The sequence below is a fragment of the Panthera uncia genome (assembly GCF_023721935.1).
Source record: "Panthera uncia isolate 11264 chromosome A1 unlocalized genomic scaffold, Puncia_PCG_1.0 HiC_scaffold_16, whole genome shotgun sequence".
Taxonomy (NCBI): Eukaryota; Metazoa; Chordata; class Mammalia; order Carnivora; family Felidae; genus Panthera; species Panthera uncia.
Window position 1 is genome coordinate 9599485 of NW_026057576.1, and position 144179 is coordinate 9743663.

A 144179-nucleotide genomic window follows, 5' to 3' on the forward strand; every position below is an offset into this window, starting at 1 on the left:
TTTTGTTTGAGGGTTTGGAACAGAGGCTTGCACCCAGGCGCTCTGTCCACTCGATTCTGAATAAAGGCGGTATGTGTTTGCAATAAACTCAATGTCTTCAGCATTCCTCCGCTATGAAAGTAGCTCCCCCGCTAATTAGAGTAAATAGTTTCTTGCTTTCCCTCAGGAATTTGTTACGGTAGTTTATGCCGTTTTTCAACTTATCACATTTTAAGTATGCAAGAGTTCTCCAAGAGTGAAGCAAGTATGTTTGAAGGCTTCTTCTTTCAACCCCACAGTGAGGTTTTTTCAGACCGTCAGCATCTGCAAATGACTTGGATTTTATTTGTGAGATAACCTTTTAGGTAGATGTGTCATAATATTTATCAGGATAAAAAGATGTGCATTTATGAGTACAACCGTATATTTTTATGTAGGCGATCTTATTTCTGTCGTGTGGCATTTCACTGACACCTGATACTCACTTTCAAATGTTCATTTATACTATACGTGTACAAAGGAAATGCCATGCTTTTTCTCTCTTTAAAAATATAGCTGGATGTGACACCCCTAATAGAAAGTAAATGAATATAATCAGATTTTCCCCCACTCTGGAGTGCAGATTTCGAGCTTTCATATTAAAACGTACCATGAAGTCTCTCCAACCTCCCTATCTGGAATGATTTTATTTGACAAGGTTAAAAGTGGCAATGAGAAGTCTGGCTTTGCCAGCAGGAACTTTTTAAAACAACCTCTCCCTGTGTATATAATTCACACGGTACATACCTTGCAATTTCATGCAGCTAGTCATATTTTATTTATGAAATGTTTGGAAGCTGGAATCCAAAATTAGGGAAGGTCCAAACTCCTTATTCCCTATTCATAGTGTAAATTAGTTCAAGTTGCTTTATTTTCATTGTTTTCTTTCCATATTCTTAAAAAAAATTTTTTTTCATGTTTATTCATTTTTTGCGAGAGAGAAACAGAGCGTGAGTGGGAGAGGGGCAGAGAAAGCGGGAGACACAGAATCAGAAGCAGTCTCCAGGCTCCAGGCTCCGGGCTCCAGGTTCCAGTCTCCAGGCTCTGAGCTGTCATCACAGAGCCCGACACGGGGCTCAAACTCATGAACCAGGAGATCATGACCTGGCCAAGTTCGGACGCTTAATCGACTGAGCCACCCCGACGCCCCATCTTTCCATATTCTTTTAAATGTAAGGTTTCGGCAGGGGAGGCAGGACACTTTATTAATAATATTTATCATTATTTGTCCATTTTCCAACGAACAAAACCCACCGAACGATCCCAAGAGAGCCAGAGAAAAAGCGGGCTCGCCCTCTCAATGCTCAGCACATACCTGGCACTTTGGGGAAAGGCGGAAACACACAAGCTGAACATGTAGCCAGATTCGCTGACCAAACCCAGGCAAGTTTAAATGGGAGCGCGCAGAGCCAGACTTGAAGTCAGAGATGCGTTAACATCAGGCCTTTCAACTTCACTGAGTAATAAAAGCCAGCAACAACACAGCATCAATCAAGTAAATAAGACTTCCCTAAAAGAGTCTGCACTCGCCCCTGGGGGAGCCCTGCAGACAGATTCCACTTCCCAGTTGAAAGGAGGGCTAGAAGGGCTGTATCCCCCACCCTACTTCCCTGCACTCAGAGCTCTCTGTTCTGCAAACACTTTACAATTTACTCTCTTTCCTGAAAGTATGTTAGCCCATGGATACAAATAGGCTGATTCCTCCGCAGAAACTCGCTGGCTGGTCTACCGGGATGCTAGTCAGTCTCATTGTTTCAAAGTCCGATGTGTTTGATTTTCAAACTCCCTGACAACGCGATCTGGTTTTAATTAAGTGCTTTGAATTCAGTTATTTTAAACTCAAAAGTGTGCCTGGATAAAGATTAGGATGATCAGTTTGTGTCAGAGTGTGGTTTCAACCTGTGGTAAGCTTTCTCCTTGCTAGAAATGGCTGTGGATAGAGGGTTTTTATTTGTTTGTCTTGTTTTGTGTTTAATCAAAGGGGCTGGCTTTTCCTGCATATCTTTGTGATAGACACCGGCTGGGGTTATTCTGTGAAAAATTGGGCCCGGACCAAGTGGGGGGGGGGAGGAGGAACAAGTGATTCTGGCTTTCAAAACTCACTGTGCTTGCAAATTGTTTGCAAGCACAAATGTCCGTGATCCCACCTTCCGCATAAGCCTTAGCTAGCATTGAGATGCAGGCTTTTAAAGACGTAACTTCTTAAGCATCTTCAATACACCTAAGTGCTGGGCCCTCCCTGTTGGTTCTTTCAATTGGCCAGGTATAGGGTAGCCGCATCATTTACTGTCCATGCAAGGACCCTCTTGAGGGTGGACAGAGGTACTAAGTGGATGGGATGCTAGGACAGCAGGTATAAACCAGGACGTCCTGCCGAACAGGCACCTAGGTTCCCCCAGACAGATGGAGTTCTTCTGCCCTCTGGGCCAATTACCAAGGGTTTTTCAGTGACCCTGAGTATGCTGGAAATGTCGCCAGCTTCACCTGCCGATGGTTCTCATAAATCCCGGCATCTTTTCTTTTGGAATCATCCCTTCTTTGTCCTTGGGACACCAATCCCAGTAACTCACTATTTCTGGACCCTAGAGCACTTTTGTCACAAAGTTGTTGTTTTTTTTTTTTTCTGCCTACGATGCTCCTGTCTTTCCCACGTCCATCCATGGAGATCCTAGTGATTATACAAGACCCAGTTCAATGGTGCCTCTTCTGTGAAGAAGGAGCGGGGGGGGGGGGAGACTTTTTGTCACCTAAGCTCGCACAGGGCTGTGTTTGTGTCCTTCTTGGGGCACTTGCTTCTTTGTATTTTGTGACACTTTTATGTGCAGCATCATGTTCATTGCTGAACTGAGAGGAGGGACCAGGCCCAAAGCCTGGACTCCACAGCACTCCTTGGTCTTGAGCCCTTGGTTTAAGTACTTCTCACGTCTTATTTGAATTTTGGTGTTTTGGGTGGGTTCTTTTCTAAAGTGTGATGAGAAACAAAGATTGAAAGCTTTGCTGCATCTGGCATTTGCAGGGAACAGGCTCACACTATTGTTGGATTTGAATGCTGGCCTCTCCACTTAAAAGCTGTGCAATCTCGGGTGCCTGCGTGGCTCAGTCGCTTAAGCATCTGACTTCGGCTCAGGTCGTGATCTCATGGTTCATGAGTTTGAGCCCCGTGTTGGGCTCTGTGCTGACAGCTCAGAGCCTGGAGCCTGCTTCGGATTCTGTGTCTCCCTCTCTCTCTGCCCCTCCCCTGCTTGCGATCCGTCTCTCAAAAATAAATAAAACATTAAAAAAAAAAAAACAGCTGTGCACTCTTGCGCAAGTCGCTTAACTTCTCTGTGCCTAGAAAATGGGGATAATAATAGTCCCTATTTCCTAGGGTTGTTATGAAGACCGGGTCCTCACTGAACACAGCACAGTAATAGTACATACTCAGTATCTTAGCCTTTGTCATTCTTCGGGCTGCCCTCCCTGTTTCTGGAGCCTTTATTTGCATTTTTGAACTGCGCTGTAACCAAAAGAAAACCAAGAGCTATCGGTGCGTGTAACGTGGTGAAGCCTAATGTCCACCTACGCGTCAGGCGGTGCCAGCGATGTCTCCTGGAAGGCCACTGCCTCGATGAACCCCAAGGACACTTGACAGACAGAAGGATGAAAATGAGCGTTGGTCACTGCAACGCAGTGAAAATCCCTCTTGAACATGAAGAACAGATGGGCTGCCCCTGCCCCCTCAACATGAGAGATCAGGGTCTCCACACATCTGCGTCCTCATCTGTGAAACAGGAATCCTAATGGCACCCACCTCGTGTGGCCGAAGCAAAGATCAAATGAGCTCATACATGGAGAGCATTTCGCCAATTCCTGGGTATAGATTTCCTGTTCTCCCGGAGCACGAGTTGAGTGTTGTTGAGGGAGGCGTGTTGGGCGTCCTGGGGATGGTCCCCTCATATTTCCTTCAGCTGCGGGAAATCTTGTGGTTAGCTCCACCAGCGGAAATGCAACAACAATCTGAGAACGCAGGGGCCCCTCTTTTTACTAGAAACCCTGGTGGGGAGACCCCGCTCCCCCCTGTCTGTGAGCTTCTGGTGCAGGAAGGCCAACACCAACAGCTGGAAGAACAATTAGGCTGATACAGACACCAGAGTGACCATTAGCAACAGAAATGGTGGCAAATTAAGGCCATTAAGTCACAAGCTGGAAAGAGACCAGAAATCTTTATTAATCGCCAAGAAGAGGACATGACTTCCCAGAGACCCTGACAGGAGAAAGGAGGTCAGAACACCCACGGTCTTTCTGGGTGGAGGCCAGTGGGTTTGCATGAGTGCATGAGCATGATGATTGCATCCTGCATTCTAGAATGACTCACCCTGGCCAGGGAGGGCCGCATGAGAACTAAGGCTTACACACAGCAGACTTCACAGCCCCGGGGAAAGAAGTTCGTTCATTTCCAGGAGCATTTGCACCTAGCTCGCACATCTGGTTTGTTCGGGGACTCCACAAGGAAAGTCATTCCACAAAATTTTCTTGCCATTTTGCACCAATAATTAGCATTTTTTTTAATGTTTATTTATTTGGCGGGGAGGGGAGAAGAGAGAGAGGGAGAGGGAGAATCCCTAGCAGGCTCTGCCTGACGTGGGGCTCCATCCCATGAAACGTAAGATCGTGACCTGAGCAGAAATCAAGAGTCGGTCGGGACGCTCAGCCGACTGAGCCACTCAGGTGCCCCAGCATTTTTTCTTTAGCTTTATCCTTATTCATGCCTACTCTTTCCTCGGCGCCGCTCATGGAAGGGGCGCGAAGGTGGTTTGCATTCTGATACAGCGCACACGTTCTCAGAGTCCGCATGGCAGAGCTATCCTCAGTTAATTTTCACTCAGATCTTAACCTTCTCAGCTTGCTTCACTCGGACTCTGGATTTTAAGCAGAAATAATGGTTTGTGACTTTAAGCAGGGCACCGGCTGCTTCCCCACCCTTTCCCCTGTGGTTTCGTGAACCACACAGTCCCATTCTGCAATATCCTTATTTCTGAATTTCCAACTTGGTTCCCATCAGGGAGATGACTAATGCTAAAAGCCATGTATTACAGCGAGGTTTACTAGGAACGCCAAATGCTCATTTGAGACATCCTTTCAAATGGTAACAGCTGTCCTTGCAGCCAAGGTGACATTTATTAAAAAAAAAAAAAAAAAAAAGAAGTCCCAGCTTGGCCCCCACCTCTCTTCAGTTCTGTCCCCTATACCTCCCTGAGGTTGTAATGAGAAAGATTTCAGAAACGAGCACAGTGGTGCAGAACCACCCAGTGGTGCTCCGGGGGAGGCATGCCCTTGGGGTGGGCTTACGATAAACCCCTCTGTGGCAGGAACTGTCCCCATCGCCATTTTTCAGGCTGGGAAAAGTTGATTCCAAAAGGCAGCATAGGGAGGGGCTGCCGTGGCGGTGGGGAGGGGGTGAGGAGCAATTTCTTTAGCGTTCTCCAGATCTTTCCAACCAGGCTTTCCTTGGTGCCGCCACTTCCTCTGGACATCCTGGCGGGAGCTCAGGCTTTGGGTGGCTCGGAGGAGGCCAAGGAACGAAAGCTCTGAAGGCTGGTAGAAGAGTGTGCCCAGTGTTCCCAGCCCCCACCCAGCCACCCACTTGTGCAGGAACAGTGTTCCCAGCCCCCATCCACCCACTCGGCCCACCAGACACTCCCGTGAGAGCCAAGCCCAGTCACTGCCCGTGCCCTCCTCCAAAGAGTGAGAAACCTAGTGGGGTAGACGCTTGGTCCAGCTACGGGAATAAACACTGGAGGGAGAGGAGAGGAAAGAGGCAAGGGGGCTGGGTGTTTGGACGAGCTTCGGGTACAGTCGTGGGGTGAGAAGCTGTGGGGTAGGCAGAAATACATCAGGATACTTCCCTGAGGCATGCTGTGGATGATGCCCATGGGTCCCCTTTGGGTTTTAGGAAAATGAGTACAAGATCGGAGTCATTTTGAAATTGCTTTGGGTTGCGGGTCCAGGCTGGGTGAAGATCGCACGTGGGGGCAGATGGCAGAACTGCTCGTCTCAGTAGGACAAGCCTGGGGAAGATTTTCTATTTCCTGGGCACTGGAGTACGAGAATACCCACGGAAGAAGAGCCGAAGGCTGAGGGCGACCCCCCAGGTTCGGGGTGAACAGCGATGGAGCTAGTGAGGGGCGGCATTGGTCTATGTGCAGACATATTTGCCGTGAACTCTCCATTCTTCTGCAAGGGGAGCTGGGGGCCTGGTCACCTGGCCAGCGGGCTGTGGGGTGGGTCCCTTCAGTGCCCTGTGTCCTCTGGTTGTGTCTGCTGCTGGCATTTGGAGGTGACAGAGGACAATGAAGAGAAGGCTAAGGTTGCATGTCCTTTTTATAACCAACGTTTGTTGCTGGCACCTTCCTTTTGGAGAAAAGACACCGATTCATGACTGAACAATCCCTCTGCGCAGAGAAAACAAAAAAACAAAAAAACAAAAAAACACCCTTGGAGTCTCTCAGTGGATTTCTGTTTAAAGTAATGGACGGCTTCCATAGGCTATTCAGAAAATGGCTGAGAGAAATCAGAGCAACAGAGTTGATGTTTTTATTTCTGTCTCTTTCTCCCCGCAGATGAGTTTGAAATTCTTGCTCTGGGCCATATGGAGTGGATATTCCAGAAGGAAATTATATACTGCTCTCTGTTTCTACTCAACTGCTTTCCACTTTGTCAAGTGGACCCTTTGAAGCAGCCCTCTCCTTACCTCACATTCTGACATGAATAATTGTTTAATTGCCTCTCAGTCTACACAAGATAAGGAACCGTGTCTCGAAATTGTGTAATTCTCTTAACTAAACAATAGCGGAACCACCCAGAGCAGTTTTCAAAGACAGAAAAGAATTTCTTACATATGTTAAGCATTTTATTATTTTCGAAGTGCGTTGCTCTGCAGTATTTTTTAAATTGGATAATGCAGACGAAGCCCTGTGTAAATTGTATCATATAACAAACGAGTAAGATTTACAACAATTATTGATTTGATTTTCCATGCACGAAACTGAGGCTCAGGGCGGGGAGGGGTAGCCCCGAATCATGACAGTTGCTCGGGGCCCGGACAGCTGTCTGTCTCCTTATTCCCCTGTGCTCTCTCTTCTGTGTCAGGTGGCCTTACCCAGAGAAGGCCAAGGACGACCTTGGACCCAAACCAGAGGCTTCCCAGAGGGGGTGGGGCCTAGAGTGGAGCCCGCGGGTGTGTTTCCTGACCTGGGTTACCTCACGCTGTCCCCCCTGTCTCCCTCACAGGCTTCGGACACACACTTGCCTTGTTCTCTTGTTCAGCTGCTGCCATTCGCTCTTCAGCAGAGCCTTTCCCTCAGGCTGGGACCCAGGAGTTGTTACATTCCCTTGGGTTTTCAAAAATACGGGTTGCTTTTTCTTTAAAAAAAAAAAAGGTGTCCCTAAAATAAGCTCACAACCCATTTCCATGTTTTAAAAAAGCTGTTAGCAATTCCTGATGGTAGGCTCTTATCTTGATCTTTAAGTGTGTGGGCAGCTGGCCTGGGGCAGCCCTGCTGGGGGGCTGAAATCACAGCCAGTAGAGCTGAAGCACCCATCGTTCTCCCACCCACCACCAAGATGGAGCCCAGGAAGCCCCAACACCAGCTAACCGGGTGGGGGGTGCGGGGTAGCCTGGGCGAAGGGGCTCCGTGCAGGTGGTGGGGGCGACCAGAGAGGGTTTCCTGTGCATCGGAGGATGCAATCCAAAGAGTGCCAAGGTAACCGTTGGACTCTGAGACGATATCTGCAAAGAATATGGCTACGAAGGGATTTATAACCAGGATATGTGAAGAACTTTTACAACTCAACAGCAACAAAAGAAAACCTCCATAAAAAATGGGCAAAGGACTTGAACAGACATTTCTCCAGAAAAGACATACATACAGGTGGCCAACATGCATGTAAAAAGGGACTCAACCTCACTAATCAGGGAAACGCAAATCAAAACCACAGTGAGATCGCACTCCACACCCGTTCGTGTGGCTATCATAAAAAAACACCCCACCCCTCCCAATAAGCCAGAGCATAACAAGTGTTGAGGAGGATAAGGAGAAACTGGAGTCTTTGTGCGCTGCTGGTGGGACTGGAAGATGGTCCAGCTGCTATGGAAAACAAGATGGCGGTTCCTCAAACAATTAAACAGTTACCACATGATCCAGCAACTCTATTTCTGAGTATATATGCAAAAGGATTGAAAGCAGGAACTCGAACCAATATTTGGATACCAATGTTCTCAGTAGCATGATTCACAGTAGCTAAAAGGTGGAGACAACCCAAACGCCCATTGATGATGAATGGGTAAATAAAATGTGGTACATCCCTCCAATGGAATAATACCTAGCTTTGAAAAGGAAGGAACTTCTGTCCTGTGCTACAACATAGATTAACCTTATAAACATCTAGCAAGTGAAATCAGCCAGACGCAGAAAGGCAAATGCTGTATGGTTTCACTCATATGAGGTATCTCAAGGAGTCAAATTAATAGAGACAGAAACTAATCCCTGGCGACAGGGATTTGGCAGGGGGGGGTGGAGGGGGGTGGGAGGGTGGGGAGGGATGGGGAGTTGTGTTTAATGGGAACAGAGTTTCAGTTTGGGATGGTGGAAAAGTTCTGGAGATGGATGGTGGTGATGGCGACACACGAGCACGAATGTACCGAAGGCCACTGAATCGCACACTTAAAAATGGTTACATGGTCAATTTTATGTTATGGTTGTTTTCCCCAAATTAAAAACTCACAAAGACTGGTAATGGCTAAAATGGAAGTTTTATGTTCTGTATATTTCACTGCAGCTTTGTAAAAGTTGTTAAAAAGTTAACAGAGAGAGAGAACGAGACAGAGAAAGAGGATTTCCGGGTAAAGGTTGAGTTGAGAACTGGTGGGGAGAGAGGGAGGCAATGAGGTGTTCTCCATCGAGGAGAGTTCACCTCTGCAGTGTGTGAGGACGCCTTGAGGACCCTTCCCAGCAGATGCTTGGTCTGAAGAGGTCAAAGGAGCAGGTGTCTGGCCCCTTCCCCGTGACCATCTGTCCGATGGATGATCTCTTCTGCCTCATCATGGATGGCAGAGAGGACAGACAGTGCCTATTAGGGGATGGTCAGGGCCACTCCCTAGACTGACTTTGCTCAGCAGAGGGTAAGTGAAGACACACGCTGTGGACAGAGAGTTGGCCGCGGGGACATTGGCCAGAGGTAACATAGAGCAGAAACTTGCCCCCCATCCCTTTTTCTTTTTAACAACTCCTGGTTGATTTTTCTTCTGGTTGGACCACATCTTCGGGTAATTCTTTTAGGTAAGTCTGTGGGTAGGACACTTTCTCAGCTCTCATACGTCCCCAAATTTCTTAGTTTTGCCCTCACACTGGAAAGATAGCTTGATAGGTTGGTTGCATAGAGAATTCTAGAACAAGGTCACTTTTCCTCAGCATTTCATGAAGTTACTACCCCATTGTATTCTTGTTCTGGGTGCTGCTGATGAAGTGTGATGTCAGACTGTTTCACATTCTGAAGCACATGATCTGCTTTTTCTCTGGAAGATTCTAGCAGTTTTTCTTTATGCTTAATATTCTGACGTTTTACTCCAATGTCAAAAGGGGTGGATTTGTTTCATTTTGTTTTTAAGTCTATCCTGTTTTCGGGTACCTGGGTGGTGGCTCAGTCAGTTGAGCATCCGACTCCTGATTTCAGCTCAGGTCATGATCCCAGGGTCGTGGGATCAAACCCCAAGTCTGGCTCCGCACTGAATGTGGAGTCTGCTTAAGATTCTCTCTCTCTCCCCTTCTGCCCCTCTCCTCACTCATGCTCTATAAATAAATAATTTAAATTTATTTTTTAAATATATGAATAAATAAATAAATAAATAAGCCCTGTTATGTCCTTCCAGATACATTCATTTTGAGGACTTAAGTTTTAGGAAATTCTTTTCTCTCATTTCTTTAATCTAACCATTTAAAAATGTTTTTAATGTTTATTTATTTTTGAGAGAGGGACAGAGAGTGAGCAGGTAAGGGCAGAGAGAGAGAGAGGGAGACACAGAGTCTGAAGAAGGCTCCAGGCTTTGAGCTGTCAGCACAGAGCCTGACACGGGGCTTGAACTCAGGAACTGTGAGATCATGACCTGAGTTAAAGTCAGACGCTTGACCAACTGAGCTACCCAGGCGCCCCTCCCTCATTTCTTTAAATGTCACTTCTGCTCCCTTCTCTCAGTTTTTTTCCTCCTGGAACTGTTAAAGATCCCCAGGGTTTATAACGTGTATTTCTCACTTGTCCTTTCTTACGTTCCGTTTCTTGATCCCTATGTGCTGCTCTCTGGAGGACTTTCCTCCTTCACTCACCTGCATCTGTTTGGGTATTTGGTTCACCCACTGGGTTTTATTTATTAACAGGATGTACCCGATCACTGCCCAGACTGCTGACAGGAAGAGGCCGCTCTACTCTGCTCACAGAGACGGTGGGGAGAAATGGGTCCAGCCGGGCTCTGGTCTTCCTTCCCCATAAGCACCACACCCTTGTGTCTAAACCATCCCGGCTCCTTGCTTCCACCCACCAGGTGAGACACATACTCACTGCTGTACCTCTGTTGCAGGCCCCTCTTGTCCTGCAACACATCTTAGGCTGTTCCTTTTCCCTTGCATGTGGTCTTTTCCATCTTTGAGGGATTTTCCCAGTTTCTGGGTCACTAAACCCCCCCCCCCTTCTGAGTTTTCTGAGTGTTGTTACATCACATCCATTTTCTATCATCTCTGAAAACCTGATCCTGGAGGGGAGGCAGTTGTACGTGTTTCAGCCACCATCTTGAAAAAGCAAGGCTTCGAGTCAAATCTTGACGAAGTTCGAGATGTAAAAGATAAAATGAAGCCCTGTGATTGAAGCAAGGGCGGGGACTCCGGAATCTGCTTCCCTTCTCCCTCACGCTTGGGAGGAGGCTGCAGGGAACACTCTGTGGAGTGTGGTGTGAAAACCACTCACCAACATTTATGTCATGGCTATGGCAGTGGCCTTGACGGTTGGTACCACAATCCCAATAGCCCGTTCCCTCAAATAGTGACAGATCACTTTTCTCCCACTGAGAAACCTGGAACCCCCTTGGGACCTCCCTTGGAATGTCTGCGTTTGGTCTTAAGAGAAAGGATCTCGGCTCGTTGGCGAAGAACTGACATTTTCTGAGCTCGGCAAGGCATTGATGCCATTAGTGGGTCTGTTTAGCAAGCCCACCTGCTTCCCTGAGTTCTCTCTGATGACTTAGTCAGGTGGGTGTCACATCTCAAGCATGTAGCGAATATAATGGCTGTAAGTTCCACGATGAAGAGATGCTTCGTAACCACTTGATGTGGATCTCTCCTGCCGCTGGATGTGACCCAGATGCAAGAGGCATATGGGGTGAGGAACCCCACTTGTCTCCTGCCCATGTAGCGGGGAATGGTCGACTACGAAGAATTGTTCGTTTGGATGTGTTGCTGTGTGTAGGGCCTCCCTTAGGGCCTCTGCGATACCTTCAGCGAAGATTCCTATCACTTCACAGGTTTTACAGGTTTAGACTTCCTTTTCTTTTGTGTATACGTATAAGGCTGACCTAGGGGTTGGCAAAACCGTATCCAGATAAATCATTCGGAGGCGAAATGTATTTTATCTCTTTAAGGAAATGAGCAATCTGACTGTATTAAACTGACTAACTGACTTTATATCTCACTAACTAGTGATTTGAATAAGAGATTTAAACAGGAAAATATTTTTTAAAAGATCCTCGAAAGTTATCTATTACCAGACGTACAGGCCCTTATTTTTTTCTAATAATTTTAATAAATGTCAAAAAGTCCCTTAAACTATACGGCCACTATTAAGAGTAAAATAGTGGGTTATGTAAATGATTCTCTTTATTATCTTACTTTTCAGAGCATATATATGTCAATAACATTTATGCACATTATAGTACGTCTCTTCATGTCTCCAATTTTTCCAAAGATTGAGGTTTTTTTCAGTTTACCTGGGACCATAAAACGGATTTCCAGCATTATAACTGGCTCTTTTTTCAAATGCAGCTTATTGGTCAGTTCGTTGGTCACATATTTATTGTCTATTCTCTTCGACCCTCACTCTCTTACCAGCAGCCAACCAGTTTCCCCTGGGGGGTCCATGAGGTTCCAGGACCTGGTTTCACCCCCATCTCCAGGGATAGGGCGTATAGTGTAAGCTAAGCCAATAAGTGCCTTCCATTTTTCTGGATGTAGACATTGGTTGCAGAGTGGACATGTGACCTAAGGGGGCCCAATCAGAATGAATCTTCAGGTTTTTCTTGGAAGGCCTGGGCAGGGGTGCTCTCTTCCCTTCTGGATGAGAATGAGGAAATACCAGCTCTGAGAGCTACTGGATGCCACAGGGGGCCTTAAGGGAGTAAGCCTGAGAATTTGACACCAAAAAGGGCAAAGTGAAGAACTGGAAAGATTCTTGGTTGACATTGTTGTGGTACTGGATCAAGCCTTACCTGAAGCCATTTTTGGTCACTGGAGCTACTCAATTCACTTAATGGTTTAAACCATTTTGAGGGAGGCTTTCTGTTACTTGCATTCTACCTGATATAGTTTATAGATGATGTATTAGTATACAACTTAATAGTTTACAAATCACATTATGTTACTTCATTTTCACAACATCCCCACAGGGATATTCAGGAAGGCTGTTGTTCCTCTCATTTTACATGAAGAAAGGGACTGTGAAGGCATCGCCCTAGGTTACACAGATGGTTAAGTAGAAAAGTTACATAAGGATAGGAATTACATACATATTTTAAAGTTGTATTCTCAGTGTCTTTGATGTGCTTGTCAAGTGGGTATAATGTTTGTTGAATAAATAATAAATTGAAGAACAGAGCTGAATAGTAAAAAAGTAATAGGCTTTGTTTTAATTATTTTAATTATGGCTTTAATTATTCACTTTTCCAGCAAATATCTACCAAATGTTTACCACATAGGCATGAAACTAAGTGTTCAAATTAAACATTCTTTGTATTTAGGGGTGTCTGCGTGGCTTTGTTGGTTAAGCGTCCAACTCTTGATTTCAGCTCAGGTCACGATCTCGCGGTTTGTGGGTTCAAGCCCTGTGTCGGGCCCTGCGTCAGGCTCTGTGCTGACAGCTCAGAGCCTGCTTGAGAGTCTCTCCTTTGTCTGCCCCTCCACTGCTCATGCTGTCTCTCTAAAAATAAACTTTAAAAATAAATAAATGAATAAATAAATACTCTTTGTATTTGTGTTTGTGCCAGCACCTCTAGTGCAAAAGAAAAAAAGAAAAGAAAAATTGTTGCTGTTTTTAATATAACATTGTTTATATATATATATTTATTATTATATATTTTATATTTATTTATGTTACATATTATATATTATATTTTTATATTTTTATATATTTATTTATATATTTTATTTATTTATATATTATATTTATATATAACATTTAATATAACATTTAATAGAACATTGTTATACTCTTTTAAAAGTTTCAAACAGTTAAGAGATTATGTATATTTAAAGTCCTGCAATGATTTGCTAGGGAGGATCCCTGTGTTTTAAAATCTCTTTTCTGGGGTTGCCTGGGTGGCTCAGTCAGTTGAGCGATGGACTTCAGCTCGGGTCATGATCTCGCCTTTGTGAGTTGGAGCCCCGTGTCGGGCTCTCTGCTATCAGCCCAGAGCCTTGTTGGGATCCTCTGTCCATCCCCCCACCTGCCGCCCCCCGCCACCCCTCCCCTGCTTGCGTGTGTGTGATCTCTCTCTCAAAAATAAAATTTTAAAAGGTTAGAAAAATAAACAAAACCTCTTTTCTGTTGCACGTATGCATGGTTTCTGCCTGGTTTACCTTGAGAATGGACTTCTCAGGTGGAAAGCCATGTCAACAGTTGTTAAGTGCTTGATGCAGTCTGAATACTTCACAGATACTGAATTATATACTCTTCTTAATGTTAAGTCTCTCTCTGGCAGTATGTGAAGATGTCCGCTCATTCGAATCTCTGGGGGACCATTAAGGATGAATTTTACTATTTTAGTTTGTATCATAGTAGATCAAAAATCCATACTTCACGGGCAAAGGCAACATACAGATTTGAGACTCTGTCAGAGTTTAGAGTGATAAGAAAGTAGAAGGAAGATCACCCTGTGGGGATGAGGCACTAGTCAGGTAGTTAGGAAAATAGCCTGAATTGTAATTCCCCAGGGATGGAATGCAGAATGGAAGGAAGTCACGACCAAGCATGGCAACTCCTGAGATCTCATAGAAACCTCAAAGAATTAAATGCACAGAATCAATGGCTGAAAATGTTTTCGAGATTTAAAAACTCAGCAAGGGTCTGTTTCCTTTCTTCGTGTCCCGAATAAGAGGAGAGAAAAAGAGGGAAAGGTCTGTTGGCTGCATTTTGAAGGTCAAGTTTGGGAAAATCAGCCCTGGGTAGTGGAGAAAGGAAAAGCTCTGGACTGAGACTGAGCGGGACTCAAATCTCACCTCTGACCCTTCAGGCAGGTTATTTAGTTCTTCTGAGGTTCCTTTCCTCACCTGGAAAGATGGACCTTATCAGACTGTTACAGCAATTGGATACATGTGTCAAGGGCCTGGCATATACCAGCCACAAATGGCGGCTGTTACTTTGTACTTTTTATATAAGTAGGACAAACTTGGACTCCTTAAAAAAGTGTTGTCACGCTTATTTCTTGCTTTTCTTGAAAGAACGAAAGAAAAAAAAAAGACGTATCTTCAGAAGTGTCCAATAGCACAGAAAGGAAAAAGCACGAAAGGAAAGAACACATGGTACTTTCCGGAGAATCAACATTTCTTCCTCAAATTCAATCACGGCTGCATAATGAGGGTGGAACAGTGCCCTCTTGTATCTCTTATGGCTAAATTTACTCACGTTCATCTGAAAGAATGAGGGAGGCTTTAGTTCACATCCTTGAATACCATTCGCAATGTCTCATGTTTCTGATAATGTCCTGCAGGGCCTTGAGCAAACTAACAATAAAAGAAATGGATGAATGTGGATTATTCAGCAGGTTCCCGGCATCCTTTCAGAGACTTTTAAAAGCGGTGCCTGAACTGTTCGCTCATAAACTTGCTGCTGTTTCCCCTTAAGGAATGTCTCTCATCTTTGAAATTGAGTCCATGACAGCTGTCACTGGCACGATTTATCCCTGGTAAAGGACCAAAGGAGGAAGCAAAATGGTGGGTGGTTGTTGGTTCTTGCCGTTTGCCCCCTGGGGTGATGGATTCCGAGCACAGAGAAAGTGTGCAAGGCTAGGGTGTGGGTGGAGGCAGCTCTGAGCAGAGCCCACAACCTCAAGGGCAGTGAAGCAGCTTGGCTGACCTATTCCTAGCTGCATTATTCTGCTTAGAGAAAATAACAAGGTGAAAGTTTGCTAATATCCTGCAAAGACGTGTCAGTCTTGCACGATACCAGTATATTTGGGGCTAGGTTTATGGAGGATCAAAGCAATTTAGGAAATACAAGTCTTTTTCCGCTGAAACGTGTGATAATTATCCACTTCTAATTTTTAAGTTATACAATTTTGTGCTTTATTTTTGATCGTATATGAAGTCAATTCTGTGATATTCTACAGGTATGAAGTGTCATCGACATGTTTACACAATCCCAAATGCCTCCCCAGACCCAGCTTAGGAAACCTGAGTGAGCTTAGGAGTCGTTCAGAATCAGGGAAACAGATAGCTGAAATTCTCACTTCTCGTCAAGGTCTTAGAAGAAATTCTCAAACCTTGCACATCTATGTCTCACTCCTTTCACATCCTAAAGTTGAATTTGGCAATAATTATATACACTGCTATATCACTTAATACTTTTCAAACACATGTTTGTTTACAACATAACAAGCAGAAGAGGTTTGCTATTTTTCACTTTTTGGAGGAAAATATTGATGTTCAAAGAAATTAACCAATTTGGATGATGATCAGCTTATAGAATCATTGAGTCTGGAGGTGAAACCACACATATTAGATACAAATTGAAAAATAAGTTTGATATAAACCCAATTTTTAAATGTCAAAATGAAATTATAAATATTTTTGAAGAAAATGAAAAGAATATTGTTATTATTTGAGGGGTGGTGGTAGAGAAGGACTTTGTGACCCCCCAGGATGAGAGTTATGATGGAAAAGTGTTGCTAGGCTTGAGTACTTAAAAACACATATGTGTGAAATTTCTGAATGGTGAAAAATATACCCTGATATGCATTGTAATTTAACAAACTTAAGGAAATAATGAAATAGAAAAAGTAAAGAACATCTTTAATATATAAAGAGCTCTTACAAACCAATAAAGAAAACATGAATCCATATGCTAACAATGGGACACAAACAGCAAATTCCCTGTGGAGAAAAATTTAAATGGCCAATAAACCTAAACAAAAATTTTTAACTTTCCTCATAACAAAATAAATAAAAACAAAAACAATAAAAGTCTCTAATGATGGGGAGAAAAGAGGAATAAAATAAAGAATATCCATTGTTGGCAGGGATTTGGGGAAATAGACACCTTCATGCCGTGCTGTTGGGAACTTAAAGTGGTACACCTTGGGGCACCCGGGTGGCTCAGTCGGCTGAGCATCCGACTTCGGCCCAGATCACGGTCTCGTGGTTCGTGAGTTCGAGCCCTACATCTGGATCGCTGCTGTCAGCCTGTCAGCTTGTCAGCACAGGGATCCTGCTTCAGATCCTCTGTTCCCCTCTCTCTGCCCCTTCCCTGCTTGTGCTCTCCCCCAAATAAATAAATATTTAAAAAATAACTTAAAAATTTTAATAGTGAAAAATAAGAAACATCTTAAAATACTTACAATATAGAGTTGTACATATTATAATTAACCCATTAAAAGAAAGGTTACCAAATACCATGAATAGCTTGATGTAATTTTATTTTTAAAAATGCGTGTATTAATAAATACATGTACAGCACAGAACACACACACACACACACACACACAGAACAATGCTAGCCGCTCTTCTCAGTACTTTACTTATAATTCACTTAATCCTCATTACAACCTTGGGGAGTGGGTGCCATAAAGAACCCCATTTCACAAATGGCGACACTGAGGCAGAAAGAGGGAAGCGCTTACCCAAAAAGTCACACAGCTGGCAAGGCAGAGCCAGGATTCAAAGCCAGGTCCCGAGGCTCCAGATCGCGGAGCCTTAACGACTAACCTGGCTACACTAGGTACAAAAGTGTGCTTTGTGTGCTCACTTTACGCGGTGAAGGAAAGACTTGGGGGTGCACATTGACCAGCCCTCACTGCTTACCTCTGGATGGGAGGATGCTGGGGACAAGCTTCTGTTTATTAATTTAAAAAAGTAAACCCAATATATTCTGATTTTTCTACCCTTAACACCTATCACTGGGTGGTAAGGAATTGCAAGCTTTTCAAAGTTGCAAAATTGTCGTAAGTGGTGAGCAGGTACTCATTCGTCCCCTTGTTTCGCTGCTTTGGTAATTTACCGACCAAAACAGGATTAAGGAGGACCAGCTCAGCTTTCCTAACCCTGGGCTCTGCTAAACCCTTCACTGTAAGGCCTCACAAAGGCAAAAATGTGTTTTTGTGTGTCTTTTTTTTTTTTTTTTTTTTAATTTTATTTCTTTCTGAACATTCTGTGCCTGTCGTTTTTTTCTTCTGAAAGGATTACTGAGCTGGGCCCAGCATTCCAAAGTCCTGACGTTCAGACCAGGATTTCGGCCCCTCTTCCTGCTGCTGTCAGCCCAGCATTGCCAAGATCCTGGTTATTTCTGCTCTGTGTTTTCTCACAATCCCAGAGGATCTTGGTGACAGGAAAAGTCTCTCTCTCTTTTTTTTTTTTCTGATTCAAATCATTTTGGCTCTTGAGATCGTGACAAATATCAAGAGGCCTAGAGATAATACAGTGGTTCCCGGTATGAAATCTGTAAAAAAAAGAGAGAACACGTCAGAGGTGGCTTTTTCTGAATCTGTGTCAGCTTTACCAACTCGGAGGTAGGCCTGATGAGATTCTTCAAAAACATGGGTAATGTTGATGGTGACTCTGAGGGTGGATACAGTTCTCTGGGGCTGGGCCGATGCCCCTCCCTGTGCCAAGTGCTTTGCCCACCACCCCTAACAGAAATGGGAGGGAGGTGAAAATATCCGCCCTTCTTGCAGGGTTTGGGGCCTTCGTCCCTTGTGTGCAGTCAGAGCTCAGAAGTGGGAGAACCAGGATCTTAACACTGGCCTGTCCAAGTTCAAAGTCGGTGCCTGACCGTCAAGGTCAGGGTCTAAGACTAAAGGAAACTGTTGACTATGTGAGATTGTGGGTCCACTTCCCATTCCTTCACCCACCCTAGAAAGCACCAAGGCCACAGGGCTCAGCCATCGTGGAATGAATGGATGACTGGGAGAATGAACGCATGAACTGAGCCACCGCCATCTTGCCAGAGAATGTGAACAATGGCCATTAAGTCTAGTACCTTGTTTTAATTGTTATTATTTGAGAGGGCCTAGGGGGATTGAGGGTCTGGGTTTGGGGATGGCTTTTGTTCTCTTGTGATCCAGAGTCTCTTACATGGGGGCGGAGGGTACTCTAAGCTCTGGAGAGGTCTAGGTGCCAGACTGGACCACAGAGCAGGGACGGACACTTTTTCTCAGTAAAGGGCCAGACGGTAAATATTTTAGGTTTGAGGGCCAGACAGTCTCAGTTGCAACTGTCCAATTCTGCCACTGTAGCACACATGAAGTGATATGTCAACAAATGAGTGTGGCTGTGTTTAATAAACCTTCATTTACAGACACTGAACTTTGAACCTCATATAATTTGTACGTGTCATGAAGCATTTCTTTTCTTATGGTTTTTGCCAACTATTAAAAAAATATTCTTACTCACAACTGTACAGAAACAGGTGGCAGGCAGGACTTGGCCTGTGGATGGGAGTTTGCCCACCCTGCTCTGGAATCAAGGCCAATGGGAGGAGTGACCCTTTCCATCCAGGATGTGAGCTCGGCCACCTGGGGTAGAACGGGGCTTATGAAAAGTGCTTCTCTGTTGGACCACCTGTATACCTTTGGGCATACAGTTGGAGTATGGAGTTCTTTATGTGCCTCTGTTTCTCCTTCCATAAAGTATGAATATGGAATATGAGTATGAATAGTCCCTAGCTGGGAGGATTAAATGAGATAATCCTCTGAAGGCGCTTAGAGCAGAGAAGTCCTCGCTGACTGTCAGCCATCGTCACGATGGTTACTGTCATGGCTGATGCTGTTACAGACGCAGGAGGAGGCAAAATCCCAACAACGGTCTGGCACATTTGCTTCCTCCAGGGAGCAGTGATCTGGAGGGTATTATGGATGGAGTTCCCTGGGTCCATCTCCTGGCCCTCCCCGTCTGCTCACCTTAGAGTAGAAGCCTTTAGAGTGGGGTGGGCTATCTCAGGCCTTCTAATGCAACCTCCCGTCCAAGGTGGGAATCGTCTCCACCACCATTACAGAGTCAGTCCCCTCAAATGAGATTAAAATTGCATGGAACCCCCTTTCAAAGTTCTGGAGATGCCCTTGGTTGCCTCCTGTGACTAGCCAACCCTTCTGTTCCTGGGCTGCAAGACTCTCCCTCCCGACACTGCCTCCCATATCCGGCTGCCCTCATGTCCCCCTTCTTCCTTCTCTGTGTCTTCTTCCTTCTCCAACAGTTACTGAACACTTGTAGCCGGCTTGATTTGAGGTCCTTGGAGACAAGGAACGGGTTTGCAGCATCTTCTCACCCCAGGCACCCAGGCCACCCAAGCACCCGACCAGACGTAGAATGGCATTGCTCCTTTGTTCTCCTATGGGGTTCTCCAGTCATTTGGACTAAACTCTCCACGTGCTAGAGGTTTCCAGCTGCTACAACATCGTAACCCACATTCTCCTCCGTGCCCTGCCAGCAAAGAGGTTTAACCAAAGTGCCAAAGAATGTAGCAGGACTGGCCTGGGTAGGCTTCCACATGAACTCTGCTACCAAGAGGGAGTGTTTATTTGGGCAGACAGGAAGCAGTGAACTCAGAGAATAACACGGCCAGGGCCCAATGAGGTAAGCACAGAGGGAAAGAAGTACAATTTTCCATTCTAGTTTAGCCATGACTAAAGTTGTCAGGAATCGGTACAATAACGACAAATTTGAACTGATTTGCATGGGTAAATCTCTCTGCAAATCTGGGCTTTTATTTTCCCATATGTTCCTACTTTAGCTTTCGTAAGACTTCAACAGATATCATCGCAAAAAAAAAAAAAAAACTGATCTGAAGCATGTTCAGTGTATTTTTGTTCATTTATTTAACAAACACTCAATAGTACGTATTATGTGTCAGGTACCATTCTAAGAACTTTATATATAACCACAACACGATGCTGCCTTTCATTCATTTATTCATTCTTCAATAAAAATAAATTGGATATATTCTGCGGGACCACATTGCACTAGGAATAAAAAGACACAAGACACAGTGTGGTTTTTTTTCCCCCCTCTCGGTTTTAGTGGGAGAGACAAACAAGTAAATCAGTAGCACAGGGCCCATGATAAGGGCATGCACAGCATATATCATTTGTCCTGGGGACTGGGAGCAAGGGCGTGTCACTTAGCTCCGAGTGGATGATGTCCAAACTGTGTCTTCAAGAGCGACCGAGGGCCTGCGAAACGAGGAGGGGGCTGTGAAGTGGAAACAGCCTGTGCACAGCCTTGAGGGAAGTCAGTCTGCATCTTTAGGGAGCCATGGGCCGTATTCCATAAGCTTGGAGCAAAGTATCTGAGGACAAGGGGTATCTGGGGGGTCTCGGTCTGCTCAGGCTGCCATAACAAAACACCACAGACTGGAGGCTTGAATAGAAATGTATTTTCTCACAGCCCCGGAGGCTGGAAGCCCAAGAGCAAGGGGTCAGCAGTTTAAGTTTCTCCTGAGGCTTATAGATGGCTGTCTTCTAGCCACGTGCCCACATGGTCATCCTTTTGTGTAAGCGTGTCTGGTGTCTCCCCTTCTACTTATAGGGACACCGGTCCTATTGGATAAGGGCCCACGCCGATGGCCTCCATTTTAACTTACTCACCTCTTTAAAGGTCCTGTCTCCAAACACAGTCACCTTCTGTGGTGCTTGGAGGGCAGGGGAGGCAGAATTCATCCACCGGCCATGAGGAGGAGGGACTGCGGGGGCCGAGGCTGGGACGGCGGCTGCTGAAATGGTCCGGGGGTAAAGCGAGGGAGGGCGAAGTGGACAACGGCCGTGAGGATGGGAAGAGAACGACAGGTTCGTGAGGAAGGTTCCCCTGTACCTGGATGTGCCAGCTGGCTGGGGCGGAGGGCAGTGGAGGAGGGCCCGGGTGGAGGCAGGAAGCGAAGGGATGAGTCTAGGACGACGTCACAACTCTGAACAGAAGGACGGCGATGCCTCCCTGGAATGAGGAACGTGGGAAGGGGGGCACATCTGGAGGCCAGAGCAAGATGGTGAGTTAAAGGTGCCAGTGGAAAATCACAGGAAGAGGTCAGCAGGCTGTCGGGCATGTTGGTGTAAGAATCTGAAAAGAGGCCCGGCCTGGAGCTAGAGATCTGAGGTCATGGGAGCCAAGGATTTAGACAAAGCCACCCAGGGAAAGGGAAAGTAGTTAAGGACATAGCTCTGGGACTCGGGGCGGGGGAGACCAGGAGAAGATAGGGAGCTGGCACTGATTTAATAAGGGCCCATGGACCAGGGGTCATTCTACTCTTGCAGAAGTCCCCTGATGTAGGCATAAAGCAGAAACTGAAATAGCGCTTACGACGTGCCAGGCACTGCTCGGAGTATTCTGTAATAGTTCATTAAATCCTCGCAAAGCCCTGCTGTTTATACACAGGAAGACTGGAGCACGGAGGAGTGATGTGCTCAAGATCCCAGAGCAGACTGGCCCTTGGACCCGGGTGATAAGGGACCCAAGTCTGAGCGCCCAACCGAGGAGCTATTCTGCCTCACTCGGTCCCGAACTGATTTTAGAGATGAGAAAGCAAAGGGTCGGAGAGGTTCAGAAATCTGCTCAAGATGACATCGCGAGAAAGCGTCCGAGTCGGGTTTTAAACTAAAGCTTTTGCACTTTCTGCTACACCGTGCGCCTTGCTCACAAACTAAGGGAATAGGGAATTGCAGGGACAAGTGTTATCTAGTGAGAATGGAACAGAAGGTGTCTTACATTTGGCCACGAGGAGGCACTGGGGACTTAGTAAGGTCAGTGTCGTGATGGGGCAGAAGTCGGGTTTGTAAAGTCTTGAAGAGTGAATGACAGGCAAGGAATTTAGATGATTCTTTCAGGGACGATAGAGATAAGAAGGGAGATGGGAAGGCAGCTAAAAAGAAAAATGGGATGTAAAAATGTTAAAAATTTGTTTTTTTTTAATCAAGAGGGAGAAACCTACAGATGTTTGTATGCTGACAGGAAATTCAAGAACAGGGGCAGGGGTGGTGGGGCTTTGGTTTTCAGTCTGCTGTGAGTTTGGTTAATTTGAATCAAGGTCTCTAACTTTGAACTTCCACTGAGGAACTGAGCCTACAAGCTGATGATGTTGCCAAAGAGCAGTCACCCCAGTGGGGGCACACGGGGATGGCCCCCAACTTTATTTTGCCTAGTTCTAACTGTGGACATAGCCACAGACTCATCAATGGGTAATTGTTCCGCTATAAACAGTGTCCCAAGCTGAAGAGTAACATCACAGCTAAACTGTTAGTTTCACTGGTAATCTAAGACGCACGACTGTCAATAGCCAGGGGGTACCACACACCCACTGCCAAAAAATTTAAAGCCATGAGAATTCCCTGCTCCTGAAAAGACAAATTGGTGTTCTTTTAGTAAACAATGGTGTGTGTTTCAACAACCTTTCGCATCGTGGTATCATTTATCTCAATAATTCCGTGTCTGCGGGTTTGGATACAGAAAGGAGCTGAAGTACAAAGATGTCCATTGCAGCATTGTTTACAATAAGGAAAAACCGGCAACAATTTGAGTCCTCCTGAGTAAAGGCATGTCTACACCAGCAGTGGAGAATCCTCTTGATGGAAAATAATGCAGTGGCTTCAGATACTACTTACAGAGATAATTTTTGATACTTGTCATGCATACGATGTTAAGTGAGAAAAGCAGAAAAACAATTCCACAGTATGAACACAACGGTGTAAACAAGCCAACAGTATAAAACAGACCGGAAATATCTTCTCTTGAGGTGATTATGTTTGCTTGGTTGGTTCTTTGGCAATGAAAAAGATACTAACCAGGAGAAGATCTCTCTAGCTCTCCACTGATTAGCAGTGGCTGGCATTACAGCAAACGCAATTGTTTTTGTTTTTTTTTTTCAGTTCACTTTTTCATACCGTTCTCTGGCATTTTGGTAGTGCATAAATTATCCATAAAAAATGCAGGTGTGTTACTGAAAATACATCAAATGAAACCTCTAGATAACACACCAGGAAAGCATCTTTTTAGCATGTTTTTTATTGTGCTTAGCACCATTTTTCTGCGCAAAACAGTATACACCCATTTGGAAAATGTAGAAAAATTGTAAATCAGAGAACTATGGAGAAGCAAAGAAAAATTTCCTTTAATCCTATTCAGACAACAAATGTTGATATTTTACTGCAAAGGAAACAGATTTTGGTGGGAGAGATTGCTATACCCATCTTAACCAATTGCATATAACTTGACATAAATCTTTTATGCTACACTGTATCCCTCAACGAAGTCAAATCATCCATAGTGTAGGTTTAAGGGTGATCGACAATGTTGAACTCAGTCTAGCGGGGTTGGGTGGGCCTCTGCAGTGGACCTCCCCCTGTTGACCTTCCTAACTGGGAAAGCAACATTTGTAGCTGTTGCTGTTGCCTTTGCTGAGGAGATCAGAGGCCTGCTATAAGCAAAATATAGCTAGACTTCATCAATAAGTCTGGACGCGATGCCAGAAGACTGGCTGTGCTGATCCCTGCCTTCTTCCCTGTTACTTGAGGACAGGACCAGCCTCTTGTAAACCTTAACAATTAAGCCTCCAAGGTTATCAAGCAGCAAATGAGTTTATTCTGGAATAGCAGAGGAATTGCAACTAGGGAAATGCAAACGGTGGCAAACCGCGGGCTAGCACAGACAGCAAAGGAGAGAGACTTGTGTCTATAGAGGAAAGGAGGAAGTTGGTAGGGGTGGTTTTGAATGAAAGTTCATTGGAGGAGCGTAAGAGTTTGGGGTTGTGGTGGCTTCTCATTGGTTGAGTTGTGGCAGTTTCTCATTGGCTGAGTTTGGAAGCTTCTCATTGGCTGGGTTTGTTGCTGGGCGAGGAGAAAATCTTCCTTCCTCCTGCCAGGGTGTGGAAAGTAAGCATGTTCCTGATAGGGAATGTAAAGTAATGAGTGGGATGAGGGGTGCCTGTGTGACAGCACCCCCACCCTTCCAGCCTTTCTGACCCCGTTTTGAATGCGGTTTTCCTTTACTCCTTTTCATGGTCTATTCACCTCTTAATCTTCAGCGAACCAGTGGTCCTAGAATATAGCAGTGCTCAATAAACACGATGGAAGCAAACTACAGGCTTAGGCTCAAATTCCCACCCGACCGCTGATCAGCTAGATGCTCCCATCCATTTCTTTGGTTTTTACCACTGTCTTTGAGCTAGCCACTTTCAAATTTCAATGATTAATCCTGTCGTTTCTCCAAAACTCCAGACCCACCTAATTAGCCACCTCCTGCACTTCTCCACTTGGCTGTTCCTTAAGTGGCTCAAAATCTACACCATCTGTGTAGGTACCCCAGTGAGAGTCGAAATGTCTCTCTCTACTCCTTTGTCTTTCTCTTCCCGCTTCCATTTATTTGCTCATGAAATCCTGCTGAATCCTGGTTCAAAAATGCCCCAAATTCATCCTGTCATCTCCATTCCCACAGCTGCTGTGTGAACTAGCAGAAGACTCTCATTATATCTTACCTGGATTGTTACATCGGTCTCCTTTCTAGTCTCTTTGCCTTCAGTCTCCCAGTTTTAAAACATCTTCTACATGACCATAACCAAAGGTGTCTATCCAAGCTCAGACATAATTATATCACTTCCTTCCTTCCAAACATTCAAAGGCATCCCATTGCCTCAAGAATCTAAATTCTCAGACGATTCAGAGAGCTTATCATAATTTGGCTCCAACTTCTCTTTCTGGCCTCATCTCTTATAAAACTCACCCTTCTCACCCTAAACAGACCTTGTCTGTTTTAGCCATACAGAATTCCCATTCTTCCCCCAATAGACCATACTTTCTCTCTTTGCATGAGTTATTCCAGCATCTTCTCTCCCAACTTCTCATCCATGGTGCTTCTGCACCTGGGAGCTCCTATCTTGTATTCAAAGTCCAGCCCACTCATCACCTCTTCTGAGAACTCTTCCTGGGGCCTCCCAGGTAGAACCAACCACCCCTTTGACCCTGATCTCAGAGTACTGAGTCAATACATCTATTATAGCACTCATCGTGATCTCTTTTGGGGCAAGAATGAATGTCCCAGTAGGGTGCGATGGGTATATACCTGGTGCCACATCCCTTCCTGTGAACACAAGCCCAGCCTCTGGGTATTGCCTACAACCAGCCCACTCCACACCTATTCTCTGTGCAATGTTCCTCAGGCTTCACTTTGTGAAAGAATCCCCCTGGCTGCTTGTTTCACAGGCGGATTCCCCCTTCCTCCCCACGAAAGCTTGATTCAGTAGTGGCCAATGTATCGGGTGAATTAGATTTGTTCAGAGAGACTCAGCAATGGGGATTGATCCTGGGGCAAAAGGACCCATGTCTGGAGAAAGGAGTGAATGGCGTTCATTTATATTCTGGGATTGCAATGAGATGTGAGCGAAAGGCCCTTCATTCGACTTGATTTAAACCTATGCAGGGGTCCATGCTGGGTTGCACACAAAGACAAACTAAAAATATTCTCTAAGTTCTAGTCAGCTTTTAAAAAGATCCAGTTTAGTGTTCTAAATTACCTACTTCAGGAAGCCTCCCCAGCTCCTCAAAACGGGGCTGAATTGTTCCCCCCCATAACTCCAGGTTTACCCTCAGCCGTGCGTTTTATTCAGTGCAATGCAGCTGTTGAAATGCTTGCCTACCCTCTGTAACCACACGGACAGCTAGGCAAGGGCAGGGCTGGTGCTAACACATCCTCTTCTGCTCAGAATTGACCTATTGTCGGGCTCCTAGTGGGTATTTCGGAAACAGTTGTTTAATTAAAGTGAATGAGATAGTCCTTTCATACTTCAGGTCAAGCACATTCATTATGGCTACAGAATGAGCACATAGCTGGCACCCCACTATCTATAGACTGACTCAACATATAAATAGATTCCGGGACTCAGAGAGCTTAGCCTACTACGGACGGACGCTGGGGAGGAGGCAGGACTGCTAGGTCCTGTCCATCCCCACTACCCCGCGCGCCGAGAGGCCTGTGGGCCGCGTGCAGGAGAAGCAAGCCGAAGCAAAGCGATGAACTAACTCCAAGGCGGACTCAAGAAGGCTTTGTGGAAAAGTGATCATCACATGATGATCAGTGGAGTTTCCACGTGGTGGGGGCCCAGGGGGAGGAATCAGGGAGAGGAGCGGAGATGCCGGGTATGATGTGCTGGGGAAAAGGGCAGCAAACAGGCTGGGAGACAGTGATTGGTAACTGACTCCAACTCGGGGCCCGACCTGGGAGCGGAGGGCGGAGGGCGGGCGGATCCCCGGACCCCAGGCGGGGAGAGCCGGGGAGAGCCAGGAGAGCGCCACGCCTCCCTCCCACCCGTCCGCAGGGGCGCGGGGTCCCGCGGGCGGATGGATGCTCCCCTCTCCCCCGAGGCCCGACCCGCACCGCGGGCCGACTGTCGCCACCACCCCGCCCCCGGCCGTGTCGGCCAGGCGGGGGCGGGCCCGGCCGCGGGTGTGGAGCGGCGGACCCGAGGGGGATGAGTAACCCCCGGCGGCGAGCAGGCGCGGCCGGGAGCGTGTGCCAAGTTCCAACACGACGCGCGCTCGGCCCGGAGCGTCCGGGGTCGTGCCCGGGGCCCGGGAGGGGCGGGCGGCCGCGCCCGGGGCGGATAAAAGGGCGGCGCGGCGCGGGGCCCGCTTTCTCCGCGCCGGGCCCGCAGAGCGCCGCTCGCCGGCCGGCACCCGACGCCGGAGCCGGGCGCGGGAGGCACCGCCGGGCAGCGGCATGGCGGGGGTGGCGTGCGCGCCGGCCAGGCCGAGCCTGACCTCCATCTCGTCGGGGGAGCTGCGCAGCCTGTGGACGTGCGACTGCGAGCTGGCCCTGCTGCCGCTGGCACAGCTGCTGCGCCTGCAGCCCGGCGCCTTCCAGCTGCGCGGCGACCAGCTCGTGGTGCCCGGCCCCGGGGGGCCCGCGGCGGCGGCGGCGGCGGGGGCGGCGCGCGGGGGCTTCAACGTCTTCGGCGACGGCCGCGTGCGCCTCGACGGGCAGCCCTACCGCCTCAGCAGCTACATCAAGAGGTGGGTGGCCCCGCCGGGTCCCCGCAGAGGCCTCCACCCCGCTGCGGTGCCGGGAGCCCCGGCCGGCCCGGCTTGCCGCCAACCCCGTCCCCACCAGGACTCCCCCTCTTTCGTGCCACTTGTGCGATCGCCTCACTACTAACGTCACCTGGAGGTGCACCTCCCCCCCCCCCCCCCCCGCCTTTTCCGCCCCTAGTGATGACATTTTTCAGCTGCCACTTGAAGCCGCCCATGAGGGCATCAGGGCAGGCGCGTGGCGTAGGGCTGGGTGGAGAGCGCATAACTGGAGGGTGATTTTTCCCTTTCTGGCTCCTTAACTGGGTCATATGAGCTCAAATGGAGGCACGCCCTTCAGGGATGTTTGCGGAGGACAGACTCAGGCCCTGGCTTTGCATTTGTGGGGAGGGGAGAGGATGCTCCATTCTGTGTATTTACTGGCTTTAGCCGGTGAGGAGACCCAGTGGAAAGGGTGCAGAAGTTCAGAGTTTCCCATCTTTGGCCTGCCTCGGTTTTCAAAAAATACAGAAGCACAGCCGAGAAAGGAACAAAGCCCTGTGAAGTGCAAACGAGGGCCCAGTGGGCTGTGGTGTGGGCAGGTAGGTTCTGGGAAAATCGATGCAATGCCTAGAGCTTCCAGGATCCGGGGGCAGAGCTGGGCCCAAACCTAACTTGGTGGAGGGGGCCCGGGATGCCTCACTGTGGTGGCGAAAGTGTCTGAAGCGCTTCTTAGCAAACTTGCAGCCAGAAGGCTGCAGTCTGTCCGAAGCGGGCTTTGATCATCATGGGGTAAAGGAGGAGGGAGCGTCATGCTTGATTCTACATGGCTTCATGCCTTCCAGAGGTCACCCTGTGCTTGTGTGTGTGAGGGGGTGTCTTATATTTGGGGTGTGGAACTGAGTGTCGGGAAGCAGGCAGTGCAGTCTAGAGTTTGAATCAGAGATGAGTAAGCTGGCCACCTATTAAGATTCAAAGCGTTTGCTATTGGGAAAGACAGGAGCACCATGGTACCTTGTAAGTGGGATCAAGCCAAGAAGGGCAAGCAAACAAAATGAGATGTTTAAAATACTGGCTTCAAAGCTGCTGGGAAAAATGTTGCTTTTCCACACAAAGAGAGTGGGGGCTTTGAATGCCTGAAAAGCCATTCTGCAGCAAGAATTTCACCCTTTCTTTTTGCACCAAAAAAAACCCAAAAAAACAAAAAAAACCTCTCTTTCTGATAAATGGAGAATTCCCACCCATACGCAGGGGACTATGGAGGAACTGAGTTAGAAATTATATTTACAAAGATTATTTTAAAAAGGTAACCATTGTATCTGAGAATAGAGTATGAAAAATTAAAATGTGCAGAATTAATTGAAGCTAGACGTTAGCATTTTGACATAGCCAGCTTCCTCAGTCTTAGCAAACAGTACGGCAAAATTTAAAACGACGTCAAAGTGTGCACTCTTGCTTTGAGCACCTCCCACACAAAAGACTCTTAAAGGGCAGTGCTCCCCTGGAGTATAGAGTCCAAAGTAAACAATGGCCAGGTGACACAGACCAGAGTGCCGTCAGGATGCAACTACAGGGTTCTCATTGTCAAAGCATTTGAGTGAGGGCCTTTGAACCCTGGGAAATAGTAAGGAGCATCTGAGAATAATCTGGGTGATAGAATGAACAATCTATCTTCCTCTCAGGGGACATATCTATGGCAGGGGAGATAGGCTTTTATAGGCGGGTGTGCGGTCCTGAAGGATGAACCTGATCTGGATGGAGATCCAGATCCTTCTAGAAAGGGAGGGAAGACTGAGTTGTGGGCAGCAGTGAGAAGTTTTGTCTTCATGGACTACAAAGTGGGCAGATAGTCCGAATGGAGACATCCGAAGTTGTCTCCTCAGATCTGCCAAATTCACCCAGTTGTCTTTGGTTTTGGGGATCGCATAGAGCTTCCTCTCTCAGAATATTTATCACTCCAAAGCAGTGATTCATTTCCTCCATCCATCTCTCCCTTCTCTTCCTTCCTTCCTCCCTTCCTTCCTCCCTTCCTTCCTTCCTTCCTTCTTTCCTTCCTTCCTTCCGTAAGCTTTGGCCCATTGTACTAAAGACAAACAGCATGATTTACTTTTAAACAGCCCATTACAGCACAATTCTAAAGATCACAGACTCATCTGGATCAATGATAGCTAGCGTGCATTATTTATTATCTGCATGGCGTACCCAAGTCAACATTATTGCCACTGTCGTGTTGGACAGCGGCCTTGGCCAGCGTGGTACAGTGCTCTACGTCAGACTTCCTCGAGTTGCTGGCGAGGATGTCCAGTCTGACTTTGCTTTGTCAGCCACCTTCACAGTAGGCTTGTACCCCAGCACATACTTCCTCCTTTTCATGACCAGTTAAGACCTAGAGTTGATGGAATCCAACAACTTTTTCATCTTTCCTGCGGCCACCATATTCCTCCCTCATATGCAGGATGGCCCCCAACCAAGAGGAGCCCCCAAAATGGCCAGGGAACGAAAAAGCCAAGCGACGGTTATGAATCATTTCAGACTATTGGGTTTTCGAGAATTTGTGTAGACCATCTCCCCAGATGTGTATATATACACTAACGTTGCTGACCATCTGGGTAATTTATGAGCTACTTGGATCCAAGTTAAGAATCCTTGCTCTGTCAATGAATTCAGTTATTTTTGTCATTCAACAACTATTTTTGGTGTGGGTCGGCTTACCGCGTAAGCAGGATTTCCTTGTTGAGGCCTCGGAAACGTGTGCAGTGTCTTTTACGAAAACGCTTAGGGCTACTGACCCTGACATTCATATGAGTCACTCATTCAGACAAGAGGATGATTTGGTGGCCCAACTTACTGGGGTGTGTTTTTTGATACTTGAACGTTTTTCCAAATCTATGCCTACTAAATAAGCCGAAGGGAACTCGGGGTGGAGGGGAGGTTGAGGGATGGCCACCAGGGCAGCAGAAGTCCTGAGAGCCTTCTTTAAAAATTTGTCCTAATTTTGGGAGATTCATGGCAAGCTCTTTCCTGTTATTTTTTTCTTTCAAGCTCAGAATTTCCAGCTGTATTATACACACAACCTGCTCAGGATTCCAGGTGAAAGTAACCATTAACTTTCACGCACACTCGCACACACGCACGTGTGCACGCACACGCACACATGCACACACGTTTTTCCTGTAATTAGATGCAGCCCCTTAGTGAGATGTAGTGGCATGCAAATAGGAGCTCCAGCCTCCTTTTCGTAGGTTCCCTAGCATCAAAGAGGCTATTCAGGTAATAAAAATAAGTATGACAATAATTACGGGCGGCTGCTAATGTTTACTTGAGTACCAGGAATGGTGCAAAGTATTTTACAGCCGTTACCTCGCAAGAGACTTCAAAGTCGGCTCTGTTGGTATTTCCCTTTTTTTACAGATGAGGAAATTAGGACGCAGAGATTAAATAACCTGCCTAAGTAAGGTGCTGGTGAGTCGTGGCACGAGGGCTTCTGTGTAGCGTTGTCTAACTGTCAGCCTCTGCTCTCAGCCAGCTGCCTGGAAGCCAGAAGAATTCTGGCTTGCTATAGACGGCAGCAGCTTTCCCAAAGGTCTCCCAAATCCACAAGGAGGTAACTGGACTTCTATCAGACAGGATGCACTGTAGATAATCAGCCTAGAAGAGAAGGTAAGTCCAGCGGCCTTGAGGAAGCCACTAAAAGCAGAGACGCAAGCTGTTCCTGCCCATATGGGACCAGCTGTTAGATGGTGACAGTCACACCCACCTCGAGGTCAGCGACCTGGGGGCAGAGGGTGCAGGGGGCAGCCGGGAGACAGGTGGGCGAGGTGAGGGTGGAGTCAGGGCTGGAACCTAGGTAGATTTTCAGGGGCAAGTCTCACCTCCACCTGCCGTGGGAAGCGTTGGGCTCTGTCTGCTGGCCCCGGGCCCACCTCCCTGGAGGAACCCCGATGGGAGGCGGAGGCGTAGACACGATTGCAGCATTGCGGCCCCCGTCAGTCAGTGTGGGTCCTCAGCCTTGGTCCCCGTGTCTGAGTCTCGGATATGGTGACATCGGATATGGTGACATATTGACCACTTGACAAATGCTCGCAGCCTCGTAAGCCAAGTGCCTCACACGCAATATTTAATCTGTTAGCCGCCTCATGGGGGTCCTTTTGGTTAGCCAGGGTTTACAGGTGAGGAAATTAATCTCATCAAAGCTAAAATAACCTTGCTGAGGTCGCCGAGACAGAAATCAACCCCAGATCTGATGATTCAAAAGCTTCGTGCCATTGCTGCCTTCTTTCCTCAGGAGCCTTGCTGTGGGCTTCCGGCCACACTCCGGGCTGCTTCCTGCTCTCAGCTCACCTGGTCCTTGCCAGACGCCCGCCTGCAGGCCTGAGCATAGCCACCCCACAGTCCCAAAGGCTTGGCTAACCTGCGATTCCTGCTGGGGACACCTCCCTGCCGCTCTGGCCCACCCAGTGGTGGTGCATCTGGTCCCTCTTGTCTGTCTCAGCTCAGTCCACCGTTCTAACTCCAGACCCCTCCTGCTTTGCTCTTTCTTATTTAAATACCTAGAGCGTAAGCCAGTGGAGGTTGGACACACGAAGGCAGAGAGCTATGCATTTCTCTGGCATTTGCGTGTTTGAGTCATCACATTCGTTTGTGAGCCTCTCGATGGCAGGGACCATGTCTTCGGTCCGGTGCTTCTCAAACTGTAATAAACCTGCAGGCCTCCTGGGGGTCTTATTAAAACACAGTTGTTTAGGTTGAACAAAACTGGGGAGGAGCCCCGGACTCTGCAGTTTTACGAGCTCGTAGGTGATGCTGGTGCTGATGGTCCAGCGGCCATGCGTTAAGCAACACGGCTTTACCTGTCTATCGTTTGACATCGAAGTGGTGCATTTTCTTATGCCTTCCTAGCAGACTAGATGCTTCTTGCGAGCCAGACTATTTCCTTTTGCTTCTTTGTGCCCCTGCCGCGCAGCGCATGTGCTCAGTACGTATTTGTTGCACGAATAAATGGATGTACGAATGCGTCCTTCTCTGTGCCATGACAGCACTTCGCGTGAACTGAGCATCAGGAATGAATGAATGAATGAGTAGACGAACATGTGCATCCTTGATTCGAATCAGCAGACAGCGGAGTGATAAATCTGAAGCCATTGCTTAATTTCCCTAGAGTTGGGGCAGAAGGAGGGGAGGAAGTGAAAGAGAAGAAGCTGTCTGACAGCTTAGGCTGAGGCCTCACATAAAGCTGTCAAGTTAACACTGGAAACACGGCAGGGCCATCCTGCTTGCTCCCAAGGGCAGAACGCTTGAGCTTAGTGTCGTAGCAAAGGATTATGAAAGCTATAAGCAACTTCTGGGACTTCTACACAAGGCCTGTTTTCCATATGTGTTCCTCTTTTTCTGCGCTCCACTCTCCATATTTTTTTAAATGAGCACATGCAGGGACACACACGCACACACCCCCACCCCTCCTCAGATGGAAAAGCCATAGGGTTGAGTTCTTATTCGCCTTTGAGCACTCAATTGCTGGAGCCAAGGGAAATTTGGGGCAGCTTTTCAGATTGTGCTAGAAATGATGTAACGCCTGAAGGAATCCCCAGAGAAAGGTAGGCAGCTCAGAGGGGAGTGATCTTTCGGCCACTCCTGATTTGCTAGGAGCAAAAATACAGTGTTCTTTCTTGGTCTCATCTTTCTGGCATTGCCTTCATTAAGCTTTAGCTTTAGCTTCCAGACTGAAAAACTGAGGAAAGAAATTGGAGCAAAGAAGGAGAAACTCTTGCTCACTTGTTTCTCAGATGCTTGCGTTGTCCTTTTTCCCGGTCACTCAGATGAACACAGCCTTGATTGTGTGGCACAAGTTTATAGAACTTCACCCTTTGGCCAGCAGAGTTGGCTCAGGTTAAAGATACTGACAGTGTTTGTTGAGCATCTATTATGGGCCCAAGTGCATACACCTATGTTACTTGCACTGCATTGAATCCTCGCCCAGAAAGAAATACTGTTCTATCCCTTTTATAGATGAGGGCACAGGTTCAGATGGGTTAAGTAACTCACCCAAGGTCACAGTGAGATGTGGCTCTGCAGCTGAGTTCACACTGCCTGTCAATTAGGGCATGACTTCGATCTTCTCATTTCGAATCACTGTGCATTCGAAAAGCCGTCACATTGGTCTGCCTTTCAATCTTTGGATTGAAGCCAGGCATAGAAAGTTTCAGCCTGGAAGCATTTTGGGGCCAGGGTAAAAGCCAGGAAGAAATAAAGAGTTTAAAGAGAGCTATCTTAAACCATTTGCTTTTCATCCTTAATAATTTCAGCAAATACAACAAGCATCCAGTACCCAAGAAGCAACGTTTGCATCAGTAATTCAGAAATATGCACGATTAAAGATGAAATCACTATTCCCTAATGTAGTCTGGTAAGGCTCATCTTAAAATAAAGCCAGTGATTGAATGCCAGATACTTAAATACCTGTGAGACTTCACAGCCAGGTCCTCAATCTTTTTGTATTTTAGTGGCTTACATATCCAAATTTTGTAACAGTGGATTCCAAAGGAGTGCTCACGTTTATTAATTTCTCTGGAATTTCAAGGTGTTTAACAATTGTACCGTACCTGGGAGGCTGGGAATGATGAATTAAGGAGGTATTTCTTTTTTTTAATTTTTTTTTTTTTAATGTTTTTATTTATTTTTTTTTGAGACAGAGAGAGGCAGAGCATGAGCAGGGGAGGGGCAGAGAGAGAGGGAGACACAGAATCAGAAGCAGGCTCCAGGCTCTGAGCTGTCAGCCCAGAGCCCGATGCGGGGCTTGAACTCACAGACTGTGAGATCATGACCTGAGCCGAAGCCGGACGCTCAACCGACTGAGCCACCCAGGCGCCCCAAGGAGGTATTTCTTATTTGTGACCTGGTTTAAATACAGAGTTCATTAAGCAGGGATCTTGCTACAATCTCTTGTCTGTAAATCCTGTTACAGAGCTCTCATATAAATAGCAGCATTTTCACACATCTGTGGCATAGTGATAACTGACATGCTCTGTGGTGATGTTTACAGCCCCGTTAAGATCCTAAAAGTGCCTCTAAATCATCAAAGGAAAATTAAATTATGTTGAGCATAGTTTTATTATTCAGGGCATCTTATGAAATTCAGACTCCAGAAAGGATGACACATGTATAGGTTATGCATTAAACTCAGTGAGCGTGTGACTATCCGGAAGCCCCCACCACTCCCTGCCTGGTCCCCCTTCTCTGATCATGACAGACAACAGCTCTTTGAGCCCCCTCGCATTCCAAAAAAACCTTCCAGAGAATTGGGGGGAAAACTGATTATGTTCCCAACCAGTGATCGTTTCTAAGTTGAGATTTTCATCTTTTTCCTATACGCCACGGATTCATCGGAATAAAATCGAGGGTCCCTTCGACTGGATGTTGATGGGTTTCGCGCAGAGGCGAGTGTTGCACTGTTAACGTGCAACATCAGAATAGTAATCGGGACGGCAGATTTTCCAGACGCGTTGTACACAAATGCTGTGCTCACGCCCTAGAGAACGACACTCAGACCACGGATATTGAGAGAGCAGAGGAGTCACCTTGAGAAAAATATGAAATGCTTAAGTGACTGTAAATTAGCTCCATGGCAAACAAGGCAGGAGAATATGAAAATCTGCCTTGGATGGGTCACAAGTGACATCCGACTCTGCCTCAGCTTCACGCATCCGCCTTGTTGATGTTTACTCCAATTGGACTTGTCCTTTCCTTTCCATGACGACAGATAAGAGTTTTCTTCCTTTCTTCTTCCTCTGCGCCTCTCCCCACGCCCCCTACGACTACAGACCTTACACAGCCTCTCCCAGGCCACTCTTGTCTGGTCGTCCCAGGTCCTGGACAGTTAAGAGATGATGGCAGAGGGGCTGGGAGGGCACCCGCGTACTGCCACCCTCTATCCCAGCCCCACCTCGCAGGCCCTGAGCCCCTCAGGTGTGATAAGGCACGTGTGATGCCTGCCTGGTGCCCAGCACCCAGTCGGCGCCCAGTGAATGCTGTTGAATGAATGAATGAGAGCAAATGAACTCGGCAAATTGCGGTTCCCTTTCTCCCTTCTCTTCTGCTTCCTTTCTTCAGTGTCTTTTGGCAGTTGGCCAATTGGGACAAAAAGGAACAGGAACGTTCTCTCCTTGCTGATTATGGGACACAAGGGCCACTCCCCCTCAGTCCCCCACCTCCCCTTTCCCCATTCTCACTGGGCACTGTGCTGCTCAGGTGAGGATAAGGGCAGGAGAGGGATGACAGAAGAACCATACAAAATCCCTGGGCTGCATTATCTTCCGCAGTCTGTTCCCTTGTTATTCCCCCTGGCCCCCCACCTCTTCTCCCCTACTCCTACCCTCCCCACCCCACCCCTGAATGTCAACACCTGTCCCCGCTTCCCTTCCCCGGAATACACCAGCCCTGTTGCCCCTTCCCCACCCCTGGACAAGCCCCCTGACCACCCAGTGTCCCTGGAGTGGGAAGCAGAGACTACATTAAAAGCCTGATGAAGTACAAGGCAGGAAGCATTTTAGAGACTCCATCAGGGGTCAGGTTTTAAAAGCTCTCGAAATCAGGTCTGACAATCCCCAGAAAAGAGAGAATGATACAGATTTCTAAGAAACCAAGCTGGGAGACAGACAAGCCAAAGCTGTGTTTTTCTGCCTTGGGGGTAGATATTCTCCCACGTGTTCCCGACCCACGCCCAGGTCTGGGTCTCGTGCGCTGGCCCCCCCTAAGTGGGTTATGGGAAGTGGGGTGGGGTGGGAGGCTAATGGGGCTGGGTGGTCACAGCTCCCTGCAGTGGGGCTCTCTCCAAGGCTGTGATTTTCACATCAGGCACTGGACGGACAACAAGCCAGAAAGAACACTCGAGCTGTCTCTGCCAGCGACTAGATGTAGGAAGCAAGCACATCACAGCATAGCACAATCGGCCTGTGCTGTCAGCCAGGGCGGCCATTCATTCCATGCACATGCACACAGCTGGGCCAGTCAATGGGGAACCAGTTCTGTGTTGAAGAGGGACGGTGGCAGACACATCCTCCAGCCTGTTGGATGCCATTCAGCCTGCCTGTGCCCATGTGGCATCTGAGCTGAGGTATGGATAGAAAATTAGCCATCGTCTTGAGGGAAGCCAATTTGCACTTCGATCTGTCTTTCGATCAACAATACAGGTAGAAACATAGAAACTACCTGGAAAATCTCTAGTATAGGGGGAGAAAGCTGACATCCTGGATGACAGAGTCAACGTGTGAAGAAGAACTTCCCAGGCTGGGGTAATGAATGAAAATCAAAGAGGCTAGTCTGAATAGGGTCATGGGCAAAAGTCCAACATTAGTGGTATTTTTTTTTTTTTTTCTTCATTGCACAAAGCTCAGGATCGGGGACACATGAATTAGTTCATATGACTCTTGGTTGATTGCATAATCTATAGGGGGGCTGGGATCTAGGGATCAGAGAAGGCAAGACAGGAGGAGGAGAAGAGGGAAATTTCAGACCCACCCTAGCTTATCCCACTAATTGGGTGTAATTCATTCTCAGTCCGGAGAGACAGAGCACTTCTAGCTTCCAGTGAACTCTTAAGGGCCCAAAAGATAGATGGTGTTGGCCATCACATAGCGAAGGCTGCCTCTGAGAGCCCAGGATTGGTGCCAGGCCACGCCAAAGACCAGGGCCACCTTCAGGTTGTGTCCTGATGTCTCAGCTGACTAGGGAGGGGATTTATTTATATCGTACAAAAGATGACTGCCTCCAGAGGGCAGACGTTAGGCTATTTCCCTCACAAGTTCTGTGGATGTGGCAGGCGCCTGTCCAGAACATCCCCTTCCTGACCTAGATGGAAGGGTATATTACGTTCGCAATTATCTCTGCTTTTTTCGTAGGTATGTGGAACTGACCAACTACTGCGATTATAAAGACTACAGGGAAACTATATTGAGCAAACCAATGCTGTTCTTTGTTAATGTACAGACCAAAAAAGACACCTCAAAAGGTAGGTATATAAATATTTTGGGTTTGATGCTGCTTCCTGGGGCTGTGGACTGTGGCATGCTAATGAGGTACAAGTTGTTCACGGAGTAGGCAGGGTAGATGTCAGCTTGTGACAACGCTGGGGGGCAAGGAGCCTGGTGCGTTAGACCCTCTGAAGCACAGCACCAGCCTGCAGAACCTCTACATGATCCTAGGGCAGAAGCCATCTGTCTCTGGGCTTTTGTCTTGTACTTCCTGTCTAGGCAGGAAGTGCTATCAGGTTCTGAGTCTATGAGGGTTGCAAAAATGACTGGAACGCTGCTGATGATATATAATACTGTCTGCCACATTCCAGACACTCACGTGTGTGAGGCATAGGCTCATGTCCTTGATGGACGCAACAGCCCCATACGACTTTCATGCAAACGGGAACGTTTTCGAGCATGAGAGTAGGTCCTGTTAATAATTATGCTGGGACCAAGGTCTAACCCAGGGGGACTAGGATGTATAGTCATCCTACCTATGAGGTGCTTATACCCACTTAACAGATAAGAAAACTAAGGTAAAGAAAGAGCTGTTGTAGAGGCTTTTCTGTTTCATGCTGTGGCCTTCAAATCTCGACTGGAGGGATATCTCTTTACCGTTTCTTCCAAGAAATCAGATTTACTGATAACAACTCCATTAACTTCCTGTTCCGATAGGAAAATATCTCCATCTTCCCTGCTTCCTGCACAGTGTTATGTGGGGAAAGCCATGGGCATAATGCTCGGTGATAGAGGCAGAATTTCTTAATCCTGCTTCTCAATAGCATTCTTAAAATGAGCCCAAAGTAGTAAGAAGTGATCTGCAAATTCCAAATAGACTCTCTCAAACATTCATTCTCATTCAGATTCGTGGAGCTGCTGCTCTGTTCATTTCCTTCAGAATCATTCAGATTCTCCGCTGGCTTGACAATTCAGCCACAATGCTCTCTCGGCAGGAGGGCCCGGGAACGGACCACGAGGTAGCAAGTAGCACTTGTTAGAGCATCTGAGCCCCTGATGTTATTTGGCTTGATGATGACCAGAAAGCTGGAGAGTTCTCCGGGAATGTAATTCACAGGCGTATCAAGTACACCTCCTGCGTCGATCTCTCAGGAGGAATCTTAAGAAAGAATAAGAGACCTCTCCATTTTTACATTTTAATGAAAGTAGCAGGGAGTGGTGCAGGAAATGTTTGTGGATTTGCGGGTGGCCTGTAAAAGCTATACGGTTGTGTGACAACTGTCCTGGAAGGAGGTACAGAAACCCAGTGCTGTGCAATTGTAAGGAAAGCCATGAAAAAAAGGGCTTCTGTGATACAGAAGCTTGAGATGGTCAAGTTTAAATTATGAAAGTTATAAGTAAGGTAACACGTCTAACCTTGGTGCTAAGCTGCACTTTTGTGCAAACTAGAAAAAGCCACCAGTAACTCAACATCATTTACTAATCCCTTCCAGAAGTTTGTCATAATAACTGTACAAATAGACAATGTCTATGAATGTGAATGGCACCCTCTAGAGTGGTGCAGTGCACAACCTGCCCAGCCAGCATGACAGTGGAGTGTGGTAGCCCTTAGTGTCTAAGGAACCTAAAGATCTTAGTTTGGTTTGTGTGAAAGCTAGTTCAAGGTCTCAAATAGCTTGCTTGCTTTCTTTATCTCTTGTCTCAAAGAGGATATAAGGTCATTTATATTTAAAGTGCCCCCCAGGATGGCAATTTGGGAGAAAGGAAACAGGGGTAAAAAAAAAATAAGATGAACAAAGTTAGTGCAAAAGTTAGCTCAAATGATATTCCTGAGGGATGTAAGACTAATTATTGAGGGACCATAGGTTTGACTCCCAAAGCCAATGCAAAATACTCAGTTCTCAAACTCACATAATGGCTGGTCCGTGGCCTTTAACAGAGAGTGGGAATCCATGTAACGTGTCTGTCTAGAAAACAACACTTGACTGTTAAGGCCAAGGAGCTTGATTCTGGGGACTGGAAAAGTTACGAGATCGTTGGTTCATAATATTTCAAATTTCCTAATGAGGAAACAACTTTCTCTTTGCTTAGATTGTGTAGGATTGGGCAGAAGTGGACATAAGGAATTAAAAAAAGAAAGAAAGAAATTAAGAAAGAAATTAAGAAAGAAAGAAAGAAAGAAAGAACCCCAAAACAAACCAGCACCACACCACCAAGGATACAACTGCCGGGGGCAGAGACATCGTATTATTTAAACAGTGGGAGGGATTTTCCTCCTAGTGACGTTAGCTCCCCATGCCGGACGCACACAGTGGGAGCCAGTTCTCATCTGTGATAATCGGGGAATAGGACTTATTTTTTGTATTTTTTATTTTTTTGAGACAAGAGTGACAGTAGACTTGGAGCTGATTTTTCTAACTGGCTTTTACAGTTGCCCAGAGCTTCCTTTGCATCCCCAAGGTTCTCAGGAATAACATTTCTAGAAATCTGGTTAGGCCTTACAGTGAGGGTCTGAGGGAGCTGCAGAGGAGGCTGTAAATGAACAAAGTCTCCAAATAGGGTGGGAGTCACTGCTTTATCAAATGCTGAGAAGTATGTTGATGTCGCACGTGCGCACCTCAATCTGAATCGTGCCTCCTAATTCCTAGAAAGAACGTACGCGTTTCTCGTGAACACAAGGCACCCCAAGATAAGAAGACAGATAGAGCATGGAATGGACATGGTCATTTCCTCAGTGATCGGGGAGAGCTACCGGCTTCAGGTAAGCTTGCGTCAGTTGGATTCCAGGGCTGCTAACCACATAGAGAGGGGTCGGTGGCATTTCATGCGAGGCTGAGTCCCTAGAGCTGAGACATACGTTTTCTGTGGTTTCATTATCACTACCAATAAAATGAGCTTGGTTTCGAGCAACCGATTAGAAACGGGGTAACAATAAAGGTCAATGTGACCAAGCGGTTCAAGGGTTTCAGATGGATAAGGTATAAGTACGAAGGTCTGTTTTAAAAAACAGAAGTCAACCGTTGAAAAATATGTCAGAATGAAAAAGAAAGAAGATAGGTGATATTTTGGATATTTGGGCAGTCGTTAGTTCAATAATAGAATTCTATAGTAATATACCGTTCTGTAATATAACATTATAGCCATGACATTAATTAAACGCTTCTCTCTCTCTTTCAGTTTGATTTTCAAGAGGCAGTACAAAATTTTTTCCCTCCAGGAAACAAGGTGGTTAATGGAGAACATTTGAGCTTTGCGTATGAATTCAAAGCTGATGCATTATTTGATTTCTTCTATTGGTTTGGGCTCAGCAATTCTACTGTAAAGGTGGAAGGAAAAGTTCTGAATTTGTCAAGCACAAGTCCAGAAAAGAAGGAGACAATTAAATTATTTCTGGAAAAAATGAGTGAACCTTTAATCCGAAGGAGCAGTTTCTCTGACCGAAAATTCAGTGTAACTTCCAGAGGTATGTTACAAATTCGTAAGTACCTGAGGAAGGTAGTTAAATAAGAGGGTAGAATAATATCATGGGAGTGGACAATTAATTGGAAAAAAAAAAGGCTTCAGGGCACTTGGGCGGCTCAGTCGGTTAACAGTCGGACTTCGGCTCAGGTCATGATCTCCTGGTTCATGGGTCCGAGCCCTGCGTTGGGCTCTGTGCTGACAGCTCGGAGCCTGGAGCCTGCTTTGAATTCTGTATCTCCCTCTCTGCCCCTTCTCCCTTGTGCATTGCCTCTGTCTCTCTCTCTCTCTCAAAAGTTAAATAAACATTTAAAAAAAGGAAGAAAGAAAAAGGCCTCTTGATAAAAGGGAAACAACATCACGGACTTCAGAAAGTAAGAAGTGAGTGGGCGCCTGCGTGGCTCAGTCGGTTAAGCAGCGACTTCGGCTCAGGTCACGATCTTGCGGTCCGTGGGTTCGAGCCCTGCATCAGGCTCTGTGCTGAAAGCTTGGAGCCCAGAGCCTGTTTCGGATTCTGTGTCTCCCTCTCTCTGACCCTCCCCCGTTCATGCTCTGTCTCTCTCTGTCTCAAAAATAAACGTTAAAAAAAAAATTAACGTTTATTTTTGAGACAGAGAGAGACAGAGCATGAACGGGGGAGGGGCAGAGAGAGAGGGAGACACAGAATCGGAAACAGGCTCCAGGCTCCAAGCCATCAGCCCGGAGCCCGAAGCGGGGCTCGAACTCACGGACCGCGAGATCGTGACCTGGCTGAAGTCGGACGCTTAACCGACTGCGCCACCCAGGCGCCCCCAGAATACAATTTTTAAATACATTGTTCATGTAAGTCCATCTTACTGCTCATTTAAATATTAACAACAATTTAAATGTTATGAAAGAGTGATGCTTTCCTGATGTGCATATTCAAGGCAACAGAATGTTAACCAGGAGCAGCTGGGGGAAGACTAACCATGGGCCATATGCATCTTTAAAAACTTTTGAAAGGGTTTGTAAGACCACGAAAGAATAGCTTTGGAGAAGGCTTCACCTACCAGATTTTATTTTATTTTTTTTTTAATTTTTTTTAACGTTTATTTATTTTTGAGACAGAGAGAGACAGAGCATGAACGGGGGAGGGGCAGAGAGAGAGGGAGACACAGAATCGGAAGCAGGCTCCAGGCTCTGAGCCATCAGCCCAGAGCCCGACGCGGGGCTCGAACTCACGGACCGCGAGATCGTGACCTGAGCTGAAATCGGACGCTTAACCGACTGAGCCACACAGGCGCCCCTACCAGATTTTAATCTAGATCCTAGTATCCAGTGCTTCCCCCTCAGGAGCTGGTGCGACTTTTCAGTCTGGTTGTGGCTCAGGCAGAGGACATCCGTCCAGTCTCGTCTGGGTTTGTCTTCTGCTGAGCCCATTCTCCGGTCCCACGTGAGTCTGGGCCCGAAGGCAACTTCCTCGAACCAGGACTCTTGCTGCTAATTGCAAGAAGAAAGAGCCCGAACACAAACACACGAAAAAACACCAATCTCTATGAACCTGCAGTTTAAAAAATACTCAGATATAAAAAAACAAGAGTCTCAATTATATTTAACGAGGGTTGCTTTCTTCCGATGTTTATAGCAAAAATGCTTACTCCTGAGGATTTCTTGTCTTGGTGATAGCCCCTCCCCTCCTGTGCGCGCGCGCGAGAGCTCCCTCTCTCTCTCTCTCTCTCTCTCTCTCTCTCTCTCACTCTCCTCCTCCTCCTTCCTCTTTCCTTGCTTCCCCCTGCCCTGATCTCTCTCTCCCTCTTCCTCCTCCCTTTCTCCTCCCCCACCTTTCTCCCTTTCCCTCTCTTTCTCCCCCTAACTCCCTCCCTCCCTCCACATTGCTTTAGCTTTCTCTGTCTGGGTGTTCCTTACAAAATCACTTTGTGCTTCGCTCCCTTGCAGCCCTGTGGGGGATCATACACGGATTCTTGGGGGGAAGGATTAACTTACCCGGTGGTGGCTGCAGTCCCAGGTGCCTGGTCCCTCCTGTGACATCTCTCCAGCCCCACCCACTGGCCTTGGCGCCCGTGAGTGCGGCTGCCTGGGATGACCATTGCCATCCAAGGGACACCAAGGGGCTTGTGAAGTTGGCCAGTGCCTCCTTGCAAGTTGACTAGGAGTCAAGCTGGGGCCACCTCCAGGACAGAGCAGTGGGGAGGGACTCTTGGAGCCCCGCCTGAGGCCTGAGCCATCATTATGCACCGCAGGTCGCAGGTCGCACAGCCAGAGATGCATCAGCTGCCTGCAACCCCCTGCAGGCAGGCCAGCCTGGCCTCTACTGGCTCTGCCCTGGTGAATCAACCTAGTGCCGTCCCCTTCTCGCCTTTGCAAAAACTGACCTTTGTCCTGGGCATCTATTCGCCAACTGGGGGCCTTTTGTCACAAGTGGGAAAACTCTGCACATCTACTCCGGCCCTTGGAAAAGCGAATGATCCATATCCTACTGGTAGACAAACAACCATAAAAAGCTGCTTGGGTTTTTGAGTTCTTCTGAGGAACTCAAGGTTCTCTACTAATTATTGAAATGGTTACATTGTATGTTGTATGAGTTTTAAGGCACTGTTGGGTTTTTGGCTTTGTTTTTCCAGTGACGATAATAACGTGCCTTGTTACTTTTCTCAGGTTCAATAGATGACGTTTTCAACTGCAGTCTGTCACCCAGATCATCTCTGACGGAGGTTCTTTTGGCAGAATTGCCATTTCCAAGTGTTCTGGAATCGGAAGAGACACCCAATCAATTTATCTGATTGGATTGAACACTTTGTGGTCCCTGCTACCTGCCAGGCCTGTGCCGAGACAGAAGGCTGGGGGGAGGCAAGAGGTGGTGGGAGGCGGGCACTTCCCCCTGCTTGTCCCTACCTGTGCTCCCGAGGGAGGCTCCTGTCTTCCATTTCCCTGGTGGCCGGCCCGATGCAGCTGACTCCTGGAAGGGCGGGCTTTGGCCCAGTGGCCCGGAGAGGTATCTTCTCCTTTGAACACTTCTCCAAAGAGGCAGAGGGAGCACCCTGAATGCTTTGCTTAGAACCCCAGCATCTTGGGAGCTCCCCAGGCAGCCTTTGAGGGGCCAGTCTGACTTGGGCGTTGACTGTGGATACTGCATAAATCAGCGGTCCTCTGCTCGGGATCTCCTCCTCGTCTGAACCCAACCCCAGCGAGTGGATGGTTAGCAGTGCTATTTTCTTGCAAACGTGGCTGGACAAAAAGCCTAGGACACCTTTCACTGGAAGACAAGTATGTTTCCCATCCTTAGGAGAAACATTCTGGGGAGGGGTCACTGGAGGATTGGCCAGGTCGAGAGGACGGTAACCTGCCACCCGCTGCCTGAAACTTGAGCTCCCTTGGCCTCTCTCTCTCATCAAAATGACCTGTGTAGAAAGAGGCCGGATAACGAGGAACCAAATAGTGACGGGGGAAGGATAACGTACTTGGCAGTGTCCTCTGGTGAAAGCGGGTTATGTCAGTTGGGTGTTTTAAATAAGCTTTTAGCAATCCCAACTCTAAAAGCAAAAAAGAAGGAAGCTATAACATTACCATAATACATTGTTACATCAGTACATTTTTCATCTCATAGCTGCAATGGAGTTCTTCAAAAAGAAAAAAATTCCTATGTACATATAAAACCTGCATTGAAGGAATCACTACATATGCTTATAAAGAGGAAGATTTATGGGTCCTTAGTATAATTTTTCTATTCTTTTTAAACAACTTCCTGTATTATACATTTTGATAGCGCTCCTGATTGTCCCTTCATTTATATTTGATATGTTGGGTACTCTGTGCAATTAAAACTTTTCTTAGCATTCAACATGGAATTGATTAAATTTGTGACCGTGTGTGTGTGTGTGTGTGTGTGTGTGTGTGATATTTCCATCATGCTTTGCAGGTGGTAGATTTGCCTTGTAACTTACCAAATTACAATAAGAATTGTGGATTTCACAGCTACTTTCTCAAGAAGAGCTTTTTGAGGGACAGGTCTATGAAGTATTTGGAGAATAGAAACAATATGATAACCAATCTTCTAGAAAAGAAAAAAATGTTCCTTAATAACAGAAGAGGCTAAACATTTGTTATTCAACTCAGTACAAGATGAAGAGTGTTCACAGTAAAATGTCAGTGCAAACAAACCTTAGGCAGATATCAAATATTAAATGTTTCCCGAAGGAAATAGAAACTCTAATTCACAAAAATTGACAAAGATTTTTTTTTTTTTAAGTAGCTGAATTGAGAAAAACCATCAGTAATCACTCCAGGAATGGACTAGAAATCTAGAAGGTTTCTTTTATAATTAAAAACAATGTTTTCATTGAATTAAAAGCGGTTTTTATTGGATGCATTCACTCAGTCCTTATTCACTCAGCAAAGTTTCATGAACTGCTTCTAAGGGGATATACACTGTGCTAATGTATTTATTAGCAAGTGTCGCAACGAAGTAATGTCGGGCAGCCTTTAAATTGGTGAAAAGTGTATTGGAACAGATCTTTCTGGGCAAAAGAGGCTTCACTCTGGGTATAAGTGCAGCCTTATTCAGATATTTTAACAGTTTAAGATCGATCCTAGTCTATAGGACAACAACGATCTAAGCAATTCATTCATTCAGTCATCCATTCATTCAGTTCATGCATGCAACACATATGATCGAGTGCCTACTCTGCGGTGCACTGAGGTGGGTGCTGGTATATAAAGTTCAGCCCTTGCTTTCAAGGAGCGTCCAGTCTTATAAAAGAAGACAGGTGTGTGGGGCGCTTGGGTGGCTCAGTGGATTAAACGTCTGACTTCGGCTCAGGTCATGATCTCACAGTTTATGGGTTAGAGCCCCTCATCAGGCTCTGTGCTGACAGCTCAGAGCCTGCAGCCTGCTTCGGATTCTGTGTCTCCCTCTCTCTGCCCCTCCCTCCCTCCCTCACTCTCTCTCTCTCTCAAAAATAAAATTAAAAAAACAAAAATTTTTTTAAAAAGACGGGTGTGCAAACTAAGAAGAATAATAAAATGAGTGCTATGAGAGACGTTCAAAAAAGGGAATGTCTAAAACACTTAGAATCCAGTTTCCGGAGTGAAACTAATGACTTAAAACTGTAGAATCTAGTTTTAAAATAAATATGTGAGGATTGATTTATCCAAGTGATTGATTTGTTGAAGCTCTCAGAACAAGAGTCACCTTGGAGGCTATTAATTTATTCCAACAAGAATGCAAATCCAGACATTATCTACAGAAGGAGGGAGGTTTTTTTTCTCATTACCTCATGGTTATAGTTGATTTTTGGCTAAAGGATAATATTGCCCAACTTGATTGCCTACCTTAATTATCAGCTCAAATGTGAATGTCTTTTTACTGTTTCAAATCCCAATCTATCTTCAAAGAGCCAAGTTATGCCCCTATTTAAGAAATTCAAAAGAATATTGCATCTAGTTCTGAAGGGAGTTTCTAAAGAATTTCAAAAATGCTTTAAGCAATGGCAGTGTCATTAGAATGAATTATGACTTTGAAGAAGAGAACATTCATTTGGATGGGTAAATGCTGGTATAACAGATTTAAAAGGAGTGTTCATACTTGATATTCACTACTTGAATACACTTGAAAGGACTGACAGTGTGGAGCATTAGTAATTACCCAATGACTGGCCTGGCCCACTTAACCTCTGAAGAGTTCAGAGGAGAGGAAAACACAAGAATCAGGGACAGCAGAGCTGGCCCAGGAGGGAGGTGACGTCCGTACTGGATTGACAAGGTTTTGATAGAATCAACAGTCTGAACTTGCTGCTCTGGCTCTATGTGAATAACATGTCAGTACGTTTGTTGAGTGGCACATTAGAAGCAGAGTTTAGAATCTGCTCCATTAGGTTGGACTGTCTTAATAAAATCGAGAACATTATAGAATTTTCTTTTCTGGATCTTCCAATAAAGTGATAGCAATCATTCTCGACTGCTTAACAACACCCCCTCTGAGTGACAGATATGAATTACGTAGACTTCAGAAAGATCTCGGTCAGTGAGGCCTAATTTTATGTGTCAGTTTGGCTGGGCCATGGTGTCCAGATACTTGGTCTGAACATTATTCTGGATATTTCTAGTTAAGTATTTTCGATGAGACTAACATTGAAATCGGTGGACTTTAAGTAAAGCAGAATGCCCTCTACAATGTCAGTGGGGCTCTCCCATCAGTGGAAGTCCTGAGTGGAACAAAAGACTGACCTCCCTTGGGCAAGAGAGGGGTCTGCACAGGTGGCCTTCAAACTTGAATGGCAACATGGGCTCTGCCCTGGGCCACCCACCTGCCAGCTTCCTTTGCAGATTTTGGATTTGTTAGGCTGCACAGCTCTGTGAGCCAATTCCTTAAAATAAATCTCTTTCTCTATCCACACGCGCGCGTGCACGCGCGCGCACACACACACACACACACACACACCTTCTATTGGTTTTTTTATATTGAGAACCTGAATCATATAGACTCCATCACAGACATTGAGAAAATGTTTTATGAGTTAATCGATAAGCTAAAACAAAGGAGCAAAAGCAATATTCTTTTTTTTAAAAGTTTACTTATTTATTTTGAGAGAGAAAGAGAGCACAAGTGAAGGAGGGGTAGAGAGAGAGAGAGAGGGAGAGAGAGAATCCCAAGTAGGCTGTCAGTGCAGAGCCCAACTCGGGGCTCAAACTCATGAACCATGAGATCATGACCTGAGCTGAAATCAAGGGCCAAACATTTAACCCACTGAGCTACTCAGCCACTTTAGTCTCTTTCTTTCTTTCTTTTTTTAACATGAAGACCCTTGACTAAAAGCATTGCATACTACATAACGGAAAGACTTTTGCCCAAATATATCAACCCGGGGGAGGAACTTCACTCAGTGTATCCATATCCAAAGTACTTGGGTAACACTGGAGAGCATCTGTGACCTCTCCTGGGCTTTTGGAAGCAGCCCCCTGTCGAATCTTTTACACATCCTTTGTTGGCTTGCTCTTTGAATTCTCCCATCAACTATTTCCCATCGTCTTTCTTGTTCAGGAGACACCGCTGTGACCGCTGTCACGTTTCCTGGAGCAGAGCTTCTCAAACTTGAATGTGCCTGGGAATCTCTTGGAGGTCTTGTCAAGCTGTGGACTCATTCAGGAGGTCTACGTGTTTTAATTTCTTTTTTTTTTTAAGTTTATGTATTTATCTTGAGAGAGAGAGAGAGAGAGAAGCTCATGTGCACTGGACACGCTGATGATTGTAGGGGGTGGGGGAGCGAGGGGCAAGGGGAGAGGGCGAGAATCCCAAGCAGGCTCCAAACTATGAGCATGGAGCCCAACTCGGGGCTCTGTCTCACAGACCCATGAGATCATGACCTGAGCTGAAACCAAGAGTCGGAAGGAAGCTTAACCAACTGAGCCACCCCGGCGCCCTGGTCTGCATTTCTAACAAGCTCCTGGTGATGCAGAGTCTGCTGGGTTTAGGACTCGGCTCTAGCTCTGCCCATCTCAAACTTTATGAATCATCCGGGGGTCTTGTTAGAAAAGCAGAACCTCAGGCCCCGCCCGACTGACTTACTCAGAATCCGAGTTCTTGCAAGATGCCCAGCTGTAGGTGGGCACGCTCAGTCCGAGGAGGGGCATACACAGCTTCTCCAGGTCTGAGCCCCATGCGCTCTCTCCACAGCGGCAAGTGCCATCTCTCTCCCTGCGTCTTACCCACGGCCCGTGAACTTGGTTACTCATCTCTCGTTGGAACATTAACTGTCCACCATTTAAGCTGTCTCCCTCACAGCCCAAAGCTGGGTGTTCTATACTTGCTGTCCCCTCCCTCTGCCACCCACCCGCTTCTCCGCTGCTTTAACAGCAGGTTCCTGTGTGTGTGTGTGTGTGTGTGTGTGCTCGTGCGTGCACAGAAAGAAATTCATTATAATAATTTGAATTGGAAACAACCGTGTAACATTTAACCCATTCAATATAACTACTGTCTATTGTTTTAGATCAATTTGAAACTCTGTAAAAGGCATATTAGTAACCTGGATGTCTTAATTTCCGAATGATGAACTTATTCTGGTAGGTGATATGGATAATCTTCCCTCTTCTTCAGGATGTATGTAAACTTCTGACCTGATCTCTTCACCCTGCTGCTTTAACTTAACTCCAGTGAATCCTTCTCATGTTTCGGGGGGTGGGAGGGGGGATGCCCAAGCACAGCCCTTGCCTTCTTTCTTTTTCTTTTTTTAAATTTTTAAAAAATGTTTATTTTTGAGAGACAGAACAAAAGCGGGGGAGGGGCAGAGAGAGAGGGAGACACAGAATCCCAAGCAGGTTCCAGGCTCCCAGCACTGATCCTGATGCCAGGCTTGAACTCACAAACCGTCAGACGTTTAACCGACTGAGCCACCCAGGCACTCCCGAAGCCCTTGCTTTCAAGGGGCATCCAGTTTTATAAAAGAAGACAGGTGTGCAAGCTAAGAAGAACAATAAATTCATGACGGAAAACTGTAAAAGGCCTGCAGGGCCTTGTGCTCTGGTGTCTCTTAGCTCTCCCTTCACTCTTGACTGTGTGACAATCCCACGCTGTCCCCTGCCTCCTGGGCCCCTTCTCCCCCTTGTGACAGCTCTCCCTCTCCCGTCTCCTGTCTCCCATTGAGCTGAGAACCCAGCTCAGGCATTTCCTGTTCTAGGACAAGCTCCCTAAGCTCCCATGGTATCCAGGGCCCCTTAATGTCACCCTCCAGCTCATTTTCAGTGCACAGTCCGTGTTTGTGAAGGGAAAGAGGCCAAGGAAAAAAGAATCAACTTAATCACTGAAAGGGGTTACCTCAAGCAACCCGAATTCAAGGGCAGGAATACTGCTATACTGCTCGCGATAAAATGGACTTGTACCAAAAATCCATTCTGAAGCAGAAATGCAAGACCAAAAAAGAAGGACGCTCGGAATAGCAGTGAGACAAAACAGCAGTACCTTAGGTTTACACGGCTTTATAACTTATAAATTATTGTTGGAGTTACTAATCTTTACATCCCGGTGAGGTAGGTACTGCTATACTCCATTTTACAGATAAACTGGGGCTCAGAGAAGAATCTGCTCGATCCCAAAGCCCCCCAGGTAGAAAGTGCAAAGATTTCTTCCAGCTCTTGATTCGGTGCGTAGGCCACAATTTCACAGCTTGCCTAAGATGAGACAAATGTAAGATATTAATACAAATTCACTTTCGAAATTCTATAGACTCCCTGCTCTGTTTAAAAAAGTATATTTTTTCTTAAATTATGCTATGCTAATTAACTCTGCCATTTTCAGACAGTAATCTGTTATTGGGTGTTATTTTCTTCATTTAGATGCCACTACTAAATCCCAATTTAGACTCATTCCTTTTAATAACATCGACAGAACTCTATACCTTCTATGTGTTCCCACCGCCATTCATTGATGTAAAATTTGAAAGTGTAAAATGCATTAGGAATGTAAAACGGATAGGAATCCTCTCAGAAAATTCTACTTGGGATCTTGATTTTTAAGCAATACCTCGCATATGCACTTGGGATGCTTACTTTGATGCTTTTTCTGTGTCCTTTGATAATTTCCCTTTTTGTAGATATCACCGCCAACAGAGGTCTGACTTTTGAATAACCCCTTTGCAGAGAAGGGATTGTTGTAGATTGCCTTCTAAATATGTTGCCAACAGTCTCCAATGTGCACTTCCTGTCTTTTCTTTGCAGCCAGGTGGCTAATAGCTGTGTCCTAGCCTGGAGGCATTCACTTTCACTAAGCCCCTACTATGTGTCAAACTACCAAGGTGGTTGCCAAGATTATGAGGATAAAAATCCCTCCACATTCTGGGAAAACACTGGGGTGAGAGACACTGTTTTGTCTTGTGGGGATAGAAGGACAATTAAATTGACAATCACAAAGTGCAAAGGTTTGTGCCAGGAACCCCAGTGAGGAGAAAGGTGTCAGCTCACATCCTTCCCCACTCTTGTTTCCTACCTAATGCAAAGATCTGACAATTTTGCCCACAGTCACTTAAGTTGAAAGTTATGCGTGGATGAAAATTTGCAATTGGGGCGCCTGGGTGGCTCAGTTGGTTGAGCAGCAGACTTGGGCTCAGGTCGTGATCTCCCCAGTTCATGGGTTCAAGCCCCGTGTCGGGCGGGCTCTGTGCTGACAGCTCAGAGCCTGGAGCCTGCTTCGGATTCTGTGTCTCCCTCTCTCTCTGCCCCTCCCCCGCTCATGCTCTGTCTCTGTCTCTCTCTCAAAAATAAATAAGTTAACAAAAAATTAAAAACTTAAAAAAAGAAAATTTGCAGTTGAAAATCTTCAGCTTACTCCTCTTTTTGCTCCTCTCCCCAAATAAGACCATGCTCAGGAAAGCTCATTGCAAGAACTATACAAATACACAAAAGTCAGTAGCCATATTACTGGAAACACATCCCCTTGCTTTCCCCACCCGTCCCCTGGCCCTCCTGATTAAGAGCCCAGCCTCCCTCCAGCACCTGTCGGCCCCCAGCTGAGCTGCAGGAAGTGACCCATGTCTCCATGGCGACGCGTCACAATGCAGCCGCGCTCCACCCACAGCACCCAGTCCAGCTGGAGCAGAGGGCATCGCGGTGGCCTCTTTCCAGCAAGAATGGCACCGCCTGGGCTGGAGGCTGCGTGCCCCTTTCAAGGAGGCCACCAGATTCAGCCAAGTAAGGCTGCGGACCCTGCCGGCAGGGGAGCGGGGGGCGAGGCTTTTCCCTGGGAATGGGGTACACGGAGCAAAGGCTGCTTTGGTCTGCAGGGGTGTTTGCCTCCCTCTTACGGGTGGGACTCACTTCATGGAGAGTCTGGGAGTCAGAGAGAATGAGATGTTCATGATCTTGCCCTTTTACAGCCCTTGGTCCCGTTTCTGCCAAACCTCTCCCTAAACCTCTCAGGTGCTTTCAAACACCCCCCCCCCCCCAAGTGCCTAGGAGGGGAGAGCAAAAAGGAAGGAATAGTGCCTTTCCAGGATCCCAAAGTCAAAGACAAAGAAGGAACGGAGGTCGGATGCTCTGAAGACAGCGGACCCAGGGGAGACCTGACCCCCCGTGCAGGATCTGGGGAAGTGCACAGAATGCGGGGAGGTGCCCGAAGGCAGGGAAAGGACCCCGCAAGTAGATGTGCAGAGGCACCTTACCCCTACGTGGTCGTAGCCAGGCCGGCACCTAGGCGTTTAGCTGCCACTTCTCCGCGACCTTTGCTGATTTTTCTTTCAAAGCGATTCTGCATTGAACTCGGGTAGAGCTTTTAATGCTAATTGTGCAAATGCAGCAGGTTTACCAAGTCTGCCTCTGGGTCAGTGGAGGGAGAGTGATTCCCAGGTACTCAGCCGCATCCTGGCCTTTTTCACGGCCTTTTTCACGGCAATAATACCCCACCGCAGCCGCCTCGCTGGGTAATTACGGTTCCACAGTGGCTACAGAGCAGTGGGAACTGTTCAATGGCGCATTCCCTGGAATCGTAGACCCACCAGAATGAATGAAATGCGTATTTTCATTCCATTCCATTCATCCCTTTGTAAATTAAGGACAGAAAATGAAAATACTTAACCTGTAAAAAACATATTGAACACATTCTGTTTCTATATGATGACAAGGCAAAAAAAAAAAAAAAAAAAAGAGAGAGAGAGACAGGAACCGCATTCCTTTTGAATCTCTTTTTCTAGTCACTCCTCTTGGTTTCTTTCGCTGTCTCCCCTCCCCCTTCCAGTCTGGGGAATGTGGGAATCCTCCAAGATTCTCTCCTCCTTGGTTCACATCCTCTGTCGTGGCCGTGTCCTGCCAAGGGCTTCAAGTCTACAGAAATGCCCCACCGGCTTTCTAATCTTACCTCTCACTCCAGTGTTCCCCCTAATTTCCAAACCAAAGTATGCAACTGTCTACCGGATAGTTCATTTGGGTGTCACAGAAGGGCCTTGATCTAACACGTAGAAAATGACACTCCTTGTCCACTCGACTTTGCAGGCTCGGTTAGGAGGGTGCCAGCTGCCCACGGTACATGGGAGGGCGGCTTGGCTGACACCTCAGTTTGATCACCGGGGCTCATTGATTCTGCCCCCCAAGTTCCCCTTCCTGTGGGTGAGTTTCATTCTTCACGCCCAGTCTTGGGGCTCTAACAGGCACTCTGTGCCACTCGATCTTCCACTGCTAAAAGTGTCACGCTCCAAAAGGTGGGGGACTGATGTGTCACACTGCCTGGCTTTGGTCCAAAAATAAGATGAGAGGTTGACAATGACTGCCACGGACTACTTGCTGTTGAACTATTACTCTATGTGGGCTTGTAAGTGCTGCATCACTTTGAGGGACTGCCATAAATAACCAGGAACTGGTGGCTTGAAACCAAGGAGATTTATTCTGGAGGCCCGAAGCCCCAAATCAAGGGCTGTGCTGCACCGGTAGCTCTGGGGCAGAAGCCTTCCTTGCTTCTTGTGTTTTCTGGGAGCTGTTGGCATTCTCGACTCGTGGCCTCATCACCGCGGCGTGCGCCTCCACGGTCACATCCCCGCCTCTTCCGGGTCGAGTCTCCCTCTGCCTCCCATAAGGATGATGAAATTGCACTCGGGGCCCACTGATAATCCAGCACGATCTCCTCATCCCAAGATCCTTAACTGCACCTGCAAAGGCCCTTTACCCTTATGTGGTACCACTCGCGGGTTCTGGGGGTTAGGACGTGGACCTATCTTTTGGGTCTCTGTTCAGCCTACGTTAAATGCTTGAATTTACCCTCCCCTTTAATCCTCCCGACAACTAGGAAAACGTTGAATCACCAGGTACTGTTCATACTTGCCCACCCAGCAGGCTATGGTATGGATGAAACAAGATTCCACCCGTGGAAACACTTTGTAAAGCGTAACAGTATACGCACATGTTCGTTACTGTTTTATGCTATTTTCAAAACCTCCTAATACATTTTTGTAATTGTGAATACCTCCAGGGGTGGTGAGTTCAAGGGGGCAGCAAGGCAAACAAGGCCTCGCTGGCCTGGCGTTGACCATTTCTTCCCCTGCTTCACTCACATCGGGCCACTTGAGACTTTTCATACCTCGCGCTGCTTTCTCTGAAGAATGCTTCCCTCCGCGTCCTCCTGTAATCGCTGTCAAACTCCTGCTTTAAGTCCCGGCTCAGATGCCACTTGTTCTATGAAGTCCCTCCCGGATCCACCCTCGATGCCCCTTCTCTCATCCAACCAGAAAGAACTGCGCCTTCCTGGGGGCTCCCACGGCACACAGCACAGCACCCCACTTAAAGTGCTCGTTGGCTATTTTCTCTTTCTTCTCCTCACCTGTGAGCTCCCCAAGGCCAGGACAGGGTCTCTATGGCCTCGGGCCTGTGGTCTCTATGGTCCATGGGAGGGGCTCAAGCCTTGCCTGTAGGATGAACAGAAAATGAGAGAGGTAGAAAGAGGAAGACAGAATCATGGGACGGGTGGACACAGAGTTAGAGGGAAAGACACTGGGATACTTAGCGAGAATAAACGTAAAAGAAAGCAGTGGCACATGGCTTGCAAAGACGTTTTTAGAATATTCGGATTATAGATTTTTAAGTTACTGCTGCTGTTAACGAAGAGGGTTAATTCTAATAGCATTTTATTTGCAGGAGCTTTGTCAATGGAAATAAAAAGCGTAGACGCAGACCTGACCTAGAGACTTTTAGTAAGAAAAACCGTTAGACAAAAAGAAGAAAGATGTCCTGGAAATTGAGTGCACATCTCGTCATGTTGGTCATCCAGGCGGATTAGCATTAGGGAGTGGGGGGTCCGCTCGGTCTCAGGTCCTAGAGGCAGCCAGGCATGGCCTCTCCTGCACCCGATGCCTTCCAGAATAGGATCTTGGCAACAGAAGGCAGCCAGCACCCAGCCTGTCCTCAGAAGGAGGAAAGGCCTCAGGCAGCGGCAGCCAGAGGTGTTCCTGGCTTGCCCATGTGATCAGTTGGGAGATGTTACCCCGGCGCTGTGTTGCCAGGGTGTTTGAGGTATATTTGGGCTTAACAGGAAATTGGTCTGGCCTGGGTCAGTGTTGTTTGCTTTAGGAAAAAGAGGGGGAAATGGTGCGTGGGCTCTGTGCAGAGAGGATCCTTCCTGAGCCCTGCAAACGTCACACTCCGAGGTTCAAATCAGGTTCCATGGAGGTTTCTTTTAGGAGCCACACTGCCTCCCAATTTCTTCCCACTTACTTGTCCATACTTGGAACTCTCTGAACAAAGAACATTTAATGCCGCAGTTGGAACAAAATGCTTCGAAGCATGAAGTGACTCCCACTAACGAGCCGGTGTCAGAGCATGACGTCATTTCTCGGAGGCGCGTGGGCTCGGGGCACGCACACCCGCAGCGTGTGTGTAAACGGAGGCACAGAGCGTAGCCTGCGGGGCTCTGGCTTTTGTGAGACCCGGGGGAGTGGGCGGAGGGGAGTCTCAACCCGTGGGAGGGCAGTGGGGAAACAGTCACGGAGGAGCGGGTCCAGCTGCCTGGCTCCCCCAAAGGGCCTGTTAAATGAGAAACAAGACCTGCCTGGGAGATGGGAGAGGAAACAGAAGTATAGAGGCAGCACGAATGAAATGTTCCGTCAGGGCCCTACAGGCCAGGCGGGGCATATAGATTGTAAAGCTATTTGGAAACTGCAGACGTATTTGAGAAAAATATAGCGATTGTTTTCAGGATACAGGAGTGGGAAGATACACAGGCAGTTAGGTGGCTACAGGGTTCCTGCGGTGAGGCCCTAGACCCCGGACAGCGGGTTATTCAAATAGTAAAGGGGACCCTTTGGACCCAGGTTCTAGTGAGATGTAACCAGGTTAATTGCCTAGATAGGAAGAATGAGAAAATGTCGGAGTTAAATTTAAAATCTGTATTCCCAAGAAAGGGACTTTCTTGGTGCTTTGTGGACAGTGGGAGGCTGGGGCAGTCAAAGCCTGTTGTTGCTAGCAGGTGCCTGATGGTTAATTCTCTATCCTCAGTCGTCTGGACCCAGCCTGGCAGCAGTTGCCATGGGCGATCCCTCCCCCACCGCCTAGTGGAAAGCCCTCCTTCCTGTGGCCCCTGATGTCCTCTGCCCTCGCTGACTGCTTTTCTCAGTCTTCCCCAACCTCTTGACATTGGCGTGCCCCAGGCTTTATTTAGCCTTTGGGCTGGTCTCCTCCAGCTATGCTCCCTCTCTTGTTGAATCCACCTGCTTGTGCAGATTGAAATATCACGCATGCTGCAGAATCCTGCACAGTCGCGGCAGAGAACGCATCAGAGCTGCCCCAGATGACACTGTTCAGTGACAGACAGAAGAAAAGGACACTTTGTGTATTATGAGCCCAGTTTGGTAAAACAAGATGGCAGAAACTAAAACCCAATATGTCAACGTCCTTATATATGCATATATAAATCTCTGTATCATCGTATCAGCAGACGTAAAAGCGTGGAAAGAAACCAGCACAATTGTTAACATGGTCTGGGAGGAGGGCTGAGGAGGAGGAGGGAGCACGGGGAAGGTGCCCAGAATAAAACCGGAGGTGAGCCCCTTTGTGCAAAATCATTTCATGTGCATATAGGTTTATCTAATAGGGTTCATGAGAATTGGTCACTAAAGTCACAGTGGGCATCTTAAGGGGATAGAACTTCAATCGAACTTTCTGTTTTATATTTTTACGCATTGCTTAAATTCTTCACAATAGCATGTAGGAATCCTCAGGAAAAACAATGGACCTACTTTTATATAGGGAGGAACTCAGATAATTCAATTGAGCCTCCCCTCTTTCCTGAAAGAGGCCACAAGTTGGCATTTATTCCTTTAGACTTTAATTTTTTTAAACATTTACTTATTATTGAGACAGGGAGAGACAGCATGAAAGGGGGAGGGTCAGAGAGAGAGGGAGACACAGAATCTGAAGCAGGCTCCAGGCTCTGAGCTGTCAGCACAGAGCCCGACGCGGGGCTCGAACTCACGGACCGTGAGATCATGACCTGAGCCGAAGTCGGCCGCTTGACCGACTGAGCCACCCAGGCGCCCCTATTCCTTTAGACTTTAAATTACTATCCCCAATTTTTTTCTCCTGAAAAATTATTTTAATTATGAAGACGACACACGATGGAAGTATTCTGGTTTGCCACATTTCAAACCGTTTTGTCATCCTTTTGCCAGGCAAGGCCACCTGGGATTCCTACGCGACCACAATGAGGACTGCATTCACGCCCAAGACGGGAGCGGTGCCTGCTTTAATTCGGTAGATCCCGATTTGTGTCAGGTCGATGGACTCACCTTCGTCTGTTCGCCTGTGTTCTGTTATTCGGAGTCCCAAGCCAACAGAAAGCAGTCATCAGAGAAGGTTTAGAAAAGTGCACTCAGGTAGAACCTGTTGCGTGCACAGTGCTCCTCCAAGCACCAGACAGGCTTTCCCCCCTTCGGACCCTATCCAGACCTCCTACAGGAAAACTAAGGAAAGAAACACATGGATCCTTCATAAAGTCACTGCGGGTCAGGGCAATAGAGCCAGTATGTAGGTTAACGGAATTATGCTACTCAAAAACATAGAGCAGGCATTGCATTCATTACCTGGTAGGTAGTAGGCAGACAATGACGATTCAGTAACTGGATGAATGAAGAATTGTTAGCACTTGATCATCAACACTCATCTTGGAAGCTGGAGGGCCACGACCCACTCACCCTTACCTTCACTCCTCCACTCACTGCTTCCTAAGTGGCCTCTCAGCGTCTCCCATTTCCACCTGAATTGTGCGGGGTGGGAATTTCTGTCCGTCAGCTGCCTCTTTAAACTCATTGGTGGGTGAGTGAGAGTGGGATCAGGAAAGCCTCGTTACCGTTCATCGCATCACGGGTGGATGGGAAACCAGCATGGAGACGCTTCACCGGCCTGTGTTTACTCTGTGAATTGTTTCCAATAAAGAGGATCCTGGCACCTTAAAAGTTCAAGCTGCTGAGAAGTCAAATGGATCGTGGGCAAGACCACGGCTGAGGAGTCGGGCAGAAATGGGCTCTGACCTCCGCTCTTTGCTCTACCCCTTCTTATCTCTGTTACCTTCGGCAGGTGACAAGCTGTGGCTCAGTTTTATGGTTGGCAAAGTAGGAATAATGATTCCTGCCTCAGGTGGTGGTTCTGATGACAGAAGAAAACACTAGTACAGTGACCAGCATGGAGAAGTAACTCAAAATTTTTCATTAATTCCCGCCCCCCAGGGTAATCTCTGATAGACTTTCACAAACTACAGGGCTGTAAGACTCCTCAGTGGCTATCCCACTGAGTTACATTATGTCCCCTAACTGGGAGATTTATCATCTGACGGTAATGATCATGCCAGCTTCCCAGACAGTAACAGTTGTCTGAAGAAGAAACATTTGGGATAAGAGCCAAAAAACAAATGGGTACTAATGGAGTCTAGGTCAGTGGTCTTCAAATTCGCATATTTTTAAAGTTCACAGGAAAGTTTTCATCGTAAATTAAAATAATTGTAGAAGATAAAATGTATAGCCCATCCTAGACATTGACACTTTAAGATAAAACTATTAAGTCATTAAAAAATATAGCCAATGGGTAATCTAAACACCTTAGCAAATTGATACTTTCTATGATCTTTTTAAAAAATACACCAGACAGTAGACAATTTATTTCATTCCTTTTGCTTCTCAAACTTTTATTCCTCTCCACTTCCTCCGTAGAATTTTACCCTGCTATCATATATTTTGTGTTTGAAAGCAATTTATTGATCGCCCCATTATACTTCTTTGAAACTATTTTAGTATATTAATTGAAATTAATTTTTAAACATATTATGTGACCCTAAGTACTGAGTTATAACAATTATTTTTAGTACACGATTGCTCAAAGCAATAAATACTTTACCGATGTTAATAGTCACTAAACACAAGAAGGAAATTTTTTGGAATTGTATCTTAACGAGATAAATGTGACTGTTCTGTTTGCAATTAGTTTATGTATCCTGTTTGAAGTGTTACTATTTTGGGAGTGAGACTGCATTCAGCGTCCATTTTTTTTCTGCTTCTGCTGTTTATTTTTCAATTTATAGATGCTAATGTTAACCAGTCTTGTTCACGTGAATAAGTAGCCGTGAATGAAAGGAGTTGGGTGTGGCACTGCCATTCAAGACTTTGAACTCTCTCTGAGTTAAGTGCCAGAAATGACAAGGTGATTTTTGTTAACGATTGAGCAGCTGACAACCTGGCTGGGAACTCCTTGGATTTTATTGAAAGCAAATAATTAGATGATATGTCTTCCAGTTATTGAGTTTTTCCCCATCTCATTTTCCAAGTATCCTGAAAGTCTGTGTCTTAACAAATGGCTATTAAATCACATCAGTTACTCTTTCACATGGAAGGAACTTGTTTAATATTTTTTCCAGTTCTATTGAGGAATAATTAACACACATCACTGTATAAATTGAACCCCGTGCGGCACACCACGGGTGATGGCTTGGCTTCCATACATTGTGAAATGATCGCCACAATAGATTCAGCTAACACCCATCTTCTCCTATAGATACAAATCAAACATCCACTATGCATTTAATGAAGGAGAAAGTTCTATATGCTGAAAATTAATTGGTCTGGCCAGCCAGCCTATATTTCCGTGTATTGTTAAATATTTTACAATGTAGAATGAGATGAGGACTGGCTGGACTGGATTAAATATTTCATCGTATGTCTGGCTTAAAAAAAAAAAACCAAGACTTGAGTACCTTAGTGAATGATGGAAATCTGAAGGAAAACGTGACAACATTTTTATGTGCCAGCGTTACCCAGTGAATCCTTAAAAATTTGGTAGTCTCAGAAAAGATTCCAGTTGTGTTTAAAAGAATCAAGCATCACCACCCTGTCCTGCTTCCCCTGCTCAGAGATGCTTTTCTTTCTAGCTAATGACATGTCTTCGGGATTTTTTTTTGAAAACCTGAAAAAAAAAATGTTTAAATAGGTGGGGAGAAGAACCATTCAAAGCATTCTATATTCTCTGCTCTCTCCTCAGAGGCTTCTCCCCAAAGAGGGACGAACGTTTTGTAATTATTAGGAAATGAGAAGCTAGACACTGCTCTTGGCCAAAGCAGGGCACAATGTACCTAAAACCAGAACACCCTCTCCCAGAGCATTTGCCCTCGTTCGAGCACCCCCAACCTCCACCCCTTCAGAAATCCTCGTGAGCCCAAGGTAAGGGCATGGAACTTGGATTACAAGATGGCTTCCTTGGAACCACACCCCTCTCACTGTTGGAGGCTTAGACCCAGAGGCTTACCGCACCTTCCTAAGATCCTGCCAGTGACCTAGGGGAGAGAGAAAGGTGTGGGACAGAAGCACTTGGGTAGCGACGCAGGTTTGCTTTCAGGCAGAGACACGTTAAGGAAGATTACACTGGGAGATGGAGATCTGAACATCAACATCAACTCCTTTCAAGCCGATTGTGCTGTGTTGCCTTTGGAAAATCGTCATGTGCCTTTGATTGCTTCAGTTTGATTTAGGACCACAGTCCTACCTGAGCCCACACATCTGAATAACAAGTAAACTGGTTCATCATCCAGATGTATCCCACTTCCCAGATGTTTGGTTTCTTATAGATAGTACCTGAATCTAACCCAGTCTTCTTTTTTTAAAAAGCCAATATGAAACATTTTAGACGTACACAAAAGAACATACAACGAATCCCCAGCCAGTATCCAGCTACAATAATCAATACCCAGACAATACCTTCCACCCCGCCTTCCCACTGGATAATGTTGAAGCAAATTCCAGGCATTCTATCATTTTAATTCTAAGTATTATTCTTATGTATCTCCAAAAGATAAGGACTCTTTAAAAGTATGCTACGATATAGGGGCGCCGGGGTGGGTCAGTCAGTTAACTTCTGACTTCGGCTCAGGTCGTGATCTCATGGTCCATGGGTTCGAGCCCCACGTTGGGCTCTGTGCTGACAGCTCGGAGCCTGGAGTCTGCTTCAGATTCTGTGTCTCCCTCTCTCTCTGCCCCTCCCCCGCTTTCTCTCTCTCTCTCAAAAATAAAATAAAACATTACAAAATAATAATAAAATCATATGCTACAATACCATTGTGTCGGCTAAAAAATAATTCCTTAATATCAAATGGCCAATCAGCAATCAAATTTCCCCCTGATGTCTCACAATTAAAAAAAAATAACAAGTTGGATAGAAATTAAATTCAAGTAAGTTCTACACATTACACTTGGTTATTATGTTTTTTGCCTCGTTTAATCTATAGGTTCCCTTTCTTTTTTTTTTTTTCTGAGAATTCCATTTTTTTTCCCCTGAGAATTCTGGATTTTTCTGATTTCATCTCCACTGTGTTATTTAAAATATTCCTCTTTTGGGGCGCCTGGGTGGCTCAGTCGGTTGAGCGTCCGACTTCGGCTCAGGTCATGATCTCACGATCTGTGAGTTCAAGCCCCGCGTCGGGCTCTGTGCTGACAGCTCAGAGCCTGGAGCCTGCTTCACATTCTGTGTCTTCCTCTCTCTCTGCCCCTCCCCTGTTCATACTCTGTCTCTCTCTGTCTCAAAAATAAATAAATAAATGTAAAAAAAAAAAATAAAAAATAAAATATTCCTCTTTTTATGCATTTCCTATAATCTAATATGCCAAAGACTTCATCTAATTCAAGCTGGGTGTTTCGGCAAAAATATTTAATAGGTGTTGTGTATGTCCATCTAGGGAACATGATAGCTGGTGGACCCTCTTCTTGAACTGTGAGTACAAATGCTGATCGTTGCCTGGATGCTTGGTTTCATTACAGCCTTGCAGACCAGTGATGTCCTGTTCTTACCTACCTTCCTTTTATTAACCAGAAGGAATACATGCATAGAGAGAAACATTTCTTCAACAAGTATTTGATTACATTGAAGTGCTATTTATACAGGAGAGTACCTAGCTCTTTAAGAAGTATTTTTAATTAAAAAAATTAATGAATTTCAGATTGTTGTTCTTTTAAATTCCATTTTAGGCCTCCAGTACTTTTGTGAAGAGCCGTCCTAAGATATGGGATTGTTTCCTTTCAAGGGAATCTGGAAATTAAATTCTTTCTGGCATCAAGTCTTGCTTGAGCCAATCTTTAAAAAGAAAAAAATGTAATAAGGAAAATTATTTGACCTGTGTGTTGCTGTGTGATTTGGCATTTAATCCCTTATTCTGATTTTCGCTATCTTTTCTTGTAGTCGAAAGGGTATCAGAAGACTAGGATATACCTATTCACTTAGTGACCCTATTCCCAATCAGACACAGTACAACGATGAGTATGTTTGGAAATCATATTCTAAAGAAGACTGGATCAAAACCGGGACTTCAAGAGGAGTCAGGAGCCAAATATCTCGCCCCAGTCAAGTAAGATGATATCTACATATCTGTTGAATTTAATGCTGTATCAGTACTCCATAAGAACAAGAGTTTGAATATTTCCAAAGATCCTCATCTACAGTTATGGTCCTTCTTATACTATTTTTTCCCCTACCTTCTCTCATTTATAACTACTTCTCCCTTATCTCTCCAAGTTTTCAAAACATTTTTTAAAATTTAGGGATGTCTGAGTGGCTTACTTGGTTGAGCGTCTGACTTTAGCTCAGGTCATGATCTTACGGTTCATGAGTTTAAGCCCCGCGTCAGGCTCTGTGCTGACAGCTCAGAGCCTGGAGCCTGCTTCAGACCCTGTGTCTTCCTCCCTCTCTGCCCCTCTACTGCTTGCACTCTGTCTGTTTCTGTCTCTCAAAGATGAATACACCTTGAAAAAAAATTGTTTTAATTAAAAAAAATTTTTTTTGAATTGAAACGAAATTCACAGGGCATAACATTAACTATTTAAAAATGAACAATTCATTGACAATTAATACTTTCATAATGTTCTGCAACTACCACCTTTATCTTATTCCAAAACATTTTCATCATCTCAAAAGGAAACCCTCTACCCTTTAAGAAATTGATTCCTGGGGCTCCTGGGTGGCTAGGTCGGTTAAGCGTCTGGTTCTTGATTTTGGGTCAGGTCATGATCTTACAGTTTGTGAGATCAAGCCCTGTTATCAGACTCTGCGCTGGCAGTCTGGAGCCTGCTTGGGATTCTCTCTGCCCCCCGTCTCTCTCTCTCTCTCTCTGCCCCTCTCCTGCTTGTGCTCTTTCTCTCTCTTAAAATACATAAACATTAAAAACAAATAAAATTACTTCCTGTTTCCCTCTTCCCTAGCCTCTGGTAAGTAACAATCTACTTTCTATCTCTGTGGATGATGTATTCTGGATACTTTTTATTGGGAATCAGAGAACACGTGACCTTTCACATCTGGCTTCTTCATTTCGTGTAATGCTTTCAAGGTTCATCCGCATTGTAGCATCTATCGGTACTTCATTCCTTTTTATGGTTCCCTTTTATGGTTGAATAGTATTCTATTGTATGTGTATACCACAGTTTCTTCATTCATTTAGCCATTGCTGGACATTGGGCTGTTTCCACCTTTTGCCTATTGTCAATAGTGCTATCAACTGGCACTCGCAAACATTTGTGTTCAGTATTATGCGTCCTCAAACTGCCAGATCTTTTGTCATTTGTTTACTCTACCTAGAATCCCTTCTCCTGTCCACCAAGGACATTCATACATTCACCAAGGCTCAGCTTAAAGAGAGCTATCTCTAATTCCCTTCTCCTATAGGTGGAAGTAACTGACCCTCCCTCTGTCTCCTGGGCACTGGGTACCCTTCTCCCACCATAAAAGGCACTGCTCAGTTGTAGTAAAGAGTTTCATTTATTTGGATGCCCCCCGGAATGATACCCACCGGGATGTATTCATTAGGTAATAAGGTGGTGGAAAGGGTAGGATTTGATGACTAAAAGAATATAAATGGCAAGGAAGGGGAAAGAATGAAGGATGATGTTTCTGGTTTTGAGTTGCATGGCTGAGTGGACACTCCTGCTGTTTACTGAGCAGGCATGGGTGAGGACCAGGTTGGGTGGGAAAGGGCATAGGGGAAATGTGAACTCAGTTGAAGACACGTTGGTTGAAAATATGTCCAACAGGCAGTTGAATATCTCGGTCTGGAGTTTGTGTGGAAGAGGTGAGCTATAGATGTCGACTTGGGAATCATCAGGACATACACACATATCCCATTTAACACCCCATTGCCTCCTGGAACTCATTCATTATAATGAATTTACCTCTTAAATATTTGCCTTAAGATTTTAAAATTAATGTAAAGCAGTTACAATATTATACTGTGTATGTATACATATATACACACACAAAGCATTTGTTTTCTTTAGGTGTTATTGAAGGCTCCCAGCCAATGAGAGCTAGAGCGGTAGGTGGTCCTGGGCACTCGTAGCCAATGAGCAGTAGCGGGGGCGACTGCCCTGTACGCTTTCAACCAATGAGGTTTCACACCGGGCGTAGCCCCTCCAGCCATCAAGGCTCTTCCAATCGACCTGAATGAGGGTGTACTGCATTATTTACTCTGCCGAGGCCTCTCTATCTGCCATTTATTTGTTTCTGTTGAACAGTTACGACTGTGGCTCAGGACCTGAACTAGGATGAGACTGGCAAGGTGCTCCCTCTCTGCCAACAGAGAGGATCTGCCGCAAAAGCGATTGCCCTGGGAGTGAAAATACAGACTGGTGGGTTGGAGCTCCTTCAAGGAAACCGTGGTGGGAAACAGGGGCCTGATGATATATTGGCAGCAATTGTGACGCATCCGGGTGTGGGCAGTCAGGCAGAACACGGGCTGGAGGTGGGTCAGGGCTTGTCTAGTGATCACAGGACCCTGCAGCCGTTTCTATCGGCTGGCCCCTTTTGCGGTCAAGCCTTGCATGTGTATAGTGATGCCTCAGAGTGACTAGTATTACGAGGATGAACGTGTGGACCATAAAGGTACCTCCGGCTGATGAAGCCCTGGGGAATCCCCAGGTTTGAGGTGCAGGTCAAAGAAAGAAGCCATAAATGGAGACCAAGGAGCAGCCCCAGAGGAAAGCCTGAAAGAGGCTTATCATAAATGCCTGGGAAAGAGATACAAGAGAGATCCATCACCGTGTAAATTATCTCTGCTATCCATGGAGTGTCCCACCGGAGGTCAAGGGTGACTGCAGTTCCCATTCAGGATATTGGAAAAAAACAGTTTACCTGGGTTTAGCAATGACTGGCAGGGCAAAGACCTCAGGCAGTGGATGGTTATATGTGCCACCTTTTATTCATTCATTTAAGCAACGAATATTTCCCGAGTGCCTCATATGTCAGGCACTCTTCCAGGTCTGGGATGTAGCAGTGAAGAAAATGAGAAAAAAACCCTGTCTTCACGGAGCTTACACTTTAGTAGGGGGAGATGGACAGCTGATGATAAATATAACACTCAGGCAAACTGTAATGCACCATAAAAGTTTAGAAAGTGATAATTCTATGGGGAAAAAAATTGGTCAGGGTAAGGCGGATCCAGAGTGGAGTGGTGGGGGAAGGGTTTGCAATGTTACGTGGGGGTAATTTAGGGAGGTGTCATTTAGATGGTGACAGGCGAATTGAGATTTGAGGGAGGTGAGAGAAAAAGTCATGCCGAAATCTCGGGTGAGAACCTCTCACCCTTTCAAAGGCAAAGCCTTGAGGCCGGAGCGTGGCTGATGTTTCAGGAATTGCAAGGCAATCCAGGCAGCTGGAGAGAAGAAGGAAGTGAGGACAGAAAACAAAGGGGAGGTGCATTGGAAGGAGGTGAGGGGTAGGTGTGTGAGGGGGGCGTTGTAAATTGTGTAGAGTCCTATAGGCCATTGCAGAGTATAACTATTACTCTGAAATAAGGAGGAGCCACTGCTGAGTTTTGAGAAGAGGGTGTCACATGATTATGCTTTAACGGGTCGCCCTGGCCAAGAGTAGACTATAAGAGCGTAAAGGTGGAAGCCGAGATACTGGCTAAGAGGCTACTGCAATAATCCAGGAGATAAACGATGATGGCTCAGACTAGGGTGTTATGTGTGATTGGAAGAACTGGTCTGCTTCTAAATATATTTCATAGGTAAATAAGTTTCCTGATGCAAAGAATGTGGGGTGGGAAGCAAAGAGATGCGCCAAGAATGACTCCAGGGATTTAGATTGAAACAGTGGCAAGGATAGAGTGGCCATTAACTGAAAGGTAGAATATTCAAGAATCAGGGGGACGCTCAGGGGTTCGGTTGTGGGAATGTGAAATTAGAAGTGTCCTAGCAAGCTTCCAACTGGAGATCGACAAAAGAAGGATGTTGGGCCGTAGGGATCTGTGTTGAGGGAGAGGGTCTAAGCCAAAGATAAATGGGAGTCATCCTATGTATTTGAAACAAATGAGACTGGATGAGATGATCAAGCTAGAAAAGACAAGAGGTTCAAGGACTGAGTCTTGGGGCATTTCACTAACAAGCGGTCAGTGGAAGAAGCAGCAAAATGGACTGAGAAGGGGCAGTCAGTTGTGAAGGAGAAAGCCCAACAGAGCGTGTTGTGCTGAAAACCAAGTGAAGAAAATGAAGGAAAAAGGACTGATCACTGTCAAGGTCAAGGAAGTCGAGGATAGACTTGGCCGTTGGCATGCATGGAATGGAGTTCATGGGTTGCCTTGACAGGAGTAGTTGTGGTTAGAAGAATGCTTGATCAGTGTGAGACAGAGGGCTCCTGGGAGAACTGGCCGAGTCCAGATCTGGGGTGGGAAATGTGCAAGATGAGTCTGGAACTACATAGAAAGAAAGAAAAAAAAAAAGACTAGAGCTATATCAAAATTAAAGAGGTGCCCACAGGCTCAAAGGTAATTTGAGCTTCAATAAGGATAACATATGCAATAGATTGAGACACCTCAAATATGCTCAAATCTGTGAGTTCTGTTAAAAAAAAAATGGGTCCACTTTCAGAGGATAAGAAACCAATTCATTATCTTAGAAACTGATGGAAGGAAAACGATCAAGCTCCCCCCCCCGCCCCCCACCCCGTGCCTTCCCTTAAACTAAACGGTAGATGAGGGAAAATGTCTCGTTATAAACATATTCTAGCTTACACATGATAAAGAACTGATAGACTATCACCCCCTTTCATCCATTAATCTAGGCATTGAGCATCAACAGCTGGTAACCTCACACAAAGAGAAACAACTATATGTTGTAATCCTCCTTGTCACATACCACTTGCAGTCTTGTCAGAGGGATCTATCCTGAGAGTAAGTCAGTCTCTGCCAATTGTAGGAAATACAGGGAACAGAGGAACTTGCTAAACTACACAATGAGTATGCATTCAACAAAATCCAGAGCGTGGGAACCTCTCCACATCCAATGGCTTGGTTTCTTCAATAGATTATAAGGGAAAGAAGGGGATGGAGAGGGACCCTGAAGATTAAAAGACACGTAAAAGACAAATTCGGGGGCGGTCAATGTATGTAACTATTTTGGGGGGTTTCCTGCGAAGGGAAATTGGGAAATATCTAAGTAACTAGAGGGGAAGTAGAGTGAAGGGGGCGTTTTTAAGATAGGAGAAATGAAGGCAAGCTTGGACAGCCATGTCCCCAAAGAGAGGGAGAAATGGAAGTTGCAAGAGACAAGTGAGAATTGCGGGGGGGGGGGGGTCATGTGCCAGAGTAGGCTAAACACAGTGGTCTCCCATCACAGCGTAATGAGTGCAGATGTGGTGACATGCCGGGCGGTGTTTGGAGGTTCTCATCAGATGGCTTCAGTTTTCTCAAGGAAATAGGAAGCAAGGTCATGAGAGTGGGTAGATGGAAAGAGGTGCTGGAGGCTTCAAGTTTCATAATCATAAAATCTCTTTGGGGGCAAAGAGGAGAGAGCGCCTGCCCTCCCCCCTCTTACAGGCTGCTTCTGAGAACTCTGCATGGGAGGCAGGGTGTCTCTTGAAGCCTGAGACTGTCTGCTCCTTGGGCATTTAAAGCCAGGTCAAGAACTCACGTGGGTATTCTTCTCTGGTCTCAGCTGGAGATTTCTGGTTGGAGGCACACTCTTTGGACTCTGCACACACTGCAGTGTGGTAAGTGGGTGTAGAGGACCCAGAAGAATATGTACCCACAAACACACATAACCTTCATCCCATTAGGTGAACCTATATCGATTTTCTTGAAAATTGTGTTTGTATTAATAGGATTTCTTTCTCTGGACGTTGCCTCAGGGCCAATCAACAGCATCAATAAAGAGCCACCTCCCTTGGAAAATCGCTGCTACAAAGGAAGAGGTTAGGAAGGCGATAGCAAATCAGTTTATTTCTAGTACTAGAAGAGACTTTGTGGACACAGCAAAAGGTAAACATGTTCATTTTCTCTCTGCTCATATGTTGTGCCCTGGAGTTGCAGTGGGGAACAGCATAGATGCAGTCTCTTTCCTTAAGGAACTCACAATACAGACACAGAAAGAGGCAATTTAGCAAACAAAAGGTCACATATGAAAAGGTGTATCATACGGGAAATTCTGGGTGCCGTGGGTGCACACAGTGGGACATCTAGCCTGACGTTGGGAAGGGGAAGCCAGGAAAGGCTTTCTGGGCCTGGAAAACGAGGATGAAACAGCCCTGCAAAGATGAAGAGGTCAAGTTCAACATGCCATTTCCAATTATTGCTATTTTGAAAAATTAAAACTTTTATTAAACTAATGCATGTGTACATCTAAATCAAATAGTAACCTAATGGCTTATTACAAAGTAATAGCAGTTCTTTGACCCTACTCCCCATTGGTGATCAATTTAATCCTTTCAGTGGTTCTTATGTGATACTCCATATTTTAAAATAATATGCATATACCTTTATCTTTGGTTCATCAATTTTAGACATTGTTGTTGACTTCCTGTTATAGTGGTTGAGGATTTGGCTCTCCTGTAACTCTTTCTCACTCCCCTTCCATCCATTCTCTCTATAATTATATTACAAATTCTTGTTTGATTCAATTGCTAATGTTTATATTGTGATACTGATATGATATATTATGATTATGTAAACATTCAGTGCTGAGCTAGGTGGTATTTTATTATTGTGTCCTTTCCTTTTTTTTTTTTTTTTTTTTTTTTACCAGAGTTAATAATTGACTTTTTATTCATATGCTTAGTTTTCTATGGGCCTGTTACTAATTTTTGCCAAATTCTTTATCACATACGTTTCAAGACTTTTTTCCAAACACAGTTTCAAACACTCTATCACTTCTGTTTTTCCCAGAGATCTTCTGCTTGACACCCTTCATCATTCTCTTCTAATCCAGACTGGTTGTTCTGTAGCTTTGCTGCCCCACCTTGCACTGCGACTTCCTTTCTCATCATTCTAAGAATGACTTTGGCCTCTGCCTGCATTGAATCTTGTTTCCTCTTCCTCTTTCTTATCCCTTCTCCCTAGTCTTGCTGAAGGACATCTTTCAGTACGTTCCTAAGAAAGAGTGCACGGGAGGAAGTTTTTTGAGTGCGTTCTGCCCTATTTGGAAATGTCCTTTTTAATTCCTTAAACTTGTCTGATAGTTTGGCGGGATATAAAATTTTAGGTTGATAATCATTTTCCCTCAGAAAGCATTCCTCCAAATATCTTCTAGCATCCAGGATTTCTTTGTACAAGACTGATGCCATTTTGATTCCTGACCCTCTCATATATATATTTTTTCCTGGCAGCTCTTAAGATCTTTTCTTTATTCCCGACATTCTGAATTTCACAACTGTATGCGTTAGTGAGAATCTTTTGTCATTGATTATATTGGACAATTAGGGGCCCTAGAAGCTAGAGTCATGTCCTTCAATTCTGGACATTGTTTCCTGCATGTCCCTTCCCACATTTCTCCCATCTCTTTTCTCTGTTCTCTTCTTGAACTCCTATTAGTTGGACTGATCCTCCAATTTTCTCATCTTTTCTCTCCTAGTATCTTTCTCTTTGTATTTTTGTTTTGCTAACTTGAAAATTTCTTTAGCTTTTAATCTAGCTCTTCTATTGGATTTTTATTAATTTACTAGCTTTCTTCCTCCCTTTGATTTTTTATTTGAATAGTAAAATTAATAAGTTTTATTTACTGCAATATATAGACCTCTGATTATTATGGTCTATTATGGTCTGATTATTATGATTATTTTTTAAAACAGCATTCTGTTCTTGTTTTATATATGTAGTAATTCTCTTATAAATTTTAGGATGTTTATGATACACTTAATTTTCAACATTTTCGTCTATTCCTTGCATTGTCTCTATTTTCTGAGTGTTTTAATGGTCTAATGAAAATTTGGTTTTCTGTTCATACTTACAAGAGGGCAGAGGCAGATTTACTATGATGCTAATAAAACTTCTTTTAATTCTTTGGACTCTCTTTTTAAGTGAGTGTAGGCAAAACCTTAATCTCTAAGGTTCGCAAAACCTACAAGGGAGACACACAAAGCTGATTGCAAACTACATACAGAGATGGGGCTTATTAGCTGGTACTTGATTTAGGTGGTTAGGTGATAAGCTCTCTTTCTGTTGGGAAACCCCCAAATACCCATATTTATAGGTCAGTTTCTCCAAAGAGAGAAACCCTTGGCTGTTGGCCTTCTGAGAGCAGGATTGGGGAGGAAACTGGGATCTTCCTGCTTCCCATGCAACACTTACTGAGCCCTTCTTTTTCCTGTTCATCTCACTACCCCACCTTCTACTGTGCCTCATGTCCTGGAATCCCCTGAGCTTCTCTCATTCAGTTTTACACCTAATAAATTTCTGGTTAGGAAAGGATCACCAAATGACTGCATGAGGTTAAGAAGATTGTGCAGGAACTCAACCTTGCTGTATACAAGCTTTCACCCAAGCTGCTTGTTTTCAGCCTGAGCCTCAGTACCTGCCTTACCCTGTTCCTGTTACAGAAGCCTATTGGGGGTCTACAATGTGGATTAGCTCACTGATTTGTTATTCCTTTCGGCAACCACTTAGTTTTAGCTTCCTCTACTTTGCTAATTCAGTTGCCACATCTGTATTTGGTCTCCAGCTTCTAAAAATGTGGTAACCTCTAATCTACTATCATTCTGGTGAAGTTTGGGGAGGGAGGAGTCCAGTATGATATATGATAATTTTTATGAATCTAAATTGGATCATATTATTCCACTGCTTTATTTCACTGGCTTTGCATTGTATTTTGTTTTGATTTTGTTTTTGAGAGAGAGAGAGAGAGGGCACAAGTGAGTGAGGGGCAGAGAGAGAGAGAGACAGGGAGAGAGAGAAAGAGAGAAACAGGAATCACCTGAAGTGGGGCTCATGTTCACGGGAAGTGGGCTTGTGTTCACCCAAAGTGGGGCTCGTGTTCACCCAAAGCAGGGCTGGAGCTCACGAGAAGTGGGGCATGAGTTCACTTGATGTGGGACTTGAACTCCCATCCAAGTACTAACCAGGCCCGACCCTGCTTAGCTTCCGAGATCAGACGAGATCGGGCGTGTTCAGGGTGGTAGGGACTTGAACTCATGAACCGTGAGATCATGACCTGCACTGAAGTCAGATGCTTAACCCACTGAGCCACCCAGGCTCCCTGCATTGCACTTGGAATGAAATCCAAGTTTCAGTTCCTTCTCTTTGCTCACAAGGTCCTGCAAGACTGCCATAGCCCTTGCTTACCTCCTCACTGTTCCTCCTCCCTCCATCCCCTCGTTCATCAGGCTCCAGCCACATGGGCCTTTTTAAAATTCCTATAGGATACCGTTTCCCCCTACCCCCAACCTTCAACCAGTGCACAGGCTGTCCCCTTTGCCTGCATTGTTCTTCTCCCAGCTCTTTCTGTGATTTTACTGTGTCATTCTGTAGACTCCAGAATGTCCCCTTGCCTGTGAGACCTTTCCTTACTGTTTTAGCGGAAGAAGTGTGCCACCATCTCATTTGTTGCCTTCTAGCACCTGGCATTTTGCAGTCATTTGTTTACTGATTCTTGTTTTTTGTTGTTTTTGCTTTATTCTTTCTTCCACTATTCGGCAGGTGCCCCAAAGGCCTTTATTCACTGGGAATCTAGCACGGTCGGTATAGTCTAGTCTGGGTATGGGAGGTGCTCTGTAAATATTTGTGGAATGATGGAAAAAATATACAGGAAGTACACTTTTTGAAATTAGATGAGTATAGAATCAAAAGACCTCCCTACTTCAGGTAAATATTAAGGGTGATGGGAAAAGATTTGAAATGTCAGCCTTCTTAAAAGATGTCTTCGAGCTTCTAAGCAAAGGCCTTTCTGCATGTACAAATTACCATCTCCCTATGTGTAGATAAATACCCAAGACCTGCCAAGAGTCTCTCCTAAATCTCTTAGCTCCGTCTGTTCCTCTTCCTCCCCAAAGCCACGGCCGCCCGTGTCTCCCCCTTGGATGACCTCTAATCCAGCTCTCTTTTCCAGTTTTGTCACTTCCGATCCATCACCAGGACCATCACCATAGTTTCCAGATGTGCGAATTGATGTCACCTTCCAGCTGAAAACCTTTCAGTGACTCCCCAGTGTCCTCAGGGGACACTAAGCTAAATGCCTTAAATGCGAGGCTGTACAATCTGGTCCCTACCTGCCACGCCAGCATGCTCCCTCACCAGCCCCCACACTCTCCCCGAGACCATCTGCCTTCCTTCCTCCAGACCTACCGCGCCCCAGGCGGCCTTGTGCCTTGAGCACACACTGCCCCCCTCCCGTGGGCCACCAGCCGCTCCCTTTTTGCAGCCTATGTCTGTCTATAAATGAAGTCCAAAGACAGGCTTCGTGTCTCTCCTGGGAGTCTTCGCTGATCCCCCACGTTTGGATTGCTGGCCTTCCCATATGTTTTTATAGATCTTATTCTTATCTTTTCCACATTATTTATCACCCAATATTGTCATTCTCTCTTTTTTGTTCTGTTTCTCTGGTATTTGAAGCTTCTAAAGCACAGGGGCCATGTCTTATCTTTGTATCTTCATCATTGTATTAAGGCCAATGAGTGAGAAGCAGGAAAAGGTGCTTGTTTACACATTGAGGCCTGGGGAACTTGGCTTCGATGAATTAGAACAGCAGACAGAGACAGCAGAACTGGTTCTTGCTTGGCTGTAGATGATGCGCATGGTCCCAGTGGTTTTGAACAGTCCTTGCTGTAGATGCACGTTCGACTGGGACTTTCTGCAAGTGCCATGCTAATCTTAAATGGGCCAGTTTCTCTCCTTGGGCTATAGGTACACTAGTGCGGCATCAACTGTTCTCAAGTGAAAAAGAAAGAGTGGGAGCTGAGCTCCTGAGGAGCAGGGATGGCTCCCCGCGAGGAGTCCAGGGCTTGGAGGTGTGGTTACCATTGGGTCACGTTAGCTCTGAGTCATGGTTATCCCGTCAGGGCAAACTTCAGTTCCGCTACGGGGACTTCAGGCATAAGTTGGGTCCCTTGGGATCAAGAACTTCTCTTCTTGATGATACTGAAGGAACTCATTAATGTGAAATTTTGTAAAGACAATAAAAGCATGCGTTGAGAAGAACGAGGTCGATTACTGTGATAATGGCTAAGGATCAATGAAGAGTAAGACTTAATCTTTATCTTCAAAGGAACGCAGACTAAGTCTAGGCTCTAACTTTGTCTTTTCTGGGTCTTCACGTCCAATTGCTCCACTACGCTGCTTGATCCTGGTCTACACGGACCAGCCCCTCAAAACCCTTCACAACCTGGTTTCTAACTTACCTCTCCTGATTCACCCTCAGCTACTCCCTGCCCTGCATACCTCACACTCTTGCCAGCGAGATCATACTTAATGAACACAGTGCATAACTTTTGCTGCCCTGTTGACCCATCACCGAAGCACATCCTTCACTGTGTCGGCCATTTAACTCTTGTCTTCCTTCCCTTCCCCTAACAGAGCTCATTATGCCCTCTCTGGGCTTCTATAGCACCCGTTGAAGGTTCTGAGTCAGTGATTCTTAAGCCTAGGGGAAGCTTGTTTACAATGTAAGTGCCTGGGGCCCCACTTCTAGAGATTCTCCATGTCTGGGATGAGGTTCAGCAACTGTGTTTGGAAGAAGCTTCCTAGGTAAGTGTGATGTATTATCTCCATGTGAGAACCACGGTTCCAAGGGTTACGGTTACAAGATGTCACATTCCGTATCTGTTTGCCGTGTGTACATCTTTCTAATCACGCTAGTTTGAGGTCGTGCAAGGTAGAACGATGACTAAGTTATTTTTAGCTTTGGCACAGAGCACTTCAAGGACTTCACCAAGAATTTATTTTCCTCCTATAAAGCTACTAGTGATATATAAAAACCAAGGTATAGATGGTGCTTACTAGGAACCATACCAGATGGTTTCCCAAAACATCTTCAGGGATATCCGTTTTTAAGCCCTAGAGTTGCATCTTCTCTATAACTTTGTCTTCTCCTTGGACAGGTTATGAGGTCATTATGAGGACCATTGAGTACCCACATCCTCTCTTCCTGACTCATCTAAATGAAGAGGCAGCACGTAGTGAAGCTTTCTCTCACTGTGCTGGTCTAGACGTAAATCATTTCTAAACAGATCATTAAAATGCTCTTGGGTGCCAGTAGATGCCATCACATATTGTTGGATGTACCTTTGAATTAAATATCCATAAAAACTACGGAAAAATGAATTCAGCACAAGACTCGAGTTTAGTTTCAATAGATCGTGGCACCATTCGGATATTGCTCAAGATGGCCATGTTAACATTCTTGTCCTGAATAAAATTGGTGTTGTGTGACGTGCCTCTGAACCACCTTGGTAGCCAGAATTAGGGATGGACTCCCTCTAAGTGAGGTAGCTTGTGCCTCCTCTGTGATCTGGTAGCGCTTGTGGAAGCTGGCGTTTAGTCAGTGCCTCGTAGGTATTTACTGATTATTTATCATCACGTATCGGTATTTGATGAATATTCGTTAGCAGAGTTATTACAACGAAACAATGGCACCGTTGTCCGCCAGTGACAACGTTGTTACCTAACCCTCCATCAGAAAGGGATGAGCTTCAGGTGGTTCTTTCCCAGGTGATGGGGATGGTATGCACTTCTAGGGTTACCAGATTTAACAAATGAAAATACAGGATGCCCTGTTACGTTAGAATAACAGTATTGAGTAGATAAACGAGTATTTTACAAAAATTCTTCGTTATTTATCTGAAATTCAAAGTTAACTGGCATCTTATGTCTTACATGTCAACCGTAGCCTTACCTGAGATCTCTCTCTCCACTCCCCACCCTGCCCCAGGGACGAGGCATCCCTACTGGAATGAGGGATGCCTTCTGTGTCCATTGAGCAGAACGGAAGAGCGTTCCAAACTGACATACAATATATTCATTAAAATCCACTTCTAATCATTGGAGCATATACTTCCCATGCCTGATAAAGCAGAAAATTATTTCTTGGTTGAAATATCCATAAAAACGACATTGATTGTACCTCTAAATACGAGAAGAGTGGGTTTACTGTGATAAAATTGGAAGCTACTGCCGGAAGTAAAAAGGGAATGAAAATATGATGCTATTTTAAGTAGCTTACAAGGGGTTACTGCCTTGTGTCTGTGCCTCCATTCCAGCTCAGGAGATTCAGGAAAGTTCTCAGATGTCGCTGGGACAGAAAAAGTTACTTCCTCGACCTGTGGACACTGAGTTTCGACGAAATTACCAAGTTCCAGCTAAAATTCCTGAGCTTCAGGACTTTAGCTTCAGATATGGATGCCACTCAAGCCTCCCAGTTGCTTCTCAGGGTCTAGGTAAGTACACCTTTAGCTTTTAAAGCAACTTTATAGATTCTGTCCTTGTTCCAAGATTCTTCAGCACATTGGGCCCTGGCAGGTAATCTTGGTGACAGTCACAAAGAATGCCAGTGATCCCTGTAAGCCTCCAAGGGATCAAAACTAGGCCTAGCTTCAAATCCAGGGAATGAGTAAGTCCTGGGAAAGAACTGATTCCTTTTGCTGTGAAATGAGTGCACGCTCTGCCTGGGGGCAGCGGTGGGGATTGAGGGACACTTCCTCCTTGTAAAACAAAAGGAAGAATTTAGTTACTATAAAATGACTAAAAAAAGAGACTGAGTGGGACTGAACTTAGATTTGTCAATCATCCACTGGAAGCTTGACTGTATGGTATGTCCATCAAGTATCTTCAGATTCAGCAACCATTCCATTCACGTATTCTTTTACGATCCTGATTCCTACTGTTTTCAACAGAAAAGCTCTTAAAAGTTCCATGATCAAGCCACCTCCAAGCTACTGGTTAAGAGGATAATTTGCTGTCAGTCTGAGACGGTGATATATTCCTGGTGTGGAGGTGGGACCGAGTAGTACTCTAGACAAAAATCACAGGATAGAAGCTTAGCCTCTCGGGATTAGAAGACAGCGTAGAAGTTACCTCATCTGGATCTCACACCCTGTGGGAATCCCCTCTACCCCGTCCTTGCCAAGGGCTGATGTTTTCACTCTTTGGAGGATACCCCCCACCCCCAAGGCAACTCTTTCATTCTCAGATACTCCAACTCTTGGAAAGTTCTCAATGGCTGGAACCTTCCTTGCTACACTTTGGCTTTGGTTCTACGTCTTCCTACAGAGGTTAACTAGTGTGAGTTATTCTATGAAAACCTTCCTTTATACCTTCCACGCTCTCTACCGAAAGCATTTCCAGACCCTCCAAATGCTCTTCTTAGGATGTAGCATGACAGTGCCCTCTTCCTCCCCCTGCTTCCTTCCCCTGGCCAGTGGTCCCTGTAAAGGGACAAGCTGGAACTGAAAGCAGTATTTAAGGTGTCCTTAAGGTTCAAAGATTGGGCATGCTGTAGAAGTTAGGTTCTCACCTCATGTTTTCATTGCTTTTTTTTTTTTTTCTGTGATAATTCCATGACCATCGGAACCCACATTAAATGAGCAAATATTCAGAATCAAACGTAAGTGATTTTGGTTTTGCTTGCACCTGATGCCTTTATTAGTCTGAACGTGCAATGAGTGCCAGCTGGAGATGTCATCACCGCTCACCTGAACACACCTGGGTCCCTGAGGGACTCCTCTTAGTGTGTCAGCCCGTGTCTGCACAGGGGATGGCACAAAAGGGAAAGAAGCTTCCGTGAAGGCAGTGGTTTACTAAGGAGGTAGTGGATGCTACCATCCCAACACGCTGAGCAGCAGAAGAGTCGATTTCAGGGAGCATTTTTCTGAAAACGGAGGTCAAACTTGAGTCTCCGGCCATCAGCCCCAGTCACCACCACTGCCAACAGCAACGGTCCTGAGTCGGAGCAGCTCTGCTCAGCCCGAGTCCCGGGAGGAGTCACTCATATACAGCGCCTCCCTTTCCAGCACCTTAAGGGTGATGATTAAGCTCCAAGTTGGGTTCAGGGCTGTTGGGGGCTTGCTAGACAAATAAGGGCAGGAATTCTTTCCTCAGTGACAGCCTCCGTGTCTTTCCCTCCCGTATGTCCCTCTAGTCCCTTCCGTGCTGTACAGCCACATGAGGAATCAAGAACGCACAAAGAAGCAGACTACGTACCAAAGTGATTATGGGAAGACCTACCTGGATTTCTTAGTGATTTTAAACTCATTTACTCCCTCTCAAATCACAGAGTACCTTCAGAGTCTTTCCTACAAAGGTAAGAGGAGGTCTTGAGTTACTGTTTAATGGATTTACAGGTCATAATACACTGCTTTATGCAAATAGAAACTGTTGCAACTTTCAGCCACTGGAGTTAAATGTTCACGAAAAGATAGGTATTGCCTCATAGAAATCCCATAGTTTTGGGTAAGCCTCAGCCCATTGAAAATAACGTTTTCTTTTTCTTTTTTGTTTTGTTTTTTTTTTTTATAACGTTTATTTATTTTTGAGACAGAGAGAGACAGAGCATGAACGGGGGAGGGTCAGAGAGAGGGAGACACAGAATCTGAAACAGGCTCCAGGCTCTGAGCTGTCAGCACAGAGCCCGACGCGGGGCTCGAACTCACGGACCGCGAGATCATGACCTGAGCCGAGTCGGATGCTTAACCGACTGAGCCACCCAGGCGCCCCTCTTTTTTGTTTTTAACTTTTTAGTGTTTATTTTTATTTTTGAGAGAGGGAGAGAGACAGAGTGTGAGCGGGGGACGGGGCAGAGAGAGAGGGAGACGCAGAATCTGAAGCAGGCTCCAGACTGAGCTGTCAGCAAGGAGCCCGATATGGGCCTCGAACCGTGAGATATTGACCTGAGCGGAAGTCGGATGCTTAATCGACTGAGCCACCCAGGTGCCCCGGAAAAAAAGCTTTCTTAAAAGAGGCCCCAGTGACTGTAGCCCCACTTATTACAAAAGAAACACCTAGCTTTTCACTCATTCCTGATCTCGCTCATTTCACTCATTCAGCCCGTGGTTGAATTGCTCCCATACGACTTCTGTTTTTATTACAGTTAAGTGATTTCTTCTGTGGGTGTTTATACTGTCTCACGATTTCGTTTTATCTTATGTGATCTTTATTTCCTGTTTGGTGGTACTTTTTGTGACAGCCTTTTAGAGTACATGAGAATCTCTGTGTATAATGCCCTCAAAAAGAGCGAAGGCCGTGCTCAGGACAGTGTTAGTTCATTCTGCATGACAAAGACTTATCCCGGCTCAGGGCCTGGGGACTGGAATCTCCTCGAGAGCATCTCAGGGGCCGCTGGTCATTCTGTGCCTGTGTAAAATGTCAACTCAGAGCAGTTGGAGAGAAGGAAACTCAACTCCTTCAACAGCTGTGCTCGACACCCACTGCTAGTGACTGCCCTGTCACTTCTCATCTTTGAGCACATGCCCCAGTGCAGACATTTATTTTTATGAAGTATATTCATACGCCACTAAACTAACGTATTAGGTAAGTTATAAAACACACTAAATGCTAAAGGAAGAAGTGCTTCGGGCTGTGTGGGGGTCACTGCCTTGTTTTGTGCCCTGTGCTCGAGCGTAAGCTTAGGTCTTCCACCAGCTCCTCAGTAATCCTCCTACTGCTCCCTGTCGCCTACCTGCCTTGGTCCCCAATCTCTGTCCTTTGCCTGTCCCCAGCTACGATCGGAAGAGCTTGATCTTCTGAAATCTTCTCTGAAACCCTTTTATCCTGAGATCTCCTACCCCACACAAAACTGAAACCCTACTGTGGGCAAGACAGAAAAGGGAGTGTGTGTGTGTGTGTGTGTGTGTAGGGGGGAAAAGAGGATACTTCCCATGATTGCAGACTGAGGGCTGATGGCCCAAAGGCCCTTAAAAGAGCTTAAATGTTGGGTTTTAAGAGGTACAAGAAGCAGGTGTTTTGCCTCACTCTAAGGCAGAAGAAGTCTGTATTTTCCATCGGGAGCCTCATTCCTCTCAGCAGGTGCCTCTCGGCCCGTTTGGCACGTCAAAAGGAAACCAAGAGGCTCTTTGAGGTCGGCTGGTCAGATCTTCCAGGGAGTCATCCCATCAAGCTCAAGCCTGCTTTCTGTTCCTTTTCCCAGCTTGGTTCACCTATATAAAACTGTAGTCAGCATCCTGTAAGGTGCTCTTTTCACCTTGGAGCCACATCTGTTTGACCCTATAGAGTGCTCCCAAAGCAGATGCTCCCATCTGCCCAGGGACTTGAAATACAGATGCAGCTGTCGTTTCTCTGCCTGCGTGGAAAAACCGTGGTGGCCGCTGGCACTTCTGTCCTTGGTTGTCTGTGTGTGTGATTTGTAATTGAGCCTTAGTGGCGCCCCCCAGGGGTGAACTGAGGACTCTTTAGATGCTTTGCAGCCTCTGCTCCACTCAGATGTACCTTCTCCAGGATTCCTAGCATAAGCTGATTCCGTTGGACTTCTCCAGTTGGGCTTTTCTCTCCAGACAAGTGAGACATGGCCTATTAGTTAACAAAGTAGCTTTGGGGCCAAGCTAGGCTTCGGTAGCTTTTCAGATCTCCTCTGTTCCTGGTGCCCTCAGGATGGGTGCTGGGGCAGGTACAAGATGCTTGTGCCCCAGAGCCTTGCCATTTTGCACTGACTTGGTGGCTTGTAGGATCTGCTTGCTATGGGGTCTTGGTTTCTCTTCCCTAGTTTTGCTTTAGAATGACCTACCCATCAGCCAGCTATGCTACAGGCTGACAAGCAAGTAGGAGGTTCCCTTTGAATTCTTATGCCCAAAACCTGCTGTCATTTTCTAGTATCTGGGACGACGCTTATGCTTTTTGGATGGCGAGTGTCTCAGCAGAGCTCATTTGTGGTAGGGCTGAGCCAGTATGCAAGAGAATAACAATCTTGGCAGATATATTAGGCTGAATGAATGATTACCACCTCAGGTTAAAGTATTTTACTGGATTATCCCTCTTAGACAGTCTCAGAGCCCAGAGCAGGTACATTTTGAAAGAGAGAGGGGAAGGGGAGGGATGAAGGATATGGCCCAGGGCAGGGGCTAGGGAGGTGGTGGTGGGGAGATAGGATAGAGAAGACTCCAGGAAGACACAAAATGAAGCTGGGGAAGAAGAAAGGGGGAGCAGCTGAAGGCAAATCTTTTGTTTCCAACAATTCTGAGGATCGCTACTTGGTATTGAGTTTCTCTATGAGAACTTGAGGGGTTTGAACTAGATGTCTTTAGTGGCCATTCTGTTTTCAAAGTTGTTTTAACCTCTGAGTGATTCAGACCACCAACAGCTCTGACTCTTGGGGCCTCTGTTATCTATTGATAAGGACTGTCATCTCCCCAGGTAGTCCCCCCTCGAACGACAAAATTACCTGAAATCTGGCTTCAGATGCTTTCAACTATTACTCCCTCTCTATCTCTTCCAATCAACACTCCCAGGAATATTCCTTCCTAGGGTGTGGATTCAATGTTGTGGCGAATATATTCACGGACTCGAAAAACTTCACCGATTGAATACCTATAATGCCTACTTGATAAATACCAAGATAAATAAAAAACAAATCCTTCTTTTTTCAAGGAACTCATCGTCAGGTGTGGGAGACAGGCACACAGTGGTAATGTCATGAGCTGTGTAATCGAAGTAGTCTTTGGGTCTGTTCCAACCCTGTGGATTGACATTGCCTGAGGGAAGGCTGCTTCTGGGAGGGAGGCTTCCTTTGAAGGTTAAGGATGAATCACCCTGACAAGAACCAGGGCCTTTCAGAGGGAGCAGAGGGAGGAGCATAAATGAAATCACGGAGACATGAGTCTGAATCTGTACGTAATAAATACAGTAGCATCTGGATTACAACTAGTAGCCTGTCTGACATTAATTTATTTAAATTGATATTAAATTGGACACAATCTCATCTTTTTTTATTAATTCATGCCAAATTTGATTCACCTCTGTTTACCTTTGGTATAAGAATGATTTTTGGTTCATTTGCTTGCTTATTTAAAATGACCTCTTTGCTGTAAGGTTTAAAATGGAGCCATTTGGGGCTTGCAATGACAAGGACTCAAACTAGCAAATGTTGAGAGTAGGGAGCAAAAAGTTGCTGGTGGATATATCAAATAGTAGGATCACTGTAACACTTGTAACAGATCTGGCAGTTTCCCACAAAGTTAAACCAAATCTACTCCATGACCCAGAAATTCTACTTCGGGGTATTCACCCAAGAGACAAGAAAACACATGCCTGTGGAAGGACTTGTGCAAAAATGTTCACGGCCATTTTATTCTTAACAGTCCCACACCGGATACAACCCAAATTACCACCAATAGCAGAAGGTAAACAGACTGGTATGGTCACAAGATACTACTAGATCTTAAAAAGCCCCAGTGATTGGTGTATTCAACGACAAGAACTTCCAAAACATTATGCCGAGTGAGAGGAGCCAGACACAAAATCATACGTTTTGTATGTGGGCCTTTCTTCAAAGGGCTACAACAGGCAACATTTATCTGTGATGAAGGAAATCAGAAGAGTGAGTGTCTTGAGGGAGGAGGTGTTGACGGGGAAGGAGCCTGACAAGCCTTTCTGGAGTGGTGGCAGCGATCTCTATTATATGGGTATGGGTTACATACACCCAAGTGTCAACCCATCGAACTGCACGCGAAGGATCAGCGCGTTTCACTTCATGAAAAATATACCAAAATTCAAAAAACGCTGAGGTCAGAAAAGATATGGAGCAGGGTGGGGATGGCTTACAATTAAATGTTAGGTCATAAAAGCAAAGAACCACAGAGAATTGGAGAGTAAACCAGGTGCACACACGTGCACTCCTGATCTTTAGACCTGGGCTGACATTTGTAACATGGGCATTGAACTTGATGACATGGTACCACTTGCATTTTTCCTTTCTTTTGGTCTTTGCTACATAGATGACAATTGCTGGGAGTAAGAAAAATTTTACAGCTCCTCTCTGATGTATATAATACACACACGCGCGCGCACGTATATGTAATGACGATTAGGGAACCATGGATGTTCTGACTCAGACAAGGCTCCTTTACTTTCCAGATGAGGAAATGGAGGCCAGAAGGTTGAAGGGCCCTCTCATGGTCAGTTATTACTCAAAGATAGCAAAGCGTACCAATGTTTGTTGGCAGAAGAAATAGCCCTGGCTTCAAGAAGCTCTTGAACAGTAGCCTCTATGGTTTTATGTCATCACGGTTTATTACTGTGTTCTCAGTAGTAAAGGACAAGGCTATCCTATTTATTGTCTTTTATGGACCAGGCCCTGCCCAGGTGCTTCTCACATAGCATTCCTAACCCAGTCCAGCAAAGGTGCAAGGTAAGCACTATTATATATATTCAAAGACAAGGAAGTGAAGAGATTGAGAGGCCATGTGACTTGCCAAAGCTCGTGAGCACGGAAACAAAACTTAAGTCAGTTTCATTCCAAACTCCATGCCCTTTCCAGGAAGACTTGCTGATCCTTTGAATATGAAGTGTACTCTTTTTAATCCATACTTATACAATTGTGCCTTTCTAGGTATTAGACATATGCCCTTTGATATTTTGGTCCCATCAAATTTGTATATAGAGCGCTATTCTCAGATATTTTTCCTCCTTCCTAGAATTTCTCTCTTTAGTGCTTAAGTAGTTAAATGGAAGATTTCATCCTGTTTTTCTTCATAATTTTCAGACAGACAAATTCTTGATCTCTTTATTCGCTCTCACTGTGGCGTTGACATGGGACAGGAAAATAACGGAAACGGTTCAAATGAAGAAAATTGAAAATCAATGAAAGCACCGGGTCAGAGGGCCTACTGCGTCATTTTTTCAATAATGAAAACATAATAAGATCCAAATTGTTCTAAATAATTTATTCGTGATGCTGTGTAATTTTGTTTTTTTTGTTTTTAAACAATAAAATCATTTAAGGTCATAAGTACTTCCCACCACCACAGCTTTAAGTGTATCTAATAGATTTTGCTGTAATGTTTTGTCCTATTATCTTTTGGATACTTAATTTGTGGTTTCAGTTTTGATATCCTCTTAGACCCAGAAATTATGCCAAAGAGGTTTCTTAATTTTCCAATAATTAGAGGATTTTTAAAAAATGTGTAATTGTTGATTGCCTGTTTGAAAGTTAAAAATATATATATTTGCTTTGAAAAATACACCAAAGTTTTCTTTCGTTGTGCATATGATTAATTTGTAAATTACATGAATATAAGAGGAGAAAAAAATGTGTAGGTTATTGTGTTTCTCACGTCGTGTCTATCTTTGCTTGTATACTTGAACTGTCAAATTCTGAAAGAATAATATTAAAAACAGCCCACAGTAAAAATTTTTTCATTAATGTCTCCTTGGATTTCATATATTTATATTTATATATGTAAATATATAATATATAGCTGCTATGTTGTTTGTCAATGTTCATGACTCATAGAGCTTTTTCAGTGATTAGTTTCCTACTCATTACATGCTCTTCCTCTTTGACCTCATTAATAATTTTGGCCATGAATTACCTTGAAGCTGATATTAGTGTTGCCATCCATGTTGGGCTTGCTTTTCTTTGCCTTTTCTTGGTATATCTTTGCCTTCCCTTAATTTCCAATCTTTCCTTGTAGCATTGCTTCAATATGCTTCCAGAAATACCTTATGCCTGGATTTTATATCGTAACTAATGAGAGTCTTTATCTTTTGCCAGGAGAATTTAGTCAGTAATTATGATGTTTGACATACTTGCTTTTATGATTGCCATATTAGTTTTTGTTATTCTTTATTGTTCTTTTTAGATTTACTTTTAAATTTTTTCTTTATTTTTTTCTTAAGCCATTAATTTTTATTATTTTTAATGTTTATTTATTTATTTTGAGAGAGAGAGAGAGAGAGAGCACGAGTGGGGGAGAGGCAAAGAGAGAGAGAGGGAGAGAGAGAATCCCAAGTAGGGCCTATGCTGTCGGTGCGGAACCTGACAGAGGCCTCGATCTCACAAACCGTGACATCATGACCTGAGCTGGAATCAAGAGTCAGATGCTTAACTGACTGGGCCATCCAGGTGCCCCTGATTTTTAAATTATACTATTTTTTGAATTAAAAGCAGTTTTTGAAACGTCATACATGGCCATTGCTGAATTTGGGGTTCTCTATTAAAATAAAAAATTACACAGTTCCTATGCTTCCAGTGCCTTTTCCTTCACAACTCCTCCCTTCCCCACTTACTGATGGGAGATATTTTATTTCCCCATCTCGTAGTGTACTTCCTGTCCCATCCCCACACGCACATGTACACACACGCTCACACACACTTCACTGCTGAGGGAGTTTGGAATTTTTGCTTCAAGCGCTTCGTAAGGATTTCCTTGCAATTTCCTTTCCTATTTAAAGAAGATGTAAGGCATATAATTTTCAGTCACATCATCAGTATCATCCACTTATATTTAACTATCACCGGTTCCTCCATTCTTTTGTCTTCCTAAATGATGAGATCCGTGCACTGACTTACTTTTATCTGGTTAGAATAGTTTCTATGGATTTTCTCAGATGGGTTCCCAGGATGGTAACACACTGAACCTTACTTATCCCACAAGGTCATTCTTTTGACCTTTTGTCTTAATTAAATGGTATCTTGTCTGGGTGTAGAATTCTTGGAACTAACTTTGATTTTCTCAATTGCCCACAGGTATTCTACTGTCTTGTTGAGAGTACAGTTTATAAGTCAGATACTGGTCTAGTTCAATTACTGCCATACGTGATCTGGGTTTTGTGAGTGTGTGTGTGTGTGTGTGCACGTGTGTGTGCTTCCTGGAGGTTTATAAGATTCTCTCGTTATCTTTAGACTACTTCGGTAACTTTTTGAAGCTATGTTCAGTTTCATTTGGAATTTTTCTTTAACTTCAGGTAATTTATTTTATTTCACCTTTTGTTATTATGGCCTTTCTCTATGGAACACTCTATGCTACCTTTTCTCCTTCTGAATATAATAATATTTGCAGCAGAGGCCTCCTGGATCTGTCCTTTTAGTCTTTTGCCTTTTTGTTTATAGTTGTCATTTTTAAAAATGGTTTTAACTTCTGTTGTATGTTTCTTCCTTTTGCTCACTCAAAACATCAGTTTGGTTCTTAGCAATGATCCTTCTGTTTGCCACATTTTATTTATTTATTTAAAAAAATTGTTTTTAACATTTATTCATTTTTGAGACAGAGAGAGAGAGAGAGCATGAACAGGGGAGGGTCAGAGAAAGAGGGAGACACAGAATCTGAAACAGGCTCCAGGCTCTGAGCTGTCAGCACAGAGCCCGATGCAGGGCTTGAACCCACGGACCGCGAGATCATGACCCGAGCCGAAGTCGGACGCTTAACCAACTGAGCCACCCGGGCGCCCCGTGTTTGCCACATTTTAAAATCCAGGCATCAAATTTTGTTTTAGCTTTAGTTTTAGAAAGTGGTTTTTTTCACTCTATGATTGAATCTCCTTGAGAGTTTACTTCTCTTTTGTTAAACTTATCCTCACCTTCTTCGTTGACTCTGCCTTAATTGGAGCCACCTGTTCTAATTATTGGGTCTGGTCTTTTCCCTCAATGTATAGAGTACTCATAAAGGATATCATAGGTTGTCTGCCCTCAGGCTAGGTCAGTCCCCTGGGGCCTCTGAGCCAAGAAAAATGAGCCTTAGGGGAAGGCCGGTCAGTATTCGTTTACCAGCCGAGCAGTGAAGGGCTTGGCTAATAGAGGGGCCCTTGCTACTGAAGGGCAGGGGAGAGTCCCATGCTCCCTCTGGCCCCTCCAAGAAGGGGATGAACAACTCTTTCTCAACTGCACAGACTGGGAAGAGTGTTGCAAACCCCTCCAGGTTTTGTATGGTCATCGGGCTTGGACAGGTTGTCTCGGAACCACAAGCGACGAGGGGACAGGTGTAGTGCTTCTGGAAGGTGTATTCCCACATCTGCCCATTGGGGCCCATCAGAGAACCTTGAAACGTAGATCCTTGCTCTGGGCTTCTCCCATGGCTCCGTGCCTACTGCTCTACCATGGCACAAAGATTCGAGGGGAATAAAGGTCTGTACCTACTCTGAACTTCTGACGAATTTGTGACTTCACACAAGGCCGGGGCCCCGCTCAGTAATGTGCAGTTTGGTTGTTGTGAGGTATTGGAGTGCATCGGAAGCTCTTTAAAGATAAGACTTCTCAGCCTCACTCTCTCTACTTCCCCGGAAGCTGTGTGGGGGCATTCTCTCCTCTGCTCCCTGCCCTGAATAACAATTACCAGCAAGACTTGCGTGGGGAGGCAGCTTGACCACACAGCGTTTTACGGATCTCTTGTTTGCACCTGTCCTACTTTCCATTTCCATTTTGTATGAAAGCAACAATATCCCAATGGTGCCTCGTTAAGATGGGTAATTTTCTACCTATAAGCTGGTGTTTGCCCCGCTTGGGCCAGCACTCGAACATCAAGCTGCTGTTGATGTCTTTCTTGGAGTTCTAGGGATTTCGCTGTGGCCAGCCAGTAATTTCACATGGATTCACTCTTAGTTTAGTGTGTGTAGTGTGGGGCTTCCTGACTGTCCTTACAACACTCACTCCAAAGCACGGTCCACACACCACTGGGATCCTGTGACAAATACGAAACAACGAGTAGCCACTTCAGTCGATATTTATTGAACACCTACTTAGTCTGCAGTATTTTGTTACAGCGGCCCAAATAGACTCATACACCTACCCCAGCTGACCTGCCCCACTGACCCACAAATTGTGAGTGAAAAATAAATGGTTCGCGTTGCATGCCGCTGAGATTAATGTAACCATAGCTAACCGATTCACGCACAGTATTTATTTAGATGAGACATTTCGGGGAAACCTCAAAACAAAATGAAAGGCTTGGTACAATCAGTTCTCCCTCTTAAAGATATTAAGTCTGAACACCACTAAAAACTGGGTAGTGTTTAAAAAGTGGTTGTCTTTTAACATAGGAGAGGGCGGTTGTGTTTCCTTTGTATTTTAAAGCCTGCCAAATGGTGAAGGCATTGGAAACATTGAAAACTTCAAAGGTTCTCCTGAGGCCAGTAGCCACTGGTTATTTTAACGCGGCAAAGGATGTGAATGATTGCTTTGCTATGGTTCCTTCTCAGAGCATATTGTCAAGACCAGATCAGTCAATGCATCCGACGTGAATTAATTATGTGGTCCTAGTATCTCTATTACCGTATTTCAAAGAGAGTTGCATTTCAACACAGATAATGATTCTGAACTTCTCTTGTGGAATCCCCTGATGGTTTTCTTTTCTTTGATTCCCTTTCCACTCTCTTGCAAAACTCACCCCCGCACACACATCCAATCAAAAAAAAAAAAAAATACATACATCACAGATTTTTATACTTTCCAGAAACATCTGTTCTTTGTTTTTAACCTCTTGAGGAAACTGCGATATAAATATGTTTAAATTTGTTCTGTTTTGTTTAAAAAATGCTTTCGCGAACGGAAGAGTCGAAAAGTAACATCACTTTAAATTAAAGACTGCAGTAATTTATTTTAAAAAAATAAGAGGAAAAGAGAAAAATCACCATGGTGCATATGTAGTGGAATTTTCATTATGTGCTAAGAACCTCTCTGTACAGCAAGTATAGGACAGAGCGGTGCTTCTCAACCTTGGCTGCACAACAGAATGGCCTAGAGAGATTTTGATGCGGGGCTCGATCTCATGAACCACGAGATCATGACCTGAGCTGAAAATAAGAGTCAGGCATTCAACCAACTGAGCCACCCAGGTGCCCCTGTCTCCATTTAAAGTGGGCTTCCTTGTGTGTGTATATACCACATCTTTTTCTATTCATCAGTCAATGGGCATTTGGGCTGTTTCCATAATTTGGCTATTGCAGATAATGCTGAAATATCAGGGTGTGTGTATCCCTTTGAATTGGTATTTTGTGGGTGGGGGGATGGCTTAAATAGGTGATGGGGATTAAGGAGTGCACTTGTGTTGAGCACGGGGTATCCTATGGAAGTGTTGAATCGCTATATTGTACGCTGTATGTTAACCGACCGGAATTTAAATAAAAACTTAAAAAACGGGGGTGCCCGGATGGCTCAGTGGGTTGAGCAGCTGACTCTTGATTTTGGCTCAGGTCATGCATGATATCAAGGTTTGTGGATTCGAGCCCCGCCTTGGGCTCTGTGCTGACAGTGTGAAGTTTCCTTGGAATTAATTCTCTCTCTCCCCTTCTCTCTCTGCTCCTTCCCCACCCTCTCCTGCTTGCTCTCCCTCTCTCAAAATAAATAAGTAAATAAAAGAAAGAAAGAAAGAAAGAAATCTTTAAAAAACTTTAAAAAATGAAAATTAAAAAAATAAAGTAGGTTTCTTGTAGATAGCAAATAGACTTGCTTTTATTTTCAATCTGATAATCTCTCTCTCAATTAGTGAGCTCATGCCATTCACCTTTAATGTGATTATCGGTACGACTGGATTAAAATGTTTCATTTTGATATCTGTTTTCCATTTTATTTCATATCTTCTTTTTTCCCTCTTTTTCTATCTTCTCGTGGATTGATATCAGATATTTTTTGAATCAGTTGGATTGATCCAGATTATCTTTATTATTCCGTCTTTGTCTCCCTATTATTATGTATGCTGTTTTCCAAATATTTTCTAGTGCTTGCCTTAGTTTCTCCAATATACATCTTGAAGTAGTATGCATCCTCTATCAAATATTTTACTGCCTCCTATGAGTTTAAAGACCTCATAATTTTATATGCCTAATTCCCTCCTTCTTTCTTTTATGCTATTGTTATCATACATTTTCTTTTCACCTATGTTATAAATATGCAACAGACTACTATTCTTTTTAGATAGCTTTCTTTTAGAAAAATCAAATTTGATGTTATCTTTGTTGTATCTCCAGCACTCTCCATTTCTTTGTGTAGGTCTGAGTTTCTGTCTGATGCCATATTCTTTAACATTCCTAAAGCTTTTCCTTCTGGTAGACTTTTGCGTGAGGATTAAGGTTAATCTTATCAGGAGCTGGGCTGAGTTTGAGGTTACTTGTTGCTAGGATTACCCTCGGTACAACAAAACCTACAAATTTTTCTGTTTCTGTTTGAGAATGTCTCTATCTCGCTTTCAGTTATGGAAGATATTTTTTGAGCTATAGAATTTTTGCTTGACAGATTTCTTTTCTTTCAACTGTAATGTCCGAGGTTGCGAAACCCCCCACAAGAGACCACCAGTCATAAGTCAAAGCCAAGCGGCAAGGGTCGTTTATTGCAGGTTCGAACCTGGACCTCCGCGCACTCGCTGCCAGTGATGCTAAGAGGCCCCGATCAGGGTTGGTACAGCGTTTTTATAGACAGAGACAATTAGCATAGGGGAGGTTTCAGGTTATGAGGGGCCTGATTGGTTGATTTTAAAGTAAAGACATTTGTTGTTCTCTGATTGGGCGTCCTTTGTCTGTCCTTTGGCGGGAAGGCTTTGTCCGTTACTTGTGGTGGGAGAAAAAGGGGGAAGGGGGAAGGGGAAGAATGTGTTAAGCAAGCAAGATTACAGAAGCAAAAAAATGCTAGTTAGTAAGTATTTCCGTGATCTTAGGGTATAGCAAACTAAGTCTAGAAAAATTTAACGGTGCTCACATCGAACAATAGGCAAGACATACAAAATTTTAAATTCATTCTTTGCAATTTCTTTTCTTTCAACATTTTAATGGTGTTCCTCCTTTGCCTTATTGCTTGTGTCATTTCTAACAAGGGGCGCCCTAATTCTTATCTTTATTCCTCTGTAATATGTCTTTCTTCGGTGACTGCCTTCAAAATTTTCTTTCTTTCTTTTTTTTTTTTCAAGGAGTTTGACTATAATATTAAGGTTTTTGTTTGTCCTTTTGTTTGGCTTTGGTATTTACCCTGCTTGATGTTCTCTGAGCTTCTTAAATCTATGGTTTGGTTTCTGTCATTGATTTGGGGAAATTCTTAGCCATTATTCCTTCAGAGAGTTCTTCTGCCCTGTTCTCTTGTCTTCTGCTTCTGTGATGCTAAGCACACGTATATTACTTGGCATTGTCACTCAGCTCTGAAATATTCTGTTTTGTTCTTTTTTTTTTTTTTTTCTGCTCTATTTTCTCTTTGCGTTTCAGTTTCGCTAATGTCTATCGGCCAGTCATCAAGTTCACTGATTCTTTTCTTGATTGTGTCACGTCTACTGATCAGCCCATCAAAGGGGGGGGCTCTTCATCTCGATGTCTACATTCTTCATTTCTGGCATTTCCATTTGATTCTTTCTTGTGGTTTGCATCTCTGTGCTGACCTTACCTGTTTGGCATTGCATACTGTCTACATTTCCATTAGACTTTAATATATTCATGGTAGTTGTTTAAAACTTCCCATTACATAGTTCCAACATCCGTGCCATAGCTGAGTCTTGTTCTGTTGATGGCTTTGTCTCTTGACAGTGTACTGATTTTTTTTAAATTGTCCTTACATGTGCCTCATAACTTTTTGCTGGAAGCTGAACATCTTGCATACGACAGTAGAATCTGGAGTGAACAGTTCTCATGACTGGGTACTGTTATGCTTTGCCTTCTAGTAGACCTTTGGTGTGGGAGTTAGCGTTCCTTCCGTCAGGTTTGTTGTTGCTATGGTTACCCTGGGTGCACCACAGGTTTCAGATTCCTCTAACGATACCTTGTAGTGGAACAGTACCTTGTACCATAGCAGCTGGCTTTCCAGAGACTTTCAATTCCTGCTCCTTCCCAGCGTTAGGTGTCTCCTGTACGATGCACCTCAGTGTGGGTGTATTTCCACACTTGTAGCGCTGCTGGCAGTATTCTACTGTTACTTGTCCCTCAGCTTGTTAGCGTCGTGGTGGTGATGTTCTCTGGTGCACTGGCTAAGCCTTATTCTTAGGCTGATACTAGGTCCCCGGGTCTTGGGATGTGGCCTTCTCAGGACCCCTGCCTCCCCTCTAGCTATAGTTCTGAGCCCAGTCCTTGTGCCCGTCCCTTTCCCATGAATAGAGGATACTTTCATTTCCCTTCCCTCAGCAGCAGTGGGTTTTCCCCTAGGCCCTAGAGGCAGTATTATTTTCTCCCCCCTTATAGAATAAAGCTTTTATTCCATAGGAGAGATAGGGAAAGGGATCGGGGCTTCCTGCTCCTCCTGCGGTAGCTACTCTCCCTAAAGCCTGCACCATATTTTCCCTGGAGAGTCACAAGTCCCTCCCATGAACTCCCGGTGGGGTCCATGGAGAAGTCTGCAAGGGGGTGGGAGATCCCCCAAGTCCCGCGGCCTCAACGGGCTCCACACTCTACTGCCAGCCCGTATTTAGTTTCTATCAAATCACCAACTGTTCTTGCAGAATTCTTTCTGGCGTCCAGCTGCTTCTGTCCTAGGTTAAGCAAATATCAGTTCCCATCTCGCCGCGCAGGTGCCCATGTCTCCTTAGATTTGGGGCTAGTTGGTTTGCCCTGTGACCCCAACTCTGTGACAGGCACAAAAAAAGTTGCAAACTTGCAGTTTGTCCAGGTTTCCGTGGTGGTTGTTCTTATCAGGGTGGGAATTATACCTTTTCCTCCTCTCCAGAGCCCTGAGCGGAAGCTGAAAGTCAGAAATAGGGTTTTTAGTTGAAGTTTTCTGTCTTTTAACAGTTTCTAACTTCCACTTATAAATAAGTCCCGAGGATGCAATGTACAGCATGAAGACGATGATTTGCTATATTGTATATTTGGAAGCTGCTAAGACAATAGATCTTAAACGTTCTCATCACAAGAAAAAAATGTGTCACTATATAAAGTGATGGATATTAATTAAATTTATTGTGGTGATCATTTCACAATACCAACATGTATCAAGTCATTGGATTGTGTGCCTTAAATTTATACAATGTTATATATCGATTATATCTCAATAAAACTAAAAAGATGTGACTTTTTTTGCATGTTACAGATATCTCACTAAAAAATCATACAGTGTTTTTAAAATCGTGTTGACTAGGGGTGCCTGGGTGGGTCAGTCAATTGGGCGTCCGACTTTGACTCAGGTCATGATCTCGCGGTCTGTGGGTTTGAGCCCCGCATCAGGCTCTGTTCTGACAGCTGGGAGCCTGGAGCCTACTTCAGATTCTGTGTCTCCTTCTCTCTCTGCCCCCCACCCCCAATTGTGCTCTGCCTCTGTCTCTCAAGAATAAATAAATGTAAAAAATTTTAAAAAAATCGTGTTGACTGTTTTTAAGCAATTGATGGATATAATTAATCAGTAGTCAGTTATTAATTAATTTTACTAGTTTTTAAGTTTTATTTTATTAGCTTAATGTTTCTTGTTTTTATAGTAATTATAAAATACTTTGGGTAACATTTAATCAGAAACGTACAGGACCCATATGAAGAAAACTCATAAAATTCTCTAAGGAACATGAAGTAAGTCTTGAGGAAATAAAGAGGGGGTGCAGTTTCATACAGAAGATTCAATATTGCACAAATGTCACTTTTTCTTAAATCGACTTATAAATTTAATACCAATAGAATTTTTAACTGTAGCTTCATGAGTGTATATAACTTGACAAAAAATTCCAAAGCTCGCTTGGAAAGAATAAATGTCAAGAATAACCAGGAAATTTTTAATCCAGAAGATAATTGGAGAAAATAATTAGGAGAAAATTTCCCTTATAAATATTAAAATGTGTCATAAAGTTGCCATACTACACTCTGTCATAGGTGGAGGGAAAATGAACAGATTAACGAAAAAAAATAGGCAAGGAAAAGACTAAAACATATATGGGAATGTGGTATTTAATCAAGATGCCAGTACAAAACTGTAGGAAGGAAATGGCTTATCAAATAAATGCCACTGAAAGCCAACCATGGAGGCAAAAAGACGTATCTATACATCATTCCCTTAATAAATGGCAGAACAGATTAAATAAACAAATGTAAAATGTTTAAAACATGAAATCTTCCAGGCACCAGAATTTTTTGTTTTCCTAGTGAGGGTAAAAACCACAGATTCTTAAATAAAGAGACTATAAAATCTGTCCACCTCCCCAACTCCAAAACAACCTTGACCGTAAGAAAATGAGAGACAACTGAAAAAGTATTCACATCACCTATAACAAAGTAGCAATAGTATATTCAGACCATTTTTACAAATCAACCAGAAATTAACAAACACCTTGATGGAAACATGGGCAAAGGCTTGCCATGTTGGCAAAGATGAACCAAACAGCGTTGGCAAGGGTGGGAAAGGATGTCCTCATGTGTGGTTATGATGTGTATTACTTTGTAACAAGTGACCAGGAACTGGGCGGCCTGAAAGCAACAAAAATTATTGTCTCACCGTTTGGGAGGCGAGAAATTGGAAATCAAGGGGGAAACTGGCAGGGTCCTGCTCCCTCCAAAGCCTCTAGGGGAGAATCCTGTGATTCTTCCAGCTTCTGGGTAAACCTAGGTGTTTCCTGATTTGTAGAAGCATCAGTTCAACCTCTGCCTCCAATGTCACATGGCATTCTTTCTGTGTCTTTGTGTCTTCACAAGACTATCTCACCTCTGTGTCTCTGTCCAAATTTCCCTCTTCTTATAAGGACACTGATCACCTCAGACAAGGGCCAACCCTAATCCAGTCTGATCTCAGTTTGGCAACATGTTTCAGAGTCCCTTTCACGAATTTACCACAATAAGATCTTTGGATAAATGGGAGAAGTTACATGTGCAGTTTATTTTTTAAATCAAAGATCTATGAAACTGGAGAAAAGTGTCAATGACTATTATGTCCATTAATAGGGGAATGTTGAGGCACCTGGGTGGTTCAGTCAGCTGGGCGTCCAACTTCAGCTCAGGTCATGATCTCATGGTTTGTGAGTTCAAGCCCCGCATAGGGCTCTGTGCTGACAGTTCAGAGCCTGGAGCCTGTTTCACATTCTGTGTCTCCCTCTCTCTGTCCCTCCCCCATTTGCGCTCTGTCTCTCTCTCTCTCTCTTAAAAAGTAAACATTATTTTTTTTTTTTTTAAAAGGGGAATGTTAAGTAAATTCAGAACGTAACACCATGCACACAGTTAGGTCTCTATTTTTTTAATGTTTGTTTATATTTGAGAGAGAGAGACACAGAGCACAAGCAGGGGAGGAATAGAGAGAGAGGGAGACACAGAATCCAAAGCAGACTCCAGGCTCTGAGCTGTCAGCACAGAGCCTGATGCGGAGCTCGAACCCACAAATCATGAGATCATGACCTGAGCCAAAGTCAGATGCTTCACCGACTGAGCCACCCAGGCCCCCCTACATCTCTACTTATTGACAAAGAAACCCAGTCTAGACATCTTGCTAAGTGAAAAAAAGTGACACGATGTCATTTCTATAAAATTACACAACTTCACATTAATGTAAAATAAAAAAAGGAATACACCGATGTCCACCATAGTATGCTTCATCTCGAGGAATGCATATCAGAGTGCTACCAGAGGATATCTCACAGGTAGTGCATAAAGTCAGAGCATTTCCACACTTTGTGTAAAACATCAGGAGAGACGAAAGGGGACGCAGCTGTAGTGAAGTTCAGGGGACCCCACACTTGAGGACAGAGAGCCAAGCTGGCACATCTCAAAGCAGAAATCTCAGATGGGTCCCATCCGATCTGGGCTGCTTTCTTCACGTGTAAACCCCACACTTCAGGGGGTTGACCCAGAGAATAAGCAGATGAAGTTTTGGGACCGACGGGCAAACCGAGAAGTGCCATTCATTCTCGCTTCTCCTATTCCAGACATAGTTCTAGCCTCTGGGGATTCAGCTGGAAAAGAGATCAATTTATATCCATGGAGCTTATGTTCTTGAAGGTAGAAAATTGATAACTAATAAATGCATGATACAATGACAGTTCCAGTAGGGTGAAGGAAACGTACATATAATACAAATATGTATTTCACATGTAATACACCAGTGTCGAATTCAGGAGTATGAAGGAAAATACAGCAGACTAACCACAGAGAGACATGAGGGGTTGCTATTTTAGGTGGGGTGGTCAGGAAGGCCTAAGGTGGCCTTGAGCTCATTCCGAGCCGACAGAAGCCACGGAAGAAGGCAGAATCTCGCGGATATCTAGAGGCAGGGCCTTCCAGGTAGGGGAACAGCGGCAGAAGCCCTGCGTGTACTAAGAGAAGGTCAGTGTGGTCCTAGATAACCCAGCAGGGAATGGTAGGAGGAGATAAGGTCAGGAAGAGAGAAAGGCAGGCAGATCACAGGAGCCTCTGACGCTATGGATTTTGCATTGCATTTCGCTTGAACGAGATGAGAGTCATGGCAGGGTTTTGAACAGAGGATTGACATTATCCAACTTCTGTTTTTAAAAGATGGCTCTCTACACAGCATATAGAGCAGGGAGGCAGAAATGAAAACAGGGAGACCGACCGGAGGCTCGTGGCAATGGCCAGGCAAGAGACGTGGGTCGCTTGGACCAAGAGGAGGTGTTGGTGGAGAAAGCAAGGAATGGTTGGACTCTGAAGGGATTTCAAAGGTAGAACCTATAGAATTTGTCGGTGGACTGAACGTGCGTTCGCGAGGGAAAGAGGACGAGATGACCTCAAGGATTTTTCCACCAAGCAACTGGAAAAATGGAGTTGCTGTCTGAGTCTGGGAAGATGGGAGAGTGGGGTTGGGTAATCAAGGGTTCAGCTTTGGACAGTGAGTGGCATTCAAATGTAATTATTATGAATTGTGCTTTGGCAGGGCAAAGTGACAAAAGAATACTTTCATTTTTTAATTTTTATTTTGAGAGAGAGAGAGAAGGAGAGGGACAGAAGGAGACAGAGAGAGAGAGAGAGAGAGAGAGAGAGAATCTTAAGCAGGCTCCATACTCAGCGTGGAGCCTGACGCAGGGCTCGATCCCATAACCCTGGGCTCATGACCTGAGCTGAAATCAAGAGTCACTCAACTGACTGAGCCACCCAGATGCCCCAAGACTGCACTTTTTTTTTTAAAAAAAATTTTTTTTTTCAACGTTTTTAATTTATTTTTGGGACAGAGAGAGACAGAGCATGAACGGGGGAGGGGCAGAGAGAGAGGGAGACACAGAATCGGAAGCAGGCTCCAGGCTCCGAGCCATCAGCCCAGAGCCTGTCGCGGGGCTCGAACTCACGGACCGCGAGATCGTGACCCGGCTGAAGTCGGACGCTTAACCGACTGCGCCACCCAGGCGCCCCCCCAAGACTGCACTTTTAAGACCAGAGTTATTTTTCCTCTTTGGTCCCTCCCTGGCATCTCCTCCCCACCCCACCACCAACTTCACGTTAGCATCAGTTACCTTCTCCGGTGATGGGATTAATGTACCTTCAGGTACATGAGTGGGGGGGGGGGGGGGGGAGCAGAGAGAGGAGGTACCCTGGTCCTCCAGTTACAGACCTTGGCAGCGAGAGGCAAGCAGCCACTCTGGGCAGAGCTCATCAGCACTGGTTGCTCCCAGCGAGAAAGCAGCAAGATTTTCTTCTGCTGGCATCTCTCTGATCATTGGTAATTGCCCTAGGGGACCTAGTGGACACAGTTCTTATCAGTAAAGCAGCACCTGGCAGGTTTTGCTGTCTGAGACCATGAACCAGAGAGGAAGAAGAACAGACTCTGCTTTGGGAAGGTGAGAAACATCTCACGTTAACAGGTAAGAAAAGTTATCTTCATCCTTGCCTTTTTTTTTTTTTTTTTTTTAAGTCTCATAGAATCTTCTCGAATTCTGCTTGGGTACAGACAGCTGTTTGCTGTAACAGTGAGTATTCTGAGGTGACTGTTTACCTTGTCAAGGAAGCAGGTTTTGCTCCTCAGGAGGAAGGTAAAGAGAAATTTGTCACATTCACTGTGGAGCCTGACCATACCCCACATGGACCGGCATGAACATCAGTGCATTACGGTGGATTGTGCTCAGTGTCCTTAACTGGCTGTTGCTATGGAATTTTGTCTCCGTAATCAGAGCCTCTGCCTTGATAATTTGATTGCACTTAAAAAAACAACAACAACAACAAAAAAAACCCTTGAATTGGTGTAAATCCTGATAACATCACGAGAGGGCTTTTGATTAATGCAAAATTAAAGCTCTTTCAGAAGCATTAATTGAATAAAAAGAGCACTATTCAAAGAGCTTTAAGGACATCCCAAACCATTTGAAGATAACAGACTCTACAGCCGTTATCTTAAAATCTGGTTAATTAAAGTACTAAGTGTCATCAAATATTTTGACTTCGGGGTACTTTATTTATATTTGTTTCTATCTAATTTTCTTGTTGTCCTGGCCATTAAGTATCTGTTCTTCTTTTCTCACACTGCCCAGTCACGTTAGCAGGAAAAGAAACCTTAGAGTATTTCCAGCTCAGTCTTTCAACCCATCCTTCCTCCTGGCCAAGCTTTGATGAAGTATCGTAATTAAAAGTGACCCATTTCGGGGCGCGTGGGTGGCTCAGCCAGTTAAGCAACTGACTCTCGCTTTCCGCTCAGGTCATGATCTCTCGGTTTGTGAGATCAAGCCCTGTGTTGGATTCTGTGCTGACAGTTGTGGAGCCTGCTTGGGATTTCCTCTCTCCCCCTTTCTCTGCCTCTATCTCTCTCTCATAATAAAAAAATAAACATTTAAAAAGGTGATCCATATTTTCTGAGGTGGCTAAGGTACAATGTGCCTTTAGCTCAGCAGAAGGATGTGACAGAAACAAACCGTGAACATAGTATTAAATTAGTATCTATATTGACAAACAATACGCTTAAAATTTGCTGCACAGGTACCATCTAGGAGGCTTAGTGTCATAGCTCGTAGGAGACCCACATTGCCTAGACATTTAGAAAGCTCATTACCTTACAACGTCCATTTGCTGGTGGGGAGTGCTCCGAAGCTGGTTAAATCAACAACTCAAAAGCGTCATTTAACACAAAATATCCTTTCCAACCTCCTTGTTCGGGCTTTGGGCCTCACATTTATCTGGGTTGCGTGTGGTTACAGCATCTCCAACCAGAGTCCCCACGTCTGAGGCAAAGGAAAACCTCAGTGTCCCCCTTTTCTTCACTTTTTAAATTTCTTCTTCTTTTTTAAAATTTATTTTGAGCAAGAGAGAGAGAGAGAGAGAGAGCCAGCGCATGAGTGGGGAGGAGGGAGAGGGGGAGACAGAATCCCAAGCGGGCTCCACGCTGTCAGCCAAGAGCCTGACGTGGGGCTCGAAGTCACCGTCGAAGTCGCCAACGGTGAGATCGTGACCTGAGCCAAACTCAAGTGTGGGATGCTTAACCCACTGAGCCACTCAGGCACCCCTCTTCACTTTCTAAACGCATGAGACCTTTCCCAAAAGCCACCCAGTGCACTTACACTCACATCTGATTGGCCAAGTTGTGTCACGTGCCTGTGACTAAGCCCAAACCAGCAAGGACAAAGGCGGTTACCTTTGTCGTCTTGCCTCTGGGGATTCCGCCCCCCCCCCCCCCACTGAGATGAGGGAGGACCCCTGCCTTTCATGAAGGGCACGCCCCCTGGACACCCACCGCAAAGGCAGAGTTCTGTCATTAAAGAAAGGGTGGGGACAGAGGGCTGCTGGGGGGAAATGCATGGGCACTCTCTGGATTTCTTCCCATCTTTTTAGCTGCTCATCTGTAGTCCTTTTCCTTACTTCTCTTCCTCTGCCTGTCCTTGAAATATCGGGATTCCTCAGGGCTCAGCTGGGCCCTCTTCCCTTCTCTGTGTGTCCTCTCTGCTTAGAAAATCCTATCCAGTCGTGTGGTGTGAATTGCCGTTTACACGCTGGCAACCCTCCAGACTGCTATCGTCAGCCCATACCTCTCCTCTGAGCCCCACATTTGGCATCCAACTCCCCGCTCAACAGCTCTACTTCTGGGCCTCAGAAGCATCTCAGACAGGTACGTCCCAAACTGACCTTTTAATTTTCCCCCAACCAGCCCCTCTGCAGGCCTTCGCATCCTCGAAAACAGCACCTCCCCCTACCCAGTGTTTCAGAACAGATGCCTGGGAGTCAGTCTTGACGCTTACCTTCCCTAACTACCCATCACAACTACTTTTCTTTTGCTCCACATGGCAGCTAGCACGGGCCCAAGGGTTCAGCCCACAGTGGGCGCTCAACAAACATTTGCTGCAAATTGATTGGATGTGCTAATGCAGCACACGCCTTGATTGGAGAATGGAAACGTGAAGGTTAGAAAGGGCTTGGGGGTGATAACGGGTGGCATTCTGATAAAAGATGTTCATTCTGGGGTAAATGGAAAGGAACCTTCACAGTGCCTTCTGACAGGTGTGATGGCGTCTTCCTCCCCAATTCAAACAGAATGCCACCAATCTTTCTTTTTTTATGTTTATTTATTTATTTTGAGAAAGAGAGATAGAGAGCAAGCAGGGAAGGGACAGAGAGAGAGGGCGGCAGAGAATCCCAAGCAGAGATGCGGGGCTCGGACTCATGAATGGTGAGGTCGCGACCTGAGCTGAAATCAAGAGCTGGACCCTTAAACGACTGAGCCAGCCAGGTGCCCCCCACCAAGGTTTTCGACAGGACTTGCATGAGCGCTAAAGGAGTGGTGGCCGTGGAATCTTCTAATTTACTCGGATTTCTCTCAGAAGCATTGGCCTCCTTCGTGCTCCTGGTAGCAAAACCATGTTTGATGGTGAATGCGCAACGAGGGCCCCATGTGAGGTGCAATTGTGACGAAACCTGCATTTTCTCTCAAGAAGCCTTGGGTCAGTGACTAATGAACTGTTCAGCTGAGGGATGTTATTCTTGTCTTTGCCGTCATTAATGATGCTGATACACCGTGATGTTGAACAGATGGAGAATTACACCAGTCAGCTACTGCTGCATAACAAGCACCTGTGACATCTTGGCGAGCACTTACTTCCCACGCATCGTCCGCTTGGCCGGAGTGGCTCATCTAGGTTGGGCATTGCTGGGATAGTTCTTGACGCCGTCACTCTAGCTGGGTGCGACAGGGATGACTCCGTTCCACTTGTATTTATCCCGGGTCCCAACTGAAGGGGCAGCAGTTGTCAAAGGAAGTTCTTTTCACGGTGATGGCAACAAAGGCACAACAGGGAAAATGGAAACATTTGAAGCCCCTTAAGTCGTGGGCTCAGAACTGGCACACTGCCACTTTGGCCAACGAGGCAAAGCGAGCCACAAGACCCAGAGCGGTACGTGACGCCTTTTGCGGAAAGATCTACTGGGTTACAGGGCAGACAGCATGGATGTGGGGGAGGGGTGATGAATCAGAACAATGTTTCAATCTGCCTGAGTGTATACTACACATCAAAGAAAACGGAAGAGAAATCGCGGGTTCAGCTTGAACTAATCAAGCCCGGGGTAGGGCTGAATTTCCTCTGTTCCCATCTGCTTGTCACTGTAATTCAAGCTACACCTTACGGTCCCTTTGTAGTAGGCTATCCAATATAATATCCATCCCTCCCAAAGCCATTCCGTTAGTTATCTATTCAGGAATGCCCAGACAACTTCCCAGGCTGGTGCCCTGGATGTTGGTTCCTCTGGTACGGTTGTTATGGGAAACATTTCATTTCACATCTGCTGACACGATTTGCTGTCTCTCTAATTTTTTTTTAAAGGAGAAAGAGAGAGACTCATATTCTGATGGCTGTAAAGGATAATGAGTAATTTATTCAGAGCTATATACAAATCAGACTATCATCTTCCAGACAGAATCAATAATATAATTTTAAGCCCACACACATTTACAAATGCTAACGCTCCAGCGCAGCTGGGTTGCCATGGGCAACCAGGGCATGCCAGCTCGCGATCTGAGACGGGCCCATGTCTCCCAGCCTGGTAAGCACATTCTGCAGACAGAATCCAAGGGAGCCAAGGATGTTAGTGTTGGCTCTGATCTGGCCGCCGCACAAATGCACCCCTGTGATGGTTTGGATTAGTTCTTGATTGAACTGCTCAGCTTTTTTAAAGCTCCTATTTGCACAGGACTTCTTCAGTACCTCTTCTGTGTCCGTGTTTAAGCAGGTTGGGGGAAGGAGTGGGGAGCGTGGAAGGAGCTGTGTGGGGTAGAGCAGGTGACGAGAAGCTCTGCCATGGCTGCTGAAGGTCAGGACAGCGAAGGGCGGCACTCAGGTCAGAGGCGAGGGAGCAGGCTGGTTAGTCAACTGGAAAAGCGGGCCCCGTGGGTCTTCTCCAAAAGGGCCTGATCAGATGTTGGGAGCTGACCTATGTTGGCTGGGAAGACAAGAGCGAGAAACAAAAAGTCGTGAAGGGAAAGGAGAAGGTGGTCGAGCACAGGCAAATAGTGGGAATGTGGTGAGAGGCAGGCAGGCCCCACTAAAAGGGCTGCAGGAAGGGAGGGCACACAGGAATGGTCCACGATGGTTCCATTCAAACGTGTCAGCACAGGGGTGCCTGGGTGGCTCAGTCTGTTGAGCGTCTAACTCTTGATTTCTGCTCAAGTCATGATCCCAGGGTCGATCCCAGGGATCGAGCCCCACGCCAGGCTCCATGCTAAGTGTGGAGCCTGCTTAAGAGTCTCTCTCTCCTTCTGCCCTTCTCCCCCACTCATGCTCTCTCTCCCCTTCTCAAAATAATTTTTAAAATGTCAACACAAACCGAAATTCACTGCCAAAGGGGTCTGAGTTAGCTCGGGCAGCCACAACAGAATACCACAGACCGGGTGGCTTAAACAGCAGGTACGGATTTCTCATGCTTCTGGAGGCTGGAAGCCCCAAGCATCAGGGTCCTGGCATGGTGGGCACCGTGGGATTCTTGCTGAGGCATCTCTTCCCGGTTTATAAACAGTCAACTTCCCGGGTACTCACATCACGGAAAAACCCATCATCCCTCTTGTGTTTCTTTTTAGAAGAGCACGAATCCACTCACCGAGGTTCTACCCTCATGACCTTGTTACCTCCCAAGGGTCCAGTCTCCAAGTACTACCACACCGGGGATCAGGACTTCAGCACGCGTATTGGGTGTTCCCAATTAGGGGATGTTCCCAGCGAGAGAGCCACTGATGTTCACAAAAATCATGAAAACATTTAGAATTAGGTGGTGTTTTATTGATGTTATGACATGACTTGTCCCCTGTCACTGGCCCTAATCTTGGTCAGAACCGAAGAAGAACAAGCTGACAGAGAGACCTGGGCTGTATCCCACCCCCACCACTGGACAGCAGCATTCCTGGACTTGTTCTACCTCAGTTTATACACCTGCGACACTGAAGAGGCGCCTCAGGTGACAACCACATGAGCAGAAGGTCTTTGAGGAGACGAGCACTGTGCATCCCGCGGCTGGGGAGGAGACCTGTAAGCCAGAGGGTTTGTGTGAGTTGGTGTGGAAACCCATCAGGAGATTCTTTTCTTCCCCGCCCCCCCCCCACCTTTCTTTAAGTGAGAACATTTAGGTTCTACTCTCTCAACAAATTTCAATTATACAATACAATGTCATCAACTGTCGTCACCACATTATACATTAGATCCTCAGACCTTGTAACTGAAAGTTGGTATCCTTTTACCAAGCTCTCCCTATTTCCTCCACCTCCATCTCCTGACAACCACTGCTGTCTCCTCTATTTCTACGAGTTTGACTTTTTTTTTTAATTTTTTTTTTAGATTCCACATTTAATTGGTACCCGGCAGTATTTGTCTTTCTCTGTCTGGCTTATTTCACGGAGCATGATGCTCTCCAGGTTTATCTGTGTTATTGCCAAAGACAGGATTTCCTTTTTTGTTTCTTTTTTCTTTTGGAGAAACATCCAGAAGTGGGATTGCTGGATCATATGATATTTTTATTTTTAATTTCTTGAGGAACCTCCATACCGTTTTCCATAGTGGTTGTGTCAGTTTATATTCCCACCAGTGGGGCACGAGGGTCCCTTTTCTTCACATCCTTGTCCACATTTGTCATCTCTTATCTCTTTATAACAAGACATCCTAACAGGTCTGAGGTGATGGGAATCTTTAAAATGCAGCAGAGAAATCACAAAAAGTCCTTGGGACACCAGCTGATCCGAGAAAGACAGACAAGAAAATTAAGGTCACAGAGTTACATAATTTGCCCGTGGGCGGAAAACCAGAGAGTGGCAGGTGGGCAGTTCCGTAGGGCAGTGGGGAGCTTCGAGCAGAGGGTGGCGTGAGGAAAGGGTCTGCAGGAAAGTGGATCTGGGCTCGAGAAGAATCAGGGATGGGAGCTTCAAAAGTCAGGGAGACCCAGAAACCACCAGGGTGGGGGGGATGGGAACAGAGAATAACAGGATTGGATGACTTGGTGGGTCGGTCAAGAGGACAGATGGCCAGAAAGGGGGCACAAGATGACTACCCTCCCGCGTTTGGGCGGCTATTCAAACGGTGGTTCTGCTTCCAGGAAAGTGAGAAGGAAGAATTAAAAAGGTCTCAGACTCGGGGACCGGGCAGCTGGTTCAACGGTGGGGCCATCCCAGGGAAATGAGACTAGAACAGCTCTCAGCATGCTGGGATCCAGGAGCCATGAGGATGGAAGCCATCTCTCCAAAAGGAGAGACCCTGCGGCCCGGGAAGTGAAGGCTGCCCGGGATTCTGGGAACAGTGGAACCCCCACCTCCACCTCCCAAACTTCGTGCACCAATGTCTCTGGCTCCAGGCTTTGCCTCTGGCTCTTCTCTCCCTTGTGCTCAAGTCTTCAGGCTTCCGATCGCCCAAGATCTGTCCCCCAAACCTGATCCTTTTTTATTAACGTGTGTGCATTAGCTCCTCTGAATTGCCGACCTTGAGCATCACCATTAGGGGCTTGGCTCCCTGGGCACGCGATCAACAGTGATGCTGACATTTCTGAGTGAGAACAAGACACTCTCCACACAGCCTTCCCTGCCTCCACTCACGCTGCAGTGACCACCGTGGGGCGGTGTCCCAGGCGGGTCTCCAGCGCTCCAAACCTCTACTTCTGATCGTCTGGTGGAGCTCTGTTCCTGGCTATCTCAACAGGAGCTTTGATTCAGTATGATCTTGAGCGGCACGTCTTTTTCCTTTCGCCATGGTTTTCTAATAGCCTCTCCCCATGTATCTCGTCCAAAACCCGGAGCCATCCTTCACCTGCCCCACAACAAAGTCACGGAAGTCTGTTACTTCAGACATCTACCATCATCTCCACTCCCGCTACTGCTGTGGTTCAGGCCCTCTACAGTTTTCTGTAGACTCCTGCAAACACGTTCTGTCCCTTCTAATCTCTCCTCTTGCTACAGAGAGAAGGGTCTTTCTAAAATATCTTGCTGGCATTGGCTCTCCGTTGTTTGAGGATGAAATCTCCTTAGTGTGACATACACGCTCCTTCAGGATCTGACCCCCACTAATTTTTTTGCCCTTGTATCTTTCATCTCCCTGCTCAACTGCTTGGAGCTCCCTGACGACATCCAGCATCCAGCTCGCTCTGGCCTCTGCACTGGTCTACTTGCTCTGGCTCTTCCTGGAAGGCACTGCCCTTCTGGTCTTCCTGGAACGAATACTTCTCTCTCCCATGGCTTCTCTTTTGGGAAGCACCTCCCCACCCGGACCTGTCCAGCCAGAGTTAAGTGCTTCCTCTCTGTTGTTATAGTGCTGCCCCGCAACATGGCATTTATTGCAGTGTTCAAATTATTGGCTCACCTGTCTGTAATCTCTTTTGTCTTTATAGCGCCAAGATCTGACACAATGTCCGGTGTCGGTCATGAGCTCAACAAATGCTGATCTCAGTAAGAGAATGAATGAAGAAATGAACAGAGAGTTTCAGCGACGCTGTGCCACCCACACCCACCCTCATTCTGAAGGGTCACTGCTTCCAGAACTCAGGAGCTGGTAGACGAGCTGCAGGTTTGGGGAGTATAGATTCTGCTAAGCTGGATAATAAGTAGATTAACAATAATGTTTAGAACCCAAACGGAACCTAGAGATTCCTTAGCCCACTTTCTCATTTTAGGGGACATGACTGGATAATGATGGGCTGCTGGACATCTTTTCTACCTCACCCAACCAGCCGTGGGCAAGAGGGTCAGGGGCCCTTGGTCCATCTCATGTAGGATAGGAGGGGGTAGGGCAAGCCTTAATAACAATAATAACGCAATAATAACAATAGCTAATACGAGCAGAGCACCAACTCTACGTCTTGCACTGCTCTAAATACTTGACATACACTTTTCCATCTCACGTTTACTTTTTACCCAGGGGGTTAGGTACTATGATTATGATCATTTCACAGTTGGGGAAATTAAGCTTCGTAAGCCATGTAGCTGTATCTCTAAACTCTATCATCCTTTAAAAAAAAAAAAGGATTATACTTTTGCAATGTTTCCATATCCTGGCCTACTCTCTTCCCTTTGGCCTCTTCCTGCAGAGGTCCAGTGCCCTCACTTCAGTTATCCAAGGTACTTCATTTAAATGCCCATGTTCCCATAGGATCCCTACTCCTTCTCCCCTCCACTACTCATCCAAATCCTACTCAACTCAGTTCGCCTCTGGCTGTCTTTCCCCTCCCCTCCTCATATCCGGGAAAAGCCTGGTTTGGCTGTTTGTGGTGTAAGACCCACCATTGTCAGGGAGGTTTTGTTCCAGGACAGACTCTATGTCCTTTGGGTCACATGAAATAAAATTCCAGGGCACCAAGAGTCAGAGACTCTACTCAGAGGTTTTCACAGGCTCTGTAGATTCAGTTTCTACATCCAGCATTCGAGTAATAATATCCAGGATGCTCCGAAAGATGCCCTCTTAATCACTCAATAATCCTGAACCTTCAGGAGGACCCACAGTCTACCCTATAGCTTACAGCTGAGCCTCTGAGCGGCAAACTGGTCTACCTGTTTGTTCCTTTCCCGAGAGCCCAGATTATGAGCCCGATCACATGAAATGAGATTACAAACTTCTTTTGCCTGACTTGGCAGCCAAAGAGATGAGTTTCTTCTGAGTCTCTATATTTCAAAAAAATCCCAGTGAGCAAGAAATTTAGGCAAGGGACTAGCAAGTGTTACTCTCTCTGAGCACAAATACAAAAGGGCACGTACCTATGAAAAAAGTCTAGGATCTATTATTGCCTCTGTTTCTTTAAGATGGAAATACTTACGTCGAAAAAGCAGCAATCTCAGGCACCTTTGGGGATTTTCCCGAGCAGCCCCCATAACACTCTTGTAAAATTAATAGTAATTAGGATTATTGCTTAAACAACTTGTCATTTATATCTAATTACCATGCACTACAATAAAAATTATGACAGATTCACTTTGGTGTAGCCCTTATTTAATTACAATCCTTAACTTCTGTGGATTTTGTCTTAATAGTTTCCTGCTTACTTGTTACATTGTCTGTCCAGAACTGAAAAATATTTGAGAAATTAGTAGTTCTAGGCTTATATTGGGGTGTCTTTTTCTTCCTTTATCCTTTTTTCCTTAAAGCAGGGCGGGAAGAGCTCAGCTTGCTGTCTTTCGTCTTGGTCAGTGAAGGCAGAGATCCTGCCCCCACACACCCCCACCCCAAAGTCCTTTCCTACTTCTGGTGCCACTTCTGAGAAGGCGGCTGCTTAGTCTGCTCCCAAGGGAGTTGCATGTGGGCTCGAGGGCAATGGCGGTGGAGTGGGACCCGGTCTTCTAACTGAGACCCCTAACATGACCATGTTCCGGGCTGGGATCTGGACAGCATCCTGGACGCCGCAGCCATCCTGGGAGAGCCGGTAACGCTCAGAGCCCAGACTTGCCCCACTGGACCTCAGCCTGCAGGGGAGTAGGGACTGCTGAGAGCCAACCCCCCCCCCCGCCCGCCCCCGGCCTGGCTGCTTCGGGCCTGCTTTGCCAGGCAGAGGGTGCACAGCCACTCCATCGGGATGGAGGGTCTGGCTCAGGGGAAGACGCCACCGCACCCCGCGGGCCTGGCTTGGAGCCTGAGGGCGGAAAAGGTAAGGGGGCAGGAAGCGGGACCACAACGTCCTGGGCTATGCGGTCTCTTGGGCAGAGCTCTGGGGCTTGGCTGGAATCCCCTAGGGTCCAGGCCCAATAACCCAATTTAAAGCCAGAGATCCTACTGGGTGCGCGGTAGTCTCCTCCCGCGTAAGGTCCTCCCTGTCCTTGCTGCTCCTTAACCACCTCTCCCCTAAGGCACACACCTCCCAGACCCTTCCGTCTAACCCATGTGGCCAGCTTCGCCATGCTTCTTGTTCTCCCTCCTTTCCATGTCTTGCAACCTTTTTTTTACACTGCCGGCTGCTTTCCAGTATCATTCTTTGCTTTTCAAGGTCACAATTGCCTCCTCACATAAATCAGATTCATGCTAACGTGTCAAGGGTGTGAATACGTTCCAATTAATCTGTTTTATTTGATTTCAATTCAGCAAACATTTATGGGGCAATACCATGTACGGAGCCCCAGAGAAAACTCAAACTTAAGTAAAATATAGTCTCTCGAGACTTTATACAACTAGCACGGCTTTTCCTCACAGGACATGGTAGTAGGCTGAGATTTTTAAAATTTTAGTAACAGTGGTGTATTCAGGTAAATGTGTGCTAGAACTCTAGCAAGTACATCAAAGCCTTGATTTCATAATTACTATTATTTAGGATGAGGCTAAAGAAGGTAGCATGTAAAACAAACGAGTCTATTTAAAGAAACATAGTAAGTAAATAACAGAAATGACAAGCTGGGCAGGGGATGACGGATTCGTGGCTGCTTTTCGGAGGAGGAGCTCGCTAAAAGAGGAAGATTTGCAGATCAAAGACATGCTCCTAATGACGAGACGGGGAGGGGGCAAGAAAGGCTTCAGGGAGGACGTGGCATTAGAGACGGGTCTCCAAGGATGAGTAGGAGTTTTTCCAAGACTGTGTGCAGTAGAGGCCATCCACATGGAGGAAACAGCACACGCCAAGTCAAGCGATTGAGGCACACAGGGCCTGAGGGGCCGATATACGATGACTGCGGGACAATGAGGTTAGAAGTGGATCATGAGGAGCGAAGAACTGGGCTTTGTTCTTTTCGCCGTTGTGACCCACGCGACCCATCTATCAAAAGGAGCTTTCCTGGGGACAGGATCTGCACACTGTGGGTGAGATCAACTAATGGAAAGTGATTTCCCGGAATATGATTGGCATCTAAAGGAAAGACGGACGGTCGTTAACACCAGAGTTCTTCCAGAAGACGCGCAAGTGGTGGTTGGCGAAGCCTTTGTTTTCTGAGTGGGCACTGCGTCATGATGGAAAGTGGGTGGCGGCTCTAAAAGTCTGAAACCTTTGCTTTACCCATTAGATTCTTGTTCGCTCGCCCACGATTGAAGGAAGCTTCCACCATCGTCAGAGGATGGCCGAGCTACGGGGGGGGGGGGGGGGGGGGGGGTTTGTGGGTGGGGGGGGGGGGGGGGGGGGGGCGCATTTTGTAGTTGAGGGTGAGTTTTTAGCTGCTTGTGGCCAGCCTGGGGTCTGATCCTTTGTTAATTGCACTTGCCCTGGCCACACGGTGACTGGGCTGTGCCTGGCAGGGGGCTCCCCGTTGCCGTCCCGAATAGTGACAGGATCTGGATCTCCTGGCACGAAGCGGGTGTGGGATGGTGCGGAATCCAGGCGGTGCAGGAGGCTGTGGGTTGAAGGCACTTCAAAGCAAAAGGGCTGGCCTGTGTGGCACATATTTAAGTCAGCTGTGGGAAAACAGGCACACAGCAGTTATTTTTAGTTTGTATTAGAAACTGGAAGAGGCAGAGTTGCTCATAGAGTACTGGGTTTGGATGTAGGAGAGGAAGACTTTTTCAGCTCTACCCTAACTTCTGTGCCGACAGCCAGGGGGAAGGAGCCGAGGAAAGACAGCAGACAGCACAGTCAGCCCATTGTGGGCTCGTTCGAGTTTATCATCACCGTCTCCAGACTTATTCCATCTTCGAGGGCTCTAGCCTTCCTCCAGTTCCACCTGCTCCTTCACAGAATACCCCTCCCTCTCTGAATGCCCTCCCAAGGCAAGACCCAGAAGTTTCTTTCTCTTTTGGGTGTACAAGACTGATAATAGCTTGAATTGACCCTTGCAGAAGATTTTGTACTTCAGCGAGGCTGGGTACCTTAATGTGAAGAAGAAAGCTCTAGCTGGACTCTGACATTGGTCACTGAGCAGAGCATCTGTCGGGGACGTGGGGTCCTTCTTGACACAGTTAAAGCACAGTATGTAGGTAGTTTCTCATCCCACGTGTGCATACACTCAAATTTGGCTGGCACCACGTACAGCTTGGCTTTTAAGGCTGGAAAGAACCGGACCAAACGTCCTGTCTTTTCTGTAAAGAAACCAAGACCCAGAGGATTGAAGTAAGCTAAGTTCAACTGTATAGGTATTTTTTGAGCACCTACTCTGTGCTGGACATCATGCTCGACGCAGGGAAGCAATGGTTAACGTGATCCAGTTCCTACCTTCATCTCTCCACCATCATACACCCACCTGCGCAGACTCAGAGTGGGATTGTCACTTCTGCGGCTGGTCTGTCACTGAGAGTGGACAGATAGGGCACCAGATTCTTTGCCCGGATGGAGCTGTGTGTGAACAGTGACTCATAAATGGTTTCTGTCGAGTCTAGGAACGGAGCTGGGGGAAGAGTAATTGTCGTGACTCTGAAGTCTTGGGAGATAAGGGAAGATCCAGCAGGCAGGGATTAAAAATGCAAACTGACTATAAGCTTCTCTTAATTCAACCGAATTCAACAAATATTTGTTGAGTGACTGTTTGTGCCCGTGACCGACAAGGATACCGAGAACACAAAAACGAATGAGGCCCGTTTGCTAACGTGAGAAAGTCTGTGACACGGTCTGCTGTGGTTTTCAAACCGCAGGTCCCGGCCCGCCAGCGGGTCATGAAATCGGCCTAGCGGATGATAATAAGCACGACTCAGGGGGAGAAAAAAAAAAAAAGGAAATAAAAGAGAATAGAATAAGAAGGAGCGTGCATCAAATACATTAAAGGGAAATAGCATTTCACAAAATCAGGACTTTCAAACTTTCTTTTATATCAAAATCCTCCCTGAGAACGTGTTAAACACACACATGTATGCATGCTATAAATCATATGTGTGCATGAGTATATATATATATATATATATACATGCTCACAATGTTTTCTGAGCTTGTGTATGTGTATTTACACATATGTAATTTATAGCATGCATGCATGTATATGTTTAACAGATTCTCACCGAGGATTGTGATATAAAAGAGAGTTTAGAAGTCGTGGTTCACAGTACCTAACATTGCAAGGGCTGATATTTCAGGCATACGTGCCAGTGGTGGGACCCCGGCCAATCCGTGAGCGACGGCGTGGCAGTTATCCAGTGCCACAGTGACCCTGCCTAACAAACAGCATAAAACCTCAGTGGCATCCAACACTCCCCGCTGGTTTCTCACGTGCCCGCGGAGTCAGCTGCACTCATCACGCCTGTCTGGCTTATGTGTGGAAACCAGCAGGTTGTCAGCTGATCTAAGACCTGAGTGGCCGGGACGCCTGGGACAATCTGAGATGAGTGTCCCTCATCTTCTAGCAGGCTAGACCTGGCGTGTCCTTATGCCAGTTGTGCAAACACTTTTTACGCCTCTGTTTGCGGCACGTTTTCTAATTTTCCATTGACCAAAGCAGCAAGTTTCCACGCCAAACCCAGAAACAAGGTGGGAAGACATTGTAACCTGGCAGGTAACAAGGGCCATTTTCACAGTTTGCCACAACAATGAGCAATGAACTTGGATTTGCTTTGATTGATTCTGTCCCCAGGCTATTGGTCTTCCCTTCTCTGATCTTGCCTTTCAACAGCTGGTGCCTAGAATTCTGGAAGGTAGGACAGGAGCCTCTCTTCCCTTTGCAGGAACATCCTTGTCCCTCTTACTCTGCATTTGGTTCCAGGGGAAAGTTCCAGTCAACCGTTCCAGCAAGGGGAAGGCTTCATCCCATTTCTGTTGTGGAAGGAAACCAGACGTGATCTTACTGTGACCTTGGGCAAGTTACTTATCTTCTTTGGTCCTCAGTTTCCCCACGGTAAAGGAAGGGGGGGTGACCATATGGGTCCTTAGATCACTTCCAGCTCAGTCTTTCTCTGGCTCTTTCCCTGGTTGCCTTGCTCGTGGTACAGATCTGTTGTTCCTGTACTCACTCGTCCCTCCAGTGCTCGTGGCAGAGCAAATCCACCCTGGCCTTTTTCCGCCAAGAGTGAATATTGCCTCAGAATTCTCCTCGACATAGTACTTGATCACTACTGTTGATCAGAATACACATGCAAGGTCAGCTTTGTCCTACTTATTTGGTGAGGCTGGAGGAAGCATCTCTCTCTCTCTCTCTCTCTCTCTCTCTCTCTCTCTCTCTTTCTCTCTTTAAACCACTAGGAGGCCATGGAATCTACCCAAGCAGCTGGAAAAGCAGCAATGTATTCATTTTAGACTAATTTAGAGAAGCAAGCTGGGAAATGCTTGGGCTGCTCCTTGCAAAGAATTTGGATCCTCTTAAGAGCTTACACAAGCTGTAAAATCTCCCTGTGGTGGGAAGTCTTGAATACTCGCTGAGGAAAGGGAGAGGATTTGCCTCTTCCAATGTCTCCACACTTTTAACCACACAACATATGACCATAACCAAAATAAGAAAGTAAGAATACCTCCAAGTAGAGGGGAATTTGAAGGCCACCTTTAGGGTACCAGTCACCTGAGCTAAAACAATCCACTCTGATTTTTAGACTGTCCAGAGGAGGGACGGGAGTGATAGTGAACAGTATAGATCTTGAAGTCCATATATCTCCACAGTCTATTCGTCTGTCTGTGTTCCCCTGGGAGCTGGCCCAGGACCTCGGGCAGAGGCTGGGCACCAAAACATTGAGCTGGGCGATCAATGACCTGGTCAGTGGCACAGACAGCCTGTGTGGGGATCCTGGTTCCAGTAGTTAGTAGTTGTGTGAATTATGCGAAGCTGGGAAAGTTCATTGGCCTCTCTGTGCCTCAGTTTCCCTATATTTATTTGCTTGTTTGTTTGTTTGTTTGTTTAGAGGGGAGAGGGGAGAGAGACAATCCCAAGCAGGCTCAGTGCTGTCAGCATGGAGCCCGACATAGGGCTCGATCCCGGCGACCGTGAGATCACGACCTGAACCGAAATCAAGCGTCGGACGCTTGCCTGACCGAGACGGTCAGGCGCCCCTGTTTCCTGACATCTAAAATAGGGAACATAATCTCCTTTACAGAGTTGTGAAGGTTGATGGAAACATGCAGATAAAGTGCCCAGTGGCCAGCTCACGGTACACTCGATCAAGGTTAGAGGGTGTGGCAGTGTTGCATTAGGCTGCAGTCATTATTTCAAAACTGAAGCTACTCTTTTGATCTTCCTGCTCCGAACATGGCTAAGACGACCGTCTTTCTTTAGAGCCGTGGCTGATGGTGGCTTTGAGAGTTCCCGGAACAGTCACCCAGAATACCCCCCCTCCCTTTTTTTTTTTTTTCATCTTCTTCCCTAGGTTATGCTATGATCTTTTGGCACACAGATGCTTTCACCATGTAGGTTCATTGCACAACTCCCTGCAGCCTGCCTCTTTTCCTCTTCATCGGGACGATCTGCCACGGAATCTCCTAAATTTCAACCCGTAGAACTCCCCAAACCCTCTGGAGTTATTTTCTCTTTGAGAACCTTAAGACCACAGGATCATATCTATTTTCTGAAGCTATAGAGACAGCCGCTCAAGGAACAGATTTTCAAAAGGATACTTTATTCGATTAATTAGTCAATTCCCTTGTTGGAGATGTGAAATTACCCCTAAACCATCCTGACTGAGGAGACTCTTACAGTGAGCAGCACGGAGATGTTGGGTTGTAACAATAGGAGAGCTCATTTGCAATGCAAATGAGCAACCAGCAGGCAAATGAATCCTTATGGGAAAACCACTCTAATCATAAAAACCACTTGCTTTGGGGAGACTGCAGTGTAAGGACAAGCAGAATCATAGCTCCATGAATTCCCCTCTAATATAGGATATTAGAGAATTATCCAGGTAATTTTCTATGAAATTGCATTTGAGTAAAGCAAAATGCATTGCCGGGCAATAGATAATATCTTTAAAATGTGACTCCACAATTGTAGACTGAATTATTTATGGTTGTCACTATAGCTATGATAGTTTGGAAATAAAATAGTCAGGCTTTTCTCCCTGTTTTTATTTGTAGGAAAACAAGTCATTCAAGCTTTTTAGTGATACAATGTGACTTGCTGTCGATGGCAGTTACGAATTTTCAAGCTCTGCCAAGCACAGGAGTACCCAGAAGGGACATATGTTTTCTCTGCTTTGTGTTCCAAATTTGCCTTAAAAAACATGCAATTATGTGAAGGCCTGATTTATATTTTCAAGGAAAAGCACAATAATGGCTCTGTTTTGTAGCCGTGTTTCTCCAAAACGGATTTATATTGCTGCCTTTTCAAAAGAAGTTGGCTAATGATCATTGGATTTTCGATTTCTGTCATGACATATGAAAATTTGATGAGGTCTGAGAGATTTAAGAACTGTTTCTTAAGTGCAGTGGAAATTTAGTTAACAGCGTTTTGTACTGCAAGCCTGAAAAATACTTACCTTTCATCCATTTCATTATTATTATTATTGTTATTGTTATTATTATTATTATTTTTGGTGGAAGGTGGGGGAAGGGGATGCAGGAAAAATTGTTTTTGTAGCCAGGATGGAACAGAATGATTAGGATAACAAAGAGTGAACCCTGGAAGATTGGAAGACTGTGGGAGTGTCATGAATGTAGGAGGAAGCAGGGAAGGATAGGATATTTCCTGGGGATGGAGAGATGGCTCTGGGGAGGAAATGAGGCTTTTTGGTTACATTTATACTTTAATGAAGATTCCTGTAAAGCCCCTTATACATCATATAATCACACCGGCTGTAGATTTCGTGCCCTTCATTACTACTATTTATGATGGCGTTCACACTCCTCTTTCAGCAGCATTTCTAGTAAATTTATTGAGAGAAGATGAGTTAGTCTCTTTCTGGATTGGGGAGCCCCCTCCTGGGAGGTAGGGCAATTTTTTTGGTGTTTATTCTGTTCCAGTAATGGAAATAGAGCAAGGTCAAAGGCCAATTTCACATAATCAGGGAGTTAGTGGACAAATAATTGCACAGCGTAAAATTTCAGGAAGTTTTGAAGTTAAGAGGAAAGAAAAGGTATCGGGGCAGTGAAAAGACAGAAGGAAGGATAACATACATGCGACATGTTTTTATTGCCTGGTACAAACCTAGAGTCGCTTTGTGAGTTTAGGAATACATGTCTTATGTAACATATAGGCCCGTAAAGTATGTTGTATGTTTAAAATCATAAAGACACAGAAAGATACGATGTAAAACAATTGGAATGATAGCATGTCTTCCCCATCATTTTTCAATCTTAAGGGAAATAATTTTCAAATTCTTTCAACAATTGTTTTACCCCCTGGAATTCACATCTAGGGTGCAGGGTGAGAAGTCATATGCTCTGAGAGGTGCCATGTTGGTAGACCTCAGATTCACGTACTTTTTTCTGTATGTGTTGCATGTAAGCCTCGTAAACTCTCATCTGCTTTTTTTGGATCTAGAGAGGTTTGGTCCAAGGAATTTTTCATTCGGTGGTAATAGGTCTTGTTGGGTAAGGGAAGTGGTCCCTCAGTGGGATGGAATCATCTTTGATACGATGGAGATGATTCCCCCAGTCAGCTTTTTAATACTACCTTTTGAGTTCAGGCCTTACCAGAAAAGCTCTACAGGGAAATTTTAACTAGAAACTTCGGGTGGAGTGTTTTCCCTTCTGGAGCCGGGTTTCCAATTTGGTTCCTTGATGAAAGCAAATTTAAAAAGTAATTATGGGATCATTCAAGATAGAATTTGAAAGGTACTTCAATTTTATGAAATGATGTGTCTCTCAATAGCTTGGGTGTCAGTCTGAGTTTTATGGTAAAGGCTACCACCTTGGAAGCTTGGAGGCTGGACGTAGTGATCTCAGAGGATGATTCTATTGGGGAAATAGCCACTTTCACCCCTTGGTATCTTCCTCAAGTCTCGTGACATGGTGCAAGGACACCGGAGCTTAACTTGGCTTTACTCACTGGGCACGGTTTATTCATTCATTCTAAGCTGGAAGTTTAGACATTTTCATTTATAAAAGCCAAATCTTTGAGATAGTAGCTCAGAGGCTGGGGGTGAGAGGAGGCAAACGCTGGTGGTCTGTTTATGGAACTAAGGACAGATGACCAAAAGACAGCTGGTTTCCCTCATACCCAGTGTACCAAGGGCCCTCTAGCCATAGCTTCAGAAAATGTTTCCGGGTCACTTCTCCCAAGACTTCCTCTTGGTTCAGCCTGGGTTGAGATGGAACTGGGGCCAGAGGATGTGGCAGAAGGCAGGACAGGACTACTACTGAACAGGACATCTGACAGGAAAGAAAGTGAGTCTCTGTAATATGATGTAGCAAAACATTTTCAGTCTCCCTTTTCCCATTTCTGTCTAGGTCCTGACAGGTCTTCAACTGGCCTCTCCTCTCCTCCTCCTACCTCGCTACTTCTTCCGTCCTTCCAAGCCCATCCAGCCAATCTTCCCCCAGAACTGGGAACTAAGAGGTCAGTTGAATTGGAATAGAGGCTAGAAAAATGAGGGTTGGGCTATCCTAAGTGTTATTCGGAGGCTTAGCTGTCTCATTGGCTTCTCATAAAGGGAGAAATTGTGGGTTTCCAGAAGTTGCATTTTATGGGCATTACCATTAGTATTATATGTTTTTAACTTTTTTTCTGTTTTGATGAGATTGAACATCTAATGACTCTAGAAGGGCTACAGAACATAAAAGCACTCTTTGAGGTAAGACTTGACCAGGTAAGCTTTCTAGATATTCATTGGGTAACTTGATTCTCTCTTCCATGGTCAATTTTTCGGTGAAAAGTACAATCTTCTTAAATTCCTATAAAATAACAATGAAAAAGAAATTCTCCTTAGTTGTCATTTCTTAATGGAATTAGAAACAAATTGCAAATGCATGAGAGAAATGAACAAGGGGGGATAGAATGTTAGAAGTTGACAAGGTTTAGGTAAGTCTAATTAGACATTCGATCCTTTGGGTTCTTGCTCCTAGACTAAACAAAAATGCAACTATGTTCATCACTAATTATTCTTTTTCCCTTCTAAGAAGTATGAAAAGAGAGGAAGACAGCTGCTGGACATGGAAACATTCAAATGCATAATGAAGCAGAGTATGAGGTCACAGAGTAAAGTAAATGGATTTTATAAATGTTGGGTTATGGAAATCACAGTTAAAACTTCACCTGTATGAACTAATTAGGCTTGATGTTCCATCTGTAAGATCACTCTCAACTCTAAACTGTGATTTCTGCTAGTATCTACCTGATTCACAGAACAGTTTATTTGGGAAAATATTAAAAAAATTTTTTTCTTTAACATTTATTCATTTTTGAGAGACACAGAGAGACAGAACATGAGCGGGGAAGGGGCAGAAGGAGGGAGACAGAATCTGAAGCAGGGTCCATAGGCTCTGAGCTGTCAGCACAGAGCCCGACGTGGGCCTCGAACTCACGAACTGCAAGATAATGACCTGAGCCGAAGTCGGATGCTCAACCGATTGAGCCACCCGGGCGCCCCGGGGAAAATATTTTTAAATTATTTAAAAAATACTAGACCAACAAGGTATTTAGAGATTTTTATTGAAAAGAAGGGAAAGGCTCTTGTTGGATCACTAATTATGTCTGTAGACGGTCCCCGACAGATGATAGTTTGACTCTAAGATGTATGTGAAAGTCATATACAGTCAGTAGAAGCCATATTTTGAATTTTTATTTTTTCTCCAGAGTTAGCGATGTGGTCTGATCCTCTCTTGCAACGCTGGGCACAGCCACAGTGCCTAGTCAACCACGCGTTCATGAGGGTCAAGCTGACAATACAATGACAACCATTCTGTACCCAGACAACCCTCAGTATAGTATTCAATGCTTTATTATAAAAGAGACTTTGTGTTAGATAATTTTGCCCAACTGGAGGCTAATGTAAGTGCTCTGATCACGTTTAAGGTAGGCTAGGCTAAGCTATGATGTTTGATAGGTTAGGTATATTAAATGCATTGTCCACTTAAAATATTTTCAATTTACAGTAGGATTATCAGGACCTACCCTGATACTCCTAAGTGGTGGAAGATCTATCTGTTGTTTCCAAAGAGTGTGGACATCAATTCTACCCCCAATCTGCTGGAATTAAAAAGTTTAAACATTCCCTCTGCCATCTTGGTTAGCTCAGTTGTTAGCTCAGAATATGAAATCTTGGGGCACCTGGGTGGCTCAGTCGGTTGAGCGTCTGACTTCAGCTCAGGTCATGATGTCGCGGTTCATGGGTTCCAGCCCCAAGTCGGGCTCTGTGCAAACAACTTGGAGCCTGGAGCCTGCTTCGGATTCTGTGTCTCCCTCTCTCTCTCCCCTTCCCTGCCCCTGCTCACACTCTCTCCTCTCTGTCGCTCTCTCTCTCAAAAAGAAAAAAAAAGAAAAAAAGAATATGAAATCTTAATGAATGGCCATTCAGGCTCCTTTAGCAAATTACCACGACCTGTGTGGCTTATAAATAACCAACATTTATTCTCCACAGTTCTAGAGGTTGGAAGTCTGAGATCCGTGTCAGGTGAGGGCTATCTTCCAGGTTGTAGACTTGTCCTTATGTCCTCATGTGGCAGAAGGGACTTGGGAGCTGTGTGGGGTCTCTTTCATAAAAGCACAAATATCATTCATAAAGGCTCCCTCCTCATGACCTAAGCACCTCCCAAAGGCCCCACCTCCTAATACCATCACATCAGGCTTTAGGATTTCAACATATGAATTTGGGAGTGGGGTCAGGACACAAACATTCAGTCCATAGCAATAGATAATTATATTTATATAATTATTATGTGTATATAATCATATTATGATAGAAGGGGCTCTTTAAGCTCTAGTGACTGAGGTTTCCTGATTACATCATAAATCATATAAAAGCAAATTCAAGGTAAAGCTCTTTGATCTTGTCCTTGGAATTTGAGCAAAAACATGCCCCTTCTAAGTATAAGTCCACAGTGTAATGGCTACAGTAGAAGTTTAGGTGTGTCTAAAATTTCTCCTACAATGAGAAATGATCATTAAATGGAACCTATTTTTAAACAATCTCTCCTCTATTTGTGCAATACTATACAAAGAACTTCTGTTTGGAGGAGAGAGTGTTTTAAATGGATAAATTATTGGGTGATTTACCAACATTCCAGATCTTTTTAACCAAAGCAGTCTAATTACTTATATTCTAAGAATGCCTGGTCGCCTAGTCAGCCATTCCCTCCCTTATCCTCTCATTCATTCATTCACTATATATTTAGTGGGCCAGTATTTACTTACTGAATATTTACTAAGGCTTTGTTTTAGTCCCTGTGGCACACAGTCAGTCAAGATATAGTCTCCGCCTTCAGAGAGATCAGAGCCACTCTAAAATTCAGGGGTGCTTGGTGGCTCAGTCTGTTAAGCATCTGACTTCGGCTTGGGTCATGATCTCACAGTTTGTGGGCTTGAGCCCCGCATCCGGCTCTGTGCTGACAGCTCAGAGCCTGGAGCCTGCCTCGGATTCTGTCTCCCTCTCTCTCTACCCCTCCCCTGTTCGCACTCTGTCTCTCTCTCTTTCCCTCTCAAAGATAAATAAACACTAAAAAAAATTTTTTTTTTTTAATTCAGCATGGGGGCCGTGGGGGCATATCATCCAGACCAGGCAGTTGGGCCTGGAGGAGACAAACCTTGGGCTAAGTTTTGAGGGATGAAGGGAATTGCTTCATAAAGGAGGGACAGACAGGCAAGGTCTTCCAGAAGAGGGAACCGCATTTCCAGAAGCACATAGGCAAGAGCCAGCATGCTGCTGGTACACCTCTAGGGGAATCTGGGCAACAAAATGTAGGACAAGGATCAGATTATTTGGGGCCATTTGTACTAAGGTTAATTTTATCCAGTCTATCACCGAGGAGCCATGAAACTGTGTCTTTCTTATTTAATCAAACAATTAATTGATTTTTGACCGTGTGACCATACCGTCTTAGAATATTTACATATTTCATTTCATTAGTCTCTGAACAGCAGAATAGCTTTGTCGGAAAGCATTCCTATTCTTATTTTGTAGCTGAAAAGACAGAGGGTTGGAGAATCTGAGTAAGTTACCTGAAGCCCCTCAGCTACTCAGGAAAGCCTTCGGGATTCAAACTCTGGTCTGAAACTAATGCTCAATATATCGGTTAAGATTACGTTCACCTACAGGGTGACAGAAAATGCTAAGCCACCAAGACGGAAGCAAGATAAAAATTCTTTTCTCTCTCACATAAAAAGTCAGGCAGTCAAGGGGCTTCATGACGTCATCAGGGCGAGCCTGTCCTGCTTTGCTGCTCTCCCACCTTCCGCACGTGGGCTCCTCTTCATGGCTCACGATGGCTGCTCAGACTCTAGCCGACATGCTCTCATTCCAGGCGGCAGGCAGAGAGAAGGGGCAAAAAAGGATGCACTCCTTTCCTTTAAGGACAGTTCCCAGAAGCTGCCTGTGACGTTTTTAACTTTTCCATCAGAAATGAATCACGTGTCATATATAGCTGCAAAGGAGGCGGGTAAAAGTCATCTTTTTTCCGAGGAAGCATGTATCCTGTTAAAAGTTGTGCGTTCTCTTAGTAAGGAAGGATGGCTAACACCCCCACGTCCTCTCCACTGTTCTAGGGTTTCATAGTCTAGTCCCTGCTAAAAACCAGGAAGTATCTCCTTCGCTCTTTCTAGGAAATGTTGACTTAGTAAAAATTTAATGCCAGAAAAGGGCAAGGGCACTGAAGAATAACATTTAGGGAGGGCACAGTGCACAGGGCGAGCATTTCAGACGTAGGTGGCATCTGTAGGAACGGGAGTCTTAGTTCCAAAGTCCACCAAGCCCTTGGGTTTTGGGGGAGTAGAGGAGGTGATACCCTATTTTCTTATTTCTATTATCTTTGCATGCACTGTTCCCTTTGCCTACAATGCTCTCTTCCCATTTTTTGCTTAAGAAATGACTCTCTGAATTCTGATTTTTTTTTAACGTTTTATTTATTTTTCAGACAGAGAGAGAGAGAGAGAGAGAGAGAGAGAGAGAATCAATGGGGGAGGGGCAGAGAGAGAGGGAGACATAGAATCTGAAACAGGCTCCAGGCTCTGAGTTGTCAGCACAGAGCCCGACGCGGGGCTCGAACTCACGGACCGTGAGATCATGACCTGAGCCGAAGTCGGACGCTCAACCGACTGAGCCACCCAGGCCCCCCATGATTTTTTTTTTTAATATTCTTAGAATCTAGTACCATGTGCATGACACGTGCAGGTGCCAAATAAATGTTGTTGAATGAACGGATGACATGAAGGCAGTGTGGCCACCGTGGACTTGAAGGGGTCTGTCCTAGCTTTCCTAGAAATTAAGAGGCCCTTCTTTTAACCTGACAGCGGTCTATGGTTACCTGGAGCGGAGAACTAATCATTTTGCATCACCTCATTTGCTTGTTTGTGACCCCGCTAAACAGCGAATGCTGTGAGGGCAAGGTAACATACCTTTCAGCTCTTGAGGCCTCAGCATCTGGCACCGCCCTTGGTATACCACTGGTGCTCAACCTGTGTTTCTTCTATGCGTGAGTCAACGTGTGGAGGAAGCAGGCAAGTGTCTGTCAGAATCCCGCATAATCACACTGAGAAGGCAGAGCCTTGGGCAAAATCCATATGCATAGACCTATCCCCACCCCAGCTCTGGACTGGAAGAGAGACCATCTGATGGCCCACGTCCTGCCCGAGGGCCAGCTCCTGCCGGGGCTTGCGATGATGCGTGACCCTTGCCGGATACACCTTGTCTGGAGCTCCAAGATGCCCCGGTGTACCCACAGCTCTCCTCCACTCTGCCTTGTGGTGATAAGGTGGTCGAGGTGGGCAGCCTGAGCCCAGGCAGCGATTTCTCCCATCCTGAGCTTTTCTGTTTCCAGTTCCATCTCTGGCCCTAGGCTCTTCTTGAGTCCATCCCTCTGGGTGTTTTGGTTTGTTTGGACATCCATTTCAAAAACACTTGTTCCATATTATGTGCATGGTATTGTCTAGTTGCCATGGTGAAGTCTGCACTGTCAGCCGCATCCGGGAGGACGATACGTCTCCATTGGAGCATGACTTAGAAGGAACTGGGGCCGCGCTGAGTTCCACAGCCAGGGTCTTTGCTCACAACCTCTACACTGGCACTGAGTGTTGATTCACCATGGGGCAATGCCTTGGTGTCTTGAACACCCAGGCATTATCTTATTTTTACCCTTTTACTGCCATTACTACACAAAGGCAAACACACCCGGGACTTGTAAGAGAAAAGGCAGCATCTCACTCCCCCAGATAGACGTATAACCTTTCCATTTCTGTTGAAGCTACCTTCTGCATACGTTCCTGAAATTACAGAAGCTTGAGGTTTGAAACGACTTTAGAGGTTACCGAGTATATAACCCCTTCCATGCTCAAATTTTCTTCTCTGAGAAGCCATGAGTCAGCATATGCCTGAATACCTTCAGCTAAAGAAAACACAGTGCTTTACAAGGCAGCCCATTTCAAGGTTAGAGAGCTCTGACCTTAGAAACTTTTTCCCCTTTATGAACTGAAATTGGTCTTTCTTGACATTTTACCCATTAGCTCAGTTCTTTTGAGCCACCATAACAAATTACTACAAACTTAGAAGTTTAAAACAATACTTATTTATTTATTTATTTATTTTAAGAGGGGGTGGGGAGGAGAAAGGGCAGAGAGAAAGGGAGAGAGAGAATCCCAAGCAGACTCTGTGCTGTGGGCTCAGTCTCACGAACCGTGAGATCATGCCCTGAGCCAAAGTCGAGAGTCGGACATTTGACGGATGGAGCCACCCAGGTGCCCCCAACAATCCATATTTATTATCTCACATTTTTTGTGAGTTAGGAATCTAGTCATGGCTTAGCTGGGTTCTCTGCTGTAGGGCGTCTCATGAGCGTCTCATGAGGCTGCAATCAAGGTGGTAGCTCTGATCGGCGTCTCATCTGATAGCTTGACTGGGGAAGGATCCACTTCCGAGGACACATGGTTATTGCCAGGCTTCATTTCCTTGCTGGCTGTTGCCCAGAGGCTGCCCTCAGGTCCTTGCCATGTGGGCCTCTCATTAGGGCAGCTGACAACAGAGCAGCTGGCCTCATCAAAACTAGCCAGGAAGAGAGCCTGTGAGCAAGGTCCAAGTTAGGTTCTCATGTAATCTATTCATAGAAATGACATTACCCTCTACATTAAGGTATTCTATTGGCCACAAGCCAGCTGCTCAAGGGGAGGGGATCACATAGGTCATGAATACCAAGATAGAAGTTCTAGGAGCCCCAGTATCTCATGGGGAAAGAGTTTTAGGGTCAGCACACTGAACTCCAACTAACCACCCTATTCATGTTTTGGAGCAGGCATTCCAGAGATCTTTGAGTATGGTGCATTTTAATATGAAATTTGTAAATTGGAAAAATTAAGATTTCCTCTCCTTCATCCTCTCCCCCAACAACCTAATAAAGAGTTTACTCCTGTGCCATCTATAAATGGGTTTTTTTTTTCCTTCCTTTCCAGAGGGTTGAACAAATAGAACAGCTTTTCATGAAAATAGACTATGAATCAGTGGGCAGAACTGAATGGGTAAGTTGGGTTATGCTTTATAGTCAAATTGAAGATTAGTAAGGAAAACACAAAAACTGTTGGTGCCGAGTATGTTACGTCCCTCAGTGCCTTCATCTACTTGAAACTGACCTGAGAGGATATACTTGTTCACAATTTTCAAATTTCATAATGTCAGGTTAAACTCGGGATAGTTTAACTGGGGATTTCAGTAGCTAAAGCAAGTTTCAAGAAGAGTGTCCTAAAACCGGAGAATAAAGGATACATTTGTCACCTTACCCCACAGCAAAAGTGAAACATCTGAGCAAGAAATTCTGTGACGTAATTGGATCAGTTAATACATGTCAAGTGTTTAGAACAGGGACAGTCGCAAAGTAAATTCTCAACAAATATTATCATCATCATTATTATTAATGTTACCTAATTTTGATTGTATAAGAATAAGGAGCTGAGACATCTGCTTTAAACATTCTCTGCCTTTGTGTCTGCCAGTGCCCTTCTATTGTTCCAGGATGAATTAAGTTCTAAAATGACTCCTCTATTCAGACCTGGGGCCAATTCTCCAACCAAATCAATACAAGTGTTTACATTGTCATCTGATTTGAATAGGAAATCAGGCTTCCAGAGAAGAGAAAGCTCTAGCGCAGTGGGGCTTTGGGGGCAGTGGAGAGAAAAGAGATGTTCCCAGGCCCTACAGGTCCCCCCGCCCTGTGCCTATGACCCTAGTTCTTTCCCCTAGGTATACCGCTGAGATTGTAAATGCGGCATATATCCTGGTGGGTGGGAACTGGGCAGTGGGATCAGTACGGACTCGAGTCTCTGGCCAGCCACTTACTAGTCGTTTGATCTTAGGCAAGCTATGTAGCTTTTCAAAGCTTGGGTTTCCAAATTTGTAAATGGGAAGAACAGTGGTACCTATCTCATACAGTTATCATGAGAATTGTGAGCAAGGTCTAGTTTGCGTGGGACATTGCATACTTTCAATCACCACCGCCACCATCTTCTTTAGAGAGACAGAGAAACAGACTGGAGGTGGGGAAGGGAGCCCAAGCTGGGTGACAGACCTCCAGCCCCAGCTGAACAGGCACACCCAATTACCACTCTTGAGTTTTTGGCATACAAATGAACTAGTCTCTACAAATAATTAGGTCGTGTCCAAGAAAGGAATTATCCATACCCTGATGGTAAAGAGAACTTTCGAAAGGAAGAAGCGTAGTAGATGTTTAATGAACCTCCCTTTACCCTCCAGGATGGCTTCTGCACATATCTGCAGCTCGAGTATTCAGAGCAAGCGGATGCTTTGGCCCGACAGAAAGAGGTTTCCTTCCATCTGCCTGCTGTGCTGCTGAAGTTGAAAAGAAGAAAGAGAGTTTCTGTATGTGATTTTCATTTGATAAGGATGCTGAGTGCTCCAGTTTGATTTTATTTGCTATTTTAAACTGCTCTTCAAGTGGCATGATTACAGAAATTGTGTCCTTGAATGTAATATATTCACGTTGTCTTTTGCTAGTCTATAGAATGCAAATAAAATATGATCTCTATATGTAGTACAAGATAATGCTTCATTTTGCTTCTAAAATCAGATGGAGTAATGAATTACACATGATTCCATCATGGAATTTGTCGTATGTCTTAATGAATGACAAATAGAAAAGAATTTTCCTTCTTCTTTTTTTTTTTTTTTTCCTGTTAAATGGTTATTTCAGTTTAGGTAGCTAGCTATCCTAGGGTTTGTCTTCAGAGAACTTATTGAATCACAGAATCAGAAATTCAGAAGGCAAAAAGCATCTGGGAAGTAGACTTAGGATAGGAATAAAAATGCCTGACCTATTTCAGAATATATGCTCTCTTTAAAGTCTTTATTATTATTGTTATCTCATTCAACAAATAGTTGAGTCTCCGACATAGCCTAGGCTCTCTGCTGGGTGCTGGGGGTATAGAAACTCACCTTTGCCCTCTGGAAACTTATCATCTACACTAGAAGTTCCTTGCGATCTTAAACCCCTTAGGCTGTGAAATAAGCCCGCCCTAGAGAGAGGGAATAAAGGTGGCTCTTTGAATCTATGTAGTAAGTTCTTTCTACATGAAAGAGAACATCAAATTTTTAAAAACTATCATTTTTTTTAAAGTTTTATTTATTTTTGAGACAGAGAGAGACAGAGCATGAGCAGGGGAGGGGCAGAAAGAGAGGGAGACACCGAATCCAAAGCAGGCTCCGGGCTCCGAGCTGTCAGCATAGAGCCTGACGCGGGGCTCGAACTCATGGACTGTGAGATCATGACCTGTGCTGAAGTCAGACGTTTAACCAACTGAGCCACCCAGGTGCCCCTAAAAAACTTTAATTTTAAGCACACCTACTGTCTTATGAAATTGTCCTATTTAAAAAGGCATATTTTTGTTTATTTCCACTCTTCCGCACATTAGGACAAGTCCATCAGCCGGAAGCCCAGGTGAGTGACAGATGTCAGCAGCATGCCACAGTACAACAAACTGATCATAGCGACTGGGTGAGTGTCTGCAGCTCTTCAGTTGGAAGGAAACAGTTGTGGTATGACATCCATTTCCATGTGTGTTTACACAGCCACGTACACATTTGTGGTATTTAAAAGTCCTGAAGCCCTTTTTATTTATTTATTTAAAAAAAATTTTTTTTTAACCTTTATTTATTTTTGAGACAGAGAGAGACAGAGCATGAATGGGGGAGGGTCAGAGAGAGGGAGATACAGAATCTGAAACAGGCTCCAGGCTCCGAGCTGTCAGCACAGAGCCTGACGCGGGGCTTGAACTCACGGACTGCGAGATCATGACCTGAGCCGAAGTCGGACGCTTAACCGACTGAGCCACCCAGGCGCCCCCTGAAGCCCTTTTTAAAAAATGCTGGCACTCATAATATCAATCAAAGCTATTTTGCAAAGTTATGGCCTTGGTTGGCCCATTGCAATGATGTCATTGCCTCAAACACGGGCAAGAGGCCCTCTTTTGGAATACTTCCAGAGTGAAAGTATGGGCCAGATGGGGAAATATCAGTCTTGTGACCTTTTAGCACATCTTATTTCAGATTCAACATAATATTCCTATTTTATTATCCACCAAAATTCAATCCAAAGTGCTCTGGACAGATTCAAAAAAGTCAAATCCCCAGTAAAAAATGATGCTCGTTGCTGAAGAGCCTCAGAAGAATGGGGCTGGGGCTGGGAAGGAAGATCCCGAAGGTTTTGCTCATGGCAATGTAAGGAAAATGAATGGGCACCACCCTGGGCTGCTTGGTTAACCTCAGTCATGGCCTGGGCGAAGGGGGTGTGGCCTGGTGGGAAGGAAATTGGGAAAATTCCAAATCAACGGGGAAACAAAAGCAAGTTCAACAGGAGGGTTAGGGGTACAGGGTCGGGGATGGGAAATGTGATCCGGGGCGGAGAGACCGAGGGCTCTGGCTCTGGAGGCAAGACTAAGGGAAGGGGTGGAGCTTGAAAGGAATTCCCACAGCCCGCCTACTGGGACTCCCCCTGACTCCCCGCAAGCTGGGGGTTTTCTCTTCTCCACCTGATCTCCTCCAGAGGCCCCTGGTTTCCTAGGCTTCAACCATTTTAATGAACAAACAGTTAATCCAACCTCAGATCATCGAGGCTACTAAATACAATTAAATTTATTAATAATGAAAATATATTTGTTAATATATTAAAATGTATTCATATAATTAATATTAACTACTAAAAAACAATAAACCTGGGTGTATACTTTCATCCGTCCCAGTTTGATTTTAAAAGCCACGCTTGATAATGTAATTATCATGTGTTTTGCACACGTAGCAGTTCAGAGATGGCAGTCACCTACTAGAGATTCTGAGCTGACAATTCAGAAGATGAGGCAAGGCTTATGACATCAGGAAGCCACTTGAGCTGCAGAGCAGGTGAAAAGGAGGTGGAAAAAAGGACATTTCACACTGAGGGAAAGACAAGGCTTTGGAATTTAGAGAGTGACCCCTGTTTGTTCCATGCCAACAGGTCAAAGCAGTAAGTTGTTTTTCTAACACCCACAGTCAGCTCCAAAGTAGACAGGCTAACAGAGGAAGGAAGGGGTCAAGGGTGCAGGCTAGAAAGGTGGGAAATTAGGGGAGCACCGAGTTAACCCCTTAGTCTACAGAAAGAGGCTTGGCCCTCCACTTTGCAGATCTTTATTATATGCAGTAAATAACAGCCCACATTTTGAGCCCTTAGGAAATCCCAAGTCCTGGACTAATCACTTTCGCACACGTCCTCCCATTTAACTCTCCGGAAAGACAGGAACTGGTAGGATCCCCATTTTTACAGGTAAGGGGCCGAGTGGTGAGCTAGAATGTAATGCCCCAACTATTGGCCTGTGCCAGCCTCCTGATGGTCAAGGACAGGCCAGGCCGGTTTAGAAGCAGGCAGAAGACATGCCCCCAAACGGTAGGATAGCAGAGGGAGGCCTCAGGTTCAGCTAGAGGGGTTGCTTGGTATGACAGGTGTTTTACTGATCAGGGGTCTTTGTTTTGTGGAATCCATGGAATATAAAATATGTTTTACAAAAGTGAAGTGAGGAGTGTAAGTTTACTCCAGCTGTGCTTGATCTTTGAACAGAAACCGTGAAATCCAGCTCTATGAACTCTCCAACAACCTGGAGCCTTACTGTCACATCGGCGGCCTGGAGGCTGTCCCTCTGAGACTGGACTACTGGTAAGAGCATCTCCAGAGCCAGGCGGGCCTCAAGGGGGCGCTCTCACCTGGTCAGCGGGGCCTTCCCTCCTCTCCCCTTGGGCAGTTGTGTTCAGTTGTGTTCAATCAATATTGAATCAGTAAATGTCAGTATCAGTTTCAGTAAATGTCAGGGTTTCCATGCAGCCCGTGGTGACCACATCACACATCACAGTACTGCCCAGGAAGGAGGGACCTTCTTGCATCTAATAAGGAAAGGGAAGTCTAGAGATGTGAAATGATTCTTAGAGGCATGCAATTATGAATTAATCTGTGTCTTCAATGTGACTGGATTAACTTTCCTGAAACTCGACTCGGACCATGTTAGTCTGCTTTTTAATGGTTGCCAATTCTGTCTCCAAAAATATCCACACCCTTAAGAGAGCATCCAAACCCCCCTCTGCCTTTCCGGCCTTCAGGCCCCCTGAAGCCTCAGGCCTCCCAACCACCAACATAGCTAAATAGAGACCTCTCAAGTTGGGTCAGGCATCGTCACCACCACGCTGCTCCCAGTGCTTCCCTCTTCCCCAACCACCCATCCCATCATGTTTCTTGAGCACCTACTGCGCATACTCGTTGTTGGATGTAGGACCTGTGCGTGAATGAGACGAGATTCCCAGTGTCGCAGAGTGGGTGGTTCCTACTGAAATCCTACCATTCTTCATGGTCCTAACCTTCTTGGATTCCCCTGATTCTCCTCTGTACCCAAAAACCAATGTCCCCTGGAAGCTTCCCCATCCTTCGGATGTGGTGGTCCCACATGTCGCTGGGGCACAGGTCCCAAGTAACTCTCAAGTGGCACCAGTGCCTTTGTCTGCTGTGTGCTCTCTGACCCCTGCCCAGTGACTGGCAGGCACATAGCAGGTTCCCAAGAAATGTTTGTTGAGTGACCAAGTCAGAAAACTCTTATTTAAGTGGATGAAAGGAGGCTCCAGGTTTATTTTGCCTTTCACTTCCCCCTCTTTCTTTTTCTTCTTCTTATGAGATAGAAGCCTTTTAGATGCTCAACGATTTCAATAAAATATGTCTTTCATTCAGTTCTCTTCTACCAGTCATTTTGTATTTTTGAGAAATAGGGAGAAAACTTGATGCATTAAAAAAAATGTTTTTAATGTTTTATTTATTCTTGAGAGAGAGAGAGAGAGAGAGACAGAGCACAAGCAGGGGAGGGGCAGAGGGAGAGAGGGACACAGAATCTGAAGCAGGCTCCAGGTTCTGAGCTGTCAGCACAGAGCCTGACGCGGGGCTTGAACTCATGACCTGAGCTGAAGTCGGACGCTTTACCGACTGAGCCACCCAGGCACCCCTAAAATGTTGATGGATTTAGAAGAAGTGGTTGGAAAGCAAACTTGTGGCCAAGTGGGTTCTCATAGAACAAAGAAGGGAGAGAAAACCAGACCCGCCTGGCCTCCCTCTTGTGTAAGGCAGAGCCATCCCCTGGAAGGCCACGGAGCCCCAGCTGTTGGACTGCCCTTCTCCATCCTTATCAGAAGCCCCATTCCTGTGCCAAAGGTGGCCTCTGCCCATAGTTCATGATGAGGGCTTGGAGACTTTCCCTGCACTAAGGGGCCAAGATGACCGTGGCACCTCATTGAGTTGTGCAGTGATTCATTGCCTTTTACTGAAGACATCACACAGTTTCCTCGAAAATGAAAGACTGAGTTGTCACTGCTTTCAAGGAAGGACACTTTGATGAGCAAAGAAAGATGACATCTTGAGGGAACTCATTCGTCCAGGCAAAGAGAGTGCAGCTTAGCAGGCTATGCTTGTCTCTTGCTCCCCTGGTCCCCTAACAAGACATCAACGCCCATCAGCCCAGCTCAGGAAGCTGGGCTTCTCCTGGGATGGATTGGGGACCCTGGAGAAGGCAGGACAGGGTGATGGATCCAGAAGTCAGCCCTCTTAGTTATCTCTGGGGACCTGGCCAAGTCATGTGTTCAGTCTTGAGGTCGGGTGGCTCATGTGCAAAACAGAGATGGTAGTTGTGCCTCCGGGCAGTGTGATGAAGTCAGAAGGGCACACTGCAGATAAAGGCCTTAACACAGTGCCCAACAGAGCACCTACTCCCTTCTTCTTCTCACCCGATGTGCGTGAGCCATGAGAACAATGCTTGATGGCCCCCAGGGCTTCTGTCCCCTTAGAGCTCTTCAGACTCCTCTCATTACACTCTGCACTCTCTCTCAACTCTCAGGCTAGCCTCTTTGTCCTCATTCAGCTCCTCAGCCTTGCTCAATACTTTCCCCCTTCAGGGCCTTTGCACATGGTGTTCCCTTTGCCTAAAAGACCTCCACTCCCACCTTTCCCTTCAGATCTGAATTTAAATCTCATCTCCTCTGACCATCCTTTCCTAATGGCCTTACCAAACTATGTCCCCACTGACCTTGTTCATTTTCTTTATTGCACATATTATGGGCTATGAGTATAGATGGTGAATTCTTTGTCTACTGTCACTAGATTGGGAGAGCAGGACCACATCTGTCTTGTCCCCCCTGGAAGCCCATGCCTATTGCAGGGTATGATACATGATAGCTGTTCAGTATTTTTTTTAAAAAATTGAATAAGCAATCAAAACTTTAGTCTCTTAAATCACATGTCGCTAAGATTCATGTTAGGTTGTCTAAACTCTTTGTGCCTTAGTTTCCATGTCTATAAAATTGGCAAATAAAAGTAGTATCCACTTCATTGGGTTTTTGGGAAGATTTCATGAGACAGGACTTGTCAAGTACATGTCTGGCACACAGAAAGGGCTCTTTAAATTCTGGTTTCCATCATTATCATGATTAGATGAACTCTTGACAAGAGAGGGCTAAATGGAGAGCACCCTAAATTAATAAAGACTCTAGTCATGAGGACCTTGTTATGCCTCATCACTCCTGGGGCTTGGAAGTATGTGTGTGTGTGGGGGGGAAGGGGATCCTTTGCTATGGGCTAGGGATTCAGGAGCTGAACACATAGGACACCTGGCCTCAAGAGGAGTACAGTCCAGTGGATCTGAATATGTTAGTTGGCTTGGGCTGCCATAACAAAATATCAGAGTCAGCAGCTTTGACAACAGAAACTAATTTCCTCACAGTTCTGGATGGAAAATCCAAGATCAAGGTGTGAGCTCGTTCTGTTTCTTGTGAGGGCTCTCCTCCTGACTTGCAGATGGCTACCTTCTCACTGTGTCCTCACATGGCCTTCCCGTGGTGTAGATACATGGGAAAGAGAGAGATGTGTGGTTAAGGGCACTAATCCTATCATGAGAGTCCTACCTTCATGAGTTCATCTAACCCTAATTGCCTCCCGAAGGTCCCATCCCCAAATACCATCACATTGGGAATTAGGGCTTCACCGTATGAATTCTGGAAACACAAATATGCAGTTCACAACAGGGAAATTGACTGACATGGGTGTGCACTCTAATCATGGCATCTGTCTCCTGCTGAGAGGATGGAGTCAGTGGTATTGGCCACACACAAGTCGCATCAATGAATGGGGCTGTCTGTCGATGATGTCATCCTCTCACAGCCCCTCCTCTGTTGTAGGGCTGTCCCAGGGGACTAGGAGTGAGGTTCCAGATACTTCTCTGCTCCTGTGAGGTGAAGACTAGTTTTTTTTTTTTTCTTTCATTCTCCCTCTGGTGTTTAGCTTTCAGACACACCCAACAAAAAGCCAATTTGAAACAGCACTTATAACCCATTATAACCCCCACAGACCGGGCATGGGGGTGTGTTGGATGGAGATGACCCTATGTCACCCTAAAACCTCACTTAAGAGTTGCTGGCTTGATTCCTTACTGATTCCTTGCTAAGCAACCAGCACATAAACTTTGTATTTTATCTCCATTTCATCTCACCACCCCCTCACACCCAGACCTAATCACTTAGAGCAATATTAGAACCAACATGGTATTTATCATAATATCCTGGGAGAGTAGGGTTCTGGTAAGTACAATGAGAGCTAGTTACAGGGACTGAATGCTCCAGGGAGCATTAATCATGGTGTCTGAGTGCATTTGTGGGAGCACATTGTAAACTAATTGCCATGTATGGAGCTCACTCTATCATTACCTTTAATATACAATTTCGCATACAATACAACTTCTATTTTGTTGCTTTCACACCACTGTAGACACACTCTAAGGTATGCTTCAGCCTTAAAAAGTTTAGATATAAAAGTAAAGCAGAAAGCCAAGAGAAACATGTTTGATGAATGATAAATGTATGAGCCTAACAGGACCTTTGAATCATAAAAGACATTCAATGACTATTTTTTGACGAAGCAAATAAATACAGGAAAAAAAATCAGTATTTTTTAATCCCAGCTTGATCTACTGCTAATTTGTCTGCTAACCTAGGGCAAGACATTGCCCTCCTTACACATAAAAGAAACCAACAACAGGGGCGCCTGGGTGGCTCAGTCGGTTGGGCGTCCGACTTCAGCTCAGGTCACGATCTCGCGGTCCGCGAGTTCGAGCCCCGCGTCGGGCTCTGGGCTGATGGCTCAGAGCCTGGAGCTTGCTTCCAATTCTGTGTCTCCCTCTCTCTCTGCCCCTCCCCCGTTCATGCTGTGTCTCTCTCTGTCTCAAAAATAAATAAACGTTAAAAAAAAAAAAAAAGAAACCAACAACAACAGAAGAAGAACAAGGGGGAAAAACCCACTTTACTAAGGGATGTAACATCAACTTACCTCAGGAGATTTCTTGGAAGAAAAACTTAAGTTTTTAGAGCCTTTTATTAGAACAACATGTCAGTAGAAGACCAAGTAGAGATTGACTTCACTTCCAAAATTAGAGACATTCCGCTCAGTATATGTAAAAAAAGATGTTTGTATTTTGAATACTACTCACAAAATGAGCCCTGAAATGTAGAATTAAAAAAACACTATTTTTTCATGTTTGCACCCCAGTGAGGGAGGTAGACAAGCCAACCAATCTGTCTTTACAACATGAGAGTTAAGTGCTGGACAGAGACCTGTGTGAGGTGTGAAGGCAGGGGTCCCACCTGTTTGACTGGAAGCCAACAGCAAAGTCTTTGCGGGGGAGTGACCTTTGAACTGGAGAACAAATAGGTCATGGTCGGCCCAGGGACAGAAAGGACATTCCAATCCGTGGCAACAGTATGAGTATAGGTGGGGAGAGGGAGGAGTGAGAGATATTGAAGTTTTTGCAGAAACCAATGTACTTTGGAATGAAAACATCTTTTAAGGAAAGAGGGAAAGGAAACATCAGGAAAGACGAGATTTGCCAATGGAGGGTCATCTCTGCCCTGCTAAGCACTTTGTCTTGCATCATCAATTCTGTGTGGATTTTATCTTAATAAATATTTCGTAGCCTCCTTGTATTCAGTCTTAGAAAAGGAAATAGAACATTATATTGTATACTACAGCCAGCAATGTATTTTCATTTGTATAGGTCCAACATGGTCAAATAACGGCAATTTCTTCTAATTCAACTTGTTCTATAAAATACACATGAAGCAGGGTGCTTGGGTGGCTCAGTTGGCTGAGTGTCCAACTTAGGCCCAGGTCATGACCTCACGGTTCATGAGTTCCAGTTACATGTTGGGCTCACTGATGTCAGCTCACAGAGCCCACTTTGGATCCTCTGCCCCCTCTCTCTCTGCCCCTCCCCCAGCTCATGCTCTCTTTCTCAAAAATGATTATTTTTAAATATATAAATAAATAAATAAATAAATAAATAAATGAAATACACATGAAGCTCACAAAACAGAATTTTGGTAGATTATAGATTTGGCTGCAAGAAATATATTACCTCAAATATATTTCTGACTTTTTATTTAATGACAACATTGTTTGACTGATATAGAAATACTCTTTGGGGATAATTTGGGTGTCCTTTTTAGAAGGCTTGGATTATATATATATTCTATTCTATTCTATTCTATTCTATTCTATTATTTTATTGTTATAAGAACACTTAACATGAAATCTACCCTCTTAACAAATTTTTTAAGGTTGATTATAGGTGCAATGTTATACAGCAAGATCTCTAGGGCTCTATTCATCTTGCTTAAGTGAAACGCTATAGCCATTGACTAGTAACTCCCCATTTCCCCCTCTCCCTAACTCCTGGCAACCACCATTCCTTTCTCTGATTCTGTGAATTTGACTACTTTAGATGCCTCATATAAGTGGGATCATGCAGTGTCTCTCTGTGCCTAGCTGATTTATCTTAGCATAAAGCTTTTCTTGCCTTTCATTTTGGTATCACATCCATGAAATCTTTGCTAAGATCAAGGTCATGAAGATTTTCTTCTATGTTTTCTTCTAGGAGATTTATAGTTTCAGGTCTTATGTAAGTCTTTAATCTATTTTGGGTGGATTTGTGTATGATGTAAAATAGGGGTTCAGTTTAATTCTTTTGCAGGTGGATATCCAGTTTTACCAACACCAATGAATGGATTACCTTTCCCCTATTGTACAGTCTTGATACTCTGTTTTTGTTTGCTTGTTTTGAGAGAGAGAGAGCACAAGTGAGTGAGGAGCAGAGAGAGAGAGAGAATCCCATGAGGGGCAGAGAGAGGGAGATAGGGAAAGAGAGACAGAGAGAAACCGAGAGAGAGAGAGAGAGAGAGAGAGAGAGAGAGAGAGAGAGAGAAGTGAGGCTCACCTGAAGTGGTGCCCATGTTTGTTTTGTTTTGTTTCCCGAAGTAGGGCTCATGCTCATCCAAAGTGGGGCTTGAGATCATCTGATGCGGGACTTGAACTCATGGACCGTGAGATCATGACCTGAGCCAAAGTCAGATGCTTAACTGACTGAGCCACCCAGGGGCCCTTTTTTGAAGATCAGTTGACCATATATGTGTGGACTCATTTCTGGGCTCTCTATTCTGTTCCATTGGTCTTCATGCCGTCTGAAGACATCTCTCGTCATGCCAGTACCATACTGTTTTGATTATTACAGCTTTGTGATATAGTTTAAAATTAAGAAGAGTGATGTCTCCAGCTTTGTTCTTCTTTATTGAGATTTATTTGGTAATTTGTGATTCCATATGAAGTTTTAAATTGTTTTTTCTATTTCTGTAAAAGTGACATTAGGATTTTGATAGGGATTACATTGAATCTGTAGATGGCTTTGGGTGTTAAGCCTTCTAATCCATGCACACAGATATCTTTCCATTTGTTTGTGTCTTGTTCAGTTTCTTTCATCAATGCATTATAGTTTTCAGTATGTAAATCTTTCACCTCCTTATTTAATCTTATTCCTAAGTATTTTATTCTTTTTGGTGCTATTTTTAAATGAGATTGTTTTCCTAATTTCCTTTTCAGATAGTTCATTTTTAGTGTATAGACACACAGCTGATTTCTGCACATTGATTTTGTATCCTGCAACTTTACTGAATTTGCTTATTATTTCTGACTTTCTTCTTTAATGCAGTTTATAGGGCTTACTATATATAAGATCATAATGTCTGCAAACAGGAATAATTTTAATTCTTCTTCTCTGATTTGGATGTCTTTTCTTTCTTTCTTTCTTTCTTTCTTTCTTTCTTTCTTTCTTTCCTTCTTATTTTTATTGCCTAATTGCTCTGGGCAGGACTTCCAATATTGTGTTGAATAGAAGTGGCAAAAGCAGGCCCCCTTGCCTTGTTGCTGATCTTAGAGGAAAACTATTGAGTTTTTCATTGTGAGTATGATGTGTTAGCATCGGGTTCTTCAAATATGACCTTTGTTACATTGAAGTACTTTCTATTTCTAGTTTGTTCAGAGTTCTTAACACGAAAGGATGTTGAATTTTGTCAAATGCCTCTTCTGCATGTATTGAGACAATCGTGTAATTTTTATCCTTTATTCTGTTAATGTGGCATATCACATTAATTGATTTCTGTATGTTAAACCATCACTCCATCCCAGGGATGAATCTCACTTGGTCATGGTGGATGATCCTTTCACTGTGCTGTTGGATTTGGTTTGCTAGTATTTTGTTGAGGATTTTTGTGTCTACATTCATCAGGGATAATACCCTGTAATTTTCCTTTTCTGGTAGTATCTGGCTGCCTGTGATATCAGCGTAATGCTGGCCCTGTAGAAAGAGTGGTAAATCTTCTTTCTTTCTTTCTTTCTTTCTTTTTGTTTGTTTGGTGTTTGGGGTTTGGTAGTATTCACCTTTGAACCTTTGAAGTTATCTGGTGCTGGACTTTTCTTTATGGGAGGTTTTTAATTACTGATTCAACCTCCATACTAGTTATAAGTCTGATGTTCTATTCATCCATGATTTTAGTCCTGGTAGGTTTTGTGTTTGTAGGAATTTGTTCATTTTTTTTTTCTAGGTTATCCAGGTTTTTTGGCATGTATTTGTTCATCATAGTCTTTTATGATCCTTTTCATTTCTAGTGTATCGATTGTCATGTCCCTTCTTTCATTTCTAATGTTATTTATTTGAGTGTTTTCTCTTTTTTCTTGGTTAATCTAGCTAAAGGCTTGTAAATTTTGTTAATATTTTTGAAACACTAGCTCTTGGTGTTGTTTTGTTTGGTTTATTTCTATTCTAATATATCTCATTTCCTTCCTTCTGCTAACTTTGCACTTTGTTTGTCCTTCTTTTTTTAGCTGCTTAAAGTATCAGGTTAAGTTGGCGATTTGAGATCTTTCTTTTTTTAATGTATATATTTGTCAGTATGAACGTCCCTTTTAGGACTGCTTTTACTGCATTCTATAAGTTTTGGTATGTTGTATTTTCATTTTCATTTGTCTTGAGGTACTTTCTAATTTTATTTTCTAATTTTTTTTTGTTTTTTTACCAAATGGTTTTTCAAGAATGTGTTGCTTATTTTCCAAATATTTGCATATTTCACAATTTTCCTTCTGCTATTGATTTCTACTTTCATTCTACTGTGTTCAGAAAAAAAATATTTTGTATGATTTCAATCTTTGTAAGTTGTTAAGACTTGTTCTGTGACATAACATGTGATCTATCCTGGAGAAAGATCTGTGTGTGCTTAAGAAGATGTATTTTGCTGCTCTTGTGTTAGATGTTCTGTATATGTCTGTTGGGCCCATTTAGTCTGCAGTGTAATTCAAGTCCTATGTGTCTTTATTGATCTTCTGTTTGAATATTCTATTCATTATTGAAAGGAAAGTATTGACTTTTTTACTATAATTGTATTTTTATCTATTTCTCCCTTCAATTCTGTCAATATTTGTTTTATACATTTAGGTGCTTTAATGTTGGGGACCTATAAACTTATTATTGCAAATATCTTCCTAGTGGATTGACCCTTTTATCATTATATAATATCTTTCTTTGTCTCTTGTGACAGTTTTTGACCTACTGGATACTTTTTTAATACAAGTATGGCCATCCCTGCTCTCGTTTGTTGGCCATTTGCACAGAATATCTTTTTCTATTCCTTCATTTAAGCCCATGTGTGTCCTTAAATCTACAGTGAGTTTCTAGTAAACAGCATATAACGGGTATCATTTTTATTTATTTATTTATTTTTTTTACGGGTATCATTTTTTTATTCATTGATGGGGGAGTTTAATCCACTAAAATTTAAAGTAATTATTGATAGGAGGGATTTACTATTGCCATTTTATTGTTTTGTTAGTCTTGCCTGTCTTTTCTTCTCTTGCTGTCTTCCTTTGTGTTTTGTTGCTTTTTGGTATTGATATCCCTTGATTCTTTTCTATTTTTCTTTTGTGTAACTTCAATAGGTAATTTTTATGTGTGGTTACCATGGGGCTTACATAAAATATCTTATAATGATAACAGTTACCTTTTAGCAGATAACAAGTCAAGTTCAATTACACACAAAAACTCTACACTTTAACATAGTCCCACAAACACACGTTATGTTATTGTTGTCACAATTTATTTTTATTCATGTTGTTTAACTTAATGCAGTTTAGTTATAGTTATTTAGAATACTTTTGTCCTTTACTTTTACGATAGAATGAAAAGTGATGTACTCACCACTATTATAGTAACTCAGCATTCTGCATTTGTCTACATATTTACCTTTCTCAACAAATTTCCATTTCCGGGATCTGGATGTACATTCACTTCTCCAGATTTTAGCCATTGTTCCTTAAAAAACAAACAAAAAAATTTTAATGTTTATTTATTTATTTACTTATTTTTGAAAGAGAAAGAGACAGAGAGTGAGCAGGGGAGGGGCAGAGAGAGAGGGACACACAGATCCAGAGCAGGCTCCAGGCTTTGAGCTGTCGGCACAGAACTCCAACTCATGAACCATGAGGTCATGATGGAGCCAAAGTCAGACACTTAACCAACTGAGCCACCCAGTCGCTCCAGCCATTAATTCTTTAAATGAACTTTCTTCCTTTGTCTCTCTTCTCTTTCTGGAACGCCTATAACTTGTATATTGGCCCACTGGATGGTATCTCATAAGTCCCTTAAGTTTTCTTCATTCTTTTTTATTTTTGCTCCTCTGACTGAATTATTTCCAATGACCTGTCTTTGAGTTTCCTGATCTTTTCTTCGGCTTGAGCTAGTCTGTTTTTGAACACCACTAGTAAATTTTTCAGGTCGGTTTGGTTCTCTTCAGCTCCATGATTTCTCCTAGGTATTTAAAAAAATATATCTTCTGTCTCTTTTTTGAGATTCTCACATTGGTCTCTTGACCTTGATGAGCATCTTTATGACAGTTATTTTGAATTCCCTATCAGGTAAATCCTATAATTCCACTTTATTAGGGTTGGTTTCCGGACATGTATCTTGTTCCTTTGTTTGGAACATATTTGACTGACTCTTTATTTTCCTTGGATTTTGGGGTTGGTGTCTGCTCGTTAGACAAAGCAGGCATCTTTTCCAGCCTTTACAGACTGCCTTCACAGGAGAAGATCCCCATTAATCAGCTCAGCCAGGGATTCTGAGTTTTTCATTCTGTAGAGGGAAGCTGAGAGTTGAAAAGTTGGGATGCTGGACACACAAACCAACCCTTTCCTCCCCTGGATGAAGCTGGGAACAAGGGGGACCAGCTCTTCCTGGTCATATGGTGTTGAGCCACAGGCAGAGATTTCTTGTGAGATGTTTTAAGCCTCCTTACCGGCTTCAGTGAGCCTGCTTTCATACTCATCCAGGGTTCCAGAGGCTTTCAGTTAGTTTCTGGATTTCTCACAAGGGAAATCCGTCTGCGGATTGTTGCTGAACTAGTGTGTCTGTTGGGGGGAAGGAGGGCCCAGGGCTTTGTACGCCACCATTTTGTTGACATCGCTTCAGTGCATATTTATTTTACTATTTATTTATTTATTTATTTATTTAATTTTGTTTATTTTTGAGAGAGAGAGAGAGAAAGAGAGAGAGACAGAGTGCAAGTGGGGGAGAGGAAGAGAGAGAGGGAGACACAGAATGTGAAGCAGCCTCCAGGCTCTGAGCTTTCAGCACAGAGCTGGACGTGGGGCTTGAACTCACGAACCAAGCGATCATGACCTGAGCCGAAGTTGGACACTTAACCGACTGAACTACCCAGGGGCCTCACAATGCATATTTTAAATACATGTTGAAGGAGACTCACTCTGGTAGAGAAACGAGGGATGGATGGATTAGATTGGGTTCAGAGAGACTGATAGAGTATTGCAGAAATTCAGGTGCCTCGAGTTCATCGTCTGTAAAATGGGTTTCTTCTGAGGATTCAATGAATGAATAAATATAAAGCCCTTGAACTAGTGACTAGCATATAATAAGTACTCAATAAGTAGTTGGAATTATTATTATCATCCATATGACAAATGGCAAAGGTAACCAACAGATGAGATGGAGAAGAAAACGACTCGAGTTTTGCAGAAGGCCACGTAAACTGGGCTTGTTACTGGTTGGAGGTGCGGGCCCGAGGGCCCCTGAGCAGAGGCCACTCCAAGTCTGGGTAGCTGATGGAGCCTTTCGCCACCACTCAGGGACTAACACAGGCATTTGGTTTTGCTCAGTTTGGGGGTGATAATCATTAAGGTCCCTTCCATTCTTTCCTCCTCACCCCCTCTCCAACATCACATCTGTCGCCATAAAGGACAAGAACCAGGATAAAGGAGAGGCACGGAGGAAAGGATCTCAAAAGCGCCGCCTGCTTGACCTCTGAGCCCACTTGGGAATCTCAGATCCGCTGCCTTTGCCTGTCGGGTTTTCCTCTAAGTCCTTTCCCGAAGGACTGAAGACCTCAGCTCCAAAGAGCCTGTCGTATGCAGCGGTCCTTACAGAAGTCAAATGATGAGTAAGGGATGAAGATTAAAGGAATGGAAGGAGAGAGAGGTGAGTACAGCTGAAGAAAAACACGACGCCACGCCAGCGGAGCTCACTCTCAATTCATGACTCTGAAGCTCAAGTGGTCCCTTGAGATCCCAGGCAGGCATCTACAAGCCCCAGGCACACTCATTTCAACCTTGTTCCAAGCCTATAATTTCATTCTTTCTCCTTCCTCCTCAAATCCCCATCAATCCCTCCGTTATCCTCACCTTCGCTCGTGACCTGTTTCTTACCTTACAGTGGAAATTTAAGCAGTAGTGTCTGTAGGCCAGACGCTATTCTGGGTTCAGGGAACCCATCAGTGTACAAAATAAGTAAGATTTTCTGCCCTTAAAAGATGTTTCCATTCGAGTGGCGGTGGGGGGGTGGGGGGGGGACGATTGACAATAAAAAATAAATACTGTAAATAAGCAAGTGATACAGTGTTGTTAGAAGGTGGTAAGTGCGATGGACAAAGAAAAGGTAACGCCCAGGATATATGTGTGTGTATCGATGGGAACGGAGGGGGCCGTCAGTCGCAGCCTCAGGTAAGGTGGTCAGAAGCGGCTTCAATGAGAAGGGGACCTTCGAACTGAGACCCAGAGGAAGCGAGGGAGTGAGCCAAGGAAGCCAGGGGGATACCTGGGAGACAGCAGCCCAGACCATGGAAGAGTGAAGCAAAGGTCTGGAGTGGGACGTGCCCCCTCGCTCTGCATGTTCAAGGACTCACAGCATCCTGTCCCTGGTCCTCTGCTACGTGCCCATGAGACCATCGCCTGCCAGGCTTCCCGTGACTATTTCTCACTGGTCTCCATGCAGTGACCTCCTAAGAGGCAAATCTTTTCCCTCTTTGGAGTCTTCACTGTATCCAACTCTGTGATGTATGCCATTTCCCCTCCCTTGGCTTCTGTTATAGTGCTCTGTCTCTGGTTCGCCTACCCTCACTGCTCCTCCCTCTCCTTCTTCCTCCTCACCACCGCCCCCCGCCCATGCTGAGAGCCCCTCAAGGGCTACCCTCGGCCTTCTCCTTATACCACATTCCCTCATTAAGCATTGTCTTTTCTTCAGTGGGTTGGGCCACGATTTAAAATCTACTTCTCGACACTTGCTCTCTAAATGCTACATTCATTTCCTTGGGGATAAGCTACGGGCCTTTCGAACTTGAAGCGTCAAAATTACAACTGCGCTGCCTTCAAATTCCGCAGTGTTTTCCTGTCTTGATTTCAGCCTTCGTCATTCAAATTGAGAACCTCGGAGCTCCCTGTGGTTGCTCTTTCTCTTCCTCACCTTCCACTTCCGGTCGCGGGCCGGTTCTTGTCCCTTCTCTCCTCTCATTTGCGCAGTCACTGCCCCGACTGAGTCCTCACAGTTTCTCAAATGTTCTAGTTAATTGGCCCACTGCCTGCAGTGTCTCCCCTTTGCACGTTGGCCCACAAGCTCTGGGCGGATTTGATTGGGCTCTGCTCTGCTCGGTCTTGAACAAATCTCAACGGTCAAGGCCTCTTTGGTACACGGACACTTGCCATGTGATCTGGACTCGCTCCAGCTTCCTCGAGGTATGAACGTGATGAACATCACTGTCGCTTTCTGGTTTTCATCCAAGATGGCTCTCGCAAGACATGGTTCATCCCATAACAGCAGTCTCCACGATGCTCCGGGTGAAACTTCTCACAGAAGTGACAGAATCCCAGCCACCCTTCAACGCCTTAACACACTCCGTTTGCTTCAGGTCAAGCACGTGCTAAATAAAAATGACCTGCCTGCTCCCCTTAGCTGGGTTATGAAGTGGGAGCACTGCGGATCCAATCACTCCATTTCTGGAAGGCTGATGTCTAGAGAAGAAACCAGCATCATAACTAGAGACATACTCTGCCACCTAAAGGACGGCACTGCTTGGCCCCTTGTGGACAGCTGTCATCGGTTCCAGTCTCCCGGAACACCTTTCATAACTGGGAGTTGATGATTCTCACCATTTTAAGGCGGAAAACTGGATTTGCGTCTAGGCTTTATGTATTCCAGACAGAAAAATGTATGGAGTTGGTAAGATCATTAGGATTTAGAATACCAAGACTTGTCAGACGTGGACTCACTTATCATACATAATACTTGGCAATTCAGGAAGTTCAAAGGAACAAAACCTGGAGCCAATCCAAACGCTGCGGGGTACTTCTAATTTCCTGGCTCCCCTGTTCTTTCCAGGGGCATATGCTGAGTTTCCCCAGCTCTGGGGCCCCGTCCTAAGCACTGTCTGAAAACTGCAGGTTATTAGATGTGACAAAAACGCTCTCGTGAATCTTTCAGCTGAAGCCAGTTGGCTACCGCTCTTCTCTGCTACCCCTAACTCCCAAAGGAGAGGTTTCTTTTACGGAGACTAAAATACACCCACCGATTAGCCAGAGAAATTTCTGAAGCAGGAAGGAAATTATCAGTCTTAAATTGGACCTCTTTGCATCTTAAAAAGAAACCAAAGATAGCCTCTTTGAAAAACTCAATCCTTCTAGATTGTTATCACCCGTGGCTGCTGCTGTTACTGCCACAATGAAATGCTTCAGATGCCTTGAATTCCAGGAAATCTGGTCTCTTGCCAGAGCTGCGGAGTGAGATGATTAATTTCTGGGCTCTGATACTCAGGATGGATGTGTTTCTGGGATTGTTTTTTTTTTTTTTTTTTTTTTTGGTTGAAATACCGCTGGAGTCTAGCTCTCTTAGAGAAGTCAGCGATTTGATTCCTCGAGGCAGGCCCCGGGGCTCCTTCCAGAGTGAGCCACAGCAGACCAGAGATCTCCAGGCAACTCTTTCCATTTTTTTTTTTTTTCAATGGTCTTATTGTTGTAAGAACAATAGGCCAATATTCAGGGGCAAAGATTTGTGAAGGAGAAGCCAGGGACGCACCCACAGTATGTTTCCTTTATTTTAATGTACTTGGGATAACTAGCAAGTATGAATCTCAGTCTGTAACTTTGGGTGTGTGCCTCAGGGCCTTTGCATTCTCCATTATCTCCTCCAGGGGCATCCTTCCCTCCTGAAATCTGTGTGGCTCAGTCCAGTGTCACCCACTAGGAGAGGCCTCTCTGATCACCCTACGTGCAAATGCACTCTCCACATCACCCCACCCCCAGACCCAGAATCCCTTATTGTCCTTACCCTGCTTTATTCATCTTCATGGCAATTATCATTACCTGCCATAGGCTGTATTTATTTATTATCTGTCTCCTTATCAGAATACGAGCATCTTAATGGCAAGAACTTTATCTATTATATCTCACTGGCCTAGAACAGGGCTGAGAATGTGGCGTATATTTAATATATATTTATATTTGAAGAATGAAGGAATGAGTGGGTTCAGGGGAGTACCTAGACTATCACAGACACTGTGTTTGACATCATCATGCATTCAACTGGAAGACAAATCCCAGAGTGGGCGAGGTGGCCTCTGAGTTTGGCTGAGGCTCAGAAAGCAGAGAGGACACATGTCATGGGAAACCTGGGACTGAGAAAAGAAGTCCTGTGGCCTCCAGGACAGGCTGTGGTATTGGCCGAGGCTGGTCACGGCATGGGGCTTGGAGGCCAAGCAGCCAAAGGTGAACGAGGGCCACCGAGGAATCAGAGTGGTGTGCAGGCCAGACCTAGTGCACCCGGCTAGTGCCGGACTGTCCTCCCGTCCATACTCGTGACGATGAGCGGACCACAGAGAACTTTATAAAGGATGCTTTCTAAGTAAGTACTTCCAAAGACATGTGCCAGGCACTGTTCGGGTGCTGGGGATAGGGGAGTGAAAGAGACAGGTGAAAGCTATGTTCTCAAGGAACTTCCATTCTAGCAGAAGAGGTAGCAATATGCAAAATCAGTCGGTAGTATGTTAGCGAATAAGGACTGAAGAGATGAAGTGTAGCACAGAAGGGGCTGGAAGGGCAGAGCTCACCAGGTGCCAGTGGAGGAAGGACCTGAAGGGAGAACAGCCATGAGCCACGAAGTTTCCAGGCCAGGCCGGCGGCTGTGTGGTGGGACATGCCTGGAAGTATATGAAGGCATTAACCACAAAGATCGGTGTGGCTCCTTATGGGCCCAACGCAGTTCGGGGCAATTAGGGCACGTTAGTGAAGAAAACAGGCCAGAACCCTCGCCCTGGCAGAGCCTGGCTTTGAGACAATAAACAGCCAATATCTGATTACGTAGGACGCGCCCAAGTGGTAAGTGCTGTGAAGAAAAAAAGATCAGATAAGGACATCAGAAATTCAGGGTGGTCACATGCCTGCACGTTGGGTGGAGTCGGGATCATCAGCCTGAAGAGATGGGGGTAAAGCCCTGACGCTGATAAGCGTTTGCCGCAGGCACACAAGCAGGTGGCCGGGCCTGAGTCTGGGGCACTCAAACCTGGGGTGACCACTGTCAAGTGCAGCTGCTGGAAAGATGAGGACCCCGAATTTCCACCGGAGGTCACTGCACTTTTGTGTGAGGTGGGATGAAAGCCTGATGGGAATGCCTTCACATGGGAACTGGAAGAGAAACTGAGGCACCAGTATGAACCCCTGTCTCAAGTAACTCTTCTGTAAAGGGAAGGAAAAACCTGGGGTGATAGTTGGAGGCGCCAGGGGATCAGGACAATTTTTTTTTTATAATTTCCCCCAATGA

At 45.1% G+C, this 144179-nt stretch overlaps 2 protein-coding genes across 2 annotated transcripts; both read left to right on the top strand.

Annotated features, from left to right (window-relative positions):
* The first annotated feature begins 26989 nt into the window (after positions 1-26989).
* On the top strand, positions 26990-44743 carry MEDAG (mesenteric estrogen dependent adipogenesis). Its single transcript, XM_049647415.1, has 5 exons — positions 26990-27505; positions 37393-37502; positions 40113-40225; positions 40642-40927; positions 43561-44743. The coding sequence occupies exons 1-5, from the start codon at positions 27213-27215 to the stop codon at positions 43683-43685; spliced, it is 927 nt and encodes a 308-aa protein (XP_049503372.1). The 5' UTR covers positions 26990-27212; the 3' UTR covers positions 43686-44743.
* Positions 44744-51459: 6716 nt separating this feature from the next.
* TEX26 (testis expressed 26) lies at positions 51460-83049 on the top strand. The gene is made up of 7 exons (XM_049647416.1): positions 51460-51579; positions 57036-58291; positions 62077-62242; positions 67981-68137; positions 75340-75516; positions 77217-77378; positions 82788-83049. Exons 2-7 carry the CDS (start codon positions 58281-58283, stop codon positions 82877-82879), a joined length of 765 nt encoding a protein of 254 aa, XP_049503373.1. The 5' UTR covers positions 51460-51579; positions 57036-58280; the 3' UTR covers positions 82880-83049.
* Positions 83050-144179: the final 61130 nt, after the last annotated feature.

What these genes read in the sequence shown, in the direction of transcription:
- TEX26 (XM_049647416.1), top strand. An exon ending in CTTTGTGGACACAGCAAAAG is followed by an intron (nt 68,138 to 75,339) that starts GTAAACATGTTC and finishes CCTCCATTCCAG; the next exon opens with CTCAGGAGATTCAGGAAAGT. An exon ending in AGTTGCTTCTCAGGGTCTAG is followed by an intron (nt 75,517 to 77,216) that starts GTAAGTACACCT and finishes ATGTCCCTCTAG; the next exon opens with TCCCTTCCGTGCTGTACAGC.
- MEDAG (XM_049647415.1), top strand. Translation starts at nt 27,213, where the DNA reads ATGGCGGGGGTGGCGTGCGCGCCGGCCAGGCCGAGCCTGACCTCCATC. An exon ending in CAAAAAAGACACCTCAAAAG is followed by an intron (nt 37,503 to 40,112) that starts GTAGGTATATAA and finishes CCTAATTCCTAG; the next exon opens with AAAGAACGTACGCGTTTCTC. An exon ending in GGGAGAGCTACCGGCTTCAG is followed by an intron (nt 40,226 to 40,641) that starts GTAAGCTTGCGT and finishes TCTCTCTTTCAG; the next exon opens with TTTGATTTTCAAGAGGCAGT.